The sequence below is a fragment of the Poecilia reticulata genome, chromosome 3, assembly GCF_904066995.2.
Source record: "Poecilia reticulata chromosome 3, P_reticulata-male-v2, whole genome shotgun sequence".
NCBI classification, from domain to species: Eukaryota; Metazoa; Chordata; class Actinopteri; order Cyprinodontiformes; family Poeciliidae; genus Poecilia; species Poecilia reticulata.
Genome location: NC_088832.1, coordinates 11115598 through 11256240, shown reverse-complemented (window position 1 = coordinate 11256240; position 140643 = coordinate 11115598). Strand labels below are relative to the sequence as shown.

Below are 140643 nucleotides of genomic sequence, written 5' to 3'. Positions count from 1 at the left end.
ATTACCAGGTCGTAATCTTCTTCATCATCGCACATGAAATCATCTTCCATATCGGACATTTTGATGGGGTTTCTTGTCCTTTTTCAGGGACAGTCAGCAGCCGGGGCCTGTGGTATGTTTTTGCAGAGAAGTGATGAGGAGGTGCGGTAAGAAGCAAAGACACACTTTCTGCCATAGATGGCGCTATTGCACCGCCTCAGGTGTCCTCAGATGGGGTTTGTTTTTCTGACTTCTGGCTTCTCCAGAAACTCGTGGTCAAACATAACCAAATCAAATTTAACCAATTCGTCAATACATATTTTTGTGTGTCATAATAATTCATTTAAAAACATACTTAAAAATAAAAAAAAGTATCTGTATTTGTTTCAGTACGTCAGTTTGTATTGAATAAACAATTAATTTATAACTTGGTAATAAAAGTTTTAATTCATTATATGTTAAAGTTATCTCATAATTTCAAAATATATTGAACTTTTCAATATTGCTTATACTTCAATCCATCATTACATAATATAAAACCATATAAACATTCACCGCAGCATTTTAAATAAAATCCTGTCATTTGATTGGTTAACCTGCTCAGCAGTTCGACTGCAGACCACTCAGCTTCTCCATAGCATTGTTGTTACACCAGGTGACATTGATCACTGTAAGCGACCAAATACATAAGTTCACCATATATAGTTCATAGACTAATATTTATCAAATTGTAATATTTATCAAATTCTGGTACTTTTTCAGCTTTTAAGGATAAAGTACTATTTAAAACAATTTGATTAAAATTCACTTTCGAGTTGAATGCCATGTTTTTTTCTGCTGTGCAACAGCTCAGATGGAAATAATTATGTTTTTTTTTTCCTTTACTGTAATATTTTCATCTGAGATGCATCTCCTTTGGAGAGCTGCATACCTCACACCATATTAATCTTGAAGATGGTTATTGTAAGAGATTAGAATATCAAGGGATCAAAATTCACTTCAGCCAGCATTGTCCTAATAATTTATAAATCAATATTAATTCATTATCATATAACATGTAGCATTTCCTGTCGTTTTTGTTGCAGCAACTTCAAATTGTACCATGTTGTACAATTAACATTAAGAGTAAATTATTTGTTTGTGTCACAGTCTTCACTGAATACAATTTGACGGAAAAGACCTCATGTAAAATTAATCATGAGCTGCTAAGTTACAGCACAAGGTGTAATCACAGTTGTTGAGAAAATACACTGGTAATTTCAATCACTGTAAATATCCCAGGAACTCCAGCTGTGTGTGTCAAATGTTAGTCAGCCCCATTAATCAGGTTCTTGTCAAACGGATTTCGTGAGTACTCAACGGCGCTGGCTGCCACACAGAGAGACCATTGGCAGCATCATATCGACAACCTCCCCACCTCTATTTGGGGTCGTTCCACATTGGACACTGTTAAAAATTATACTACGAAAGGGTCTGAGTTCCACAACGCAGACTTTATGCAATCATCTTTTGTGTAATCAACATATGTTTTATAAGTTTGAGGGAAAAAAAGAAAAGAAAAACCCGATGAGTGCTGGTGAAAAACTCAAGCCTATGATCTGATGCAGTCAGCCTGGCCATAATATTTACAGTCTCCAGACACAAATCACTAACACCATTAGAAGGGAGGAGACTGTTTTCACAGACCGAGTAATAACGCTAATCGTTATTAATGTTTAGTACTCTGGGTTCTGTGATTGTGTTTATTCATGTGCCACAAACAGAGTTTTTCTTACCCATATCATCATTGTTGCTTGCCCCGACAGAATTATTATTTACAAAATGGCATCACTTTGTTGTGTGCCAGCTTCACGTTGAAGCGAGAACAATGAGATTACTCTGGGAAGGTGACGTCTTTGCTTCTCCAGTGACACGATACAGTCTATTTGCACCAATTAGCTGGCTGCGTGAGAAGCTTAATATGAACAATGATGGCGTGCGCTTTGTCTGTCAACATGTCATTAATTGCACAGCTCAGCATCAACATGGAACACAAGAAAAGCTGTTGGTCTAAGACAGAGACAAATAGGTGTTAATTTACTTCAGTTTTTGATCACGGTGCCCACATAATCCTCCTAAAATTATATGTTATTAGGCTTTGTCCTAAAATCTCATATTGACTGTTATCAAAACTGACGTGTCTACAGAATGAAAATCCTCCAAAAAACAAAATGCATGTCTCAGCTGTGAAGAGGAAAAGGAGCGATTTTCCTGGCTGGTTTGTTAGAAGAAAACATAAAGCTGGAACATCTGAAAATCCCCTAATTTGATTAACAGTACTTCTTGAGAATAGGGACAAAACAGGTCCTACGGATAAAGCACAAAATTTGAAATATACACAAAATATATCTTTTTTAAATATCTGACTAAACTAACCTGGGTCATGTGAGCACAACAATGTATATTTTCCTGGTGTTTGCTGAATATGTTTTTATTTTAAACATTGTAGTCGGTGGCTGGTGTCTTTAAAAGCCTTTGTCCACGAGCAGAACTCAAGACATTATAATAGTTTAAAACAATTAAAGAAATACTAAAATTATATATCATGACAATTATATATAAGTATTCATATAAGTAATTATAAAAGTATCAATAAATTTAATTAAAAATATTTTTTATATGTTTTCCAACTCCATTGAAATTTGTCCCTAGTTTTTGTCAACACCTTTAGACATAAAGAGAATGTAAAAAAAATCAAGCATTATTGGGGGACACCAGAACTTCTGAGGACCCCATGACCACTTCCTTTCTCTTCCTTTGCTAGGATGGCTAGTTAGCTCTGGCTAGTTTATGTTATTCTTTAGTTTTTTCTTCTGTTTTATTCCTAAGTTGCTCGTAACAACCATGATGTGTTAACACCATAACTGACAATTTACAAAACTTTGATGAAATTTTGTGAAATAAAAATACATTTTTTGTATATTGTAAAGATTTCATGGACCTGATGAGCTACAATATGGCCTCCTTCAGAATAACATCATATAAATTGGTATTTTGTCAACTCCGTCAGATGTCAACTCCATCAGAGTTTCTGAGACTCTTTCAGTGAAATTGTTGACAAAAAACTGCTGTTCAGAGATCTGTTGTGCGTCTCACTCTGAATAGTAAGCATCAACACATTTTCAGAGATTAGTGCAATGCTGAATATATTTACTTCGGAAAATTGGGTGATAAAAGTAAAAATAAAGTTTAACAATTAGCAGTCCTGTGTCCGTAAATCTACTCTGTAACCCCCTAAAATATATTTAATTATATCTTCTTTTAATGGTTATTAAATTATTTGATGAACTTATCATTGTGACATAAATCCCTTATTACTAATTCATAAGGTAAAAAACGAGATTATAAAACAAACCACCTGACAATGGAAGTATCGTTTTGCTTGATGCAAAACGATACAATATAAAAGCTATTTTGGGCGAAATTAACATTAGCCAAAACAAATTATGGAAAAATTATTTGAGAATATTGTGTACATGCAATATTCAATAGTTGTTAAATTGTAACAAAATTCACAACTTTATTCTTTTCTAATGTTTTTATGTAGACTTGAAGTCAGTCATAGTTCTCATTGGTTGTGTACAATGTCCAGCAGAGAACAATAAGGCTGTTATATTTTTAAAAATTGGTTAAATTTGAAAAAAAAAAAAAAAAAGAATTGTGAAATTAATGGTTTGAGAAAGTAGTCTTACAGCAAGAAAGTTTTTTTCCAGCTTTATCTTGCTTAGCTACTGTGCTAATGCTGTCGTCAAACTGCTAGCAAGTTGAGCTTCTTGACAAGGTAAATGTCCAAGACAAAATGGACTGAAATAAAGGAAATACAAATTGTCTAATTTAAATAATTTGTCTAATTGTGAAATAACCCTGAAGATCCCCTTCATGAGACTATCATGGAAGGTCTACAGTCAGAGGTTTTTTCAAATTTTCTATAAATTCACTATGGGAGATCTTTCCTGCCCACAGCCATTACCATCTACAATAACTCATTGAAGAGTCTTGATTTAATGAAGTATAGCAACATTTAATCTCCCTTCTGGATTAATACAGTATTTTTGAATTTGAATTTAATTGACCCCAAGGATGTTGTTTCACTAATGTTTTGTCTTAACTATGACCATGACAATTCCCATTTTTCATTTGTTTTTTAAACATGGGAGAACAAACCACTTGTTGTTCTCCCATCTTAGCAGTTATTTGTATTTAAAAAAATTTAGTTGAACAAGTACATTTTTAAAAATTGGTTGAAATGTAACTTTTTTATTTTCAGTTTTTAATCCTAATTTCCCCTCCTAAATATCGATGGAATCGTACAACTGTTAAATGCATGCACGTTTGATCAATCTGGACAAAACAACTACTCTTACCTTAAAGCTATCACACAGTTTTGCTAACCCTGGTTGTCCCGCTGCCAACTCACTTGTACGTTATTACTCATACATTAACAGAAAATGCACACACAGTCAAACAACCTGCAAAGTTGGCAACCTTGCACAGCCTTCCCTCAGGCCATCATGGCTGCTTTCACTTTTCCACTAATACAAGATGCGTGACTAGCCGGGTTGTTTTTTCTCTTGCTATTTTTTTGTTGCTGTTTTCATTTTTACAAGGTATGTTGAAGCGTGTCTCAATTTTATGCAACAGTCTCCTTGATGTGGGGCTGAGGCTCAAAATGAAGTCCAACTTCGAAAAGGCTGTAATAGTTGCTCTGGCCGCCGACACGCACCCCCTCTGCATCACACGCAAGCATATTTTGGTATGTGAATTGAACGGGTTATGTAAAGTTTGCAGGGATGTCTTGGGAGACTCCATGTGTTATAAATGTACACAGAGCACAGAAATACTATCAACTGAGCAATTTTTGACTCTAACTTTGGACGGGTTCATGACACAACACCGTACTGAAGACCATCCAGTACAAACATCAGAGAGATAAAAACAGCATAAACAAAGTTTGACAGGACTGATCTGGACTGAGGTCATGTGGACATGGAGGTGTATTACTCGACATGTCAGTTTAACTTGTTCCGTCACGAAACTAAATCAAGTCAGTACTGGACTGTTTTTTGGCAAGTGATTGTGATGGGATAAAAATGAAAGTTTTTTTTGTTTTTTTTACACAAATCAGAAACTCCTCTTAAAGTAGTTAATTACATGGTGATCAATCAAGCAGTTTGGAAAAGTGGAATCCAGAATCGGAGTCAATCATATTATTGAAAAAGTCTTTGTATTTCTTTTGTTTCAGTACATTCTATCTCTCACTGTGATAGAATGCATCTGTGATCAAAACTATAAATCTGCTGTTCTTACACATAATTCTGGAGATGACTAAAAAATTTAAGGCATCCAAAGCATTTTTTTCTGAACCACTGAGAACCTGCAGTCCTGTCCCGTCCCCCCAATGGGATGATGGGTAACAAACTTTAAGATTCGTCGTTTGTTCACTATTCTTTTACAGTTATAGGATTAAACAGACTCAAAATACATTTCGGCTGTGGTTTTTCTAACAAAAGCTCCCCAGATGAACCACCCTCCTTCACAATCAAAGGTATCGACTAAATTAAAATAAAAACATTTTATTGATAATAAGTAAGCAAAGAATAGAGCTGACTGAAGACGTCTGAAGGTCTGGCCCATTGCTGCAGTAAAATCTTCAGGCAAGGTAAATGGTAGTGTGAACTGGCTGAGCCTGCGGCGATAAATTCACCCGCAGTTATCATGCTGCTAACCTGTCAGAGTAAGCAGTGATTTATGTAGAGATTCTGATAGCCAGGCACAGATGAGACACTCAAGTGAAAGAACCTGTCAGAGTAGGGGGGTGGGGGGGAGCATCCACTTGCCATAACTTTTCTTCTCTTGAATGGCTTGCGTGAGTTCATACATACCATGGTTATATAAATCCCATACTTTTTGTTAAGAAGCAGATGTGTTATCATTTTCTTCCGAGTCCCCTTTCCTAAATGAAAAATTTGTCACGTAGCTCAATATGCTGTGTTAAGTGTTTTTGTTTAGCAAAACTGAAAGGAAAATTGCAGATGCACTTTGCTGCAAAGATCTTTTCAGAACCCCCCATCCAAAAAAATCTGTAGACATTATACTTATGTCACATACAGTGAGTATATTGACTGTGGAAATATTTTCAGAGCAGTTTCTTTCCAATAAGACAAAACAGGAACCCATGTAAATTAAATTATCTTTAGTGATAATTTGATGTGTTGTTTTCTGTAAATTATTTGACACTTTAGAGTAAAAGCAGTGAATACTAAATTTGTCATATTTCTAAAGTAGCAGGGATATAATCATTAATGTACAAACAGTCTCTGTAGTGACCCAAAACTTAGTTTCCAAACAGAGCACTTTGCTCTACCACTGTGTAATTCCTAGATTGAGGCAGGATAATCAGACCTTTCTCTTGTAGACTCAGCTGTTATATTTTGATTGAAATATTGTCAGGCACCTTTTCTGCTTTTAGTACTTGGCATGAAACATTTATTTTAGATAGATTTTACTGTAGCGTTTGACTGTCTCAATGGTTACAGCTGCATTTTTATACTTGTGCGTGTTCCAGCGAGGGCTATTGGAATTAAGTGGACAGAACATAATTTTACCATAAACCAAATACAGCCAGATGTCATTTATTGTATTTCTGACAAAAGAGTTAAAACGCTCACCAAAAGACTTCTTCAAGCAGAACTCACAGGCCACGACGTCAAGACAATTCAAATAGTAGAGTTTATCCCGTGAAACAATAATTTATTATGTCATCTAAAATAGTCTTCATGCACACTCACAACACAAGACTCCATTCCTAAAGAAAAAGCATTTTGTAGCTGATGAAATGTTCGCTGCAGAACATTTGGATAAACGAGCAAAACACTTGGGCACTTGAGCACACTTTGCTTTCAAATCAAAATAATATTTCTAAATACACAGTCAATGTAACTATTTTCTGGTTTCAGATAAAGAAAGTAGAACTGATACAATGGTGCAGGCAATAATCTCACGTTTACCCAATTTAAAAAAATCTGGGGAAACAACTAAAGGGTTTATAAAGCAACCCTGAAACCTTTGATATTTAAAGACGGTTTGTATGGACTTATAGATAAAAATCATACTTATTCCTTGTGCCATTCCAGTTATTTAACAATACACGCCTTTATTCTGGAACTAATTTGCTTTGCTTTCTCTGTATGTGTGGTTAAAATGGATTATTGCTGATCTGGTATATGAATCGTATATCAATAACCCATTTAGAAATATTTAAACTAAAATTTTTTTTTGATGTTTTTAACATGTTTTACCAGTTCAATTATTTGAAAATTTCCTAAAACAAGATAAAAAACAAACAAACAAACAAAAAAAACATATCTGTTTGGAAATGCATCGTTCATACTCTACTGCAATAGAAACTATTGAGGGAGGCACACAAAGTTTCCCAAACACCAACAACACAAATAGTAAGTTTCTATTGCATGGAATCTGGGTAGTTGCTGAGAGATTACCTTATCTCTGCCTTTAGAGTATTACAGGGAACTCAATTACATTTGTAGGAAAGGCAATTAAATAGGAGGTATGTGTACTCTGCATAAAGTGGATTAATGGCCATCCATTGGGTTTAGCCTCACATGTGTGTGGACAGCAAGTGGCTTGATGAATGCCTATGTATTGGTGCAGAGGTCTCTCTATTGTGTTGATGTAAAAGTGTATCTGGCCTTTGTTGCACAACCTCCCATGAGATGATCTGCTGTTAATTTCCATTTCCCACACTTGATGAAATCACTGCTCACATGAGATAAAAAAGGCTTGAGCAAAGGTGAAACGCATATCTGTCAACACTCAGGCCACTGCTGGAAATTATTCCACTCATTATCATAAACAGAGACGGTAACAGGAAGTTTGATCAGATGTCTGCCAAAACCACATTTGTTTACCTTTGCATAGGGAGCACTTTCAAAAACTACTAAAGACGAGGGTGTTATTCACAACCTTTAGGCAAAGGAGTATAGAAAGGAATGAGAGAGATACAGTGGGATGCAAATGCATTTATACCCTTTTGCATGTATATAGACAACCTGTTTGAGACCTATTGGCAGAACATGCACATAACCAGACATGCAATAGAATGGTTTGGAGCAGCATATTTATGTGAAAGTTCAGGCAAAACACATATTTATAGACATGATTTTGCAAACAAAACAAGGGGAAAGATTCCTTCAATGTCTGCAACTCCGGTCCTCAGGTGCCACTGCCCTGTAACTTTTGGACGCATCCCTGCTCCAACACATCTGTACCGAACAAATTATTAATAACTAGGTCTTTGCACAAGTTGCTGAAATGCCAAGGAGGTAATTGAGCTTTTTGATTCAGGTGTGTTGGAGCACGTTTGTGTCCAAAAGTTTCACGGAAGGATTACTCTGGGACTCGAGTTGTAGATCCTTGACCTACACGTACAAAGATCATCCAAATGCATGCTACCCTTCTCAGACTTTTTCTGAATACATGACACATTGATGCACGGCTCTTGAAAACCATGCATTAATCTCACGATCTTTGTGTTGGTCTCTGTCCCAAGAAATCTAGATAGAATGAATTAAAGTTTGGAGTTGGAAAGTAAAAATGTTGCTTTCTCAAGACACTTTCAACAGTGATGTAGGATTAGGATATTTGTTTCTTTTTTTATACTCACAGGACAAATACTAAAAGACAGATGAAAGCCTTAAAAATGGCACAAGTTGGAGCAAGACCTGAAGTGAAACCTGAACAAGGGTAGGCATTAGACTCAAACTGCATTGACTGCATCTTGCATGCAGACAATGCAATATACTCAGACTCTGGTATCAAATTTTGTGCTTAGTATAATAAAATCAATAGTAATGCCATTACCACAGTCTACTATTGATTTGAAGTAGACAGATGGCTCAGGTTGAGCTATGACCACACAAAAATTGTCTCCCATATTCCTCCATGTTGTAGATTCCCATCTTCAGACAGAGAAATCATAAATTTTCTTCTTGAGAGACTTCTCAAGGGCTTGATGTATAACACATAATGCAATACTCTCTGTATAGTTCAGCGTTGTCTACATATAAACTGTCAACACTGTGTAAAAGTCTTGCCACGTGTTTACATCAGTATAGTGAAGACTGCAGATTAGGTTCTCCAATACTTTTGAAATGCATACATTTGAGAAAACATGTGGATGTAAGCCAGAGACAAAAAAAATAAAACATTTGATTGCCCCTTTTATTTTAGTCTGATGTGACCCATAGAAGGGAGGGTTGAAAACTGCAGCATAGTAACTTAATATAGAAGTCCACAACTACAATCTGTAAAGAGTTAGGAGGCGGCGGAGGAGAAGGGCTTACAAATGGTTCTGGGCATGTTTCCCGCAAAGGCGGGAATTCCACCTCACTTCACATGTCGAGTTGTTTGCCTACAAAATGTGGAAGCAAGGCGTGATGCAGGGTCTACATCTCTGTCAGTGTGTGTTCAAGTATGTGTGCGTGCGTGGGTGTGTGTGCGTGCGTGTGGTCAAAGGAGACCCTTGGCTCTCGTGACTAGCTGGGGATCGCGGGAGGGAGTCGGGAAGATCCTATCAGGCCCTGATTTCTGTGGTCGTGATGACATCCAGATAATAGCAAACACGCACACAACACAGACACATAAAAAAAACAGCTTTTCTGCTTCACGTCTGCCACCAGTGGCCTCTTAAACACACGCACACACACCCCCACACACACACACCCGCACACACACACACTCAAACAAAAGTAACTCCTTCACAGACACACGCACACACAAAACAGCTTGAAAATTACAGCTTAGCATGCAAGCGTTCAACAGATAGGTCTCTTAATGACTGTTGTGTACAGTGCAGAGGGAGTGTGCTGCTTTCCCATTACACATCCATCTAGCAGCCCTCCAGACCCCAGATCACAAGTATGGCTTTCATTTACTTCATGTCTTAACTGGCACAAGTGTGACACAAGCAAGTTGCAGGTGGTCAGACCAAAGCACAGTGGAGACTCCTTGCACTTGCTTTCCTGCATGAGGGAAGGGACCTAGACAAGAGGCAACTAATTGTGAGCAGCAGTATGGTTTTATGCCAAGGAGAAGAACCACAGATGCCATCTTTGTTCAGAAAGAACTTCATTATGTCTTTGTGGCGTTAGAAGAAGCATGTGAGGGAGAGACAAAGAAGGAGCTGTAGTGTCGGGAAATCTGGAGTGGCACAGGAATATGTTAGACTGGTACAGGACCTGCAATGAGGACAGCAAGACAGTGGTGAGGTGTGCTGGAGTGACCGATAGCTTCACTGCAGAGCCCCTTCTTCTTTGCTCTGGTGATGGGGTCAGGCAGGAATCTCCACGGACTATGATGTTTACAGACGGCCTCGTGATTTGTGGTGAGAACAGAGAACAAGTGGAAGAAAACTGGGAGAGTTGGAGGTATGCACTTGAAATACGATGAATGAAAATTAGCCATGACAAGACAGAGTACATGTGTGTGAATGAGAGGGAGTTTGGTAGAACAGTGAGGTTACAAGGAGCGGAGGTCACCACGGTGCACTATCCAGGAAAACGTGGAGTGTGGTACAGAGGTGAAGAAGAGAGTCTAAGTAGGACGGAGTGGATGGAGAACAGCTTCAGGAGTGATTTTGTGACAAAAGAGTAAAGGCAAAGGTCAAAGGAAAAGTTTACAAGACAGTGGTAAAAAAAAAAGAAAAACAGGACACAGAATTAGAAGTGGCAGAGCTGAAGATGCCAAGGTTCTCCTTGGGAGCGATGAGGATGACGATGTCCCGTTATACAGGAGGTAGAGCACAGGTTGAACAACTGGGAGATAAGAGTTAGTCAGTTTTGGACATGGGCATAGGAGGGACAGTGGGTATGGGACAGAACGATGTCAGAGATGCAGCTGCCAGGAAGAAGACAAAGGAAGGCCAAAGGGGAGATATATGGATGTTGTTGAATTGAGGATAGAGGACGCAGAGGACAGGGAGGAGTATTTGGCAACGGCTGAAAGAAAAGATTCGTTTTGAGTAAAACCTCTGTTCCACTTGAAGCACAATAAAGAACATAATTCCACTGAATCCATGTTTTACAGAAGGCATGATTCTCCTTCGGTGATGTGCAGTGATGTTGTTGGTGCCAAGCATCCTTACTGGAACAAACCCTTTTGAATTTGTTACTCAGTGTAAGTTTGACTTCATCAGACCCAAACACATCTGTTAACATGGTTTTGGTAGATTTTGACTAAAAATGAATGTTGTCTTTGGAAGACCAGAACTCCGGCTCCAATCCCATTCCTTACTCCAGGTGTGCAAGGAGAGATTGAGATTGTTGTACGTTTCAGATTATTACAGTTTTTTGGGTAACACTTTATTTGAAGGGGGGTGAATAAGACTGACATGACACTGTCATAAACATGTCATAAACACCTGTCATGAACATGAATGAGCCTTCATGAATATTTATGACTGTTGTCATAAAGCGTCATTTGGTAAATTATGACTGTTTTAATACAAAGTTGACATTATTGAAAATGTCTTTGTTATGACAACTAGACATTAACCAAGAAATCATTACTGATATAAATTTGTTATAAAAGTATTACTGATTGCACTTTAAAAATTAGGTAACTTTATGTTATTAAAGGTAAAGTTTAAACAGTAATGATTTCTTGGTTAATGTCAAATTGTCATAACAAAGACATTTTCAATAATGTCAACTTTGTATTAAAAGTGTCATAATTTACCGAATGACGCTTTATGACAACAGTCATAAATATTCATTAAGGCTTATTCATATTCATGACAGATGTTATGTCATGTTTATGAAAGTGTCATGACAGTCTTATTCACCCCCCTTCAAATAAAGTGTTACTGTTTTTTGTTATTATTATTTTTACGTTATCCTATCAAATAGATTTGTTTGTTTATTGAACATTCCAGAAATAGAAAAGGTTTTAAAATGCTTTTGTGTGATTTCACTTTTAACTTAACAGAAACCTGGCAATTTGAAAGTGCAAACATGTTTAAGATCCATTGTGTAGGAATACAGTATTATTTTTACATAAAGTATATAGAGTAAGGTTTATAAGCTCAGCACATTAGCGTGCGCCAGAGGTAGACTGTTCAGGATCTCGCATTATAGCTGTCAAGACATGATTAGTTAAAGATGAACTAATTTAATGATCTAATATTTCAAGAATTGTCCTCCACAGCCCAGCTCTTAAAGGCATACAATACCTTTGAAAATCAACTGGCTCCTTTTCTTCTCATCTTGTTGTATTTGGACAAATTCCTTGGGTTTCTGGAGCAGTGGTTCTCATCCTGAGATCGACAGCAGAAGGTGTGCAGGGTTTTCACAGCACAGAGATGCTGACAAAAATGGACTTCACTACATTGTCAAATGTGCAGGTGGAGAGCGGACGCACCTCAAATTCATGATATTTGTGTGCTTTTATTGGTCAGAAGGAAAGGAAAGAAAACATATTTTGATCTTTTATGAAACAAACCTTTGTGAGGCCTCACTGCTTTAAGATCAACAACATCGAAAGCCATCTGTAAACCTGAGCAAAAATGTCTAAAAGCTGTAAAAAAAAAAAGAAAAAAAGAAAAAAAGAAAAGCAAAAGCATCAGTATTCGATTAAAACAATCCTGTGTGACTGTTGATTTGCTGCCTTGCTCAAGAGGGAAATTAAGTCATTCAGTCACAAAGTAATGTGACAAGTCCCGTGGTAATCTGCGATGGAGACATCGCTCCATGTATAGTTTCATTTTGTTATGCCTTGCGTAAGTGTTCACACAAGTGTTACCAAATTTTTAAAAATTACAATCACATCACAAAATGTATTTTAACAAGATTTTATGTGGTGAACTGACAGGCTGGGCAGTGAGAGTTTGATGTTTGCCAAACGCCAAAGTAGGGAACAAACACAAAGAATAAACTGTTCTTCTTCAGGACTTTTGTTGACAGTAAAAACAAAGGAGGTGGAAAATTTATAACTGCTTTTTACTGCATCTAAAGCTTTCTCCAAAAGTAAAATACTGAGATTTATTAGAAAATACTGAGATTTATTCTGTGCGAGATTTGATGAGAGACCATCATGCTGTGAGGCAAGAGCACTAAATATTACGCCACAGAGCTGTTGTGTCGCAAGAAAAAAAATAATAAAAAAGGTTTATTAAAATCATAAAATACAGACTTAAAACAGCTAATGCTAACAGAACACAGCTGTGAACAGAATAGAACAGAGTGTATCCAGTCAACCTTAAAATTATTAATACCCCCAGCAGCGGATTCTGATCTGCGGAGGAAGCTGAACCCAAGATTCTGGCTCGGTGACTCCAAACTGTGAATGTTACCACAAGTCAGTGGAAGCATGTTTCTAAACGCAGAAGAGTTGTTGTGATGAGTAACCGTGACAACAAGGTGTTATTTTGCATGGGAGCATCGTTAAAAAGAAGCAGCAAAAGCAAATGACCTGGATTAGCAGTAATTGTCATTAACTGATACTGTCCTCCAGGACACGTTACTGTGACATATCAACCCTGCCGCCTAGACACTGAACTGTTAGCATGTCGTGACCGTCATGACACCATCACACGAAAACATCCTCCAGATTTGCTGCAAAACTGACTGCTACCGTAAATCACCGTATACAGCGACTGAAGATGCTGGAATGAGTTTTGATGACATTTAATTTCTCTGTGGGGTAGATAAAGTATTTCTGAATTGAATTGAATTTAGTAGCATGGTTTAAAATGCTTGAAATACTGTATATAGAGAAAAAGGACACTGTCTCTCAAAAAGTGATTAAAGAAATGATTAATTTTAATGTTTTATGTAATAATTTATGATCTCTATGCTGTTATGAGTCATAAATATAGCAATTTATGACCGCAGTAAAATATACTCTGTCATTTTATTATGATTGATATTAACTGCATGGCTTTTATAAGGATCAAAAATATCCTCGCCCTACTCCTTCCTGTATAACCTCCTTCTATCCTCCTCCTTCCTTAATCACCTAAGTCGCCCCATGCTGGTGCGCTACTAAAAATGTTGTGGTTTTATGTGCAATAACATAAATTACCAGTTTATGTCAGTCAGATATTTTAGTAGTAAATTCATAATTCATTCTGACTAATCTCCGAGACACTTTAATTGCCTACGTTGCCCCTGTAAGTGGTGCTATTTTGGATTTGATCCTGTTAGAGCCCAGGATTTATTTATGTCAAACAGATGTTTTAATACCAGCCATAAATCTAAAATCATTAAAGCCCATGACCATTTGTTTAATTTGTGGTCATAAATCCCTTTGTGAGATATGATATAAGTGTATGAAAGACACATCACTAAAAGAGATTTAGATCAACCAAAGTAAGATGCTGAGATGTCTCCAAGTTGTGCAGATGCTGGCCCACCGTCGTGACGCAGTGTTGGTGGACGACTGCCATTAAAATGGATTTGGAAATTCCTGCTGATCATGGCATACAACAAAACAGAGCATAATAAATTTGAGCAGTACCAGGGTTTGCAGGAAGAACTTGAACACATGTGGTTAGTGAACTCTTAAAAAAAAAAAAAAAAATATTCCGGTAGTAAAAAGGATTTAAGGCAAACGTCTAAAATTTCTATTTAAAAGTGCAGCCCTTTAAGATAAAGACATAGGAATTTCTGGGCCTTCAGCATGGGCTGCACACACATCAAACCTGCTTAAAGCGAACAACCGAGTAGCGACGCGGTGCGATTCTAAGCTTCCCGCAAGCATTAGATGCTTGAACCGTCAGCATGTTAGGGCACAATAAATGTGCCGTAATCCAGCCCTGAAGGCACACTGTGAAGAAGGGATTAAAAAGACACAATCTGACCTGCTTCCCAAATACACACACGCAAACAAACATTTGTTGAGGCAAACCAGCTGTAAAGAAATCCTCATCAGATCCCATTCACATACTTCCACTGACACACACACACCTATCTTTGTTTCTGCTCCTTTTTCAGAGGGATCAGTCAGCGCCTCGCTGTGAGCCATATGAGAGAGCGATTGATGCTGTCTTCATATGCGTGACCCCTCTTTATGCATGTTCAGTGGGTGCGTGTGGAGGAGACAATGGAAGAGAAAACCCTGTCTGCAGGCCTGTCTTTACCTAATCTGCAGTTGCATGCAAAAAGTGATGTGCCAGACAGCCATGAAGGTACGGCCTCTCCGAGTTACATCACTTGCTCAGGATGCCTTTGTTTCTCTGAAACCAAACACATCTGCACGAGTGACACGGTGAGCTGGCTGTAACTGAGACGTCTCTGGAAGAGGGCACACTGAACTTGTGTTGGTCTCAGTTTCTCCTCTTCTCGCACGATATCTCATCCGTGATACCCCTTCCCTCCCTCCTCCCTCCGCTCCCTTCTTCCCTTCTCCCTCCCTCCTCCATCTTCGTCCTCATCACTCTGTCTCTCTGTGAGGCACACCACGATGATATCCTATACAGTGTGCACTTTTGACCAACTGTCCTGGGTAATGGTTTTCAGACTCTTCAAGGTGGCCTGAATCTGTGCCAGAGCTGAAAATGGAAAGCAAACATAAACCCGTCGCCCTTCTGTTCCTATTTAGCTCCAATGTAAACTCATTATTCAGGTTCTTAGAAAATTCTGTCCTCCCTTTTTCATGTCAGACTCCCACCCCTCAGTGACAGCACAAGAGGAGCATGAGGTTCTGTTTGTTTGTTTTCTGCTGAACCTCCTTATGTAATGCAGTCGGCTATAATGCGACTGGTAATTAGTTCTGGACAGATCCAAAAAAATCGGTTTACTTGCGTCGCTGTCAAATGTCCATGTGTGAACCATTTCTGTGCGACAAAGCTGCTGCAGTTATGCAGGTTATGCACACAGCGGTGTCGAGCATCTCGTATGAATTATTCTGGGTGGTTCAAAAAGCTTTCAGTTCTTCCCACATGATCTCAGTGTGTGGTTCTGCAGAGCCAAGTTTACTCTACCAACCTCCCTTCTTTGGGCCTGTACAATTATTGTGGGCTTTGACCTGCCAAAGACTTGTCAGGCCACTCCGCAATTCCTCCTTGTTGTTACCACCAGCACTGAAATTTTGAATTAAATATTATAATAGTAGCATCTTGTCTTTTATCACTTCGGAATTTGATGTGGAAACTGCAAATGACTCAATCGGATAAATTATTCTTGTGAGGTCCTGGTGACCAAGTTACATGGCTGTGGAAAAGTAGACTGCTCATTCCACGTTTCTTCTTCTGTCACATTTAAATGCATTAAATCATAAAACTAAATTTCATGCAAAAAACAAACTGCAGTTTTCAAATGCATTTTTTTTAACCAAAGCATGATCTTGATAATATGTGAAAAAGTAATCACCCCCTTGTCATGCCCATTGGAGTCTTTTATATGTTTGGGGTATTTTTGACATACTCTTTCTTTTCTAGAATTGATGCAATTCAGCCATATTGATAGGTTTTCGAACACAAATGACTCATCTAAGGTTGCACAACGGCAACTCAACTCTGGACTTTGAGGTCACTCTCCAACCTTCATATTCTCAGCTGTTCAGACTAATAGGTGTATTTTGAAACACTATTATGTTGCTTTTTCTTCAGGATTTTCTTCTAGTGGCAGAAATTGCTACGTTGTTTGACATTGTTCTGTTTCTGAAATGCTGGGTTACTTTTATGCTACGTACTTTTTATGCTACGTATCACCTAAAACACCTTCGGCTCATCAGACCACAGAATACTTCACCCAAAGTCACAGCAGTCAGTCATCAAAATGTTTTGGCAAAAGTGAGACAGGGTTTTGTTTTCTTTTTGCTCAGCGTTGGAGTTTGCCTTGAAACTCTCCCACTGATGCCATTTTCATTCCATCTCTCTTTTTTTATATATACATTTTAAACATGAACACTGACCTTACCTGAGACAAGTGAGACCTGCAGTGCTTTAGATGCTGTTCTGGATTGTGTTGTGACCTTTTGGGTCAGCCACTCCAACACTGTCACAACTGGGCCATGTTTTCTCCATTTGTGGACGATGGATCTCACTGAGACTTGGAGTCCCAGAGCCTTAAATGACAGTGATTTTCGTTTTCATCCATTCTCAATTGTTGTTCGGGTTGATCTAAACCAGTTAAAAATCCAACATATTTTCTCACTGACAATCATATACTGGGTTAAGGTTTAGTCCTCCAGTCTCTTTGTCCGTCTCGGGAGTCAGGAACCGTTGTCAGCTTACATGAACACTTACCGATACGCATGGAGGAAACAGTAACTCCACAGAGGAGCCCATCTGCCGAAGCAGACACTTCCACGCTGTGACACAAAAGCGTTGCTCATTGCAACGCCAGAGGAAACAAGGAATAAGGAGAAATAAAAAGGTAATAAATGCTGGAGCTGTGTAGACATTTATCAATGTCTTTAAAAATGATTCAATAACAAACAGAAACTCATAAAACTTGTTGGCTCTCTGCTGTACGGAGCAAAACGAAAAAAACTCCTAGCCGAGCGAGATGACGGGAAGAGAGAGAGAGAGGAGCGCATATGGGAAGTGACATAAATGAATATCATCCAGCTGTGAACCAGATGCACTAACTGACACAAGTATTTATATCTAAAAATAAAGTGGAAGAAAGATGACAACGTCTGATTTGTTTTTTAACAATAAATCTGAAAAGTGTGGTGTGCATTTGTGTTCAGCTCTCTGAGACAATAATTTATGCAACCACCTTGTGCCGTGGTTCCAGCTGCTGAACTGCTGAGATATGATTCTTCTAAGCTTGCACATCTGGAAGCTGACATTTTTGCTTGCTCTTCTTATCAAAACACTTACATTTAGTCGGCTGGGATGTACAGCTTCTGTGAGCAGTCATTGAGGTAGGCTCTCAATCAGGTTTTCAGTGATAGCAGTCTTCTTGCTCTTTCATAAAAGCCAGGTTTGTGAGGTTCATGACAAATAGTGTCCCATCAAAACATCCTCCTACCTGGGCAGTGGACCTCTGCAGCTCCTCCAGAGCTACCATGGGCCTTCCTGACTGCCTGTCGCTTCATGTTCGTGGTCATGTTTTGGTAGCTTTGCGGTTGTGCCATGCCCTTTCCATGTTCATAGAATAGACTGAACAGCCCTCTGGAAGACGTTTAAAGGTTGTGATGTTGTTCATTACACTAAACCTCCTTCAAATCCCTCCACAACTTTAGTTCTCTCTTGTCTTCTGTGTCATTCCATCATCATGATAAACAGCTGTATAAAATTAAGCACTTGGAGAGCAGCAGCAATGTACTTGAACAGGCCAATTCACTTGAAAAAAAATACTTGAGAGTCAAACAGCATTTACAGGAACTGGATTCTTATTGGTTTTAAGCTGAACCAAAAGGTTTCTACTCTTCTTTTCTTTTCTTTTTGGTATCAACTTGAGTCCCAACTACAGTATTTCAATTGTTCTGTCTCTCTAATCATTTCTTTCAAAATGTTGCTCATAGACCGCTCCATTAAGGAAGCTCCCATCTGCAAAATTCAGTTGTGGGATACAGTGATAGCTTCATCAAAAGTGACAATCCAGAGGTTCTCTTACAACTGTGCAGATTTTGTGATGTTACTGTCATATGTCTTGTTACTGCTTTTAAGCTACACTCAGATGACCCCCAGGTCCTTCCCTGAAAGAAGGGATAAGAAATGAAATTCCAATACATTAACATTTTTCGAAATATATTGTAATAGGGATTTACACATTTAGCTGAAAGCATAAAATGGGAATTACAGCCAATAGAGGTTTTTGTTTTCTTTGTGTGTGTCAGCTGTGCGTGTACTTGTGGGGGTTTGGCATTATCACCTCCAACACCTTCCAACCAAACCCCATCTATAGGTGTCAGACATCTGTCCCAGCGTTATGAGAGCATGGCCGGCGTTCCCGCAATTTTGAGAGGTGACGAGGCCTGTAAATTCGCACCGAGGGGGTGGTCTCTCTGAGGCTGCCCCAGCCTTGGCAGGAACCCTGGTCCCAAATTGAAAACAGTCGTGTTTGGAGTTCATTCTCTGAGTTACTACTGTTCAATTGTGATTTACAAGACTATGTGAGATATGGAAATCTCTCACGCAACTCAAGATATGGGCTGAGTAAAAGCACATTGTGAAACATGCCTGTCTGCCTGGTGGGAAGGACTAATCTGTAAACTCATGCTAGCCTTCCATGTGGCCAGGGCTGTCTGTTTAGTTTTTTCATCGTCATAGCACCCAAAACGGGGGGAACGTTGTCATGCCTCTCTAATTAAGAGGACAAAACATTAAGAACGGGAAATTCAGGTGGCGTTCAAAAGGAATCGAGCATTAAGACACCTCTTAGGAAAAGATACTGAGGATAAACACATGTCCTCGCCAGAAGTGACCTCAAACGGTGGCCGTTGTTCCAGATTGATGAGACCAATAATCATGACAGTTCACTGGAAAGAATGCATCAAACTATGTGATATATTACAAAAGAATATTAGGTTACACCTCCATAACATTGAGCTCCAATCACTTGTATGGCTCCTGGTGAACACAATCCAGAGCCTATGTAAGCAAAGAATGAAGGAACTGGTCAATCCTATGGGTGAATTCAACTGGAGAACTATGATGCGATGCCACCTGCAAAAACGGTTCGGCTGGGACACGTCCTGGTTGCTAATTATTTTACAGTCAACTCAAACTAACTTTAACCTTAAGAAACCCAAGTAGTTACAGATGCAAAGTGTTTCCCAACTCAAAATTTTATATGTACTGGGAAGCCGTGTCATTTAAGTTCACGTGTAGGGAAATGTAGTTTTGGTACTTCTGGTACTGCAGTGTACGTAAAGGGGGAATATTTCAATATTTTTGTGACATCAACACTTTTCATGTCTTCGCCACAGTGGCAACATTAGTGATCGGTTTCCATGAGCGATACCTGGTAGAGTTCAACAGCATTTAATATGTTGCTTGTTTAGTTTTAGCTCACACAGTGATACCAACAAATTCCACCTTTCATCCCTAGTTTTTGTTTATCTACGTTAATTTAGAAATTGTTTTAGCAATTTCACACAAAAATGTTAACTGTCCATCCTTTGTTACTAAACAAAATGGGACTTTTGTAAATATATAAAGTACTTACTATGACTAATTCTCTTCCAGCGATGCGTCAGGTAAACAGAAACACATGTCGCCTTTGTGGATTAGCAGTTTTCTTTGTTGAAGTAGATGCCTGTAACACACCTTGTTTCATTAGTCTGGGCAATTCAGGACTTAGCTGTTCAAAAAAGTTATTTCCTTCAACTGATACTAATACACACACACACACGCACACACACACACACACACACGTCTCTGCTCTAGACAACACCTGCTCTCCACACGTACAACTCAAGATATTCATTTCCGTTCTGACTCTCAACTTTTGCGACATGACTCAGCTTTACAAGTGACGCAGAACTTTGATGAAACTCCAAGATGCTCAAACACAGAACAGGAAATAGCTGTAAGCAGAGTGAGCAAGATAAAAGTCATAAAAGGGGGGAAAAAAGTCAAGAGAAATGGATAAAACCCTCGTATCGCTCATGGCCTTGTCATGCCGCAATCGCGTAGCTGATCCCACAAGAAGGATGGAGCGACACAATTTATAAGAGCAATCTGTTAAGTTCTCCATCCAACATAAACTCCAATTCTCCCGCTTCGCTCTGTTTCTCCTACTTCCGCATTTAACAGGACATCTATCCTTACAATGAGACAGGAGGGGGGTGCACAACAGAGGGAATGCTACCTTTTGAAATGTCAACAACGGTGAGCTGCCTGTCAAAAGTGAAACCACACGGATACATCACGTGTACACGGATATGCCTCAGCATCTTCTCGTATAAACATACACAGATTTACTCACATGGCTCTGCGCACATGAAAGATAACCTGCTTGCAAATAAATGTCAGTGATTGTCTCCAATGTTGAAACAAACAGATGTAATCTCGATTAAAAAAAATGTTCATACGCCTCAGGCTTGTTGGAAATGCTTGCCAACAAGAGCCTCGTCTGTGTCCGTAGCTGTGTGCTCTCACATCTCGATGAACTTTGCACCTCTAATAGAGAGTTGTGAAAATTAAACAGATGAACCAAATATTTTTCATTTGTTAACTTTAGTCATAACACATGACACAGACATTCCTCTCAGGAGCCAATGGACATTTGAGTGACTCAGTGTTATGGTTATGGCTCCACTAAAGCCAGTAGCTATGAGAAGATTAGGGAGGACTTTGGATCGGCACGACGCAAGTTCTGCCCGGACGGGGTTTAAGTGGACTTTAATTTCTGAGAAGACTTATTCTGATCATGACTTTTTTTGATCTTCTGATTACTTTCACTAAGTACTACAACAAATACTAGGGGGAAAAGATTAGATTGCTGTAAAAAGAAGGTGGTTCAGTTTGTCTACAGCAAATACACATTACACTATAACTCTATGCAGCGTTGTATCTTTGTCTATCCTTTATGCATAATAATATAAGTGAATGAAAAGGGGTGGAAGAAATATCAGAAAGAAGTGAATCAGTTGTTGCCCCATCAGTTGTTTGTCCTCTGATTGTGCTAAACTCGCTGTCATTTTGACTGACGAAGTCAAAAAGTCCCATCTTAATTTATTTTTATTTGACAATTCTGTAAATGGTAATAATGGCTTATAAAATGCAACTTTTTATTCATCTTAACTAATATTCAAGTCAAACAAACTGAACAGAGAATCAGAATCAGGAAAATGAAGCAGAATATATGTCACTTTTTTCTCCACTCTGGATGCTGTAACTTCGTATAAATAATAAAATTAAACAATTGAACTTAAATTCTGAACGATTGACCTACTGTGACCTGAAGGCGCATCCTCACAACTTCCTCCTAGTCCGAAGGGACCTGACTTGTACACTCGCTTGTGTGTAATCTGAGGTCTTAAGTGGGATTACTGCAGGTGAAAATGTCATGACGTTTTTTTACTTTTCATTGGGGTTTTTGATGATAATCTGGGGACGAATCTCTGCTCTACTGCCAGACTGGAACTACAAACACCACTTCAGCCAAAATTTTGTAATCAGAGAACAGTTCTCCTCTTGAAGTGATCAGAAGTTGACAAGACTCAGGTTTCCTGATCCTGTAAGCAATCAGGAAGGGATTTATGATTTAGTAACCTATACTCTGTGTGTAAAATTTACGTGTTTTTCTGCTCTTTTGCTAATACTATTAATATATGTTTCACAGTCTGGTGGTCGACTGCTGGATTCTTTAGCTGACTTTTTTTTTGCAGAATGTATGACGTAGACAGAACCACAAGGAAAGGGACTGATGCTTAATGTGGCTGGGCCTGGTCAGTGTCAGTGAACAGCTCAGCTCATATACTAGTTTTGTGGACCATGTAAATAAAAAAGGACTGTCAGCTCCGATAACATGTTGACCCACCAGGACAATACCCAACATGTCAGACGGCCAGTCTCAGTCTGCCCATGCTGTCTTGAAAGTATAATATGAGACAGATAATCTGTGAAGAAACTGAGTTCCTCTGCCTTCTCTCTGTGGTCCTACTGCCATCTGCAGAAATATACTGCTCAGTCACAACCAGTCAGCACCTGGAGGTACGCCTGAGCATTGTCAATCACATAGGTGCTGCTCACATCCTCTCCCGTTCTCTCTGCTTTTCTACAGCTCCTTTCCACAGTGGAGCCTGCCATGAATGTGCAGACTAGTTAGCATGGCCACCAACGATGGTGAATAAGCAGCTTTCATGTAATGTCAGATTGTTTCTGCTCCATTAGTGCTGCAGGAGGCCTGGGGGAAGAGTACTTACTATGCTAAAACCTTCCTCTCCTGGCTCTGACGGGTTCTGTTTGACCAGGAGCAATATATTTCTGCAGATGGCAGTGGGACCACTAAAAAGAGCCAGAGGAACTTGACCTCATATTAGGACCTGATCTGTTAGGACATGGTGCCAGCTTGAACTAATATGTAAACAACACATCTTTAAGTTACGTACTGCTGCTCTGAGATGAATACAAATAAAGATGGATTAAAGATTTAACACAAATTAGTAATATTTGACCAACTGGGAAAGGCTTCAGTGATACAAAATGCATTGATGAACGTCATTAAGCAGCTGTTTGGAGGACTAGACAAATTCTTTTACAGCAAGACAATTAAAAAATATTTCCCCACCTTGCACTGAACACATTGCACTGAACACATGTTTGTAGATCACTGAGAAGTGAGAACTACATGTACACGTCCCTCAGACAAATCCCACAAGGCAAACTCCAGAAACACGTAGATCACTTCTGTCCCAACAAAGCCTCCACAACCTTTGAACTCCGTCTTGTGCAGCTTCGTGCCAATTTCATTAAGTCCCCCATTTAACAGCATGAAGCTCCATATTTGCATGTTTTCATGAGGTTAACACACTCGCCGTGTTTGAACCTTCTCCCTGTTATTATCACTGCACCCTGCTGTTTAAAACCCCGTCATACTGTTTGCATGTTGAGACCAGAACATAAATCGCAGTACCTACATGAGCCATGACATTTTATTAGCCCGCTATTCTTTGGCCTGTTTTTAAAATGGATGGTGTGGGTTTAAGCCTTTTGAGTTTTTAATTTGAAATGCAAAAACAAAACAAAAAAAAGAGAGAGGGAGAAAAACCTGTTCCCCCAGGGCGAGTGAGTGGCCACACGGACAAACACACTGTGAATGTGAAAAGGGCGATCTGTAATGAAACGAGGAAAACAAAAGCTGCGACTGGGACACCCATCTGGAAGTATTTTGAGTTAAATAGGAAGGTAACTTTAGCTCCGAAATTGGTCGTGACAAGAATCTCATAAAGTACAAGCTGTTATCTAGAATATTAATTTCAGATAATTATTTAAATGCAGCTCTTTTTGGATCACTCTCTGCTGGCTGTGGTCATTATCTCAATTTGTTTACAAGCTCCAGAACTGAAACTTAGTTTATCATCTTATCGTTTCACCCTAAAAAAATAAAAATAAAAAAAATCAGCAAACTGCACAGATAGGAATTTGTAGTTTGCAGATTTGAAAATGTAGGTCATGTAAATAAGGGACGATAAAAATACACTTTATTCATAAATGTAAATGCAGGAAAACATTCTAAGCCTATAAAAAAAAGATTTAGTGAAGCAAAATTAAAAAAATAAAAAAATTGAAAGTAAACAGTGAGGGATCATTGGATATTTGTGACACCTTTTTCAGATTGTGTTTAAAAAAAGGAGAATATAATAAAATAGGTTTCTGCACTAACCAAAGTTTGAGCTGACCCTCATAGGTCTAAGTATAAAAAAAAATTGGAGGGTGTTAAAGGAAAGAACATGAAATTAGTAAACCGTTCAAATCAGTGTGAAGCAGTAAAAACTTTCCGGATTAGCTCTACGTAAGTCTCTTTTATGTTCCTAGAAGAAACTAATCATTTTTGTGACAAAAATTATTAGCCGTTATTGTGAATTTCACCGACTTTTCCACTTTAAAAACTGCATTAATGTCAATAATCAACATATTATTTAACATGTGTAGCACATTATACTAATTTAACTCAATGACGAACATGGAAGCTATTTTTATTCTCACCTATTAGGAATCTACAAACTCTGTAAGTTTTCCTTTTGGAAACTAGAAGACAGTTCTGTTGCTTGTCGACATTGATACAATAAATATTTTCAGTGTGAAATTAGTTTTTTTCAGTATTTGTCTTGTTAGAGAGTCGATCTTGTCCACATTTTTCTTATCAGACTCCCCTCACGGCGTGTTGCATCACTGAAACCTTAACCTGTTATTAATGTCTTCCTTTGCTTTTCCACTTTTTCCTATCTTTAGTATTGCAGTTGGCAGGAATTGTTAGAAATCATTTGTCAACTTAAACTTTAAAACTTTTTTTTTTTATGCATGAAATTGATTTTCCCAAATGATCTGACAACCCTCATGAAATAGGAAATCCTACAGTTCATATTAAGATCACATACACAGTTCTGGTGGTCCAAATGCAGCAAAAAGAGTAAGCAGGTTACATATACATTCACAAAACCACATTTTTACAGATTTAGTCCAAATTGTGCTCAGTCTCCAAGTAAATTGTAATCAGACAGGAAGTGGCAGGAAGGAAGCCCAAATTTGGGATAAGTATTTTTCTTAAAATTAAAATGAGTGAGGGCTACAGAAAAATGAAAGAGAATAAAGAAATTTATAAGTGCTTATTTCAGAGTCTACTTTGCTAAAGTAGAACATGTGTTTAAAGACAAGCCAGAGTTTTTTTTTTTTTTCTGTTATTCAAACTGAGATTATGAGTGGTTAAGTCTTGGATAACTAACAATTGTTCCTAGAATAAATGGAATCAGTGTATTTCCCAGACAGAACCACAACACCACTTCACAGGACTCACTGCACTTGTCCCAGGGCACAAAAACTGATGAGCCTCTTCTGGCCCTCAGAAGAAGAAAAAAAACCCACAAAAACTTCAACCATGATGGACAGCTTCAGGTACATTTTACTATTTTTTATCTACTATTTATTTCTATTCTAATTTACATTCATTTGAGGCAACAAACTAGCATAAAATAGTGAAAAACGGCAATGAGGAGCTTAGATCACCATTGTTTTGGACGTGAACTTAGCCGTACCTGAGGCCTTAGAAAGAAGCAAACAAGCAGGTCCCTTCTCGAATTACATGAGAGAATATTTCTTGTCTGAAATCTCTCAAATTTGCTTCAGACAATAATATTTACTAGCAGACACCCAGCAACAAGTTTAAATCTCTCACTTCAAACAAGGCAGAGGAACAGGGTACATCCTGTTGCCATGTGTTGAATTTCACAGCACTAACTCAGAGAGTAAGCGGGACTCAGTTAGAGATGGGTACAGCTCCGAGTGGGAGGGAAGCCTGTTACCGCAGACAAAACTTCACAATTCCTTGCTGCACAGTGCATAACATGGGGAGAATGCTTTCAGGCTTTGCACAGGAATTTGTGCACAATTGTTTCCTCCAAACTCCAAAATGCCAAATGCAGATCTTCTTCAAAACTCATGCAGGGAGTCATTCAAGCTTTTTTGTTTTTTACCTTGTCTGCGCACATGAGTGGAGTCTGTGTTTCTTAGGCTCTGCGGTTATTTATAGTTGGAGTTAATGTTGTGAGGCTCTATCCCGAGAGATCCCCAATTATTGTGGAATTTAGAAAGCAAAAGCTAAACCCAAGCAGTCTAAAGCTGCGTTAAAAATAGAGCGAGGTGACTGTTCGTTCTCCAAACATACATGCAGACATATCGCTGGAAGTCCAGACACAAAGGTTCTTCTTTCTCCAGGAATGCTTTTAAAGCGTGGACAGTTATCTGTGTCTCTGCAGTAATAGTGGAAACTATAACAAACCTCTGGCTGTGGCGCTAGGTGTCGACATCGAAAGAAAAGCTTTAGACATAAAGGGAGATTAAATAGTCTGCAATATTTCTGTCATACTTGTAGGAAGACCCGTAAATAACTAGACAAACAGCTGCTGTTTTTATTTTAGTTGTTGTTTTGGTTGTAGGTTAGAAAAAAGTTTCAAACCAAGTTTATTTTACTAATGTTTTGCATCCAATGACCCAGCAAGTCTTGTAAGCCTTTAAAGTGGTCTTAAGCAGCAGGCAGTCTAAACAACCTTCAAAGTTTTCGTCTTTTTCCATTCACTTTTTCCATTCATTTTCTGCGCAGTCTTTGTCTATATCCATACACAACATAAGTCAAAAGGTTGGAAACAACTTTGAGTTTCTGTTCACAACCTAAAAATCAGATGGGTTTCATGATTTTGGGAGGTATTCACTGCAGTATAAGACTAAATAAATAAAAAGAGAGCTGCCAGGCTTTAACATTGTCAAAAGATTTGTTTGCGAAAGTCTTGTATTTATGAAATCCAGCAAATATGACCTGGTAAATGTATCATCTTTCAGTGTTAATAACTCTTTGGGAATTCAATAACCGATGCAAAAATATACTTCTTATTTATGCAAATTATTATTTTGCACAGATCCAAAGAGAAAAACAGGACAAATTGTTAGTGTGTCATTCTACTTACAAGAAAATGCCTTGAGGGAATTTTGATGTCTCAATGTTTTGTTGTTCAAAGATGTTAATTTGGTTTAACAAACAAACACTGAACCAAAATTCCCCAAAAGAATCCTTTAAAAAATGTCAGGACAGAAAACGGGGGAAGAAAGGCATTTCCAAAAACACACACAAAAAAAAAAGCAAAATATGTACAAGGAAGCAGAGTAAAAAAATCAAACAAAAATAAAACACTTTGCCACTCTTAAAATAAAGACATAACCATTATGCACGTACAACATGACATCGTGTAAGTTGCTGTTAATTTATGCAAAAACGCAATTGGCTGACAAATGTCAAAGCTAAAAAACTCGAGCTGGTGGTTAGTCTGGAGCTGAAGTCAAAATGGTATCCGAGTTCATGGTGAGCTGGCACGTTTGCGTGTTACACTGCAATCATCCAAGCACTTGCAGACTCTCTGCTGGATTTAACGACATTCAACATACCATCCGACAATTGGAATCAATTAAAAAGAATTGTAAGAATTTAAAAGCTAACCTCTTTGTCACAAGAGCAAAAGACTGACAGATAAAGAAAGAGAGAGAAAAAGAGGGAGGGGGGGTAAGAGGGAGCAATTGTGAGGGGGGAGCAAATAAAGAAGGACAGATGGGAATGAAAATTTAAAGAGTTTTACTCACGCAGGCCTTGTGTGTCTGCCTCACGGCCACTGCACTTCCTATGCTACTGTAAACTCAGACACTGCAGCGGCCTTTGATCCTGCAGCAGCCGGCAGCCATTTAGCCTATAAAGCCAAACTACCTGCAATCACACATTTAAGTAAGTGCAGAAACATCAACACAGGATCCAAGTGCACGATTTTTCTGAGCAGGGCACAGACATAGAGCTTGCTTAGCAGCTTTATGTAACTTTTATTAAAAAAATTTAAAAAAATTAACATGTTTGTTGAAACTGTTATTACGTTGTGACAGTAAGGTATGAGACAGATAATGTGTGAAAAAATGAAGCTCTCGGTACGATCTAGAAACAACCAATCAGAGCCAGGAGGAGGGTCTTAGTGCTGTCAATCACCCCTCCGCTGCAGCTAACACAGCCTGACATGAATAGTCCTGTAGCATGTTTTCAATTTACCTGTTGTGTCTCCCCCATAAGCACATTTAGCAGTGAGTACGTGAAACTGATTGACAGTGCTAACACGCTGGCTCTGATTGTTTTTTCAAATAAAAGTTGGATACTGCACCCTTAAAGAGATGTTTGACAATCTGGCTAGTGATATAATAAAACAACAGTAATAAAAATGTCAACATTTCTTCCAAAATGCAAATCACCCTATGACCAAACATCACGAGAAATGCAAACACTGACAAATATTTAGAAACAGCTGTGTCAGAGATCCAGAGATAAAATCTCAATAGCAGGGATATGATGCAATAGAAGAAGAAAAAAAATGTTTTACAAAACAGCTGTTGACAGAGTCATCAAAACTAGATCTTTCTAAACACAGTCTATTTAACAAAAAATTTCAATCGACCTTTTAAATTAAATTTTATTAAACTTTTTAGAATGTGTTGGCCTTCTGTCTCAAGTTAAAGAGTTCATCGATCAGACGAATACTTGAAGAGGCATGAGTGAAGTAGTTTCAAATATTCTAAAGCGTGAGCTCTACAGCAACGCACTGCGTGTTACTTTATTTAATTACCCATAGCAACAAGCACGTTAGATGCATGTGGAGCAGCTGAGGACTGCCAGCCAGCCTTTAGGTGTTTTATGGAGATGGATCTGTAACAGCTAAAATCTTGGAACGTAAAAGCTCTGTAAATTCACACATTATTTTACTCCCCTTTACTGTTTTCATCTCATTTAGGGACTATTAAGTTGCATGATTAGGCCTTAAAGCACCAGGTGTGTGTGCATTTTCACTTGTCACTGGGCCAAAACCTATGCGTTCTTGGCACAAACAGTACAAGAGTTTAGAGGAGCAGACTGTACAAATTTATGCAAGCGCATGCCTTTCCACAGGCATGTATAGGACTTAGAAAATGTTACTTTTTTAAGAAATAACTCTTATTTCACAGAAATCACTTCAAAATAAAGCAACGTAAATAGGCGGAAACTGTCCAAATGCATTTTCTGTTGTACATCTTACAATCATACCATTCATATTGTGTAATTGTATTATTCTATTCACTGCACCTGCCGTTTAGGAAGCGACTTAAAACGAGAGACGTTCATTTCCAGCCTCTGTTTCTAAAAGAAACACCCTGAAGCTGACATCACAGGTTGCGCCTTATCTTCACCATCTGGGAACAAATAAAAGATTGCAGCCATGGATACTTCCCAACACTAGTGCACAAAAACACACGAAAGGCAGATCATTCAACACGAAAACATAAAGTTCATAAATGAGTTGCTGTTATTCTCTTTTGAAAAAAGAAATAGCCAATGGCAGCCGTGATCTGGGTGGTTTTGTGGAAGCCCCTCTCTTAACACTTTTTAGGCTTTTTTACAAAAGGACATACTGCTACTCCCCATGGTGAAGTCGTAAGGCCAAGGCCACTCTCGCACCTGCTCTACCTTGTTTCCCAGCAACTCGGGGTCATTTCAAACTCAAGGGTTAGACCTTTCATCTCAAGTAGTCAGCCAAATGGTATGCCAACATAACCAAACACAGATTCCCCGATAAAATACAGCCAACAGGGACAAATGCATTGTTTTGTGCAAATGCCCTAAGGTCTCACCTGCAACTCTTCCTGCAAGCCTGTCTGCTAGAAGGGGGTCCAGGTTTCAAATTCCAGGCAAGGTCACTCATTTCATGTGGTTCTGGGAATCCTGACTGCGTCTGGCCCCTCTCGTTGAAATAATCTGCCTCGGGGGACTTCACCAGGTGCTACATGCCCCTGGTCTGTTTCAGAGACCCCTCCAACGTGGGAAACAACCTTTCAGAAAACACTCCCGCATGATTTTAAAGTAAACCCATCTGAAATATGGTGCATGTGCAACAAGTCATGTTGTGTTATTTCTGTTCAACTGGGTGTTTACTTTGCTAATGCACAAGACCAGAACATGAACTGTCTCTGTGGTGATATAAAGGACAGCTGAACAAGCCGGAGCGACGCGACAGATCAGGGGAGCTGCCGCGGCCGGAGTCCTGACCTTCCCAGTGGCAAGCGCTTCTTTATAGGGCGCATATAAACTTTTGAAGTGGGACGTCCAAGACAAGCATTCAGAGCAATAGAGTGAGACTTTAAATACAAAACACAAAAAGAATGAAAGGGTGCATGACCTCCAACAAGGAGATGACTACTTCCTCTTAGCAGCCATGTCCTCTGCTTTTCTTTCTCTGGATGAAAACCTGCGAGGCATAACTTGTTGCTTCCCACTATTATGCCGGATCCGAGTGAGTGCTAAAAGACCTCTTTGATGTTTTCACTCAAGCCAGTAAATCCTCTCACATGATTCAGTGAGCCAAGTCAAAAACCGCAAATTAATTATGACATTTGAAATGAAAGGAGATGGATCCTGTGAAGCTTTGTAACTTGAGTAAATATCTAAGCCGTCCTTTGAGTGAAAGTGAGTCAGATTTATGATATGCAACACAAAAAGCCGTTTAGAACATTGCTAAGGGAAGTTGTGGAAAACACCCCACGAATGGGTGTGCGTGGCCATGTTTTTACAGTACTCTGGAGCTCGTGCGCAGAGCAGAGAGTGGTGTTTTTGAGCGTTTATAGCTCCCTCTCATGTCTGGTGGGCGAGTGGCAGCCAGAGAGAGGGTGTTTCTCCACTGCATCTGAGCCATGGACAGCTGACTGGTTGGGATCTAATTGCTCTCAAGTGAGGTCAGCAGCAGGCATTTATCTAAGCAGGGTGCACGACGGAGGATGCACAGAGTCAGCTTTGCCAGAAGCAGGGAAGCCTAGATGAGGACTGACAGCGGTTCTCACCTCTTGCTTGGCTCTATTGCATCACTGAGCCGGGTTTACCTGGGTTTAACTGCAGCTTCAGATCTGAGGAGTCTCATCACTGGTGCTGAAAAGCGGCACACGTCTGACGACGTCCGTCATTGCTTCAGAGCGCATGTAAGTTGACGATCCACAGATATTGTTTGTTCAGTCTCTCCTCTTGCCGAAAGAGAGAGACTTTATAGTTGCGAAGCAATCTGAAGTATTATTTTACTCTGTTGACTCGTGAAAAGGAAAAAAATCACTGGCAAAATTCTGATTTACTATTTAAAAGATGTTTTTGTAAGAGGCTATTTGTACTATAGTATAGAGATATACAACTTTGAAACACATGTGTTTTAATATTTATTCAGCTATTTGCATTATTCAACATCTATGTGATAAGACATCTTGCGAATCAATCTTATTTTACAGTGACAACCAGTACAGCCATCCCTAATCTGGATTATTACATTGCTTGTTGGACTATCATCTCAAGGGGATCATGCAATTGGCGAACTCCGTATATATGGACTAGCAAACCTATAAAGTCCCCATTCTAACATCTTTTTGTTTTTTGGGGGGGGGGTTTCACGAGACTTCTCACCTTTGAACTCAACCCAGCCTCACAAAGTCTTCCTCCCATCCCTCTAGGAGTCCCTGAAACACAGACCTGAACGTTACAAGGCAGGGGTCAGGAGGTCGCCGAGTTGAGGAACAGCGCTCAGCTCTTGAGCTCGCGTCTCAGCATGTTCCTCATTGATCCCCACAGCATTGCATTATAATGCGCAAATGGATGCTGACATGGAACCTTCAAAGTCTGCTCTCAGGACTCTACCTGCACGCGATCTTTCTGCTTGGCAGCGTGTGTGTGGTCTACAGTGACTGCACCCCCGAGCAACGCGTTGCCATCATGAACTGCTCTAAACACGAGCGCCACACCAGGAACTATGATTACATGGAGGGAGGAGATGTGCGCATTCGACAGCTGTTCAGCGGCACGCAGTGGTTCCTCACGATTGATGACTCGGGCAACATCACGGGAACTCAAGATCCTACCAACTGCTACAGTAAGGATGCTGTCTTGTTTTAATTGCTTTGGCTAATTACAGGTTTTTCAGTTTTTTATTACATGCAGAAAATGTTGTTTTAAATGTGAGTGAAGATCATTTCAGGCATGTTTTTCTCTTAAGATTTAGTATTTTGAAGGTTTAGTACTTTGCTTGGCCAGTTTGAAAGAAACAATAAGGAAATGTAATGTGTAGTGTTGTTATTACAAAGGACAGAAATAAACTGAAGCAGGTTAAAGTCAAATTCTGGCTGTAATGAAGAAAAGTAAAAACATACTACAACTAAAATCTCAAATTCAACTACCTTGAAACAAATACGTTTGCTCATTCACTCAGCTCTTGCCAGCACAACTAAAGAACGACACATTTAATTTGCCAGCTTTGACAGCAGCAGTTTAACACGGTTATCTGTTCAAATCACTGCTGTAGAAAATTCCTTTTTTTCAATGTTTATGTGTAGGGATCCGACTAAAACTCGCAGTCACAGTGAGGATGTTTTGCGTGGTTATCGTTTCCTCCTATCTCACTGTGTGGCAGAGGGAAAATGTTGGTTTTAAAAGAAGATGCCTCATGGAAAAGATGCATTGCGCAACAACTGGAAATGAAAGACTGAACATCTGAGACACCCACATGTGGCTGGGACTTGCACGCAAAGAGCCAAATAAATGTTGTTGTTTTTTAATCAGCAATCTTTTGATGATACTAGCTGGGAATTTTTTTTTAAGTTTAGAGAATGCTAGACTTCTTTTCTTGAAACGAGACAAAAACGTTGTTATGGGATTGTGCAGTACATGGACCAAAATCCAGCCTCTTCCACTGAACTTATCTTTAATGCTGCATAAAATATATATAATATATGATATAATATAGTATTATAATATAATATATAATATATTTTATATAATATATAATATATTTGATCTCATTTCCTCTTTGAAGTTTTTTTTTACTTATATTGTAATTTATATTGTTTAAAATATATTTTTTTACTTATCTTCAGAGCTTTTCATGGGGGTACAGAAACTGATACCGCCATCAAATTATAAAACTATTTCTTTATAGGATAAATGTTGACTGCTGCAACATTTTTTTTTACTGAAAATGTTCAAATAAATTGTGATGGAATGTACATACAAATGTATTTACTTATATAAATTTTGACATGAAATGAATGCATTTGGTGTTTTCAGATGTGCAATCAGTCACTGCCCTAACAGGCCCATGTTAAGACATGCCCACAGCTGTCATTTTTTTTCTTTTTCTTTAAACAATACTATTAAAAACATGCTAAATTTGCCAACTGAAATGTAGAAAGACCTGAAAGACATGGGACTAACCGAGAAAATATTGCAGCCGATGTTAAAATGTTACAAATTTTGCTCCCGTTTGCTTTGGAACATGTAAGTGCTTTCAGTGTCAGCGTGACAGGACAACGTAATTTCAGAAAACCCCTGTACAATATCCTGTTCTTGAAAGGTTGTCTGCTGGAAACTTAGCAGCAAAGGCAAATCCGAGCTTCAGCAGTCTTCAGAGAAATCAGGATTGGGGTTTTTACCCACAAGATTGTTTGCCTCGCCAGAGGCAGCAAGTGATGGCAAATCTGTTTAAGCTGGTGATTGCCTGAGAGGCTCTCTGCTTCAGAGCCAGAATGTCTTAAATGTGTGTATGCATGTCTGTGGAAATGTGCTTCATCTTTTCATGATGCACCAAATGACTGGAACTGATAAAGAGCATTAGCTGGCCAGCGGATTACATTACCAAACATTAAAAGCAGGAACATGTCCCGTTCCTCCCAAATGAAATGACTGTCAAGGAGCAAATGAATGTTAAACATAACACGAATTCAACATCAGCTGTACCTTTAATCATCACGACTTCAATCAGCAGATCAGACAGGCTGGGTTAGAATAATCTGAGCAAAGTAGTCAATGCGCACAATTAGAAGGACAAATTAAAAGAGCAAGCAGAGCGCAAACAACATCTCCACATCGGGACGCTACCATCTGTTTGTGATCTGGCAAAGATGGATGCATGCTTAATGTCAATCTGAAGAACCTCAGCAGAGTTTTTCTTTTTTTCCCCCCTCTATCTGCTTGTCAAATGAAATAATTTTTTTTACATAGAATAATGAAAGTGACACCGAGGCTTTAACTTAACCAAAACTCTGTCATCAGGACCTTGTTGTTGTTCATGAAATTAATTTGTGTTTATGTAAAAGATAAGAATTTAATTTTACGGTTTATTCATTCGCTGGAGTCAGTGAGAAGAACAACATAGTAAGCCCTACATATTGCTGCATTCAGACAAGGTTTAAGTATAATTCAACAGATTAATTACCCCGAGTTTCATCTGCTTATATATTGTGTTACGTGATACTCAGACATGGGCAGAATGGCCATTAATTGTTAGAGTAGAACTACTTTGACATATTTTTACTCACATAAAAGCAAAACGTATCTGTCCAAGAAGGCTACTCAAATACTGAGTGACTGATCAGAACGTAAATTATTTAATTTTTAAGAATTATGTCAGATTGACAAAAATATAGTTTTGTGGAGATTTTGGCTGGATCTTTAGTTGGATTTTAACAAGATTGGATAAAAGAAACACTTTTCTAGCTCAGTTTCTTTCAATATAAAACCTGGAGCACAGAAACTTACAGCAGGTAACACAAATACAGGACAGGGTAAAAAGAAAAAAAACTTCCAATGACGATTCCTGCAGTGTATTATATAATCTGTCGACCTCCAAATTGCACGGCAGACAAAGCTTGTGTATAAACACAATGTCCTACTTTAACCAAAACTGTAGGTGTGTTTCTAGTGGATATTTTTGTTAAAATAAGCTTGAATTCAAGTCACAGTGGGTAGAGCATTTTGAGATTTTACTCAGTACTAGAGATATTTCATGATAATATTACCGAAGTAAAAGTAAAAATTACATTCTTGTAAAACTACTCCACTGAAAGCACTTACATGTTCTACCCGCACCCCCAAAAAATTACTGAAGTAAATATAACTTGTTACTACCCACCACTGATGATACTGTAGATAAAGTAGTAAGACTTTCATTCATTTCCTTCATTTAAAACAACTCACTTGGAGCACTTTTCTATTGGCAACATGTCTTTTCTCAAAACAAACAATAAAACGGAGCACAAATGTTCTGCCTTGCAACAGATCTGAAGAGCAGAGCTAAACTGTAGCGTGCAAAGCACATGCAAGGAGGCAGTTTTCTCAATCTCACGGGAGAGAAGCTTAATCTGTCTCCCATATGTGCAATGGCATAGGTTGTGGTTTGTCTAATGGCCACCCAGGCAAGTTAACAAGACTTGAACTAAGCCAGAAAGACCACAGACTGATTAATCGCAGGAACCTCCATGTTGTTTTGCTAATGAAGATGAATGTTGAGGTCAGCATGGAGCTGGAGTGAAAGATGGATGTTGACAGTTCCTTATCTTTTCTGCAGTGTGTCTCATTTCTTTACTGCCTGGCTGTCTGGCAGGTATCCTGGAGATCAGAACGGTGTCCGAGGGGCCCACATTGGCCATCAAAGCTGTAAAGAGCCAGTATTACATCTGCATGAACAAGGCTGGGAATCTGCAAGCCAAGGTAATGCATTTCATTCGGCGTTGAACTGACGGAAAAGTTCTGAAACGTTGCAATAAAGGTTTGATATATTGTCATTGCAGAAGACCTACAGTAAAAACTGCGACTTCAAGGAGGGTTTCCTAGAGAACCACTACAACGCTTACTCCTCTGCAAAGTGGACTGAAAAGGAAATGTTCATAGCGCTAAATCAGAGGGGGCGGCCAATGAGAGGGAAGAGGACCAGGAAGGCAAGCGTAGCTTCTCACTTCATCCCGATGAAATGCTGGGAGGAGGAGAGGAGAGTGGAGTGAAGAAACTTAAGACTTTGTCCCAGACTGTGTGACTCAGGCCACATTTATGTGCGTATATCATACCAGACACATGTAGTCTCATTACCAGCATCACTCTCCGCTGTTCTAACGTTCAGTCGTATTAATAACTGATAAACGAACGAATCATAAGCTACGACAGTCTCCATCATACAAGATACTGAAACTGCAAACATGGACTGAAGTTATTTTGAAGTAAATACTCTAAATTGTATTAAAACAGAAGTATTTTCTTACCAAACCATAAAAAAAACACATCTACATGCAGTCTGGACTGTATTCTTTACAAATGATTTGCCACCACGCTGCCGGATGAGGGGACGTATTTAATCAAAGAATGAAATAAAATAAACTTAATAATTATTCAGAGGGGATAGTTGGTCTGATCAAAAAGTGCTGAAGCAAGCTGGGCTTGTCTTTACCTTCCACTGCACCAGATACATTCATACAGAGCTGACATAGTGCATGTAATTAATGAAAATATGAATAAACAGCAAGTCAAGCTTATTGTGATAGATGTGAGTGTGTGTGTGTGTGTGCATGTGCGTGTGTGTGTGTATGTGTGTGTGTGCGCGCGTGTGTGTGTGTGTGATTTTCTGCATGGACTCTGGTCAAGTACACTGTAGCTGGTCACTGACTCCCTTTTCATATTTCATCTTAAAACGCTGAAAAGTTTTTGCTGCTGCTGAACAGACATCCAGATATATATACAGAGCAAATATCTTAATAAGTGAGAATAATCCCTACACTAAAAGATAAGATATTTGTTTTAAAGGGTTTTTCTTTATGTTCCTTTTCAAACATTCCTGTTGTACTGAGTGCCAGCTGGAAAAATACCCACAGATTCAATATTTGGTACTCTAATGTAATAAATATTACCAGAGTTTTTTGTCTATGGCGTTGCAGCACTTCATCGCCTACGGCCCCCCAAATTCCCTTCTTAGTACAAAGCCAACTTGCTAAAACGACGTTGCACTGTGCATCTTTTTTTTTTTTTTTTTCCTCCACTAGAGGGTATAATAAACCTCAAAATAAACTCACATCCCCTCGCTTATGAAACTTCTTAAGTCGACTTGTCAACAAGACATCAAACTGAAATGGAAACACACAGCTCTCTGTTAGATGTTGCTTTGAACGTCTTCACAGCCACTTGTGCTTGGGTTAGACTGCATGTGAACTTTATGAACCGAGCCTTTATCCTGCCATAAACTAAACTGACGTTAAGACTAGAAAGCTCTGGGGGAACTTGAAGACAGAGGTGTGTGTTATATACTGTGATGACATTCAGCATTATTTATTCTGTTTATTAACAAGACAGTAAAGACAAATGTTGTATTTATTCTCAGCTTTTGCATGTCTGTAATATCCACTATGATATAGTCATACTTAATAAACAAAGAGGTCATGATCTGTTATTTGCTGTGATTTCAGTGTTATGGTAAAATGACCCCTGGTTCGGCAGCCTAATGTACTCTTTAATTCTGGATTTTGCATTATCCTGTTGAGAAAACCTATTACCAGTAAAAACAAACTCAATGTATCAAATTTAAATGCTTCCTTTGTTCTTTGGATGATTATTTGCATGTTGTAAATACATTTTGGGGAAAATGCTTGTGTCCCTGGACATTCCTGACAAAATAACTCAGATTCATCCAATCTGGTAAGAGAGACCTACACAAAATGCTCCATAAGAGGTGCGATTATGAATTTAAGATGGAAGATGCATCAAAGTTTACTTCATGTACAGTAAAAGTAGAGTCTTGTCGGTGTAAAAGATAATATTGCAGACTTACCGGCAGGCTGCCAACACATGCATTTAGTTATTTAAACACAAGAATGGATTCCCCCCACAAAAAAATGCTCGCCAACACAGAGAGCACGTTTTGCCAGGGTTCACATCTGGCTTGGAAAATCCCTGTCAGACGGAGACAGTGAAATTGAGAGAGCAAGCCTATGAAATACGATTGACCCAAACAACATCTGAGCAAGGTGAGGGCTTCTGCCAAGTCACGCAAAGTTAGTCTTAGCAGATAATTTGTAACATGCTCAAAACGTAAACACATTTCAGGCTCAAGGCCGTCTATTCCCAGTAGGAAGGACGTGAGGCTGGAGTCGACCAATGACAGCGAGAACCCTCCAACAGAAAGGATGCAGCACAGGCACACCAGATGCAAACTGTTACAACCTACCATGTGTGAAAGAAAGGCGCCGATTGCATATGGACATTTTCTTCCTTAAATAGTAACTTTCTTTAATATTTGGATTTGTAGCGGATAAATGGACAGCACGGTGAAACGTATTGCTTCATAAAGCCACCTCTGAATAAACGGGAATTGTTTAACAGTTTGTCTACACGATTTTCATTCTGCGTCATTAATGATTAGGCGCTGTTTATTTTTGCCACCAAAACCAAACAATTAGCTCTGTGAAAATGGCTAAATCTCTCCGTAATCTACGTGGGTGATGTCACCTTGTTTCAAAACCCAGCATAAAGAAATCCTCGGGATTCTTTATTTTTGTGCGTGGAAAAAAAAAAAAAAGTACATAGCTACTGTGCAATCTGATGAACCTCTTAGGATGAAAAACTGTTCTATAACAATGATTTACTCTTAATTATGATGCTTCATAACAGCAGGATTGCATTTTTTGTATAAGCATAAACACAGAAAACCACATGTGTCCCGTATTAAAGGCTACATGGGGAGACAGGGGCAATGTCTGCAAAAACAGTGAGGTCTGCGTCTGGCTGTTAACAACGGAGCCGGGTTCACCCGACAGGAGGGGAGCATAAAAAAAAAGGTGGATAAGGACGAACAGAGAGTGAGGTTGAGAACACACAGCTGAACTTGATACATCTCAGGACCATAAACCTTTCCTTCCCGAAGGAAATCTGTTGCTGGGGTGTTCTGTGTTTGCACCCCTTTGCACGGAGACTTCAACAAACTTTAGACCAGAGGGAAATAGTATCACCTCTGTACTCTCATAACAGAAGATGGGATGAGGACAGAGAACTGGAATAGATATTTGTACTTTCTACTAAGTTAAGTCTGTATTTATGCAGCAGATCTAACTTTTGATCTGCCCATAAATCCATGTATTTTCTCCCTTTTATCTAAGATCAGGTTACGTTGACCTGAGACTTAAAGGAGCTGAATTGCCCACCAGGAGTTCACACTCAGCACTTCATACTCACTGTAAATGGCTTCAGTGCGAGTTGACTTTTATGGCCTGAAAAATGCCCTTCCCAGAGTCACCTTCATATGCCATCCAATCCTGCTAATTCTCAAAAACAGGGAGTGTTGGAATTAAGTCCAACTTTGTGTCAAGAATTCAGCTACAACTTTTGTTTTGGCATACAGGGACCAGATTGCCCCTGAAAACTACCCAAGTAACCAATACTCCTGCAAAACCTCCCCAAAAAACCAAAATACTGGCTGTCATCTACAAAATTATCGACAAATTAAATGGTATAAACTCTGATCTTTATATTTGAACTGTGTTGTTGATATCTTGACCAGGTTTCCCTTGCAAAACAGATCTAGGATCTCAACGGGAGAAACCCGGGCAAGCACAGGCAGTAAATTAAGCAATGAACAAACTATAGAAGAACCTTTGTGATTAATAAGATGACACCCTTAGATGACCATGGTGGGTAGAATTTGTTATGCGTCACCGGTTGCATGAAACTAATGTTCATTTTAAAGTACAATACAGTCTTTCATGGCCTCATAAAATCCTAGAAATGGTTGATTACATTCAGTCAAGTGTCTCTCATGGGTCACTTCTTTAAAAGCTGAAAAGGTCCATGGCAAATGAGCAACACATGTCTTTGTACTTAGCAAAGTTACCATAACCGAAACTAGTCAGTGATCTGTCTGGCTTTAAATGACTCGTCAATGTTTACGGCTTTTCTGAGGATTACTCAGTGTTTTTGTTCCAGTGCAAAAGAACAGAGAAGACGGTGTGGGATATTGAGTCACGCCATCTTTACTCCGTGTTCCAGGGGCGCGCACACATCTTAACCATTGCTGGTGAGGTGAAAAAAGTAACATGCTGATAAAACATGCGAATCGGTTTTAGATCTCACATGTTGCAATTGTTTTCAATATATCTGCAGGTAAATTGCTGTAATTATTGCAAAGAACTGGACGATATTGTTAAAAATGTAACAACACACTGCAGGACGAGGAAGGATTTAAAAAGGGTGCTTTTATAAAGCAGCAGTAAAATGGGAATAAGGTCACATTTTATGTCAAAAATAATGAGTCAGATCATGTTTTACTATTTTCAAAACAGAAGTTAAAAGCCTGTTTTTTTGTTTTTTTTTTCCTATCCCGGTATGGAAAAGCATAGGCTCGCTAAAATAATGTCCTGAAACAGCTGTGATAAATTACTTTATCATCATGCCTGAGAGCATGACATGTATGATAAATTTCAGCAACTCTTTTTTGGAAACAGTTAATTCAAGCAACATCCTCTCAAAGGATATTGCTTAAGATGTGGAAATATATAAAGTATCATTGCTGGAACTGTTCAAGAGTTTAACATTCAAACTGAGTGGACTTCAAGATAATAAATCCTTGAATTATCTGAAGATGCCAAACTTATTTCTGATGCAATTTGTAAATGTCAGAATGACATCACTGTGAAAGTGGAGCAACTGAAGCAGTCTTACTCTTGGCAAGTAAAAAACATGTTTCTGTCATTATTTGTGTCCCGTTTAGATTCAGATTATGCTCCACTTACTTTTTTTTTTTAAATTCAAGTAAGAGCTAAAGGGTAATGTGCTTTTGGTCTGAAAATCAGTGAATGTCTTGTGCTTGGCAAGTAGCTCTTCAAAAAGTTATAGACTGTTTTATAAAGCTGTTATGGCAAAGACACCCGACCACAGACTTTGAGCACAGGAAATCCATAAATGTCTGGCAGAATGAAACAAGCATTTATATACTATAAAGACAAATGGTAAACACGATGGATAATTAATGTTGAGGTACAAGTAAAGAGGGGGTTTTTTCTCACATCATAATGGGAATTCAGAATTCACATCACAAAATAGCGAAAATTATGGACAACCCTAACCATTCGTGTGAGAAATCCTTTAATCTCCCGTGGGAACCATTCAACTGTGCAAAACGCTTGTGGGGACCAAGCCCCGCCTTAGAGGTCAAAGTTCCTGGTTGGAAAGTCCTCCGTGACTTTCTCACTCAGCTCCTTCAGGTGTTTCCTAATTGTCAGGAACACCTGGTGGTACTGTGCATCTGCAGAGCTCCTTAAACATCCTGAAAGCGGAGTTTCGGAAAGACGAGGAGATTTTAAAGAGACAGAGGCTCAAGGCGCTAAATTACAAAGTCAATTTTTTAAAGTCGTATTTGATATATAGGAAATTTTTTTAACAACTGAATGTAACATAGTTGCTTGATTGTGCTATAAGAAGGCACAATATGCCTGAAAAATACACAATACTGTCCCTTTAAAATAACATGTTTTTAAATTGGTCTAATGTAATATTCTAAATGTCATGTTTTCATTAGCTGTAACTGTAAGTAGAATATCAGCACAATTAAAGGCTTGGAAACATCAGTCTGAGTGTAATTAATAAATAATTAATTCAATGATTATTCATGAGCTACTGAAATAATGAACTTTTTAAATTATTCTAATTAATTGAATATGACTGTATCCCAGCTTAAATTGAAAATAGCTTATTCTGTTGGGAAAAATAGCTTACACACATTTTGCCTTCACAGCCAAAATGTGTGTAAAATTGCATATCTCTGGAATAACTGATAGTTTCTTCACTATATTGCTACAGATTCAGAAAGTTGTCACATCTATATGATATGTACCGCAGCTATCACTTTGGTAGCTGCGGTACTGGTAGATATTCGTCCATTATCTACCAGCAAAACAAATCCAACAAGAAAAAAAACTGCATGTTTTATCAAGCATACACGGTTTTGATAGCCCTTTGGGAATTTCTCTGATGTAGCCTTTTTACCAGCAACACAAGCAATAAGTTGTTGTTCCTTTTAATTGGCTAGTAAATCTAAAAGTGATCTGCACTATATTTTTACAGTGTGTGAGAAAAAAAGGGATAATAAAAATATGATACTTTAAAAAAAATCTTAAACTCAAAAATATTTTTGCTAAACATTGTTTTATGTCCATATTATCTTATCCACATCAATTCTAAATTAAAGCTGTTAATAATTAGTATTGGTACATTATTGTTATTGAACAATTTCAATTGATAGATTTCTCAATTAATTTCTTGAAACTGCAAAGTGAGTACTGCAATGTGAGTTTTGTGTTTAAACGAAATGTTAATGTATTAAAAACCAAGTGAGCTGGATAGAAAAAAATAAATTAGTTAAGATAGCAATGACATAGATGGGATTGTTGACCTACAGATCCCTACCAAAATCTGCATGGTTAAATAACTTACTAAAGGCAAAATATTCCAATATTCCAAACTAATTACACTCTCTAAATCTGTCAGTTTATCAAACCAACTGACATCAGAGTTGTTATTACTTTAGTTAAAGAAATAAACTACTTGTGGTAGTTGACAAATGGTGTCTTCCTGCCTTGGTATAACTATTGTGAGGTTTACTAGTTAAAGTTAATTAACTTTGTTGTAACAAAAAATAGATGTGGTTAAATGCCAAAGAGTTTTCATTTCTATTGAAAAAAGAAAATGTTTACTCCTTTTTGCATGCAATATCTCCTTTTAGTCCATTGAGGGCGCTAGGTTAATCGGGCTGCTTTGTTGTTGCTTGGCAACGGAGTTCTTGTACCTATTTCCGTCTTGCGCCGTAGAATTTCCGGCATGTGGGAAAGACGCGGGCTGCTTACTGGTAGGCATGCTTGAACTGTTTTGCTTGGGTTTTTACCTTTCCGGGAATGCCAGCAAACATTATGCGACAGCTTTTGTTTTGCTCAGAGCTTTTCTCGAATAACTAAGCATTTGTGTCTGCTAATGTTTACTGCCTGATATGTGGGGAAGCTAACAGCAGTTAGCTTCACAGACTGATGTAGCTTCAGTTTGTAAAACAAACAGATGTGCGGTTCATCTGTTGGTTCGCTTAAAACACTTGTAATCCCAACCACTGCAGGCTCGGAATCCCTCACGAAAGCTATGCTTTTTGAAATGCTCTGATTTAAAAGTCTAGGCATCACCATATGTCCCTCGTCCCCGTTTAGATCCGTTTCTCTTGCTCTTAACACCATGTAGAGGACAGAAAATTCACCTGCTTCCAAACTCAACAGACGTCAGGACGAAGAGATAATCAGCGTTATTCACTTCTTCCTGAATGTTGCATATGCTTCTAAAATATAAACATTGTTTGGAAATCTTTTAGTAATTTCGGAATCATAAGAGAACATTTGTGCATGCAGACAAACAATTTACCACTTTTCTTTTGCGCTTCGATATGCCACACTTGAATAAATAATCAAAATGCAAGTATACAATTAAATAATAAAAATTTAAAAAGCGTGCACAAATAATTTATTAAATAAGCAATTAAATAAATGCGTTGTTTAATTTTGTATTTAATTGTATTTGTTTTTATGTCATAAAAAGCATTTGCAATTTTTTTTAGATACTTTTTATTTTAATTGTTCCTGCAACACCCCCATAAATATATCTGCCAGCCATGAGTTAATTAGACAAATACTATTATCCATTTGCAGTCTAAATAATCCTATTGTGAACTGCAACACAGAAACCACGATATAATTAAGGACATTTTTAAATAATTATGCGTTAGCATCTAATGGCATGATATTTTAATTCAGTTTTATATTTAATCACTCACTGATTAATTTTGAACAGCTTGTATTGTAAGTTTTATTTTAGTAATGACACGCTGTTCTTAGATTAGAATTTATTATATTGTGTGACAGTAAGTGCCAGTTTCAAGTGTTTAAATGCGACGTTCTGGCTTTGTTCTCAGGAGTTAATAGAGGAAAGTACAGTTTGGCAGGAAGTTACTCATATGTGCCTCAAAGGAACGTTTTTGGAATGAAAGAAGATTTTGCTGACAGCATTGCTAATTGCATCATATTTCTTTAACCACTAACGGCCTCCTCAATTCAACTCATTTGTCTTAAAAAAATAGTAATAATTCTGTTTGGACTTTGTCAAATAACTCCCAGCTGGATAAATGTAATTTTCATGTTATTCTGTCACTCTTTTTTTTTATACGTCATGCAACTACTAAATCGGTTGTGTTTTTTTCTTTTTTTCCCCTAACATTTAGTGATTGCAAAGTCATTCTACTCCAATACAAATACATCCAGATCTGAAACGGCAACCATGAGCAGCCTGGATGGATGCCAGCGATTTTATTCTAGTTGCCGTGACAAACCGACCGTCACCGGTGATTCATCAGACGTCCAGGAGCTCGCCAAGGAGCCTCTCCAGGGTCTGAAATTGGCATCACACGCAGTGCTGGACACAGCCCAGCAAAGAGGCAGGTTGAAGTGTTCTAAATGCGGAGGGTCGAGGATGTTCTTCTGCTACACATGCTGCTCATTAGTGGGTGACAACATGCAAGAAATTCCCGTAATCAAGGTCAGTGAGGTCCTAAAAAAAATCCACTTAGTGTTCTTTCAACGGAGTCCATCTGGAAAATTTATGTTAAATGTTTCGCGATGTGATTTGTGATTCAGATATTTTTCGATGCAACATCAGTGATGAACTTTCCTGTCGACCTAACTCTTTCATATTGCTGTGTTTTGCTCAGCTTCCTGTGAAGATAGACATCATCAAGCATCCGAATGAAACGGACGGGAAGAGCACGGCAGTCCACGCCAAGATTCTTGCACCAAACGACGTCACGATGCATACCTACCCCTGCGTTCCTGAGTTTGAAAAAGACAAGGTTAGATGGGTTTCAATAAATCCTGGAACTTGTTTTGCTCTTAAGATGCTATTAGGAATCATTGGGTCCTGGGAGATAGAGACCTTGCTCTGTAATCTACGGGAAACTGCAGAGCTGCTGCCCTGTGGCGTTTGTGAGAGTATCAGCAGAAGCCATGTACTGTCAGTGGTCATAAATGGATGTGGCTTAATAGGGTTTTTCCATATTTTCTGTAACATTTACAGTGCATAATAGTTTTAAGTGCATACAACTGTTTTTCAGTCATTTTGGTTTTTCTCTATTGATTCCTCTCACTTTTTTCTGTGCTCTTGCACCTAATTTCAAACAGCTAGTTTTAGATTTGCCGTTTTAAAGGCTCTTAACTTTATTGTATGAGTTTTATTCTCTCCTCCCTCTCTCAGCTGAGTTGTACTCATGTTCTACCTTTTTCTCTTTTGCTGCTTCTCAAGTTTAGCTGTGCATAAATCAAAGCACTGCAGAATCGGCAGATTTTATAAACTCCTTTTGTCAACATGGAAGTGATGCTATTCCGCTCGGTGTCTCTGCTTTTATTTTTTTCCTAGGTAGTGTTGGTGTTCCCAGGCCCGGGGGCTGTTTCAGTTCAAGAAATGATCCAGTGTTTACGTGACGGGAGTAAAAACAGGTCCGGAGACCCCTTTGAGGAACCCTGTCTAAAGAGGATGAAAAGTGAAGCTCACACTGCCACAAACTCTGCTAAGGACGCACAGACAGGGAACCCAGATGAAGCTCAGAGCTCAGAGTCAAGGGTGTACCCGTTACAGAGGGTGGTCTTCATCGACAGCACCTGGAACCAGAGCAACAAGATCAGCACAGACGAAAGGCTTCAAGGTAGTCGTCAAAGTCGTACTCTGACATCAGGGGAGTAACTTGGGTGACGTTCATGTTGCCATGTTTAGATTTTTTTATTTATTTATCTTTCTTCTCTAGGTTTGCTCAAGGTAGAACTGAAGACGAGAAAAACTTGTTTCTGGCGGAGCCAGAAAGGCAAACCGGACACTTACCTTGCTACTATTGAGGCTATCTATTATTTCCTCAAAGACTTCCACCAGCACTGCCTGGGCAAGGAGTACTCTGGAGAATATGATAATCTGCTGTTTTTCTACTCCTACATGCACTCACTGATCAACAAAGCCAGAGCTTCTGCTGGAAAGTCCTGATGAAAGGTGTGTGGAAAGAACAAAGTCAGCTGAGTGGGAGTCTTATTAACAGTTAATTTAAAAGCCTTTGTGTATTATTTGATCTAATTTTCCATTGCTTGAACATTTTATTTCATATGGAAGGCTGACATCACTTTGCGTAAGAATATGCAATAAAACCCAGATTTCAAAATGTAGGCATGTGAGTTTTTGAGTCGGTACATTTAAGAAGTGTTGTGGCGATCTGAAAAAAACATACAAAGTACGTAAAACACTCATGGATTTGTTAATGTGAACAGAAAATAATGGCGCTTTGTTTTCGTTTACAGTTGCAAACAAAATATTCCATCAGGATTTGAGCATCAATCATTCCAAGCTCTGATCATCAAGATCAAAATCACTGCAACTTAAGTGATTAAAAGTTGCTTGCTTTACTTTCAGTTACTGATAAACATGTCAAATACCTCAATCACCAAACTTTTATTTTATTTTATTTTTTTGAAGACTCAGCAGATTTGGAAGAACTTGACTTCATCAAATACTTACTAGTTCAGAAGTTTTTCTTTTTGTGATCGTAAGATTAAGATTGTGACAGAAAAACCAGATCCACTACTACAAGTGACTCAAATATGCTATCCGGATATGGGGGGGGTCTCAACTAACGTTTTCAGCTGTGGTGGAAGAAGCATCATCGTCTTTTAAGTGTTTTAGGCTAAGCTAATCGATACCATAAACTTAGAAAGCCTTTCAAGAGAGTGCCAGGTAGAAAACTCCAGTACCCGAGTCTTTGTACTGGCTGTGACCTCAGTGAAGAACCTTTTGGACTAAGAGATTACCACACTGCTGGCATTGCTTCTCTGATTCATCTAAACGCCTCTTTTATCCTGCGCTGCATCACTGTTGCATGCCCAAACAAACCTTACCCTCCTGCCCTACACATATACAGAAGGCATTAGCATGGAAATGATTATCGTCGACCCAGTTATACGTTTTGGTTAAACAATCATTGACATCAGCCAATATCAACGCTAATGCCGAAATACTGCGTTTCCAACCTTTTGTAGAGGTGAGCAAATCAGTCAGCTAAACATCAAAGTCGGCCAGTTTTCCCTTTGATCTGCGATTGGCCGGCACTGAGCACTGAAATACTGAGAAACAGGTTTTTCTTTTTATGTACAATTACTACATCAAAACTAGGAACTCCCACTATGTTTGGCTTGTAAAATGCGTTGACCAGCTACATGTAAGTTTATGGCCTTTGCCGAGTTTAATTACAATCAGATGAAGGTTAGAAGGATACTTTGATGGATAAATGAAGATATGATTGTAATTCCTTCATTTTCAAATCTATGAAACTTCTTTTTTTTTCTCTTTTATGGCGCTGTAGTCCTCGGAAAAGATCAATCTGAATCGGTCAGATGTAATAGGAAGATCCTGACTGGTTTGTTGCTTATCTTTAGCATTTTTGGTACCATCATCTGTCATGATGGTCTGATAATCTACTGCAGTTAGACTCAACAACAACAGCTGGTGACATATACACAGTCAACACCCAAATCATTCATACTTCTGGTAAATTACGCATTCTTAAAAGCTACACTAAAAATGTGTGTCTTCCAAGATTTACGCCAGAAACTGTTGGATCGTATTTTACAAATGGAATCTCGTTTTGTTGTAACGGTACAAAATTTTGCAGATGGCATTTGCACTTGAAAGGAAAACATATTAGAACATATTTGAATATTTTATTTACAGTTCAGAACACATTTGTCCATGAGTTAATGCACTTTATTTTTTAATCAAACATATGAATTGTAGCCATCCAGACACGAAAACCGATATTTTACAAGCACACACACTTGTGTGTGCATTTGTTGACGCTTGCAACCTCCTGGGATTGCATGATTTTAAATATGACCGTGACATGGCAGTGGAAATGTATTATGCTTTATTCTTTGCAGATCCAATAAATCTCTAAAAATAGCCAGATCCTTAAATCATTTCCTGCGAATGTGGATTTAATTTTTACAGGAAAAAAGGGGATGAGTTGTATCTAGTAGTAGACCTCTCTGATCTTTGCCTGCAGTGCGTCACATGTTTTCTTGGCATCTCCCAGCAACATTGATGTATTGGGTTTGTAGAAAATGGGGTTGTCCACCGCCGCGTAGCCCACTCCCAGTGTACGCTTCATCACTATGACCTGTAGGGAAAACATACATCAAGTCAGTTCTATAGGCAAGACGCTATATATACATCCAGTTAGAGTTCATAGAATATTCCCAAACAGACCTGTTTGGACTTCCACACTTCCAGCACAGGCATGCCGGCAATTATAGAATTGGGATCTTCTTGTGCAGCAGAATTCACCGTGTCGTTTGCTCCGATGACCAGCGTCAAGTCCGTCTCTAAGGGTCACCGACATTCACACTTTTAGCCACGAGACAGATAAAGGATAACGCTCCGCTCCCCGTCTCACTCTGTCATAAACAAGAACCATGTGTACTAGACGGCGTGCTGGTTGCTAAGAAAACACCAACGGTTGTCCGAATAACATGGCATGTCTGAATATTAACACACACATGCGTGGCAGCTGCAAGTGTAAATGGAAATGTGGACGTGTTTAATACACAAAGGCTGATATTGTAATTTTATCCTATACTGTCCTGCCAAAGTGATAACCATGCCTCAATAAATACTACGTTTCTGTCTTCGTAATTTATTTTTAAAAGAGTTTGCCTGGAAAGTCGTCATTGATCTCATCCATCTCCAGGACCACGTCATAGGGGACGCCGGCTTCAGCCAGGAGAACGTTGAGCTGGCCGGGCATGCGACCAGCCACGGGGTGGATACCAAACCTGTCAGAGACACGCAGATCGAAAGTGATTCGCTCTGATCAATCATCCTCCTGCTTTTTCTGAGAATAATAAAACAAAAAAAGCGCTTGTCTCTTTAAAATGAGTACATGTAGCCCTAAAGAAATATACGGCCACACGTATTTTGCAAAAATGCAAAGCCATGCATCATTTGTTTATACACTGCTCAAAAAAATAAAGGGAACACTTAAACACTTAAGTGTTCCCTTTATTTTTTTGAGAAGTATATTTTCTCTTCTTCCATTATCTTGTCATCTATCTTTGCCATTCTTAGTGCATATATCTGCTATGCAACCTGCTGCCATCAAAAAACTTGAGTAAACACAAAGAATCCAATTTTTATTTTTCTAGATGTGTACAGATGGAAAGGTGCCTACTACAAACTGTTAACTTTAGAATGAATAGATTTGCATCCTGCACTTTTTTGTAAAAAAGGAAAAAAACATACATAGCTGTCCTTCGCTGTCACATCAAATCCCAATAAAATGTTGGTATGTGAAATCTAAATAGCCCTGAAAACCTCTGACACCAAGATCACTTTGAAAGATTGGAGGAAAGTTTGACTCCTCGGACAAGCAGTAACAAGCTGTCGCTAAATTTTGATTAAAACCAAAATAGTGTTATTTGGAAACTCCAGAGCAAGTACAGAGAAATAAAATACAGATAAATGAAGTAAACATTGAAAGGATCCAGGAACACACATTTCTGAGAGCTATTGTTGATGAAACGGTCACTTGGAGAGTGAATGTTAGATATATACAGAATAAAGTATCAAAGAGCGATTTTATACTAACTAAAGCCAAAAAGTTGGTTAAACAGAAAACACTGCACATTCTTTACCGCTCCCTGGTTTTACTCTAGCTCAGTTATTGTGTAGAGACATAAAATTACCTTGCAGACATTAGCTAAACTGTGAAAAAAAAAGCAATAAGAATTTTCATACAGTTGTCTATTTGGATAACACAAACTAATTTCTAAATTATTAAAACTTACTGACTTTATAAATTATAAAGAGCGTGTGTATCTTATTTAAGGCCCAAAATAAACCAGACAATATTCAAAAACTTTGGGGTGGGGAGGCAACAATACAAAAAAAAAACTGTACAAAATTACTCACCTGACAGTCTTGCCTTGTTCTCTTAACATCTTCACCATGTCTGCTATCGGGTACTGGGCTTTGGCTGCACACAAACCCCAGCCTAAACAGGAAAAAATAGTTAAAACACGAGTTAGGAAATCACACTCCTACGCTCTATATTACAAGAGCAAAATTTCTTAGATCTGGGTTCTTGATACACATCAGCACCATTGTTCACATTTGAATAGAAAAACACCACAGTCCAAAACCATCAATCGTGTGTTCTTTATTCATTTTGCTCTCCTCTCTGCAGTGTCCTCGTCCTTATTCAAATCCCAGCAGTTCAATAAGTCTGAGATCAATCTCCCTGAGAAACTGCAGCGTTATGTATGATAGATACGGGACCCCTGCGTGCAAAGAACCGTTTTGCCTCACCACTGTTTAACCCTGGTGGTCATGTTCCTAACAGAGTTCAGCATAGCCTCTTGTTAAGATTTTCTTCCCTGTTGTTGTTGTTCTGAAGGCAGTCACTCATGACCTGTATGGTAATTCCCCAGACAGCCTCAGCCTTCTGTTTCCTCACTGCCCTCCTTTGTTGTTGACAGCACATGGAGAAGTCTAGAGCCTGGACCTAATAGTTGCTTCGACTTTTCCCTGTTACTGTAATCAAAGCAGCGTGTTGGACCACACAGCTGTCCTCGCGTTGGTCCGGGGCCATTAGGCAACAACAGCGAGACGCGTTTCCAAGATTTTCAGAATGGTTGCTCTAGCTCAGGCTGCTAAACAACAACTTATTTGTCAGATAGATCTGGCTTTTCTTTTGTGAAGAAGAAGAAAAAAAAAAAAACATGAACTGGTAATTATCTCAACAATCATTTTTTTATGTTGGTTAACAGATGATTCCAAAATCGACTGCTAAGTGCACTGCTCCCTCTTGTGGTGCCTGATCTTTTCCTTTTGTTGTCTCAAATGAATTAATCACCACCATCAGTCACAGTCACTGACATTTCCAGAGGATTGCAGGATTTTTCATTACTGCCGTTTGGATGCATCTTTTGGCAGAGCGGTCAGACTGAACCTTTATTTTGTCAGGTAAATGGAACAAAAGACAGATGTTATCACAGAGCCAGACTGTCTGAGCAGAGCGGAGAATTCACTCTGTTGGGTCATGATATCATCCCACGCTGCAGCTGTGCCCCACCTGAAGCAAGATCAAAGTTAGATGTTGGTGTTTCCCAAAAGTTCTTTTGGAGTCTCTCTCTTTTTCTTTTTTTTTGGGAACGTTGCAATGTGGTTACATCTGTTTTGAGCTAATTTTTCAACAAAAACGTCCAAAAGAAGCAGAAACACTCCCACACGGGGACATGCGATACTTCTGAACTCGTTCAAAAAGAGTTTTATGAATATTTTTGTTTTTGTGCCACATGCTATGACAGTGTTTGATGCTGAGTTTTGGCATTATTTTTAATGTTTGTTCATAAAGTTTGTGTAACAGAGTGTCCACGATCTGTTTAGAAAACAGACAAAATGTTACAGCAGGATAAAATGGCGAGTTATTCCCAGGTTACTCATCAAGAATTTCCTAATTAAAACATGTGTAGCTTTTTTTTATTTGCAGATTTATTGGTATCCAAATCGTTCCATGAGTGGAACTGCGAATTTCTGTATGATCGACTGGAACAAAATGTTTTGTCCCGGTTGCGATTGTAGGCCTTCACCTGTACATAACAGAAAAACAAACCATCATACAGAGAAAAGATGCAATCCTCTCCGCAGTTACTCTCACTCCTGTTGAAGATGTGCAGAGATTTAAAAGAAATCATCATTTTAATTGCAGTGATGTAATTTTCCACTGATTTTATTCTAGTACAGGGGAGGGGTTGGGGGGGGGGTACTCCCACATCGGCAAAATAACACAAAAACAATATCACACTCAATAATTAGTGAAAAATAACTTTAACTGAAGCATTTTTAAATTATAACCTCAAATATTTAATTGAGTTTGAATGTATTAAACCTTTTACTTAATATTTAATGACTCATTGTTTTCCCTGGGGTGTAATGTTTCTTTTAGCCTTTAGCTTGCTGGGCAAAGATCAATGTTTATCCTGCCACCATGAAGAGTGAGGGGACAGTGAAATGTAAACATTTTACTGTAAGGGAACTGCAGCAAAGAGTGGCATCTGGGGTCTCCAAGTCTCCATGACAACCATTAGACAGCATCTACATACCAACTAGTTGGTAGAAAAAAAATACTTTCTGTCCTATCATCACAGGAAAAAATGGAGGTTGAACTAACCGGAGACGTTTGTCTTGTTAGGATGTGATCAAGATTGAGATTTTCCAAATCATAGGACGAGTATATTAAAGATAGCCTAACACCCACGAGTATGTACGGAGGAGGATCTGTCATGCTGTGGGCCTTGTTATCCTCCAGCGTGCTGGAGTGCAATACCAGGAGGTTGTGAAGTTGACTGAGAATAGGTAATGACAGTTTTTTCTTTCCTTTTTTAATTTAATGTGCAATGATCCAAGACAAAAGGTCAAATCAATGTATAAGTGATATATCAGACAAAAAAATCAACTTTCTTTGCCTGCTGCCTCAGTTCTAAATACCCTGTAACACCTGCTGTGTGAGCAGGAGAGAGGAGATCATGAGATCATTCAGGAATCTGGATGTTCTGGACAGAATGTGCGAAATGAGAATGGTTGAAAAATCCGTCTCTCTGTTTGATCCAACTTTGTGAAACGGAGGAGAAAACGTATTGCTGCTCTAAGGGAGCGGAGATTACAAAAACAGAAGGGAGGCAATAATTGTGAAGTTACTTATTTTGTTAAAAGCAATTATTTCTTAACACAGGAATTTTCCAATGTACTAAAACTTCTATGGTTTTTAAGATTTTCAGTGCGAGATAATAATAATAATAATAATAATAATAATAATAATAATAATAATAATAATAATAATAAAGCAGGAGTACTTGAATGTTTTTCCACATGTAGTGCTAATACTTGAGGATATGAATGTGTTAACTTTGCAACCATGTAGAATCAGAGATGTAAAGAAAAAAGAAAAACTGAGGCTGTAATCATAACATACTGGATAATCAACACTCAGAAATACTGCATGCTGGTTTTTAAAGTCTACCTGGAGTGATGATGACGGTGTTGGCTTCTTTGATGATGTCTATAGTTTGCTCCACATTGACCTCGGTGTGGGTGCCGACGATCTCCATGGGCTTCCCACCTAACGTGGAGGTGGTGCCGTACCCTCCCATGATCACGTTGGGCAACGAGCGGTTCATGGCCTTGGAGGAAAGAAGGAACCCCATCTCAGGTTCTTATCACAAGCGCATCTACTCACGCATCTACTCACCACACACATGATGTACGAAAGGATGGCGCCAGAGGAGCCGATCAGGGCTCCCACAATCGTCATGAGGTTGTTGTCTAGCAAAAAGCCCTCAGCACAGAGCGCCCATCCTGAGTAGCTGTTCAGCACAGTGATGACCACCGGCATGTCTGCCCCACCGATAGCTGCTGTGAGTGTTACACCCTGGAAGAAAGGTGTGCAAGCTTCTGTGCTACTCAGTTTCGCTACAAAGCTCTTCGCAGTTTAAACATACTTGGCATCTAACAAAGTGAAGCGTCAAATTTCATCAGCTAAAATATATAACCGAATCCAGACCGGTTTTTGGGACTTTTTTTTTTTTTTTTTTTTTTCTGAAAATGTGTTTCCTCAAAACCGAATCTTTGCTGCCTCATCTGTTTGCTGCTCAGATGTTGCTGTAAATCTCACCATGACAGCTGAAAGCCCGGACACCCCCATCAGGCAGCCCATCCCGGTGCCGTAGCTGGAGCTGAGCATAAAGGGCACCATGCCTCCCATGGACGCCGCCATCAGACCGGCGTTCAACATGTGTCGACCAGGCAACAGCAGGGGGGCGGAGTCCAGGATGCCTACAGGCAAAGAGCAATTATTTTCAAAAGCCAGAAATGATTGTCAATCGTTTGTAGGGATAATTGACGACATAAAACACAGAGCGCAATTAGTTTCAAGCGCCCCTTTGGAGATCCAGATGTCTCTGCGGAGGAATCTTATTACAATCTGTTACAAGACAACAACTAATCCTGCAAGCAGAGCCACTGCCCTGTGGTCAACAAATCACATCTTACCAGAATGTTTCTCATGTGTTCCCCTTGATCAGTTCACACAACAGTTTAAATAAAAGAGTGCTGATAACTGCACGCAAAGCCCCAACCCTGACCTGGACTCCACAGAGGATTTGGCTTTAACCACCAGGAGACAGTCAGTGCAAGTGGATGGATATATGAAGCTCTGCGTGTTTTGGTGTCTTGTAAAGGTATTCAATTAAACTTTTGTATCTTTTGTTAGTTTACAGCTGCAAACTGGTGTTTACAGGGAACAATGTGACAGACCAATACAAAGTGGAACATAACTGAATTATTTTTGCAAGGCATTGTATCTCGCTAGTAGACCAGAACCTCGGTTTTGGTGTTTCATAAACTTCTAAGCTGGAGACCCACAATAACAAAGGTCATCATGGCAAAAACCATCCTTAAAAACATAATTTATAACGTTTTTAATGTACTTACTGGGTAAATAATGTGCAGTTTAAATTTAACCTAAGGTCTGAAGGCAAGCTCAGGACCCCCCACAAAGTGTTTCTCAACCCAAAAGGTCTCCGATGCATTTGAATCTCGGAAAAGCTGAAAGCAGTTTTGGTCAGCAGCTCCAACCTTGCAGCTTTCCGTAGGCCACCAGAGATCCGCTGAAGGTGACGCCTCCAATGTATGTGCCCAGGTAGGCCACGGTCTTCAGCACGCCGGCTGCAGGGTGAGTTTCCAGGTGAGGGAACTCGATCATGTACTCGGCGACGCAGGTGAGGACAGCCGCGAGTCCCACCAGGCTGTGGAAGGCTGCCACCAGCTGTGGCAAGTCCGTGATTTCAATACGCTTGGCGATGGTGAGGCCTGCGGTCGAGATGTGACATCAGTAAGTTATTACTGTTATTATTCAAATTATTTGAAAGCGAAAAAGAGCTAAATGTTATCAAGCCAACACCTGTTTTCCGCTACAAAGCCAAAGTAAGCAAAGTAGTCAGTTGAGTTTGCTGAAAAGAGATGTAGCTGCAGCACTGATGCATATGCATGTATGGTAAATTAAAGGGGCGGTATTGCTTTCCAGCACATGGTGCCATTTTAAAGCATAATCAAATAACTATATGTTACCTTCAGTTGCTATAAAAGTGCCACATATATCAAATATGACTTAAAAGAAATTTGGCTTGGTAATTAAAATTGGGCCTCTGTCGCTTTAAAAACTCCTGCTCTTTCCAGCACTGCGCCTTGAGGAAGACGTCACTCCTCTATTAACACATTAATGATGTTTTTCACGAGCTTTACACTGAAAATTAGCTCGTACTACCTTGATACTTCAGGTATTATTGCCTTGAATATCATTACCTGGAAAATCAAGGGAATACCGTGATACAATTCCTTTTGATGTTATTTGCTATAACATAATGTAAAGCTAAAAAAAGCCCATTTTACATAACAGCGCCCCCTTGAGGATTAGTAATTGTCTTACGCAACACTAAAACTAAAAGATGAAATCTTTCATAAAGACTCAAGTAGAGAATTGCAAAATTAACAAGGCTCGACTACTGTTTATTGGTGTCCACAGAAAACACCTTCAGAGGCTTCAATACATTCAAAACAGTGCAGCCAGGATCCTAGTGAGAGCTCATAAATTTGATCACATCGCACCTACTCTTTACGAGCTTCACTGGCTTCCTGTAACTCATAGGATTCAGTATAAAATTGCTCTTATCACCCATCACTGTCTATATGGAACCTCACCAGATTACCTGAAGGACCTCCTTATTTCACATTCAACTTCTAGATCCTTACGATCACAAGCCTGTAATCTTCTCCACCTTCCTCGATCAAGACTAAGGACTGTGGGTGATCGAGCATTTGCTGTGGCTGCTCCTCATCAATGGAACTCTCTCCCAGACTATTTGAGAGCCCCGCAATTATTGTCCAATTTTAAAACTGGCTTGAAAACCTTTCTTTTTAGACGAGCCTACTCCACTCTTAAATGACAGTCTTTTTTTTTAATTGTTTTTGATTGCTGATTTTATTTGTTTTTAGCTGCACCGTGTAGCACTTTGAGATTTTTATTAATGAAAAGTGCGTTATAAATTAAATTTATTATTATTATTATTATTATTATTATTATTATTATTATTATTATTATTATTATTAAGATATATACTGATGTCTAAACTGTGCTTCAAAAACCAATAGTTATTGCTTTCTTTCTTTGCAGGTTAATAATCTGATCACCCAGCATGTTTCTATGTGGGCTAGATAGTGGAGAACAATACTATATTAGACAGTGTTAAAAAGGGAATAATCAGTGCCAGAGAAGGGACTTTCTAGCGTCGCAGTGCTGTGTTAGAGCTACAACACAGAGATAGCTTTAAAAACACATACCAAGGGTCCCTCCAGTGGCCATAGCTAACGACATCTGAGACAGCAGCTCTGGCGACGGCTTGAGGGCGCCGATGGTGGCAGCAATGCCCCCTGCTACTCCCATCATGCCCAGGGCGTTCCCCAGTCGAGATGTGTGCTGGGCAGAGAGGCCTGCCAACGCCCCGACGCAACACAAGCCTGAGCCCAGGTACATCATCTGAGGGAATTAATTAAAGAAATTGAAAAAAAAACTCAGTCAAGTCACACAAAAAAAGCAATGACCAATATAAGTATATGTATTTCCCTGAAGTTGTGTAAAACTGGTAGATTAGAGACCGTTCCCTCACCTGCTCTATGCTGTAGCCAGCAGCCAGTGAAACTCCGTATCCTCCAACAAAAGCGGCCCCCGGCAACAAGTAAAGGTAGTTGTATTCAGGAGGGTCAGTGGGACGTTTGAACATGTCCAGCATTCTCTGGGTGATGAGGAAACCACCTGCACAGGCACACCAAAAACAATCCACAAAAATAAAAAGTAGCATGCTCTTAGCTACACAGCTAATAAATTATGTTCTCCTCTGATGTGTCCGTGACGACTGTCAGACCAGCGATGTTGATGGATGAAACGAAGGCGGCGGCCAGGGCGAGAGTCTCAGGCAGGCTGGAGGGTGCGAGACCTCCACCCATCAGCACCAGACCTCCTACCGCGGTCAGGCCTGTGAGGCAGAACGGGCAGCATGAATAACAGCAGAGGGCCACACGAAGCTCCAGACTGTACCCTGACCCCCTGACCTGAGATAGCGTTGGTGACAGACATGAGAGGCGAGTGCAGAGCAGGGGTCACCCCCCACACAGTGTGGTATCCCACAATCCCAGCCAAACCGAACGTTGTGACCATCTGAGTGAAAGCTGCGTTTGGGGAGATGATGCCCAGAGCCAGACAGGTGGACACACCTGATGTAAAGACAAACAGCAGAGAAGCATCATTAACATGTGAGCATTTTCACAGCTTTTTTTTAAAAGCTAGGATCCCTCAAACTGCACTCTTTAGATAGCTTTATTACCCAAAATAGAAGAAAGTGTGCCTGCTGAGTTACCATGTCATTCATTTTAAATCTTTCTTTGATATATTCTCATACTATTCTGTAGAGCTACTGAGGTTTTAAACATAAACAGCTCTAAAGCACTTATAATGTGGCTGTAAATAAACAACAACACACAAGTACAGGATTAAGAATCAGGCCTCATCCAGACAAAAGAACACGCATGTTCTGTTCAGTTTTTATAGATATCCTAAGGGCAAATTTGTTTACAACAAGCAACATATATAAAAGCAACAAAAAAAAACCATCCACTGCCGGTACAGGACAACTACAAATATCAAGAGAAATAATGGATCATCTCAAAACATAGCACATAATAGACAAAATTAACAACAACATAAAATGTGTCCTATTTTAAAAAAACCTAAAAAGTGGTCTAGTCTGGCTATTGCAGTCTAAACCAGGGAGATTAAGGTCAGCAATGGCAGCAGGAATGAAAGAAACCTCGCCAGGTTCTGATCTTAGAGATCCTACAGCGGTGGCCAGATGGAAGAAGATGAAACTCGCTCTGAAGTGGATGTTGTGCGTTGTTAACGATCAGTTCTCACACGCTTGGAGTGTATTCTGGAGCCGGGCTTGCTTCATTCCAATTACCTTGCTTGCCACATTAGTGAGCCTCATCAACCAGTTTTTACTAGACAATTTAAAGAAACCAAACAAAGCCACGCAACAATAAAAATAGAACAGAATCAATAAAACACTGATAAAATAGAGTCACAGACTAAAATAGAGTGATAAAAAAGAGCCCAGTTTACTTTAAAAAAATTTTATAAAAAAAGAAAAGAAAAAAGGCGCTGCTGGACCTATTTACACCCTGCATCCGTTTTTCATTAAAAGCCTAGCTTATTATCAATAAGAGTTTATACTCGCTTACGATTTAGCTTCCAGGTTGTGAATGAAAGTGATACTGGACAGGGATTTATGAAGGTCAGTGAACATATCTTTAGTTTTGGATGCATCAATTGACCTGCATTAATTGCACTATGTTGTAAAGACCTCTACAATTGCACCTTTCTCAGTTTCACTGTCATTTAAAAGACTTATAAAAGAGTCATCAGCAAATTTCAAAGTGCGTCTGTTCTGATGTGTGCTCCTACAGGAACTGCACAAAGAATAAACAGCACCGAAGAAAGGACACCACCCTGCAAACAGGAAGGATAAGTGTGACAGCTCGCCATTAATTTTCACACATTGTGACCGATCTGACAGCGTCTAACAACCAGCCTACAAGATTTGGATTCAGATGAAACGCTGACAAAAGTTCATTCGCAAGAAGATAGGGCTGGGTAGTATTAAATGCAGATGGAAAATCAACAAACCACAGCCTTGGATGTGTTTTAGGGACCTCCAGATGCTCCACTAAAAGGTTTATTAAAAACAGAGTGGCGTCCTGCACACTCCCGCCTGATGAGCGGACTGAAGAGGACCTAAAGTGGCCAGCAGCCTGTTTCAGATCGCCCTTTTTCATTAACCTCTCAAAGCCCTCATCACCAAGGAGGTGAGGGCTACTGGTCTGAAGACATTGAGGACTTCATGGCTCTTATATTTTTGCAACAGGAACAATTGTGGCATGTTTCCACGCTTTACAATCTGCTGCTGAAGAGACTGATTAGAAATCGTTTTCAAAATTTCACTAAGTTATAGAGCACAGTGCTCTGTCATTTTGGAAAGTGCAAGAATACGCAAAATACAGTTACACTAGGTGTGTTACTGTCTTAGGAGCATGCACGTGGTGCTGACATGGTGGAGGTACAATATAATCATTTTTAAAAATTACATTTGCTTAGCCCTTCCCTTCTTCTCTGTTTGTGGTCTATTCTGATACGCTATTACAGCACCACATATAGTATTTTTTTGTGGATGAGGATAATCCTACATACAATCCCATGTTTCCAATTAACTTTTTAAATAAATAGAGCAGGAAAAACAGTTTTCTGAGCAACTTTGTTTTTCTTTGTCTCTTAAAGTGAGAAACAAAAGTAAGGCAAATTTTTTAAATGTTGTATATAGAGCTATGCTACATTTCAAACCAAAACTAGAGACGTAAAAGGAACACTTGAGGACACACTGATAAATATCTTGAGCATATGTGAAAACATGTAAAATATTAACCTTTGTATTTATGTTTAGAGCATAACGTCCTGAACAAATCTCTTCTGTCTGACAGGTAAGCGATTCACTCCAATGACTCCAGTGGCAGAACAGAAAAAATATGTAAAGAGCACAAATACCATCGTACTCATGCCAAGTGGCTAGTTCTGCACGCCTCCAACAAAAAGACTGACAAAAACATCCATTTGGGTAGGGATCTAGATTCGTAACGTCAACGATTGTCACTTTGAAATGCATGTTGGGAAGGAACAGCAGCTCAGCTTCACATTCAAGCACCTAAAATACACAAAATGCATGTTTTTTGTGTGTTTTTTTTCTTATGGTTTGCTCTAAAGCAGTGAAAGATAAAGGAATAAGCAGAGACTCACAGACATTTGAACAATTTTCTGCTTCGTCCAACCTTTCCTCGAGCTTGATCTAATCTGAAGAATGTACCTCAGAATGCAGTGGAGCTAAAACATCCACAACAAATCTATAGATGAATATTTCCCCCCTGAATCTGACGCTTTGTGTCTGACCTGCAGTGTAAACGCCGGCAGAGGTCAACGTGCGGTTAAAAGGGGAAACTGTTGCAGCTTTTTCGGCCTCCAACTCTGCCACGGTTTTCTGTTTCACGGGGGCCGGCGGGGTTGTTTTAGGCAGTGGAGACGGGAACATGTTGTGACCTTCCTGTTCAGGCAGAGAAAAAAAAAAACACAAATATACCCTAGTGAGCACTAGTAAAAGATCCATGAGGTATACATGTTAGAGAATTGAATATTTGTGTGATTTGCATTTTGGAACATCTGGACTGGATGCTGGGAGTCCTGCAGCAGGAGATTACACTAAGCAAACAGCGCTCATCAACCAGTTAGCAAGGGTTTTGCAGATGAATTTACTTTAGAAAGACTTGAATCATGCGTCGGTCCACCAGCAGTAAGTCGATATGCCCTACCGACCTTGCACAATTTCACTGTCGTAGACATTGTGTCCAAACCAAAATTCTTGGAAATGTTTTCAGTTTGAGCCTTACCCAGCTGGAACTGGTTTTTTTTTTGACTTGACTTGACAAGATGTGATAGCTCATGCTGAGAGGGAAGAGAGGACGCCAGCAGAGACTTTTACAGCAAATCAAAACCAACCTTCATCACAAGAGTCCCACGGATGACATGGTCGATTGTTCCATAGTCAAATTCCTCGCGGGGCTCATAGTGGAAGTACTCCTTGTCTGGACTGATGGCTTTCAGCAGCTTCAGGACGTTGTTGGAGTACAGAGTGCTGGCTTGTGTGGGCATGCGACTGGGCAGGTCGCTGTAACCTATGTGAGTGACTCCCTGGTTGGAACAGAAAACGTTCTTGATCTGTGAATTTTCCTCTGGGGTGAACAGGCTAGGGAACATTTTTATTGCTGTACTTTAAGACACAGACAGAAAGCTGACCTTGTAGACGTACAGATCTCCTGGCTTGGTGGTCTCGATGTTTCCTCCGGTTTCTGCAGCCAGGTCCACCACCACAGAGCCGTCCCGCATTGACTCGACAAACTCTTTCTTAATTAACACAGGAGCCTTTTTTCCTGCATGATCAGAGACAAATAATTGTAAACTAAGCTGAATTTGAAGCAAACTATTTTAAGCTAATATGGATTAAACTGAAAGCTTTGGGGCTGCACAGTAGCGCAGTTGGTAGCACTGTTGCCTTGCAGCAATAAGGTCCTGGGTTTTATTCCCGGCCTGGGGTCTTTCTGCATGGAGTTTGCATGTTCTCCCTGTGCATGGTGGGTTCTCTCCAGGTACTCCAGCTTCCTCCCACAGTCCAAAAACATGACTGTCAGGTTAATTGGTCTCTCTAAATTGGCCCTAGGTGTGAGTGTGTGTGCATGGTTGTTTGTCCTGTCTGTCTCTGTTGCCCTGCAACAGACTGGCGACCTGTCCAGAGTGTACCCCGCCTCTCACCCGAAACATTTGCTGGAGATAGGCACCAGCATCCCTCCCAACCCCATTAAGGGACAAGGGTGTACAGAGAATGGATAAAAGTTTTGGACTTGAAATGAAATGGGCTAACACAGTTAGTTCCCATTTTTGAAGCAGAACCCAAAAAAAAAGAATATCAAAATAAGGACTTTTGACAAATAAAGGCATCCGTTAGAATGGCCAAGTCCAAGTCCGGGCACTAAATCCACCTGAGAAATTCTTGTAAGCCCTTGAATATGACTGTTTGTGAATGCTTTTCATCCAATAAGACTGAAGTTACAGATATTCTCCAAAGAAAAGAGCCAAAATATTCAGTCCAATATGTGCAAAGCCAGTGGAGACAAAGTGTACCCTGCAGCTGTAAATATAGTGAAAGGTAATTCTCCAAAGAACTGACTTGGGTGGTCAAACACAAATGCAGGCCACATATTTTAGATTTTGATTTGCAGAAAAGTTTAATAAATATGTATCTTTTTTCTTTCAAGAGATACACATGCTTTTGCAGCGTACTGTAAATACCTTTTTCGACATACTTTTCACCGGTAAGCATCAGAGCTGAGTGTGTTATCTCCGAGCGGAGCCTTGCGAGTTGTTTATTAGCAAATTAGTTCATCCATCTTCCTGACATGCAGATCCCTGTAATCCATCTTGCAAAGTTTTGCTCAGGCAGGAGCTTTTGCACGGATGTTGGGGACCCTCCAAAGATTGAATAAACTTCAAGTCAGTTACCATGTTTGGATAAAACCGTGTGGAAATAAAGCCTTAGATCAGCATGTTAGCCTTGAAATCCATCAACAAAATCAGCAACAACTTGTGCTTTTAAAGTCTTGCCTTGCAACTCATTTCCTTTTTTTCCCTTCTTTTTCTTCTTTGACAATCGACTTAAAAAAAACACACTGGATGTATGCACGCCTCCAAATAAGAAACGGTAGGCCATTTATCTTAACTTTAAACACTTGAAGATAAAGAGAAATGGTTGAAGGTTTCATTGTTACCGACCTGGGATCAGTGCAGTGCTGATGACGATGTCGACGTCTTTACACTGCTTGGCGAACAGGGCCATCTCAGCCTCAATGAACTCCTTTGACATCTCCTTGGCGTAACCTCCGACCCCTTCGCCAGACTCTTTGATGTCTACTTCCAAAGGCTCTGCCCCAAATGACTTGAACTGCTCAAGTGCTGCTGGCCTGACAGGAAACAAACAGTCAGCTTTTCGTCAAGCTCACTAACCATCATCGCCGAGTCTGCCGGTCTGAAACACGAGGCGTCCTTTTCCTTTCATCTCATACCTGGTGTCAAAGCCTCTCACTATGGCTCCCATCGACTTGGCTGCCCCTGCTGCTGCTAAACCAGCCACCCCGCCTCCAATAACCAGGACCTGAGAGCAGCAGAAACATCAAGAGAAGAATCAGTTTGCAGTTTTTAATGTGTACGTAAAAAGAAAACGCCAAAGGTGGACAAAAGCCTCTCATTTCAGAAAAATCAAAAACGTTCAACTGAGGGTTACCTTAGCTGGAGGGACTTTTCCTGCAGCTGTGATTTGACCAGTGAAGAACCGGCCAAAGTGGTTGGCAGCCAGAACCACAGCTTTGTATCTGCCAAAATAACACATTTAACAAAACCACATTCTTTGTTGTTTTCTTATGTTTACAGTATATGACAGAAAGTGTGAGTCTATTCCTATTGATTTCTAGTAAGATATGACACAGTGTCTAATTTAATGTTTTTGCAATTATCTTTTGCAGGTCATGTAAATTTGCTGTCAAAATATATAAAACCTAAAGCTGCAGAATTAAAATAAGTAATGGCAACATTGACTTCTGTGTATTCAGAATTAGGCAGTTTATTTTAGGCTTGATTTTTAAAAAGTGCACCGTTGTCATTTATTAGGGATTCCTCTTTACGTGAACTGATTATAATTGGAATGTTTTCTGTTTTTATGAAAACAAAAGCAACTGTTAGGGTGTCCATATCTGTTGATATTTATATTTGCACTGCCACTGCTGAGCACAGGTCTTACAACTCAGACATAGGTCATATATATTGCTGTTCATAGAACTTTTTAACTACTTCTGTGCCAAACTTTTAACAACTCATTATAATGAAAATAAAATATTTGTGATAAACTGGTCGTCATATCATAACAACACATGTCCAGCTGGCTGAAGGGATTAGTTATTTGTATCTCAGGGTGTTAAAATGAAATTTATAAAATAAGTTGCTCTTAGTTTTACATTTATTTACTCTCAATCAGTGAATATCAAGTTCAGATGGATGGATGGATGCATGGATGGATGCTCTCATCTGAGCACATGACACACATCATCAGGCAGCGATACCAGCTGTCTAGCAACAGTGTTATTACCTCTTATCTGCGTGTTTGTCTGTACATACTGTACGTGAATCTCCGTGATTATCTAGATATTTCTTTACCCAGCGATGTTGGCCATGGAGCTGAGAGCGTCGTATCCCTGGGCGATGGTAACTCTGGGCACCTGGTCCATGGCCAGCACGGTGCTCTGCCTCTCTGACAGCTTCTTCATCAGGTCTGGATTCTGTGCCGGATAGATGAAGCTCACCAAGGTGGACTTGGGTTTCAGGAGGTCTGCTTCACTTAAACTGGGAGCTCGAACCTGGAAAAGAATGGGAATAAATGAGAGGCAGTGTAGATTACAGCACTTCAGATAGCTAAGAGACGATGTTGAGAGTAACAGAAGGAACTCGTGAAACCTTGAGGACCAAATCTGAGCCGAGAGCTCCCTTGACGTCGGTGATGGTGGCTCCTGCGTCCTTGTACTGCTGGTCAGAGAACTTGGCTTCATCTCCGGCTCCTCTCTCCACCTGCACCTTGAAGCCCTGCTTGACCAGAGCCTGAACCCCGGCGGGCGACAACGCCACCCGACGTTCATTCAAAACTGTTTCTTTAGGAACACCGACCACTAAATCTTTGTAGAGCACACCTAAGTGAACACACAGCGAGTAACAGTTAGGCCCGCCTTTCTCTAGAGGATCTCAGAAAGCATTTTCAGATTAATTTTTAAAGTTGTGATCCTAATATTACGAGTTTGCATGCTCTGGCTTTAGAGAGCAAGCGTGAGCCTGCAGCTGACATTGTGTGGCCGGGGAACAATATCATGTTGCACATTTCTTTGTCCATACATGGCTTGGTGACCTCGCCGCCATGGTGACATAAGTAGCAGGTGATTGGCTCTGATCCACTATGCTCGCAGAGAGGCCTCCGCTCCCGCAGGGACACTCAGAATTTCAACTTTAAAGCTTTCAGTAACCCCTAAAACCACCACAAACACTCTGGTGTCTCCACAGTGACGTTACAACAAAACACATGCATCTCTCCAGGAAACCTGTCAGGCAAGCAGTGAGGATTCAACATGTCACCTTTAACTGACCTACATGTTAGCAGCGGCCCACAAGTCAGCGAGTGAAACAACTGCCTGCTTTTCCTATTTTGGGAACATCTTAGCTAACCTTCTGAAAGCATTTTATGATCTAAGGAGTTTTCCACTTCTCTGGGCCACAAAAAGGCAACTTTGAGCTTTGAAGCCTTAAACTGGAGATGGAAAAAAAAACTAAATCAAGAGAGATTGTATCTGAGCAGTATAGTTCCTACCTCTGGAAGCCTTTTGGTCCCATAATACAGGAAAAGTCCTAAAATGCCTCCTCCCAAGTATTTTTTGATGACCCCTCCTCTGGGACAAAACCAGACAGGAGCTGGAGACGCAGCGCAGGAGAGTTGACATGGCTCCCTCGAACACAAGCAAGCAGATAGATTATTCTGTGTTAAGACTTCTTCTTCATCTGCTGTCAGACACCAGAGGACATCTTGATTCCCTCCAGAAGGTCCTGATTCCCCCAGTTACACACTCAGGCCGTCTGTGCTGCGAGGCCTACAGACAGCAGAGTGACATTTCAACTCTGCAGAACACAACACACACACTTTCACTCACTCGCGTGCTCTCTCTCTCAAGGCCTAGGGTTGATTACATGCAACGTTCCAGTTCGCGAGATCTGGAATTGTGACGACAGAGAGACGCAAAGGCTCAGTGGGGTCACAGAGACAGTTGAGTAAAAACGCACGATTCCATTCACAATTTAAAATGGGAAAATTATGTTCTGATATTTTATAACAATGTGTAACTCAATGTGGGAATTCAACTTGTTCTGAGAACTGCTTTCCTAAACAAAGTACTGCAAAGTTTTCACTTTGTAAGTCATTGAATTAAACTATCATTTGGTTTCTGAAAATGAGAAATGAGAAGGTGGATCAGTATTCTCAGGTTTGCCTCCTATTAGATCTGGCAAATGGCTCCATTGTTCCTCAACGGCAGCTTTGCTTGAAAGACCCGTAATTCCTCTTGATGATATTTTATCAGTATCCCTGCTATTCTGTTTAGATATAAGACATATGTTTAGAAATAAGAAGCAACAAGTATTACATCTGACTGCTCATGTAGTATATAACCCATCCTTGTTTTATCTACCTACAAATTAAAAGATGCTTCAACAGGTTAGAAATCCAATAAAATCATCATCAGTTAACATCACAAGCCATTAATAATTATAAAGTTAGCATGTACCAGAGGATACCTCCTCTCAATTTGATATTGAATATGTTATCAGCTTTACATTTCTAAGTTGTTCACACAATTATCTAGATTCGGTGTATTTTCTTTTCTGTGCACTAGATGGCAGCAGAGTACCAGAGAAAGAAACTTATTCTCAGAATGTGTTGGAGTATGACTTTTCGCTTTCACGTCAGCTGTGTATAAACACAAAAATATGTTTTATATTATATTATATTATATTATATTATATTATATTATATTATATTATATTATATTATATTTATTATATTATATTTTTCCGTATTTTGTAAGACCAGTTGTGAAATTGTTATTTTGCTTGGTTTACTATTATGTTGAAATACACTAATGAACTCCTATCTTAAAAGAGTGGTAAATTATTATTTGGAAATTTGAGCTGTAGCTAGGCAGTCAGAGACGGTGCTGACTGCCTAGCTATATTGTCAAATATTTGTTTTCCGCGTCAAACATAACTGCAATTAGCTTTAGTTTCCATGATCCATCCATTTGCAAACTTGCTTAAAATACAGAATAGTAAACCAGATTTGCTTGTGTAGTTTCTCAATATGCAGTCATATAATTTGGGGTCTTTCCAATAAGGATCTCTGAAGGAGATCCACATTGTTTCACTAAATGCATATAGTTAGAGTTTCAATTAATCTTTTTTCACCATCAATTTTATCGTTCAATGCAAAATTTGTCAGTACATTTATTTCAGACTCAATGCTCACGTTTTCAGTTACAGTTATATTTTTCAAACCAATATTTATTTTTCAGTCATCTTTTTTGAGCTTGTGCGGTAGCCGTAGTATCACTGTAATGCGAGTAGTGCACGCGCGTTTTTAACCCGTGAAACGCCGACCGACGTAACACGCATTAAAAGGTTTTTGTTGGCCATCTTTTTTTTAACAGGCACCACGCGAATTTTGTTAACAACATTACAGCTCAGCTAATGTAATAATCGCTTTAGCCATTTTCTTATTTAAGACACAGCGTTACCTAGTATGTCAGTGTAATTCAGCTTCTACTTTACACAAATGGACGCTATTAAATTAACTTTTTGAAGTATGTATGCTTAGTTAGTGCTGCATCTGAGGCTTTTAGTTCTGTTTAGATCGCGCTGTCAGTGTGTCATCATCGGGTTTTAATGGACAATGGAGTCTCTTAGGCTGCTATCGGTGGATCCCTCTGACCGGGGGTCTCAGAGATGCAGACTGGGCCCGGGTCTGATGTCGTCGTTGGGTCTAAGACTGGGCTCCCCTCTGCTGGTGTCTCTTCCCGGGGGAAGCTGCCTGTGCACCACCTGGCCCCGTCCCGACCTGGCGGAGGGCTTCCTGCAGATAGACCTGAAATGTTTCACTCCCAGCTTGATTTCTGGGCTTCCCGCACACCTGAGCTTGGACAAGACTCAGCTCAGTCCCGCACCCTGCACCAAACTGAAGAGTGTTAAAGTAACTGTGGTGGTCCGGAGTCTTGATTTTAAGAAAAACACAAATTTTAGCCTTGTTCATGAGCTTGTGAAGGACATGCTGACGGGTGTTTATGTCCATAAAGAGTTTGTAATAAACCTGGAGGAGTTTAATACAGATATAAGATATGTTGCTGTGCACGGCATCTGTCCAGAGTCTGCAGCTGCTGGAGTCATCACCTCTAAAACTGGTCTGGAGATAACTGAGGTCCAGACAGTCCAGCATTACAAGAGTCAAATGCAGGACCAGCATACACCCCCGCTGGGAGGACTGGATGAGGTCAGCCTCTACTTACTGTTATGACCCCTGTTGTACTAATCTACAGGGGTTGACTCCAACATGTGTGTTTTTCTTCCACTGCAGGTGAGTGCATCCCTGAGAGAGATGCTGCAGCTGCCCCTCCTTTATCCCAACACCCTGATCTCGCTGGGCGTGTCTTGCCCCAGAGGTGTGCTCCTGGTGGGACCTCCTGGAGTTGGGAAGACCGTGTTGGTCCGCCGGGTGGTCATGGAGGTGGGAGCAAGCCTGGTGGTGGTCAGAGGACCAGAGGTAGGAGCTGATGTATATCATTTCAGTTCTCAAAAAAGTTTCAAGAGATATAAAACAAATATCATTTTCTGTTGGTCTGTTTCAAGACAAAGTAAATGGCTAAATTATTATGTGGTCAAAGAATAACTATTCCTGAGTGAGTCTTCAGAATAGACTCAACTGCACTGTACAGGTATATTTGAGTTTCTTTCATGTTTTATGAAAGTTTAAAAAAAAGGCTGCTTCTTTCATTTTTCCTTTACATCCCTTCAGTTTGAGTCAAACTCCACTTTCTATATTCATTTGATCTGATATCAAATAGATTGAAGTTTTACTTGTGGTGTTTTTTGAAATCATAACAGGAAAAAAGTGAATATTCTTTGTAATGAGCACTAGACCACAAATAAATTTAGCTGGTAAGATTTTCATGTTTTTTCTGATGTTTTTGTCCTGAATCATTTTAAATAAATGTTTATAGAAAAATTTTTTTATGTCTATAATAATCAATATAACTATGCAACAGTGGGAATAATTTTCAATTTCAGCAAAAAATAATTTATCAATCAAATTTTCAATCAAATTTTATTTGTATAGCACATTTCAGCAGCAAGGCATTTCAAAGTGCTGTACATAATTAAAATAAAAACAGCATGTGACATTGAATAAACAGTGAGAAAGAGAAAGAGATTAAAAAAAGAAACAGTGAGAAAGAGAAATAAAAAGAAATTAAAGAGTCAAAATAAAAACTTTAACATTTAAAACTTCTTTAGTCAAACCGCCACTTGACAAGGATTCAAACCTTTAAGACTTCTTTACATAAAAAAAGATTATAAAGGCATTAAAAACATAGACAATAAGAAATAAAAAGAAATTAAAAACATTAAAGTCATAAAAACATCAAAGACATCAAAACCCGCACTCTGACCCTAATTTAGCCACAAGCAACTCTAAACAGGTGGGTTTTAAGTTGAGATTTAAAGGCACCCAGTGTTTCAGCTGTTTTACAGTTTTCTGGAAGTTTGTTCCAAATTTGTGGTGCGTAGAAGCTGAATGCTGCTTCTCCTCGTTTGGTTCTGGTTCTGGGGATGCAAAGCAGACCAGAACCAGAAGATCTGAGGGGTCTAGACGGTTGGTACAACAATAACAGATCTTTAAGGTATTGTGGTACCAAACCGTTCAGTGATTTATAAACTAACAACAGTATTTTAAAGTCTATTCTCTGAGCTACAGGGAGCCAGTGTAGGGACTTTAAAACTGGTGTTATGTGCTCTATCTTCCTGGTTTTAGTGAGAACGCGAGCAGCAGCATTCTGGATCAGCTGCAGCTGTTTGATTGATTTAGATCATGTGTTGCATTTTTGTCCAAACACCATAGCAGCATGAACCAATGGCATTCAAGGTTATTAGGCTGTGAGAACGACATGAGATCGACATGTGGTGCATAAGTGCAGCTGAATAACAGCAGTGGTCTCCTGTTGTCAGGTTGTCGGGTCACGGCCGGGTGAGAGCGAGGAGACGCTGCGGGCTGTGTTTGAGCGTGCCCGGTCTGCAGCGGAAGAGGGCCCCTGCGTGTTGTTTTTGGACGAGCTGGACTCTCTGTTTCCGAGGAGATCCGGCTCCTCCGCGCCTGAGAACCGGCTGGTGGCCCAGCTTCTCACGCTGATGGATGGGATGAGTCGGTCCGACCGCTTCCTCATCGTAGGAGCCACCAACAGGCCAGACAGTTTAGACCCAGCGCTGCGTAGGCCTGGGAGGTTTGACAGAGAGGTGCAGCGTTTTATTTTTATACAGTCCTGTTAGTGTGAACGACAGCTGCAACATGCAACGCGAAACCAGTAAACTTTGCATTTGTCTTTTTTCAAAGGTGATCATCGGTGCTCCGACACTCCTGCAGAGAAAGGCCATCCTGTCTGTTCTGTGTGAGAGAATGCCCGTGCGCCCCACCGTGAACATTGCGGAGCTTGCTCAGATAACGACAGGATATGTCGGAGCAGACCTGAGTGCACTGTGCAGGGAGGCTGCCATGCACGCTTTGAGGGAGAATGTAAAGGTAAATGCAGAGAAAATAAGTGATCGTTTTTAAATTAATTATTTGCCCAGATATAATAAATGCAGCTTACAGGCAGCGGCTTTAGTGACACTGAGCACAGCAGCAAACCCAAAACAGTATGACTTGAAAAGAATGAAAAAAAAAATCAATATACTGGAACGGTCCAGTCAATGTCCAGACCTCAACAGTGGCTGAAATCTTACGGTGGAACCGTAAGAGAGCAATGCAAAAACAAATGCATGTAAAACTGACTAAACTGAAGGAATGTTTTGGAGAAACTTAAACAACTTTGAAACACTGTGAGAGAGTGATGAAGTTAGACACTGTCTACTAAGAATTGTTGCTGTGAACGCTCTTGAATCGTGGGACATAGTTTGTAGGACTGTGTTCTGTGCAGACAAAACGTCAAATCTTTGTTTTTATCCAACTTGTTTTGGATCAGGACCAATTTCTGAGTTTAGTGTTCTGTGAGTCATTGACATTGTTGCCTTCAGGGTTCAGGGGAGCAGGTGGTGGATATGAAGCACTTCCAGGAGGCCCTGAAGTTGGTGGGCCCGTCCTGCCTGAGAGGCAGCCTGGGCAGGACGGAGCTCTCCCCGGTGCTTTGGGAGCAAATCGGAGGCCTGGAGGAAGTCAAAACCAAACTAAGACAGGTAGGCTAACTACCTGTCTTAATAATAAATAATGTATTTATTATTTCATTATTATGAAATAATAAATACATTACTATTTCGTCATAATGTATTTATTACTTCCTTTTTAGATAACTGTATGGCTGTGACTTGCAGGGTTCAGCAATCGTAGTACCACAAACACAAATATTGTTCTTGAAATAGGCTTGTTCAGGATGCCATTGACTTCTATAAATGTCATTTACATCACTGCATTGCCCACAGTAACTGCATTTAATCATATTTAAGTTTCAAAGTAACATTCCTGATCACACTGTCAGTTTTTTGTTTATTTACCATCAATAACTGCAGTTTATTATGGTAAGAGTAAATAAAAAATCTTATTATAAGAAATTTACTATGGTACATGATAAACATTATGATAAATTTCCACCACTAAGGCGAACTGAGTTGTGGGGCTGGATTTATAGAGCTAGAAAGGAAAAGTATGATGACATGTTTCCACGCAAAGCATAGTTAAGTAATTTTTTTCTTTAAATCTCTGCCACAGAGCATTGAGTGGCCTATGAGACACCCTGAGGCGTTTGTCCGTCTGGGGTTGTGTCGGCAGCGCGGCGTCCTTCTGTACGGACCTCCAGGATGCGCAAAGACGACGCTTGTCAAAGCTGCTGCCACCTCGTCCCGCTGTGCTTTCCTGTCCGTCAGCGGCGCTGACCTGTACTCTCCGTACGTCGGAGACTCTGAGAAAGCTTTAGCTCAGGTACTTTCTATTAGTTTCCTGAAATATGCAGAGAACAGATCGTTTTCATTTCTTCTTTGTTGCGCCTTTCAAACCATTGCATCTGTCTTTTCACATGCAGCTGTTCCGGCAGGCCCGCGCCTGCGCGCCCTGCGTTCTGTTCCTCGACGAGATCGACTCGCTGATCGGGTCGCGGTCCGACGTCGGGACCCCTAACAGCGTGCAGACCCGGCTGCTCTCTGTGCTGCTGAATGAGATGGACGGGATCGGCCTGAAGACGGTGGAGAGGAGGGGAGCAGATAAGGTCCTGCAGGCAGAGGGAGTGGAGCAGAGTCACGCAGATGACGAGGTCACATGTTGTTGACATTACACAATTTCTCATCTTCACACCGTGACTTTAATAATAAACTGGGGTTTTTTTTTCTTTTAACAGCTGGACTGTCAGGAGGTTTGTAACAAAGATGTGATGGTTGTAGCTGCTACAAACAGACCCAGCTGCATCGACAGCGCCCTGCTCAGACCCGGCAGGCTGGACCACATCATTTACGTTCCACCCCCTGATCTGCAGGTTTGATTTTACTTTGTTGAGTGCTTAATCTACATTACGTTGTTAAATTTAGTCATAGTTATGCAGTTTTGTCTTTTTTTTAGCTCTATGTGGACTTCGGCTGTTTTAACATAAAGCAGCAAAGAGAGACCGAATAATTTTTACACAGTAATACATAACAGCAACTGAGTCTTTTAATGTTGGTGCATTGTTTTTTGTTACCTATGTTAAGGCTCGACTCGCCATCCTAAAAGTTTGCACAAAGTCTATGCCTGTGGATTCACACGTCTGTCTGGAGGAGCTGGCTACAAAGACAAAGCTTTACTCTGGAGCTGACCTGGAAAACCTGTGTAAAGAAGTAAGTGTATCTGAAATGGCTTTTTTGTTTACAATTAAAAAACACACCAACAGAGATATATTTATATATTCAGTTTCTTTTTTCTTTTTAGGCTGCTCTGCTGGCATTGCTGGAGGAGAACATGGAAGCGTCATCCATCCAACAGACACATTTCCTTCGTTCCATCACCAAAATGAGTCCTTCTCTCACTGCTCAGCAGATTAGTTCATATTTAATACCTCACCAGTGATGTATTTTTATACAAAATATCAGTTTTAAAATAAATGTTATGACATGTAACTTTTATTGTCTGTTTTTTTTTTTTTACAAGTTTTATTTCATAAGCTTTTCAATGACATTAATTAGGTAGGCTATTTTTAACAATTATAAGTTCAACTTTCAGCTTTAAAGTCTGACCACTAGAGGGCGCACACTATTTTGTAGCTATTATCAAATAGATGCTTTGTCCTTCAGCTATACATTACAATACCGAAAGAACCATGTACTTTCCATTTACCTTGTTAATCCTCTGTTTTGGGTATGTCTGGGCGTATTGATCTAAATAATACTCACTTTGAAAATTATAGTATTTGTATCAGATCAATGCTGTTGTGATGAGGTTCATACTTTTGTTTTGGTTTCTATTCCATATGTCCAGCAAATTACTTGAATTTCCTCAAGAGATGCAACAATTATAATGGCAAATATCAATAGCTTACATTTTCAATCTGAAAATATGTTTTCATACATTTGTACTCTTTGCACTCAAAAAGTCTGTTTTCTTCTGAATACAATCGGTTTTAGCGGTATCGGCGATAACCTACGGTATATTATTCATTTTGTATCGGATATTTGTCAAATTGTATTTCTAGAAATATGACCGAGTGAGCGCTGTTACCAGCAAACTATCTTTGAAATGTTCTACGGTAACCTTGACAACGAGAATTTAGGCAGTTAGGCGAAAGTAAACGCTCATGAGCTCTATCTGAATGCTTTGTCCTTTGGAAGACTTCTTCTAGTAAGTATTTACTTGTTTGTGTGGCACAAACAAGTGTGGCAGGTGTTGTTTTTTTGTGGTTGATGTGTACAACAGTGTACATATTTTTTGAGTAACAAAGTTTTGGTTATTAGCTAGTCGCATTTTTCCTTCTGCTGTATTTCAGTTACAAAAAGCGTTTATAAAATATTTGCAGTTAAGAAAAGCAAGTCTATGGAGACATTATTATCCGTTAGCTATGGGGCGCTGTTTGTAAAGTTACACAGTAAAAAAAAAAAGAAAAAGAAAGAAAAACGGTAATTTGCTCTATTTAGCTAGTCATAACGAAAACAATATGCCTGTTCAAGTCCGCCACCACCGGAGTTTAGAGACACGGAAACCCAAGCTTCTATTTTGATATTCCATTTCCGCTTACCGATAAGCCAATTTGCATATTAGCCAAGTATTTAGTTAGCAAGCTAAATATGTTGTTAGAAGGCAAAAATATTTGTTAGTTTGGAAAATAAGTATTTAGTTTGGAACTAAATGTATAGCTAGTGAATTAAATATTTAGTTTGGAACTCTTACAATTATAAATGTTGGAATATGTCAGAAAAATTAACACCCACATTTTTTTTCTCTTTGACAGGCCAAATACAGCAAATTATTGCTGTTAATTTTTGTAACTTTACAAACAACACTCTAGCTGACACATGTTGTAAGGAAAGTACATAAACCAGCAAGTGAAAACCAGGCTATTTTCTCAATAGGTGTTTTGAGTATTTTGACAAAATGCCCGGATTCTTCCAGATGTTGATGAAGAGGAAGGAGGTACGATGTTTGTTTTTTACACTTTTGGCAAGGCTAGAACTGCTTGATCAGGTGTGGTTGGAATGTTTCTTGTTTCAGTTGATTCCTATTGTGGGAATCATGGCTTTTGCTGCAACAGGATCATCTTCAGTCGCTATCTATTTTCTGTTCCACAAGAATGATGTGATGTGAGTTGTTTTTTTGTTCTTTTTGATGGAATTTTGTCAATTGAATCTAAATCATAGTGTATTGTTTAACTTTGCTGTGTAGTTTGAACAGGACTTCAAATCCAGAACCATGGGAACGAGTGAACCCATCAAAACCCCAAAAGGTATATTTTAATTTTTGAAAACAAACATTGCCTCTCACCCAACTTCTGATATGTGCTATCGCACTATGACTTTCTGTGACATCAGAGTCAGACCTCCAAATATTCATGGCAACAGTGGCAAATACCTTAAATGAAGTGTCTTTTTTTTCTAACATTTTGATGTAGTTTGTCACCATCAATCAGAAGTGGAAACCAGTGGAAAGTCTGGAAATGGTGAAGTCCATGACCAAAGACAAATGAGGAGCATGCATCATTTCTGAAGTTGTTTTTGTTACTTTTGGCTGACCACAGCTTGAGAGATGATTTTTTTATTGTTATTTTAACTGTTTAATTTTACTGTCAGATGCCTCAGATACAAATATGTATTGCTGTCTGAATATAAAAAGTCATATACCCAGAGTACTGCACTATATATTTTCAATAAAGCTGAGCTTTTATGTGGCTTAGAAGAGCGGATGGTTTCTGTCTTCATGAAATGTTCTCATGACTAAAGCTGAAGTTACGACTCTGGTCAGAAGTTTCTATATACATTAGTCATCATAATCCAGAGTATGGTTTTTCTGTTTAAGCACAAAACCTGGGGGAAGTTGAATTGTTTTTTTGTTTTTTTTTTTTGGTTTTTCCATTTTTATGTTGATGTGTCATCTGGTTTTTGATGGATAAAGGAGTCTCTTAAGTTACCTTGTGAAAGACGTGCTGAGGAGTGTTTGTATCCGTGAGGAGTTTGCAATGAACCTGAAGGATTTTAATACAGATATATTGGCTGGAGGCGTCGGACCTCCTGGAGGCGGGAAAGTCCGTGTTGGTCCACAGGTTGGTCAGGGAGGTAAAAGCATTTTCATTTTTACTGCGATTCCCAATCAAGTCAGTGATTTTGAAACGTTTTCCAGGCACTGACTTAAAAAAAATGACATTAAATGAATGTGCTGCTTAGACATTGTCATTACTCAAAAAGAAGTTCTTTAAGTATTTTATTTTCTCAATACATTTCTTCATTCTGATGTGTCAAAATCTAGTTTGAGAAAACTCAACTTTCTATATTCATTGTATCTGATATCAGATATAGATTATAGTTTAAATTACTTGGAATGAAAACAGTAGAAAGGTGAAATCTACTAATGAACTTAGCTGGTGTGATTTTCATATTTCTGATAATGTTCACTAACTGGTGCATCCCTGAGATCAACAATTAGTGAATAAGGGCATTTAAGTAACAACAGTGTTCTCCTATGTCAGGCTATAAACAAATCAGTTTTAAAATAAATGTTATTTTTATGTAACTTTTATCGTGTCATTTTGTTGTCTCAGCATTTGCCATTACATGATTTTTTGCTGTTTTTAACAATAATCTGTACAGGTATCTTTCAGTTTTCAAGTGTGACCACTAGAGGGCCCTGCACACTGGTATTTTGTATCTATCATGACCAAATAGATGCTTTGCCCTTCAGTTGTACATTACAATACAGGAAGCATCTTGTGTCTACGTGCCTGTCACCTCGTAAACCCTCCCGCCCTGTCCTACATCTGTTTGTCTCCTGCTGTGCAGGACTCAGAGACTTTCAGGAAGCTCTGAAGCAACAGGTAAGAAGACATGTCGCACCGAGCTGCCTTAGGGACCTTGCCTCTTCCTTTAGGAAGGCAGAGACTCTGACTGAGGATGTAAACAACAAGTGAAAACCAAACTATTTTCTTTGCAGGTGTTTTGAGTATTTTGGAAACATGTCTGGATTCATCCAGTTGTTGAAGAAGAGGAAGGAGGTAAGGCGTTTGCTTTTTATTCTTTTTATTTGTGCAGTCGTTCTGCTTCTAGTGAAAATTAGATGTGATAGTTATGCTTTTTGTGTGTCTCTTTCAGCTGATCCCTCTGGTGGGATTCATGGCGTTCGCAGCAACGGGAGCCGCATCTGCTTCCATGTACTTTTTGTTCACCAAATCCGATGTGATGTGAGTTTTTCTCTTTTTTTTTTAGCTCACGGTTTATTAAATTACATCAATTAGAGCTGAAAGGGTATAATCTGTTGTTTTAATATGCTGTACAGTTTGAACAAGTCTGAAAACCCAGAACCATGGGAAAGACTGGACCCCTCAAAGCCCCAAAAGGTGTGTTTTAATTGTATTTATGCTTTAGAAGATTCTATCGGCTGAATTCATTTTCATAAGAGTTTCAGTTGTCTTTATTGCGGCATGTAAACAAGCGCTGCCTTCTACCCTGCTGCTGATAGATAGTGCTGAGTCGCTATCACTTGTACCAACCGTCTTCTGTGACATCAGAGCCAATCCTGGTAATAGCTAATACCTATAACAAAGGCTCTTCTCTCTTTTTTTTTTTTGTCTGTAACATTTTGCTGCAGCTAATCACCATCAATCAGCAATGGAAACCAGTGGAGACTCTGGAAATGGTGAAGTCCATGACCAAATAAAGAAAGAAGAGCAAGTATCGTCTGTGAAGATGTAGAGTCTTGACTACTTGCCAGGCCCCCTCATCAGTCTAGCAGAATTCTTTCTGCACAAACTAGGACGGTTTGACACTCAGTGTGCGGAAATGCTTCTGCTCAACTGGTGGGGTTTCACTCCTGCTCTGTAGCGGCAACACAAGAACATCGATCCACATCGACAGAAAAAGAAACGTCTGAGATTAGGACGGGTCATTTGTTTTTGCTTTTTGTTTTAATGGCTAACCAGAGCTGGAGAGATACATTTTTACTTTATCAGCTGTGGTTCGTCTTAACTGTCAGATGCCTACGATAGGAATGTTTATCGCTGTCTAAATATAAAAAGCCACAAACCCAGAGTACTGTACTGTATATTGTCAATAAAGCTGAGCTTTTATGGGGCTTAGAAGACCAAATGGTTTCTGTTTTCAATGTAATGCGCTCATAATTAAAGCTAAAGTTACAGCTCTGGTGAGAAGTTACTATGAAGTAGTCCTCAACAGGAATGTTATTTTCATCCATCCATCCATTTTCTTTACACCCTTGTCCCTTAGTGGGGTCGGGAGGGTTGCTGGTGCCAATCTCCAGCTAACGTGAATGTTATTTTCATTTGGGGCATTATGATTTATGCTATTCTGTTCATGTTGACCTCATTAAACAACGAAAGGAATTTAAGAAATGCACAACTTAGAATTTTTTGCTGAATTTGTCTTGGCGATTCGGTGTCAACATATTTACGGCTTCTAACAACCTATTCAATATTTAATGAAATGCCCCTTAGAAAGTTGAAGAGAAACGTGAGCTTTGCAACCATCAACAGAATTCTGTCAGAATATTTAATATTCTTATCAGAATTGGTCGATTTCATTTAAATTTTATTGTAGTCGACACACTTTCAATATGATTAAGGAGTTAACTTCACTCATTATGCTGTAAGGCAGTGGAACAACCCTGCAGCATAATGCTACAACTACTACACTTTACAGTGTTTAGGGATAAAATCCTCACTTGACCTTGAAGCTGGTGGCTGCTGCCTCTACACGATTACAAAATTAAGGAAACTCTCATGTGATTAGTCATAAATTTGAAATGGGGAACTACAATAACAAATGGCAGAGGGATTGAAGGCTAAGTCTAACACAGAAAGCAATAAATCAATCGCATGATAAATTAAAATGAGCATAGTCATTTTCATTTGGACAACAGTTGCTCTGAGATGCTCCCCTTTAATAAACTTGAAAAAGCCAGGATTTTGAGAAGCACTCCAAACATTTGACACCTAGTACAAAGTAGTTACTTTGCACTACCTGCAAACCTGTTTTTACTGTCTAAGCTAAATTATTATTTCAAATGCAATTTTGGTTACAGAGACCTCACAATCCATTTGAATTGCTGTTCTATTGTTTTATTAGCTTATTTTGAATATTTCAAATGATTTTTAGTTCCAGTGTCAAATGTTCTTTAGAAATGAAAGGTTTTTCTTAATCATTGAATATGCTTTCATTAATGAGCCCTTATTGTTATTATTATTGTTATGTACGTTAAAAATGTCAAAATGACAATATTTTATCGCGATAATTTCTGAGACAGTTTATTGTCTTGCAAAATGTGTTATTCCGACTAAAGACTTCCCTGGAGTTCTGCACTTCAGTTCTTGTAAAACATGAAATGTCCTGGACAGACATAACTTTGTTCTTCTTGTCCTGGCTGCAGGCTTTGACCAATTTTCTTTCATATTAGGGTTGAAACCTGTTCACAGTAGGGCGTTCTAGCAGGAAATTGATCCCAAGCAGCGCTCAAAACTGGCTTTGCAATGTATTAAGCAGGCTAACATTAAGCTTCAGGAAAGTTGATTGTCCTGCACTCAGCCTTATTGAAAATTTATGGTTGATCCCTGATACCCCGAACCAGCTTTTTTAAATTACCTCTAGCACTTTTGATAAAAAGAGAGGTCAAATATCCAGCAAAAAATTATGCAATGGGTTTTTTGTGGCTACCAAAAGTATTTGATTGTCTTTACGGACATTTAACCACATTTTAGCAAAGGTGAATGCATATATTCACGGGTGCCAGTTTAGTTCTGGTTCTGCAGACAGTCGATACATTAAACTTGTTTACCCTGGGTTTTTGGTTGTATGTCCTCTCAACAAATGCCTCAGATTAATATTCATACTCATGATGACTGCATGCAAACTGTGGGAGTTAACAGTACACACAAACCCTCCTGCTCTGTCATAGTTCAGAAATGTTAAACCTCCGTGAAGGAGTGCAGCCTTTTCCACTTCAGTCACAGTGACTCATCAAAAACAGGAAAACGTATGGGTGGTGCCCACAACTGGATTGTTTTTCCTTAATAGAACATGGAAGCCGACAGCAACAGCGCGTTTTAACTTAAATAGCTAAATATATTTCCTCAAACAGCCTTTTTTAATTAAACAGTTGAATGTACAAGTGTCTTTGTGAAGGACACCTGTTGTTCAAAACAGAAAATGAACCTGTTTACCCAAAACAGTGGATGTGAACACTTGATTATTTCTTTTAATCAGTCATGCATCTCCTGCAGAAGTATAATAAATACTTGCACGCTTCTGAAAGGATTCCTCAACTGATGTGTGCTACTTGTAAACAATAGCAACAAAAAAACAAGTGTGCCTATTTTTTTTAGGGGAAATGTGATTCAAGGTAGATTTGTTACTGTGTGAAAGATCCAAATCTATCAGTGGCCATTTAAGAGGCGTGATCAATACAATCCTGCAGAAAAAAATCGCCACTGTGTTCAGGAATAATCAACTGGAAACTCATTTTCCTTCTTTTTTTTTGAGTAATTCCTAAACTTTTTTCCTCAGAGCAACATTCTTTTCCCTTTTATAGATGCTTTGTGAGGTTAAACTAGCCATATGCCAGTTAAAGCCTCAGAGTGATGGCGCGCACGTGATAACATTCAACTCTTCCTTCAAGAGTTTGTGTCCATAAATAGGTTTTGAAACTGGATGCCACACAAGACTGGAAGTCAGTTTGCTCTGAAAGGGACTAAAACACTAGAAATGTTCACCCTTTTCTTTATTCGGTTTGTGTAAGGGGAAATACATTCAAGGAGTTTAATCGTGCTTCGCCTGACATGGCGAGAACATGTCAGGTTGATGGAGTATATGAAAAACTAAATCATAAATGACAATTAAAGAAACTCTTAAAGGGGGAAAACATGGCCTAAAAGGGTAAGGTTAGGTTAGCAGGAAATTTGACACAAGAGACTGGAAAGAAGAAAAAAGATTAACACTGTCAGAGTGTTGTTTCAGCATTACCATATCCACTACACATCTGTGAACATTTTACAGTAACACAAGCAAGCACAGTAAGGTTGGGTGTGGGGGACTGGGCTGGGAGCAGGGGGCTGGCCAGGGGGTTGACCAGGGGGCGTGGTACGCATTCTTATATTCTCGTCCCTGCACCCTTGCTGGTTTGGCAAGTGCTGGAGGTGTGTTCAATGGCTCGAGGGTTGTCCGGCAGCCCTGATCTTGGTGTGGTGTCGTTTGTGTGGTTTGGTCGGACCATGACCCAACGAGGTGTGTTCTTAGGTGCTGAGTGTTGCTTTCTGCTGTTCTCACTATTCTAGCAACTTTGCAATGCTGTCATCTTCAGATATCCTTTATGTAGAAAAACTCTGCCCTATCATATATAATGTACACTAATTTCTATAAATATTTAATCCAAAACTACAATCAAATTAAGTTTGCAAAATGTTTTCTTTCTAAAGAAATCCTGCTTTTGCAACAAGTCATTGACTTTACAGCAATCCCTCAAATAACCTGAGCTTGCATGTGGCCACAGAGATTGCGTTGAGTATTGTACTTTGCAGCATCTCTCAGCAAGAACATCAACAAGCAGCAAGAAAACACTCCCACTTGTTTTTTTAGGAAAAGTCAAGCTGCTCCCAGATTAACTAATGGAAACTTATTTTTATCTCGTTCACATCTGAGGCACAGAACTGCCCTCTGCAGGAATGACCTACATACATGACCGGGATTTAGGCAGTGAGTTTCCTTGCAAATAAAGGTAGGGATCATGCTAAAACAAAAAAACTTAATGCAAAATGTAGTATTGGCAGAAAGCACACATTGCAAAAAAATTTACCATATTTATATGCGACAGGGCATTTTTTCTATTTTAGTGGATAAAATAAATAATACTCACCTGTCCTTTTTTAAAAAGTCTTCATTTTTCATCTTCCTGTTCTCTTTGTGTTTGAGCTCTTATTTGTTTAGATTGAACAAACTGAAGTTAAATTAAGCTGAAAGTGAATAAGAATTGACAGAAAATTTGATCTATATATAAATTAGTTTCAAATGTGGATTGCTGTTGAAAGTAATATTTAGCAAGTTTGATGTTTATTTGGCAAAGCCACTCTCACTACAAGAGAAAATCTTACATTTTTCTGTTCCAACTTATCTTTCTTTGGGATTGTATGTCAGAATTGTTTCTAGCAAGTATTCAAAGAGGAGATTATTGGAATTTCAGTAGAAAAGTATATTTTAAATTACTCTAAAGAAAAAATAAATAAAGTATAAGTTTATTCCCTTCCTTAGTCCAAGTTTATTTGTTCATCACATTTCAGCAAAAAGGCTATTCACAGTGCAATAAGTTTTGTCAAATGCCATCAACAAAATTATTAATACACATCAAATATATTGATCAGTGTTTCGTTTAATCAGAGGCAACTCTAAATAGGTGGGCTATGCTTGGTTCTGCTTAGAAAAAACAACTTCAAATATAAGTCTATGCATTTAGATTTTATTCTGATAGATTACAGCTCCTTTTAAATAATATAAAATTAACAAAAAATTTCTTCTCATTATTTAAATCTAGTGAGTTGTTTGTGTATGAATCTCCATTGAAGATTGAAATATACCACTGGACCAATGTTACGTCTATTATGACCTCTTTAAAAATGTATATTAGATATATGGTATGTGAATAAATCAGAGTTTTTTTCCTATTTTTAAAAGAAAATAATGCACACAAAAAATCTAGTTTTGCCAGCGATATCTGTACAGCTTAGTTAGTGACGGCAACAAGGTGGAAAAGTTATCAACTCTGAAGCGTCTGAACGATTATGTCGAAAAAGTGAGAGTGAATATTTGCTTTGATTGTTTTGTTTACGAGATCAATATCAAATAAAAGAACTAAAAGCTCACTGTTGCTTTCATTCTTCTGTCACAGATCACCATATTTCATTCAGACGACAGCATTTATAGCAGGAAATGGTGCCAGTAAAGCTAGCTGTAAAGTAATAAACGGCACCCAGGAAAAAAGCCAAGCAACTAATCTGCTTAGTTTATGGCTGGATGGTCAAACAGAGCTGGCATTATGTTTCAGAGAGGCAGTCCTCCCATCGCTCATATCGGAAAGCGAATAATCAAAAAGTGTCTGTTCTAGAAAGCCGCCCTTGGCTGTCTGGCATCCACAGCCTGTAGTTCAGTTGGATATCCATGACGCTGAACAGGTGTCTCTTGACTTATTAAACAAAAGGAGACAATACAAAGAGAAAAAGGTGGAGCTTTTATTTCCTGCTCTGCAACCAGGAAGTGTTTCTCTTTTTTTTTTTTGGTTCCACTTGCATTAGAGGTGTTGCTGTTTGTGTTTCACCCCCACACAAATTGTCCACCTTTTTTGCACTGTCATTCTGCCTCATGAGTTTTTAAGCAATGAAATTTGATGGCTTTGGCTAGACAAGCTCAGACTTGCACAGGCATCTGTATGGCTGCAAGCCTGCGACGGCTCCTAATGCGAAAACAAGCCACAGACACAGACGGCTTTACAGCTGTCACAATTTCATCTATCAGGCTACGTTAGACTGATAAGTTATTTACAGAAACAATGAGACAGGAAGGGCACGGCGCTGCAGTCGTGTGCCTTGAAATATGTGTACGTGACATTGCACACACACACACCCACACACACACACACGACACCACAGATCATGTGACCAGCGAGTAAAAAACACTAACTTTAGTTGTAATTGAATGTCAAAGATGAAACTTTCTTTACCTCACCTGTTTGTTCACATTACATTAATAAAAGGTGTATCGTGCCGCTCATTTCGGACAGATTTCCATGCTTTGCGATGGAACCTAGTCAGACAGAATAAAAGCAAGTTGTATGTCAGATGAGGCAGAAAGGCAGGAGAGAAGGAGGGAAGCTGCTTCCTTCTCCTAAAACAAAGAGAAAGAGTCTGAACATTTTATAGCACTTATGTTGCCTGGAAACTGACACTGTCTTGTCAATTATAAACTCTTTTATACATTTGAAATTTACACATTAACTTTGATTCGTGGGGAATGTTGCAGCTATCAAAGGATAACCCTTTTATGTAGTCTAACGTACTCTTCAAGTATATTCATATCGCTTAGAGAAATCACAAAGTTTCTCCAATTCATAGACCTTTCGATACTTGACTACCTGCACTTGCACTGACACTTTTTCCATCGGAACTGCCTTAAATTTCCATGGAACAACATCAGCAAAGTGTCTGAAACTTTCTTCGGAGACCTTGGGCCTCGTTGACAGGAGAACATCATGCCGTTGTGCTACAAATCTCTCCGCCACAGATCCATGATGCAAATGTCTTGTTCTGCTGTAACCCGGGGTGAAAAAAACTGCCCTTAGTCCCACCTTGCTGCCCCATTGGTTAGAGTGACAGTCAGTCACACAGTGCATGCAGCCAATTGACACACTTGATGTAATTATTTAGGCTTGCTCCAGCTTTCCCCAGTCAGGCGTGAGGGGGAGAGCTGGAGACAAAGGAGCTACAGATCTGAAAAGATCCAGTGAGTTTGGAGCCCTGAAGCTGCCATGCTCTCTACTGTTAATGGAATTGGCCAGGTGATCCCTTTTTAGGGTAAAAGATGGCGAGCTTCTGAAAACTGGCTGGAGCCAGGAGAGCCCTAAGAATCACTTCATCCTGGTCTGTATCAGTTCCCCCTCCATCTCACCACTCAGGCACACACTCCATTATTCATCTCTTTATCTGAAAGAACTTGCGCTGGGACATTGTCATCTTAAATATCTGGATAATCCAACCATGGACTTCTGAATGTGTGTCGGTCAGACTTTGGACTGACCAGCGGGGAAGTTGAGACCAGTTGTGCACAACTTAATGAAGGATTGCCGCAGTACTGTGTATTTATTTTGTATTTATTTTGGGTTCTAAGTATGTCTTGTATTGTTCATTTTAATTTTTTTCTTCAAAATACATGGTATTGAAAGCAGTTATTTTGTATCGTTTTATTGATTACTGACAACGGCTCCAGTAGACGAATTCTAGTCTTCTGATTTCTTCCATCCAGTCCTTTTACACTTTAAATAGTGCTACACTACCACTTCCCAAAGGTGCTTAATAAAACTAGGATCAGCTGACCTTGAAATGCCATTGTAGCTATTTCAATTGTAGTCTCAGCTTCCTGTTAAAAGCAAGGAGGTGTGGCACCTGCTGCTGAAATCCACCTGCTTCAAAGTTGACTTGAGTTCAGAGATTATATTTTGCATACCTTGGTTGATGCCACATCTCAAACCATTCTCATTCTAATGATGAAATTCTTGTAATCTTCTATTGCTGCTGAGAGAGGGTTTGGGATGAAAATGTACAAAGTTCACCAGTTTCTCAAATACTTAGATCAGGTCGTCTGCTGGAAACAACCATGTCGTTGAATGTCCTACCCCACTCCACACTGATGCCCAGATTGAACTCCGTGTTTCCAGTCCCTGTCATCTGATTGGCTGATTTGTATGTGTTAATGAGCAACTGAACAGGTGTACCTAATAAAGAGCCGGTGAATGTATATTTTATTACTCGCTAAAAGCCGATTTTGCTTCCTGCACTTACCGTATTTTCCACACTATAAGGCACACCTAAGAACCTTCAATTTCCTCAAAAGCCAACAGTGCGCCTTATAATCCGGTGCGCCTTATATATGGCTACCGTAGTTGCTAGCCACAACAGGTCTAGCAACTACGGTAAGCAGCCGCCGACTTCATTTTCGCCCGTAGAAGAAGAAGCGCACGGTGCATGCTGGGATAGTTGTCAGAACGCTGGTTTGTTAACAGGACCGTGCAGAGACCACTAAAGGGACAGGTGCTCAATAAAAAAAGGGCACATCTAACCGCATTCTAGGACAGAATATTAACAAAGCCTCTCAGCTTCCAGAGTTTAATAAACAATGATAAATTACAAAATTGTGAGATATACAATCAAAGCTAAGGAAAATCTCTATATAGAGCATACAGCTATGCCTAAGTATGATATTTTATTAGTTATTTCTTTCTGCAGGACTATTTTGTTATAGGAAAGTATTGCAATATTCAAACCCGCAATTTAGCAAGATATGTAAATCAGAGCTAGACCACCAGACATATTTTGTCTTTACAGAATTACACTATTAAAAATATAAACAAGGGCACAATGCAACCTTTTAGTGTACAGTAATCTATAAAAAAGAGCTGCCTGTTTGCTGCAGTGGAGATGAAGATGGTCCATTGAGGAAAGCAGAGCTGCATCAAACTTTAATGTGGAACTGCAGAAAAAAAAAAAAAGCCAAATTTAATTGTTAATGCATGTCACCATGAGAAAAGCCTGCTGAGTTTTGCTTAAAAAACATGTTTTAACATTAAAATCACACATTTTTGTCTCATGAAGTGAAAAAATTATTTGCAAAGCAAACTTATTTGCGCTTGTCATAAACCTTTTCTTAATATTCTAAGTTTTTGTTTGTGACTCAAAGTTTTGCTTGTGATTCTGACATGATGTCGTGGGCAGGGCCCAAAATCGCAACAAAAGATTTCTGATGTGTGCAAATAAAAGTTTGTTTGGCAAATAAATTTTTAAGTTCACAAGACAAAAATTTGTTATTTAATTTTACAAAAAAGTTTTATAAACAAAACTTAGTTTTAAAAAAAAAAGGAATCATTACAATTCCAAAAGTTTTGATTACAATTTTATTTTACTTAACTGAGGCAAATTTTATTTTTTTCATTGAATAATTGAGAAACATTTTAACTGCATACTCTGTACACCAGACCCTAAACTTACTTAGTTTTTCCCCCTTCATTAATGACACTTTTATTGCATACATTATATCTATCATGGTAATTAAAGGTAAGTTATTTTTAATTCTAAATGAATATCCTTGTTGGACTTTTATTTAAGTGCTATTCTCCTTCAAGATACATTTACCTAACACTGGAATAAATGAAATATACATTATGCCGCAAAGGAAATTAGAAGACATAAATCCATTATGGAGATGATCGGTTTTGGACGGGCAATGTGCCCTTGTTGCATAAGCAATACTGAAGAATGACCGCTATCATTAACAATACAGGGATGAAGCTTTTCAGTTATCTTGCTTTGCTAGCAAAGTCGTTAGCTAGCAGCTAGCTAATAGCACAACAACAGCCTAATGTCTGTATGATAAAAATACTGCATCGATAGATAAGAACAGTTTCTCCTCACCTGGCTGTCTCCTCCCGCTCAGTAGTTCTTCAGAGAAAGGCAGACGCAGAGGCCTGTCAGTGTCTGTTGTTTTTCATTACCTCTCTGCTTAAACAGCGACTCCGAGCTGAAGCAGAAACGATGCTTCAACGTTTTCTGTCATGTGACAAGTAGCAAGTCTACTCCACTTTATTCACCAAAAACGTTTTTTTTTTTTTTTTTTACCAAAAACTGATTTGTAATCTGGAACGTTTGCTACGTTGAGCTCCGCAGTTAGCCGCCTTATCTCACTGCGCGAGAGGCAACTGCGTCATTTGTCACGGGCAAAAGGTCAAAGGTAACAAGGTGACCGATGAGCTAATTATGTTGTACAAAAATAAATAAATTATTTTAGGGCTTAGAAAATAATACCAACAAAAAAAAATTGACCAAAAGGACACTTGGGGGCAAGGAGCAAAAGGGGCAGGTGCTCAAGCTGGAGGGAAACAAGTGGCTGGGGAGAGAAAGTCTGGGCCTCCCTACTTAGGCTGCTACCCCCGCGTCCCAACCCCGGATAAGCTGAGGGACGGATGAAAGGACGGACGACCACATGGAAGGCTGGCAAGGACAAATGGTTTAATGTCATCGACTCAGTGAGATTAGGTCCAGACTTACATTAAAATCTTTTTGTTTGAACCGTCTAGAGGCAGATTGCTGATTTCTCATTGTCCATTATTTCCCTGAAAGTCTTAGAGATCAACACCTTTTTTCCCGTAGGAAGCGTTAGATAGGTGGGTTTTACATTTAAACTTGTTTTCTGCATTCTCTTTGTTGTTGAATTATGAATTCTGACTTTAGCTGAGAAATGTCAGGGCTGCAGTACTGTCAGCATTATGGTTGGTTCTTATGCGACATGCTGAAGGTGTAATCTGTAGTCAATGGGTTACACTCCCCACTCTAATACATTTTATCTATTTATGGTTAATAGCTCTGTTATTTTCATGCTTTATAACCCTTTCCAGTCTGATAATGACCTTGTAGTTCATGTGCTCCTCAATAAGTTTAGTCTGAGGCATGATGTGTAGCTTATTGAGATATTTGAGCCTACTTCATGTTGTCAAACAGGTTCTACAAGTAATTTATTATTCCTACAGCTCTGGCCATTCTCAGACTTGGGTGTCATCTCTGCAGACCCCACACATACAGGACACCATCTGTTCACACTTCAGCCACACAACACCGTTTGCATAAACGGGCTGTCAGTGATGGATATAGATCATTTCATTTTTAATTTTTTGTGTCCTAAATACATGTATTAAATGTGTGTATGCTAAGAGTGTGTAGAGTCAACTTGCTCAAGCGCACAAACCTGAACAATGAAGCGGATTCTGATATATTTGACTTTCTGAAACGCTTTATAAGAAACAACACAGTACAACAAACACAACTGAAAACTTTATTAAACCAAAACTGTGGTCCAGTTTTTAATACTATTTTTTGGGGGGGAGTGGAGATTTAGACATCCCCCCTTTACATTCTCTCAACTCTTCAGAAAACACCATAAATAGCAAATCCAGCTCACGTCATCCCTTGTGCTCTGAACACTAAAACTGATCTGCATAGCTTTACAATTATATCCAATGTCAATGATATCATCAGTCTTATTGATCATTAGCACTCTGTCTCTTGATATAGTATAGTCAGTAAATTATTATGTTATGCAAGTGGAGCAACCATGATGTTACTTTTGGAATATTTGGAATATTCACCATTGATTTTCTTTACAGAGATAGAAATCTGCCTGGTAACAGACTTCAGGTGAAAACATTTGATGAGGTGTAATGTTGACAAAATACAAATGATAAAAAAGTGAGTCTCATAACCCATGAAAAGGTTTAGCTTGCATGCACTGAGGCCAGCTACAAAATCAAATCAAAATTGCTGATTTCCACTCTATTACTTAAAGATCATAGCATCCAGCTTCAACATTACAATAAAGTAACACCTTTTTAATAACCAAACATCATTTGAAACAAAACAAAATTCTTTAACACAAATAAAATTAAAAAAAATCACCCGTTGCAGTAGGCTTTAATGGTGAATTAAGGTCAAGTTTTCAGATTATTCTCAGCATAAGAGATCATTTTCCACCCAATGAGAGCAATGCAAGCACAGGGCATTAGGTCCCCAAGAGGCTGCAGTTCTCCTCCAATTAGAAATGTGCATCTGTTGTCGTTCCACTGACTGTGCTTAGGCACTGCCGTTTTTCCCCATCCAATGTCTCTATACTTGCAAAGGCACCAAGCAGCGCCAAGACATCCCTGCCTCCCCTGGAATGGACCGTGCATGTCAACGAAACAGAGACTCTCAGACGCTGGGCTGCTGACACTGCGCACAGCTACGTACTGTCCTCTGTCTGTGAGTCTGGACCTGCACCGTGCATCTGGTGAGGCCGTAGGTGTGGAGCAGCAGGTGGCGCGCCTTGGCCTGGACGTCTTCCCAGTTGTTGGCACTAGAGGGAGCTGTGAACACAGGGGTGTACATGATCACAGCTGGCTCAGCCGTGGATTTTATGTTTCGAGAAAGTGATTTCAAAATAGTCAGTCTTCTGCAGTGTAAAATACCTCATGCTAGATTACCATGTTAAGTGAAAATCTTTAGAGACCAAGAGGTTAGATAAGTCAACTTTGCGTTCCAAGCTAATTATAGTTTCATTGTTGGGAACAGAGTATAAGGAGTCTCACACAGACTCATTCCCTCACTTTATTTTTAGCTTATCCAGACCAAATGACAAGAATAGTCATGCCACAGTTTGTTTTAACATATAAAAAACTTCTCTCCTAAACAACATATCTAACAATAGCTGAATCCACAGAATACCTTCACAACAAAAACAACTGTTACCGCTGGAGGTATTCTGATGATTCAGTTGTTGTAGAATAATGTTGCACAGAAAGATAAGCTGGAACAAAAGAAAAGCCTGTTCTTGTTAAAAGTGTCATTCTGGTCGATCCAGCATGTGGCCCCTGTACAACAATAATCACTTCCACTCCTGACGTCTACTTGAGTGTGCAAGACAGGGCTAAAAACGTTCTGCTGCACGGTGGGAGAAATAGAGCATCTATTTCTCCCACCTTTTTTTTTAAAAGATAATAGTGAAAAACTAAATTACTTTAAAGTTGAATCAGGATCTGCTAAATACCAAAGCAAGACTAGAAGATTATGAATGGTTTTGCTCCCAAATACCTCATGTACAAAGACCTGAGTGCGTTTCCGAATCAAAAGCAGCTTGCACTTAAACCGAGAATAATGGTGAACACAGACAAATCCAGATGAATGAAATGTTGTGAATCCAAATGAATTTCCTTTTATACAGCATCATGAAAAAGTTCCTCAATAGCAGGTATATTGTGTTTTCAAATTTTTGCCACACTTGAGAATATAATAGAGCATCAAACATATTTATTAGGGCAGGAATATATTTTCACAAGACTGTACATCTTAACCAGAGTGGAATTGAGGGAACACAAGACCATCCACAGCCATACAGGCAGATCCAAAAGGACTGACTTTGGTACAGCCAACTCATCTACTCTAAATATGCCAAAGCCATTAATGCTTCAAATATTTTCTTCACCACTTTGTGGATGCTTTAATATCCACTGCATACACATATGTGTGCACTTGTAGCTGCGCACAGTAAAAGTTTTCACACCATTACTGGTCAAACCAGTCAAGTTTTGCCAATAGAAACAAAATCATGAATAAGGCAGCCAGTGAGTTGCAGTGTGGTTGGTGCAGAGATGAAGTAACAGCGCCCTCTGCTGTCCAATCTGCAGCTAATGGAAAACTTTGACGTGTTCAACTAAAATATATCTCTCTCCTTCTTACACCCTTGTCCCTCAGTGGGGTCGGGAGGGGTAACTAAAATACATTCAGATGCAAATTGTAAAGTGCTTTAAGTGTTGGAGAGTGTGTGTGTGTCTTTCATCCATGAACCTGCTCGTTGTTGGATGAGACAGTGGAGAGACTTTTTAATGAGATGAAATAAGGAACATCAGATGGTCTGTTAACGGCTGAAGTTTACAGGGTTTTCTAAAGTGTTACATCTGATAACAGCATGTATCGGCACACTAAGCACCATTCCTGCTGTAAAAATCGAAATTGACATAATTGTTAAACCAAAGGCCAAAGATAAGACCAAACTCCAGAGGCTGACACATGACAACTTTACACAAAGCCTTTTGTCCTTTCAGGCCACTGACACTTCATCTATTGCCAAATCAGCAACCAATCTACATCAAGGAAAAATGTTGATAAAACAGAATCTGATTATATTCGGTACATATGCTGAGAAGATCTTTCCACTCTAGGTTACGGTTTCAATTTAAACAAAGGACTTTGATCTGCCATGCTGAAAAGTTAAACTGGAGCCAAATTGCCTGAAATCTGTCCATTTCATCCCGTCTTTATTGTAGATACTCACTGAGCTGCAAGTGCACCATCGCTGCGGTTTTGTCAGCCGTCAGAGCCCAGACATTCAGCTCGTCGACAGACTGGACGTCCTCCAGTTTCAGGAGGTCCTCTTTGATTCGCTGGGTGTCCAAATGTCTGGGAACACCTGCAGGACGAGAAAATGATCACCAGAGCTCCTGCTGTAACAGATTCATAAAAGCTAACCAAAGTAAGCTCGGGGAAAATGAATCTGGACTGACCTTCCAGGACTATGACTATCGTGTCTCGAATGATGCGGACTGTGGTGAAGAGGACCAGAACTGAGAAAATGTAGGTGCAGATGGGGTCCGCCAGCTTCAACTCCGGCTGTGAAGTCAGACATTTGTGTTGAGTAAAATCAGTTGTTTTGCAACTCACTGTTGCAATGTTTACATGCAGGTAAAGCTCAGCAAGAATGTCATCAAAAACTGAATTTATTCATTTAAGAAAAACTTCCTTAACATACAGTGATACAGTTGTAGCGCTGATATCTGTTAATTTTGATGATTATGGCAAATAGCAAATGAAATCCACTGAATTTTCTGAGACATTTACATTTCTGAAAGCTTGAATGACTGGCATTTAGGATTTTAAGAGGGTTTTAGGACTGCTATGGTTTAAATTCAAGGCCTGCACAAACGACCAGAAAGTTATCTAAGAACTTCAAAGCTTATGTGCTACATGTTTTTTGACAAGTGCCATGAAACTCTTGGACTTAGCTTGCCAGTAATACAACAGGCTTCATACTGATTATTGAAGAAACTTTTACTCGGTGTGAAAATCTGTTTTCATGCAAAACAGATGTAAACTTTTCTGCAATAAAAAAAACATGGTAGAAGATATTATAGAAACTTTATATTTATTTATTTACTAGGAATGTCAAATTCAAATATATGGAGGGTTCAACATAAAAAAATGCCTAGGCTGAAGGTCAAACAGAATATTTTGTTTTTCAGAAACAAAGAGACATTTTAAAGATGTTTTACATCAGAATTCAGAACAAAGTTTTTACTGCTTGAGTTTAAAACATGACATCATTAATCAAATTGTTATTTCTATCAAATAGAAATATAAAATTATTTTATCTATTAAGTAGATCCGAGCAGGAAAAGGGCAAAGGCCCCCTGTGACTTGATTGTGTGTTTTATCATCATTATTCCGAGAAACATTTGTTACTTACCCTTAGTCATTTCTAATGACAGCAGTTTTATTGAACGGTGTTTTATAGAGTCATAGTTAAATATGACTCTATATTTAATTATGACTTTTTTTATAGAGTCATGATTAAATATGACTATAAAAAATTTAATATGACTCTATAAAACACCATAGATCTCTGTTTTGCTTTTTAAGCCTCATGTTAAGTTACGGGTCAAATTGACCCATTTTAAAGCACAAACATTCTTTAAACATAGCTGAAAGTATTTTTTCTGCATGAAACTTTTTCTATTTGTCTTTATAGGTATAATCTACATATAAAATGTTTTACACATTAGCATCAAAAATTTTTAACCATTTTATTCTTCTTTAGGTTTACAAGCCATCTGATGATGTTAGAACGAGTGCGAGTTGTGTGAAATATGTAAAGTTTATTTGCACAAAGCGCTCTGTGATGACATGCCCCTCGTGTGCCGTGGAGATGACAAAGCTAAAGCATCTAGGTCATTTCCATCTATTCATTTCTGCGGCATTTCTGATTTTATTCCTTGCATAGTGTTTATCATCACAGCATGGTGGCATTATTTGTGGGCTATGAAGATTCACAAACATACATGCGCTGTGTTTATGTTCATGATATCTTATTTTGTTGTTGTTTGGTTCATTTCTGGTTCAAAAACAGTGGTTGAATAAAGTTTACTTTCAATACAAATTTTCATGACTCAGTGGTCTTGATTTTTAATCAGCGGGTCAATTTGACCCAGAACAGAATAGGTGTTATATAGATCACACCTTGAAAAAAATTCAAAATTGAATATATTAAAAAAAATCTAATTCAAGGATTTCTTTGTTTTTTTTGTGTTTAGGTTCTTTTAGTGGGCATAAAAAATTTTATATATATATATTTTTTTAGGAAAAACGAGTAAATTGTTGTCATTGATCCTTTATCTGTGAAAAGTAAAAATAAAAAAACACCAGTGCATAAATATTGATTTAAATGGTCTGTATAGGAGTTAATAATCAGATACAAAAATGTTTTGAAGAATTCCTTTTGGTTTCCAATTCCAATTCAAGTTTAAAGTGAATCAAGGAACAAATTGTTGACATGTTGGGTCAAACCTCCAGGTGAATCACAATCCTTCCTAACTATCCTAATCCCTAACAAAGCTTTCAAATACCTGATACTTTTTTAAAAATGACATCCCACTACTATAAAGCCACAGTCTCTGCTAGTTCTTGCACGGTCTGCTCCTGAAGGAGAGCGTCAGTGACCGTCAGCTGATTCTGCAGCCTCCAACATTGCATTCCTGTATTAAAACTTTCTATTGGTCTTGTATAGTATTCCTGTTTTGTGGGAAACTAAATTTTGCATTGGTAAACGGTGAGTTTACACATGAGACATAATAAGAAAGAATGTGCTTTTGTTTTTCCAAACATTTTTTGGTAACACTTTATTTGAAGGGGGGTGAATAAATTTGATATAAATTTGTTATAAAAGTATTACTGATTGCACTTTAAAAATTAGGTAACTTTGTGTTATTAAAGGCAAAGTTTAAACAGTAATGATTTCTTGGTTAATGTCAAGTTGTCATAACAAAGACATTTTGAACAATGTCAACTTTGTATTAAAAGTGTCATAATTTACCGAATGACACTTTATGACAACAGTCATAAATATTCATGAAGGCTTCTTCATGTTCATGACAGGTGTTATGTCATGTTTATGAAAGTGTCATGTCAGACTTATTCACCCCCCTTCAAATAAAGTGTTACCCTTTTTTTTTTTTTGCTCTGTGCATGAATCATGCATAATTAAACTAATGCATTAAAACCAGTTTTAGCTGACAATAAAAGCAGGAAGATGCATGCAGGCGTGTTATGGCTTGTTTGAGTTTGGGTTCATCAGCCACATCGCTGCTTGAATGCTGTTTGAGCAATATGTAAACAAGGACAGATGGATTAACAAAGAGGCTACAAACTAGGGCAACACGCCGTTACCTCATGAATGATGGATTGCACCATAATGTTGAAAACAGGCTAATTTCTTTGTGCTCACTGCTGTTAGAAAAGCTGTTAACTTTGCTATAAGAAAAGAAGTGAAAATAATCTGCAAAAGATTTTACATTATCCAAACTGTGACTTTAGGAGGAATATTGGAACTGGTGATTTCACCTTGAAGCGGACGACGTAAGCAGCTATGAGCACGCCGACGCTCTGGAGGAGATCTCCCAAAGCGTGGATGAAGGCCGCTCTAACGGCGAGGCTGCCACTCGGCCTCTGCTGACCCGACCCGGCTGAGTGTGAACCCGAGGGAGCAGCCGGACCGTGGGAATGACCGTGACCATGACCATGACCGTGACCATGAGAATGAAGGTGGCCGCCTTGGTTTAACAGAAAACCCATTCTGGAAAGACAAAGAGACATTAAATCACACATCTGACCAAATCACTAAAGCGCCGCAGTCGATCCTGTAGACTTCAGGTAAACATTAACTCAAAGATCAACACCTGGAGTCCGTGCAGTCAAGGCAGCATCACTTATGACTGAACTTACACATTTTTTCTCTATCTTATAGTTTTTTTTTTTTGTTATTGGTAAAAATGGCCATGCTTACATAAGATTAACCGCCACCCCTACGGCTGCAGTGATGAGCATGATATCCCCATCTATGTCAAAGTCCTGATGCACGGTCCTCAGGACGGCCTCGTACAGCAGGACGCCCGTCAGGATGTAGATGAGCAGCACACTGAGGACCGCCGACACCACCTCTACAACAACCACACACAATCAGATGTCAGCTCAGAAACACACGCTTACTTAAAGCTGAAGGGGAAAAAAAAGTCCAACTTAACCATCGTATACTTGTCTTTTAACAATGTTACAGTAACAGGTTAAAAAAAAAAGCAGAAATCCAGTTGCAACTTTCTCTTGCAACTCAATCTCACACAATGGCTTTAGATCAGAAACTGTGCCATCCAGCTTAACTTGCGTGTTTAATAATTTTTTTTTTAAATATACACATTTTTTATGAATTTTTCCATATTTTTCTCACATTTCTCATCATTTTAATTTTTTTCTTCGAGGAAATTAAACAGAAAACTGCTGTTGTACCACAAAAAAAAGAAGAACGGAGTAACATGAAAAACATTTTTAAAAAATCACCTTTACAATACTTCTACTAAAGAAATAATCTCGTTTGAAATTACTGAAACATTAAAAAGATATATCTGATGCAAAAACAGTAAGCGTCTTATGACTTTTTAAAATGTTTTCTTCCGTGAGAACCGAGTTTAAAATGAAGAAGTGATGTAATAAATTAAGGTTTAATGAGAAGCAGACAGAAAATCAAGTTGAACCGTTTCATCTTCAGCAGCTTCTTCATTTGTAGCTGCGGTGTCAAGGCTGTGGTTTTATTTTCCTGTTTTGTTTAAATCGTACTCACTATGTCGACAAAGGCATAAAGGATAAAGTCAACTCTTTTAAAGAAGTTTTTGAAGCATTTTCTATCATTTTAAAATGCTTTTGTGCCTTTAAGAATTTATCTTACTGCTGAAATTAGGAGGATGTGACTGAGTTTATGTGAGAAATGAATTTTCATTACTATTTTCCCGACATTAACACAAGTCTTTATAGTGTTTATACAACCTCAACTATTCAGGAAGTGTGTTGGCCTCCATTGTTATAGATGTTTATGACTCACAGGGCCATAAGCATTTGCGCATAAGATAAGAACACGATAGGATTCTTATCTGCCTTGAGAACAGCTGAAAATACACTTCTCCAAATGATTAATCAGCAGGAAAAGCAACATGAAATGCCACAGCGGGAGCAGCTACAAAAGGAAAGTGACAGAGAAAAAAAAACAAACCAAAAGCAGAGCAGCTTAGCTGCCTCTGCAACTCACCAAGGCGATGTAGTCCAAAGGTGAATCTCTTGGTGGGCGGCTTGTTGGAGAGCCACAGGGCCAGCAGAGAAAACAAAATACCAACCACATCCGCTAGCATGTGCACAGCATCAGTCATTATTGCTAAACTGTTCGACACATAACCACCTGGAAAAAGATGGAGGAAAATGAGAGCAATTAGAGTGAAAAATGTTTACATCTGGGTGTATAAAAATCATTTGTAAATGCTAACTTGAAACTTGAAAATCCTAACAGATTTGTTCCTGTTCAATATAATGGGAATTATTTTAAAGGTTTTCACACTAAACACAGTGAAAATAGGGCAAAAACTAATAAAATAATGCTGAATAGATTAAATCTAGCAAATGAGAAACATTTGAGATACTGTTAAATGCTAGTTGGGTTGAATTCAGTAAGAAGACCCGGAGGATAACAAGAAGGCGATGGCCAGTAGGGGATAAAAGAAAGAATTTACACAGAGAAAGACAGAAAAAGACAGGAAGAAAAAAATTGAGGATGGACAGAAGAGAGAACGGACACAAAGGCAAGACGCAATAAAAAGGAGAGAAAAAATAAAGAACGAGAGGGAGGATGGACAAAAAAGTAAGGTCAAGAAGAAGGAAGAAAGAGCAAAGGACAGATAAAAGGAGATGAGGAAGAAAGGAAATAAGGTCATGAAGGGGTTAGGACTGAGGTGTTGAGGACAGAAAGGAAAGTAGAAGGACACAACGAAGGACAGCTAACAGGACAAAAGGAAAACTGAAGGAAGTATGGAAATGGAGGAAGGACAGGGAGGGAGTTCCTGTATGGGAACCCGTCAAATACACACTGTGTACTGAAGTTAAAACACGACTGTCGCTACTGCATGGTGAGACAATTTTACATCTGATTTAAACAACAAATTAAAGTTCAAACTCAAGCATGTGACAGCAGTATGATAGTCTTTCATAAAGGTTCATGTTTGATGAAGATACTGAAGGCGGCTTTCCCAGCTAGTTTATTAGTTGTTGAAAAAGTAAACAAACACTAGATTAATTTCAAAGGTTGCTTACGGGAGATTTATCCCGGTTCACTGGGTTTAGTTTTCCAGGAATAAATCACTGTTTGACCGACAGCAATAAAAAAAAAACTCCAGTAACTCCAGGCAGCCCCATCATAATTACTGCGTAACAGATTGATACAAATTACTTCAGCAGAGCGCAAGAAGAACAAGATAAATGTTACAGAGATAACGTTGTTCTCTTGTTGCTGCATCTCATCTCTGCCCTCAACCCTGTGGGTCATAAGCAGGGTGAAAGTAGGGGGGTACTGCGTACCCCTAAAAGATTTAGCGGGGGTACACAGTACCTGTAAGAGAGGGGAGCGGCTGTCACTCTGCAGCAGTGAGTTCACCCACTAATCAGCCGTGACTGATTGGTTTTTCAAGAACAATCTAAAACATGACTTAATCAATTAATCAAGAGCTTTCCCCCCCCATTTCATATTGTTTCTGAACTCTTCATGCTTTGCTAGAGCAGCGGTGCAATACGTTGATAGCGGAAGGTTTTGAGTCGATGTCGGCATTAGGTGACAAACTGAATGTCGCCAGAACGCTGAGAGCAGCACGTCCTCTTCTGACTCCTTATCAAAAAGTTCATAACTTATGAACAACAAAAAAAGTCATCAAAACGTGTTCAAATTAATGACCCAACAAAAATAATAATCTCAGTAATTATTGTTTCAACAAGGTGTTGCGCAATTCTATGCGTTTCGGTTCCATTATCAAAATAACGAGCAGAGCAGGAGTTTAAAATCAACTAATCAACCACCGCTGTGTTCATGAGAGAATTAGTAATCGCAAAATAAATATCAAGCCTGAAAACCTATCGTAATGGACTAAATGTTTTAAACGTAATCTGTGCTCGGCTTGAGGAGCGAGAGGTTGCCACGGCAAAGGGTGTGCTTAAACGACAAAGAGAGAGAGAGTAAAAAGGTGCGAGTGGTTTTGAGTTGATCACCTGTTCAGTTATTTTAACTTTGTTAACCTTTGCTGTGACGCATCACAGCCACTGTAGTTTCTGAACGTTCAATAAATGACAAACTTGGACTAATTACCTCGTTCGTCTGCGAGTATACCACGTCATTCACAACAAACATCAAACACGGTAAATATGTTTCATTAAGTATTTAACAAACAAATGGCTTCTACCGCGATAATTACGTGAAATTAAAATGTCTAATTTAAAAATAATAGTTTTATTGCTCTCTGGCATCTTGCTTTGAGCTCAGAGTCTGAGACATTTTTCCTCTATTAAAAATATTTTGCTTCTTATTTAGTAAAAATATTTATGTTGACAATACTTTCTCCAAATCGATAACCTTTTTCAACCTTTATAGCTCCACTGTTGAAAATAAGGCTCTAACATTCACAAATAACATTGAAATAAAATCCAGTCCAACATCTGGTTTGAGGTGATTCCTCTGGAACCTGTTGGAAGAAAAATATCCCAACTTCAAAAGATGTGCTTTTAATTTAACCGAGCTCTGTGGTTCCTCCCATCAACATGAGAGTCAGGGTGAGGAGGAGCCATGTTAGGAAAAGAAGTGGAAGCTGGAGGATCTTCAGAACAAACGGGTCATGATGCTAAGCTACTGATTATCCCTCTGTCTGGACACAGGATCAATATAACCAGTTTAAAAGCTAAACTAAATGGTTATATGCCAGACATGGAAAACTAGGATGCACTCCATGCCATGATGTTCAGAATTTAGGTCTCATGGCATCTCAAGGTGTCAACATTGCAGCCAATGGGCTGAAGGAAATACAGCTCCATTTTGTAACAATGTAAGAACTACCAGCTTTTATCGCTTCACAAAAGAATTCATCAGCTCATAAACTCCAAAGCACACAAAGAAGCAATTGTGTGTATGTACAGGTCCTTCTCAAAAAATTAGCATATTGTGATAAAGTTAATTATTTTCCATAATAAAAATTAAACTGTCATATATTTTAGATTCATTGCACACCAACTGAAATATTTCAGGTCTTTTATTGTTTTAATACTGATGATTTTGGCATACAGCTCATGAAAACAAAAAAAAACCCTGTCTCAAAAAATTAGCATATCATGAAAACGTTCTCTGAACGAGCAGTTAACCTCATCATCTGAATCAACAAAGTAACTCTAAACACCTGCAAATGATACCTGAGGCTTTTAAAAAATCCCAGCCTGGTTCATTACTCAAAACCGCAATCATGGGTAAGACTGCTGACCTGACTGCTGTCCAGAAGGTCATCATTGACACCCTCAAGTAAGAGAGTAAGACAGAGAAGGACATTTCTGAACGAATAGCCTGTTCCCAGAGTGATGTATCAAGGCACCTCTGTGGGAAGGAAAAAATGTGGCAGAAAACGCTGCACAACGAGAAGAGGTGACCAGACCCTGAGGAAGATGGTGGAGAAGGGCCGGTTCCAGACCTTGGGGGACCTGCGGAAGCAGTGGACTGAGTCTGGAGTAGAAACATCCAGAGTCACCGTGCACAGGCGTGTGCAGGAAATGGGCTACAGGTGCTGCATTCCCCAGGTCAAGCCACTTTTGAACCAGAAACAGCGGCAGAAGCGCCTGACCTGGGCTACAGATAAGCAGCACTGGACTGTTGCTCAGTGGTCCAAAGTACTTAATTCGGATGAAAGAAAATTCGGAAATCAAGGTGCCAGAGTCTGGAGGAAGACCGGGGAGAAGAAAATGCCAAAAGGCCAGAAGTCCAGTGTCAAGTAGCCACAGTCAGTGATGGTCTGGGGAGCCATGTCAGCTGCTGGTGTTGGTCCACTGTGTTTTATCAAGGGCCGGGTCAATGCAGCAGCTATCAGGAGATTTTGGAGCCCTTCATGCTTCCATCTGCTGAAAAGCTTTATGGAGATGAAGATTGAATTTTTTAGCACGACCTGGCACCTGCTCACAGTGCCAAAACTACTGACCATGGTATTACTGTGCTCAATTGGCCTGCCAACTCTCCTGACCTGAACCCCATAGAGAATCTGTGGGATATTGTGAAGAGAAAGTTGAGAGACGCAAGACCCAAAACTCTGGATGAGCTTAAGGCCGCTATCGAAGCATCCTGGGCTCCATAACACCTGAGCAGTACCACAGGCTGATTGCCTCCATGCCGCATTGAAGGCTGCAAATGGATTCCTGACCAAATATTGAGTGTATAACTGAACATAATTATTTGAAGGTTGACTTTTTTGGTATTAAAACACTTTTCTTTTATTGGTCAGATGAAATATGCTAATTTTTGAGACAGGAATTTTGGGTTTTCATGAGCTGTTTGCCAAAATTATCAGTATTAAAACAATAAAAGACCTGAAATATTTCAGTTGGTGTGAATGAATCTAAAATATATGACAGTTTAATTTTTATCATTACATTATGGAAAATAATGAACTTTATCACAATATGCTAATTTTTTTAGAAGGGCCTGTATGTGTGTATATATATATATATATATATATATATATATATATATATATATATATATATATATATACTTTTGTCATAGTACCCCCAAGAATTTAAAACTACTTTCACCCCTGGTTATAAGTACATTTGTGGGCATGGGGGAAAAATATGGAGGACTCTTTAGGTATTTAAACCTTTTTAAGGGCACATTTGGAGACAAAGCAATAATTTCTTTTAGCACAGTAACCAGCATTACGTGAATATTGAAGGGTCCCAATATAATACTTTTGGTATGGTCATTAATCAGGCATTAGAAAAGGCACTAGAGTCAAACATTTTCCATTTCAAACATTTTACTGCTACAACTAAAAGTTTGTGCATTCGTATCCAGTTACCAGGAAATAAAAAAAATAGGAAGAATAACAGCGTTATTTCTCTATTTAAAAAGAATCATCACAAGAGCAAAACTAGTGAAATATCTAGCTTCTTGTTGTATACTGGTGCATTAGGCAAAAATAAAATGAAGTACAGAGTGTTAAAAAACTGAATTAACTTGATGGTCTTTGAAGTCAGAATATTTCCAGCATGTATGAAAAACTCTTCTACTTTGGCATAATTATTTAAAGGTGTTTTCCAGGCACATCGTTCCATTTTATAGCACAACCAAATAACGATGTGAATTTCAGACTTTAATAAATGTTACTTTTTAAATCCTGCTCTTTCTGAAACTCTGCCTTCAGGAAGCCATCACAGCATGGCTCCTCTATTAGCCCTTTTAAAAACGTTTCTACCAGAGCTCAGCTTCATCACCAGGTGTTTGCTAATTGCTGCTGACTAGTCTGAAGGAGCTAAGTGGTGGAGGCGCGGGGGAGGGCTGCTCTGCGAGGCGGAAGCTCAGAAGCTTGAAAACTGCAGCTCAGAGGAGGAGCTACACCTCAAAGAAGGCGGTGCTAGGCCCACCCAGGCGTTTTGCAAAGCCTAATGGTCGCCATGGAGATTAAAGGACTTCTCAAACACGCGTGAAAGAATCAAGGCGACACTCCAGGTGTGTTTTGATGAGGGAATAATGTCATAACATGATATACAGCTCACTCATCAATGAACCTTTGGTGTACTGTCAATGATAAAAAGTGCATAAACGTCCATGTATTTCCACGAGCTTCCATTTCGTGTAATATTTTTGATGCCGGCTGAGGGGTTGATGACTGCTTACATGACACGTCCAGGCATATCAAGTCATATTATGTCTATGTAATTGGAAACAGTGAGAATAGATGATGCATCTGCTTCATGAGGGAGTGTCTCGTTTCACAGTGGGATATTTTAACTACTAAGGGATGAGTGGGAGGGGGAGGGCTTGGGGCAGCACTGGTGAGACTCATCCCCACAGTGGGGCCAGCTGCTACTCTTAAGGCAGTTCACTTTCAACTGGGTGCATTTTCATATCTAGAGTTTGTTTAGTTACAGAGATAAACTTGAAGGATTTGCATACAAAAAGGAGGTGGTTAAACATGCAAATAGAAATCTGTTTAAGTATAAAAAGAAAAGAAAAAAAGACAAATAATGTTTTGATATTTTAGTCATTTGCATTGAAAGCCACCTTTCCATTGTGGTTCTTACCTATAATTTCCCCCGTCATGAACAGAAAGTACAGTATAGCTGCAATGATGAGCCTCTTCATCACCCTCCTGTGCCTGATCCTCTCCCTCTTCTTGTTGCAGTTGTCACATGGGTCCATGTTCAAACCAGGGCTGCCCAGAGTGGACGAGGAGTCCAACAGGGAGTCATCATCCTCTTCTTCATCTCCTCCAGCACCAGGCGGGACCACCACGGTGCTCACCGCCACCCCGTTGGACGGAGCCCCGGCCGAGTAGTCGGACATCTCTCCGGAGACGACCACCTTCAGCTTGTTGAACTTGGGGGCCTCGTCATCCTCCACCAGCTCGTCGGAGAAGTCAAAGGGAGCCGAGTCGCTGAGGTTCCAGTCGCTGCGGTCCCTCCTGAAGGCGGACCGCACCTTGCCGAAGAGCTTACCTCCTGACATGTTAAATGATTACCGGGGCTCAGTGTATCGATATCTCTGCGTTTAAGTCCCTGACCTCTTGGGCAATCATTAACATCTTTATAATGGAGCGCGATGGTAAAGCTGCATTTCGACTCCGACCTGACAAAAATGAAAGTGATGTCAAACACAGATAGGCGTTTCACGTTTGTACAACTGAGCAGTTCAAACAAACAAACAAAAAAAGGCAGTCGCTGTTTACTAAACGTCAATAAAAAACTTTTTTTTAAAAAATCTTTGTGCCTTAAACGCCTTCACGTGAGCAGAGAAAGTTCACCTGCCCTCATAAAAGCAGCACTGGCCAAACAGTAACAAGCTAGCAAACAGACGTTAGCTTTCCTGTCCCTTTCAGACTGAAGGGCAGCTCTTGTAATGTGATAGTTTGTTAAAAAACACTACAGAAAGACTTACTGATAAAAGAGTTTTCAGCAGGACCAACTTATTCCGCTGTCATGGTAGTAGTTGAGTAAACGCCACAGCCCTGGCACCTCCGCAATGAAACACAGGGAACTTTGCTTCTGTTCGGTTGATCATAGTCATGGGATTTCCGGATCTTTTCTGGGATCCATATCAATTGGCTAAGTTCACCGGAAAGAATTGTTATCGTGCTGAGTGGAATTCCCCGTTAGAGGTTAGTTTCCTCACGATTATGCTTCTTTAAAATTATAACATAGCGCGTTTATAGTCTTTTCAACCACTGAAAGTGTTTTTACACTTCAAGTCTGATGCTCAGAGTTCTCCAACTTCCGCAACAATTTAGGCCAAACTTGCTTGCATAAGTACTATTATAATTGTAATTATAATAATAATAATTATTATTATTATTTATTTATTTTATTTTTTATTTTTTTACCATAAATACAAAACTAGCTACACCTTTTCAGTATAAAAAAGGAGTTAGAAAGGAAAGACCCATCACACGAGTCGGTTCCAATCGTTCCTGTAAACGAGTCGGCAAAGGGAGCCGGATCCGTCGCGTTGGCACCATGGGAACGTGATCACGTGATGACGCAATGTCACATGACGTTGTCTCATGCTAACAACAAATCGAAAATATCCGGATTTATCTTTTTTCTGAGTGCCTAATACACAATCCAACCGAACCGACAGCTGCTGTTCAGCCTAAACTAAACAGGTAACTCGCTGGCTAAGATGGTTTTCAGTGAAGCCTCTGATTAGGTGATAACCAAGGATTGTCGTGTTCCTACCATTTAAAGAAACTCAATGAGCTAGCTGCTCTTCCTCTGCACAGAGTCAGGAGACACTGCATTTCTTTGTGACTCATATTCAATGCAGGCGTTTAACTTGTTATTTCCATCAGATAAAGGTGTTGGATCCGACCGATCGACGCTAAACAGACTGGGTCAACCGAGTAGCTGCAGATGGAGGTAGAGGGGATGGAAGATGAAGGACCTTCGTCCCAGAGTGAACTTCCAGGTACATGAACAGTGAAAACATGTCTCTGCACAATCTGTCTCTGTCCATTGTCCGAGCGTGCATGCCTCTACACAGTGATACACAATCGCAGCTTTATTTAAAAGCACAAAGCAGTTTGCTCGCACGAGTAGAGAGGAAAGCTTCAGGAAGACGGCAGGTATTTTTTCAGGTTGCCATGTGTTTAGTTTAGTTTGTGTTTAGCAAGCACTGAGCTACATTCCAAGGAAGATTAGAACTACAAAAGAACTGCTTAGGAGCAAACTAATGCCTCTGCTGCCCAAATCCCTGCTCAGATTTGAGTTCCCTGTATTTCAGCGTCCGACATTTGCAAGTAAACATTAAGTGAACCCTGATGCAGTTTGAAGGTAATAGATTTGCACTGATCTGATTGAGGCTACAGAATTGCAATGCTTTGTAAAAGTATTCTTCAAAGTACTCAGTTTTGTTCACATCCTTCCACATGTTCGCTGCTCTGCCCTCGCAGCTTGTGACAAACTGTGAACAAGGATTCTTGTGACTTTCTGTCACCAAAAAACTATCCTTCTGCCTTCTTTCCATAAAGAGCAGACCAATTGAGTTCATCACCAATAGTTGTCCTGTCAACAGCATCTTCCACCTGAGCTGTGGATCTCTGAAGGTCCCCCAGAGTTACCATGGGGCAGCTGGATTTATACTGAAATTCATAGAGTTTGTGGTTATAAATATGGAAGTGATACAGTAATATGTTATGCATGGTACTGTAGATAATGAAACAAATCTCCACTTTTTGGTAAAGAACAAAGACAACTTTATCAGATCACACGTTCAGAATACTTGTAAATTAGTAGTATTTATCTCTCTTGTTGTGTCACAGATATGCCGCTCATGTAGAACACTTTTTAATTGTGGTGGTTATTGGATTTTGGATATTATTTTTATATCCAAAAGAAGAACTCAAAATAAATGTTCTAAAATTGATTTTGGCATCAACTGCATGGCTTAATATTTAATTTAATGCAAAATGTGTTAAATTCTCATGTTGAAACAAAATATTAGTAAAAGGTTGCCTTTCTGGTTGTAAGAGTCTCAGTGTTTTTATTACCACCTAAAACACAATAATAACGCGCGAGCATACGTCTTTATGTTGTTCTTTGAACTCTCTGAACTTGCTTGACAGATCTCCAGGCAACGCAGCCGCAGCCAGCGGATCTGCAGAGCTCCACGCCTGCAGAGTACGTCTGCGTGAATCAGAGAGCAGTGGACAAACTCACCGAGGGTTTCCTCTCCCACTACCTGCCAGATCTACAGAACTCTAAACGAGCCCTGCAGGAGCTCACGTACGTCTCTGCGTTTTCTGTGTTTTGATGCACGCGCTCCTGTTCGTAGTGCTGAGATAAAGCATTTGCCGCCTCACAGTTTTATTTTGTTTTCTATGAATCATCCAACATTTTTAGCAAAAGGGCAAAGATAAACCCGAGTAAATTAAAAACAACTCTTTTCAAATTCTGACTTCATTTATTCAGGGATTGAAGCTGTCCAAAATAGAAAAAACAAAACAAAACAAAAAAAACAGCTGTAGCTTTGGCTTTGTAACATTTTCCTGTCACATGACACAGTAGACGCTTCTTCATACGTCAATACAAAACTCATCTGAGTCTGAGCTCATCCAGTCTGTTTTAAATAGAAATTGCAAGCAAGTGAGCTAAATCAGGAGCAAAAACAATCAATTTTCATGACTCAGCAAGATTCTGCTGCTTTTATTCCTGGAAGGAAATCCAATTGAACAGGTGTCAGATGGACGGACGGTCTCATTTCATCTGGTGTGTTCACCCAGATGAAATGAGAAAGGATGGATCAGATTACATGTAAAAATGGTATTGTTACTAGTAAAAAAAAAAGAGAAAACTACCATTAAAAACCCAAAGTGATGATTAAAGCAGTGAAGCACTGCAGTAATGTGTTGAACGACCTTCTGTTTGGACATTGAAGCCAAACAGAAGGTAGCCCGATGAGTCAAATGGGGAACAGATGTGAAAGAACAGCTGAAAAACAATCTATTAATGCTGCAGAATTAACGAGAATATGCAAAACGTGTTTTGATGTGCACAGCATTCAGTTGTCCTGATTGACAATTTGCATAGATGTCATGTTTCACAGGAAACAAACATGAGTCACGTAAAGCATAAAAAACAGGGTGCATGGGTGGATCAGCTTTCTGTTGTTGGTGTTTATTATAAGTTTCTCTGCAAAGTGATGAAACTCTAAATATAATGTGTCACATTAAAACATGTTGATTTTCTATTCTGTATTTATTTGCTCTAGATTTTTCAAAAAAAGAACAAAAAAAAGATTTTCAGTACTTCAAATGGATCAGAGTGATCAATCTGTTGTAAATTCCCTTTTGAATCCCCCTTCTGACTCAACCCAGAAATTTACTTTCCATTTCTTGGTTTTCAGCCATTTCTTGTTCCTTGGGGCTTTTCCAGGTTCAGCTATTATTAGATGGTTTCACAGTCATTTCTTATCGCCCTCTGAAACATGACATGTTCACGGTAGAGTCTATAATAGTTAGCTGACCACATCCTGATAAAGCATTCCCAAACCATGACACCTCTTACACCATGCTTATCATTTTCCTCTAAAAGAACCTCATGGTTTGGGTTCAGTGAACTTGTCCTCGTTTTGTAGTAGCCTAATTCCCGCACAGTGCGGCTGATTTAAATTTTTTTTTCTGTGTGACCTCTTTAAGTTGCTTAGCAGACGTAGAAGTTGCAGCAAACTACTTTCTGATAAATCTATTTTAACCTCACCCTACTGAACACTCTCACCAGCTCTCATCCAGTCATCAAAATTTGGCACATCTGGTCACGTTTTTATGCCTCCGACACAACTTTAGTGACAAACTTCTCTTGCTTCTCCTTTGGAGGCTACGTTTCTAAACGAACCTGTGTTTGTTTTCTATTTCCAACCAGACAAAATCAGCTGATACTGTTGGATACACTGGATCAAGAAGTCACCAAGTTCAGAGAGTGCAACACCTTGCTGGACCTCAACTCGCTGGTGTGTTTAGACTTCAAAAAACATGTTCTCGTCTGCGTCACTCTCAGAACGGAGGACTAACCCGGTCTGTCTGTCTTCAGTTTACAGAAGCCAAAATTTACCAGAACAAGCTGGTGAACATAAGAAAAGAGATGATCATGCTTCATGAGAAGACAACTAAACTAAAGGTACCTGTCGCAGCGAAAAGAGATCTAAAGGTGCGTTGATGGCATGATGTTGGGTAAGTGTTTGGTGTTGTTGGATTTCAGAGAAGAGCTCTGAAGCTGCAGCAGCAGAAGCAGAAGGAGCTGCTGGAGAAGGAGCAGCAGCGGGAGCGGGAGCTGGAGAGGGAGAGGCAGCTTATCGCCAAGCCGGCTAAAAGAACGTAGAGATCCCGACGGTGTTAAAGAACCGCTCTAAGGGGTTTGCATGTCTTACTATGTTTACTACATATCTCCGATCAATCACACAAACCTTTAACCATTTTCCAAAGTGCTCATTGGATAATCGGACAGGCGGCGCGTGGCTTCAATATGTTTCAATACCACTCTTGCTTGAAACTATTGGGGAACTTAGAACATCTCCTCTGCATCTCTGGCTTAGAGTCAGTATTGCAATGGAGAGGCTTTTATTTCCAAACGTATCTACACATTATGTCGGTACATAAATTAACTAGTTCTCATGGCAACCTGGTGACAACGTCATGCCACTTTAAGCTGCGCTTTTCTGAAAGTGCGGTCTTGAGATTTTTGCTTTTACTTCCCTTGTCATTTCCATTTTTAGCGCGTTGCAGCCGACTTCCTCCTTGTTCGGCCTCGTTTGTCACAGTTCCAGTTCGTTTAGACTCACTCTGAGTGTTTGGGCAGATTTAGCCGTGTATGTATTTGCTTTAGTTGTATGACATATCGATATAAACACTCATATGCCTTGCTTGAATGACCTGTTCTCTAAATTTTTCCCTTTTTTTCTTTAGAGAAATTTATGGATTTTTGAGCGAAAGTCCCTTCATATTCTGAAAAACCTAAAATAAAATGAAAAGGAAATTCCTCAGGGAAATTTCTGTTATAAAATTTGTTTGGGGTGCCAACATTTAGGAGAATGGTGTGTTTTATTTCTTAATATGTCTGTGCATTACTGAAAGGCTGGATTTGCCAAAAAAAAAAAGACTACACTGCAATGAAAGGTAGGTTTATGTTAATACTTTTTACAGCCTAGTTTCTATGGTATTTTGTGGAAAACATTCACACTCCCTTCTGACTTTACTGCTTCTCCAGCAGGAGAAGCAGTTTTGATCAGACTAGGAAGTTTAAATATAAACCAGTATTCACCGAGGCGATTGGAAAAGTTGTCCTCCGTTCAGTTCAGACCTCCTTAAATCTGCGGCGCACTTTGGAAAATGGTTTCCTTAATAAAAACACTTAATGTGGTGCTTAGTAAATAGGAATAGTAAAAAGCTTGCAGAACCTTGAGTTTGGTTGTTCCTGTCTGATTTAGCCAAGGACGCCATAAACCAAAGACCTGGACTATGTCATCCAATGCTGTTTGACTTCTGACGATGCGCATGTTTGTAAAGCAGAACAAATCATCCTCTGACTCTTTGACAGATAATAATCTGGGAGAACTTCTGCATCTGCTGTGTTTTGTCAAAGTGTCGTTTAATATGCGTTGTAATGCGGGCCGTCAGCCCTGTTAGTGTTGAATGTTACAAAAGAAGTATGTTGTGTAAATCTTTTTTTTTTTTTTCTGCACTAAATCTGATTGAGGCTTGTGTACTATGATAATAGATGGTAAAAAGGTACCAAAATGTTAACGTCACTTGCAAATCTCCTTGATATATATATTTTTTTCTTTTTTGTAAAACCCTTCTATGCACTAGTTTTATTTGAAATTCTGGGGTTTGTACAGTTAATAATAAAAGCAACATAATCACTGGTTTGGTGAGATTTTTCTCTGGTTGTTGAATAATTTACGGTGTTTGTCAATGCTGTAATAGAAATTAAATTGTTATCAAAAATCTTTTTTCAGTTATTTGTTCTGAGAGAAGAAATGTATGTTATAGTTTCATTAAGCACAGATTGATATATTTTAAGCTTGCATGTAATGAAAACCCAAAATTCAGTTTGCAGAAAATGACAAATATTGTATACCAAAGAACTGAAATATAGGTGGCTGCACTAGCTCTGTATTTTATAGGCCTAGGGGACCAACACCAGTGGATGACCCCAAATAACCACATTGTATGGAAAGTCAACACTGGACCTCAAGCAGCTCCTTCAGACTGATACTTTTACTTGTAAGCAGAATGAAAATTACGCTTCATCTGAAAAGAACATGTGTTAAATATAGTCGGGTCTTTTTCCTCCTCCGCTAAGGTAAGACCCTTTTGACTGTGTCTTCCTGGATGTGCATTTGCGATGATTCTTGAATCTCTGACTCCAGCTGCTGTCCATTGAACTGGATTTATTTCATCATCCTTTTCGAATGTGGTGTTTCTTATTACATGTGTGCATTGTTTTTCTAGCAAACATCCGCAGTCAATTTTCCATTCACATGTTTAACTTGGCAGTTTCCCCCATGGTTGTGTTTGCCATAATACAACCAGAACCTAATATTTTGGTAATATCAATTTTGCCGGTCCCAGGGAATATTTAAGTGTCTGAGAAGTTATTTTTTGTTTAGTTTTTTTTTTAAATATAAACAAGGAGCTGTAATGATGATTTTATCCCACTAGATGGCAGCAGAGAACCGCTCCTCATTGAACAAGCGTACAGGTTAAGCGGAAGTTAATTTTGCACGGCCAGGCAATGCACAAACTTACGTTTGACCGTATTCCCTTAACATGTAGCGCTTTATCAAACTAACTTTATGTTTTCTTATTGGATGGTTTTTTAACATGTAAACACAAGTAAAAACTGACCAGCCACAAAGCTGGAGTTTGTTGACAGAGAAAGTAGGTTTACATTCCTCTCAGTCTCGGTCCTAAACACCAACCCCGTGTCTGCCACACCCACTTCCATTTCACATAAACCTCCCAATTTTAGCCTCAGCTACTACAGCAGGAAGTTGAGTCAAAGCCCACAAGACTCTAACTGCCCCCGCTTGGTTTGTCTTGGACTGTAACACAGGGTGGACATTAATGGGGAATTCTGAGGTCGGGGCAATTTGGCATCTCACTGACAAAAGGAATGAGTACAAAGCACAGTTTTGAGGGTAACTTTACGAACCTTTTGTTTATGTTGATGAAACTAAAACATTACAGCGTTTTAGGAAAAGTGAGATTTTGAGACAAAAACAATCAGTGGAAGTTAGCTTTAGCTAGAGTATGTTACAAGTAGAACTGGTGTGTTTTTAGACTATTTTATTAATTTTGTGAATTGAGTTAATTAAATCTGGACTCTTAACATTTTGTCTAAATAACAAAATGATACAATTTCAACATGACAGAAGCCAGATGAGTCCTCACCAGATAGATAAATCTTTATTGTCATTGTCACAAGAACAACGAAATTTAAAAATTGCCATAAGTCAGTGCATATGCTAAAAAAAAAAGAAAACTTGTGTCACACTTTACATAAACTGTAAGAAATACATAACAAGTAGGTGATAAAATAAAACTAATAAATAATAAGAATAACCACATTCTCACACACATCATTCATAATGATTAATGGTTATTTGATTGCATTTAGTTTTGTTATTGCTGTACCAGTGATCCAGCTTGCATTGCACCAAATTTTGGCATTTCCTTCCTGACCCTTGCTGCTGGTCCTTGATTATTATGAAGGAAGGTTCCTATTGATATTTTATACTAAACCCGGTGAAGTCCCTGGAGGTTCAAACACTGGGACCACCAGCATTACCCTAGATATGGCTTTAGAAGAGTGCCTTGTGGTCCCTTACATGAACAAGTCACTGTGGTCTTTGGTCAGGTCACTTCTGGCCCGTTAATGCCTCAGTGTCGTCTAGGATGAGCTAGAGATGGAGGTCTGATTTTTCCTCCTGGAGCTTTTACTCTAGATAGTCCATACAGAACCAATAGAGTCGCTCTGATGACTTTTGGTTCAGTCGAAATTAGAAGGTTCATAATCAGACCAAAAAAAACATTTTGAGTCTTCCTCAAACTTTCTTTACTCTTTACATTTTTCAAATAAAAGTTAATGAAAAAAATTAAACATAAACTAAAATAACAGTGATTTGGAATTGTTATAATGTAACATTTGTATGTAAAAAAAAACAACAATAAAAACAATCAGCTGGGCAAAAGATTTACTCAGTTTGGATTTAAAGCCAGCAAGATGTTTCAGTGACCTTGTGTGACTCTTGTATACCTTCCTCCTCCTCTGGTTTTGTAAATGTTTGGAGGCTTAGGAGATTCATAGCGGTAGTTTTGTAACAGAATGATGTTTGACTTACCTTGTTTGGTAGACGCCTTTCAACTCCTAAGCAGTTTGTTTCAGTTTGTGCCAAATGTTTTCTCAATATGTGACATGTTGGCACCGCACTTAGGTAACTGAACCACCTGAACAACAACTTCACAACCTTGCCCTTGTACTTACACAATGCGGTATGACCCAGACGAAATGGGCAAAGCCTTTGCCTGCAACTGCTGTTTCAGAAACAGGATGTTCATGCATCTGTCCTCTCTGCACTTACTGATGCAAGTGGCAACCCAATAATACCTTGATAATTGTCAAACAGAATCTGTTCTGTTAAGGTAATCAGATTATATTAAAATGAACTCTGTTCGTCCAGCAGATGGAGGCATTAAAGCTTCTTGGGGGGGGGGGAGACAGCTCACAGGCACATTGTTTTCACAGGCAAGGCCAGTGTTGTCCCTGAGCGTTTGGTTGGAGAGTTGTCTCTACTTTTAGAAAGTTACCCGTCAGGGAAAACACAGCCTCCCCTCAGCAAAGCCGCAGGCGAGTCACAGAGACACATAGCAGAAGAAACAGATGATGCTGTAGCCTTCCAGTCTGAGTAAACAGTGATTCAGATGGGTGAGGAGTGGGAGGCTGTGGTCTGCTGGAGACTGGCAGCTCCAGGCCTCTCCCAGACCCTCCACAACAGGATATGGTCCTCGGGGCCCACACTAAGCACAGATGCGTGGTGGTATTATTATTATTATTATTCTCTCCAGGTTTTACCATTTGGTTTGCGTGGTGGACGTCGAGCATGGCCTGTCACAGAGTGAAAGGTTTGGCCTGCAGTGCTGGAAAACACATCGCTGTGGTGTTTTTTTCTCCAAAGCGACGGTGAATTAGGTGATTTTTCCCTTCTGCGCCGTGTATGTAACAGTTCAGATTCAGATCAGGACGAGTGGGTAGTGTGGCAATAAAGACGTTTGTAATTAGACTTCTGTGACGCAGCAGATGGTGCACAGCAGCTATTTAAACAGTTCACCACGTAACCAAAGCAACTTTCCAAAGCAGTAATTTTACATTTGAATTTAGGAAAATATTTTCTTCCTCACTTACGGAATAACCGAATAACCTTCTGCGATCGGGAAAAACTAAACCTTGCAACTCCCACATTGATAAAGGAAGTAGCAGCAATTTGCTGTACTGCCCATCAGCCAATGAGACCAAAACGTCTATAAAACAAGATGTTTTGGAAACTTGGTGATTCGGAGCACGCCAGTGTTGATTACATAACGGTATTGAGAAAAGGCAACCATGAACTCAGACATGCAATTTTTTTCTGACATCATTCTTGGGAGGGTTGTAGGAGCATTTCCAAACAACTTGAAATCCATCATTTTAAAAATTATTATTCTCAAAAAGAAACAAGAAAAAAAAACATTTGATATGGCTGTGCACATCTTCCCAGGGGTGGATATTCTGGTATAATCATCCCAAAGTTAGACCAAGCAGTGTACATACAACATGCCCCACCCTGCAACAAAACAAAAACAAGAGCAAGAACAACAAGGACATGCATTTTGGGCTCCAAAGTCAATTGTACAATTGAGAACAAGCATGGCTTTTTCTGATAGGTTGCCAGAGTTAAAACTTTGCAGTTAAAACGATGCCAGGCTCTGGAAAACTAGTTGTGAATTAACCACAATACATTAAAACTGTGATTTTGCTTTTTATTTAGACCAAAATAAAAATGTAAGACCATAGGACACATTTTTTCATGTTTTTAACATGCAACAAATTTAAATGGAAAAAAAATTGCAACGGGGCATTAAAGTTCACAACTTACCATAATCTAAATACAATTTTTTGGCGAATTTATGCCATATTCACCAAAAAAAAAATTCGTTAGATTCCAAATGGGTAGTGGCATAAGAATGGGCCACTGCCCATTTGGAAGTCCTAAGGTTTAACTTCCTGGCTGAAGTGTTGAGCCGTTGTTTCAATGTTTTCATAAATATCTATCTTCTCGTGATGCAACAGATTTTGAGAAGTGCAGCAAGATGTCCACATAGCATGATGCTGCCACCACCAGGGGCGGTCTTCAGACAGCATCCTGCCAAGGTCTCTACCTCTTTCTTTTTTTGTTTTGTTTGTTTGTTTTAAATATTTTTGTTTAGGTTGGTTCCCATGAAATGAAGTGAACCCAGATTGTGGAAGTCCCACGTTCCCCTTTTTTTTTTTAATTTTACCTGATTTCTTTGAAAAAAATTTTTTTTATAATGCCACAGAATAGTGCGTTAGAGAGGTCTGTTGTGTCTTCGATTATCTCAAGTGTTGTGGATTGACAGGTTTTGAAAGCCATGGCATCTTCGTCTTGATTTGGCCTGATTTCATGTCAGACAGTGCAAGAACAAAATGTTGTGTGACCTTTTAGGCGGTAAATGCAAACATCTGCTTTCAGCTTTGATCAGTCGTTGCTCTGTGAGATGCAGCAGCAAATATCGTTCAGCCGAAAAGCATAAAGTGCAAAGGTGGACCCCGTGACTGTAAGTCGCACCGCAGTTCCTCTGCTGCCAGTTCTTCATACCATTATTGCTATTTTGAATCTGAATGCCTCTTTCAGAACGCTAAGGCTGCAACAACAACAGCATGCTGCAGTGTGGCCAGGTTAATATCTACCGCCATATTGGGGCTACGCTGCGTGCTGTTGTGTCTGCGCTGCGGTCAAACTCTCCCCAGACTGTGTCCGCTCAGAATAAACACAGACGGAGTGGGTGAACCGCAGCAGATGTTTTTACTCCGGCCTCGCACAGGTGAAGCGTTGAGACCTGCTCAGCTCACTGGCATGGAGGTTCGCAGAGGCTCACGCTTTCAAAACAAGTCCCTGCAGAAATGTTTATTTGTCACGAAACATTTTAATGGGCGGAAAAAGAAAAGGCTCCTGTAAGACTGCTGTAAAAGGGATAAATATAGGAAAAACTGGTAGGCTGCAAATGAGAAGTTGTGGCTGAGAGGGTGGTTTGACCGAATAAATGAGCTCTGTCCCTGTTGTTTTCTCTGGTTGGAATTATGTTAAAGGGTACACTGGGATTCTGTTAGCAGGACAGAGATATTGTTTTGAGACAGACGGCCGCAGAGTTGCAGTCACCTCTGCTGCCAGGATGGTTAGCGGTTGCAGGGCTGTGTCCTGTCTGACCTGCGTGAGGTGGAGATGTGATAATCCAAACCGTAACTGTATGGAGTTAGAGGTCTGAGGCCAGGATTTATAGGGTTGTTTAGATGCTCTATTTGAGTCAGCCGCAACGCAGACGGTTGCTTCCTCTGCTTTTTGGACAGACCGAGGGGAAGTGCATTGCAGATGGGCGCAAATCAGACACACACACACACACACACACAGGCAGGAAGAAAGGCAGCAAACAAGATCCAGTCAGGGCCAGTACTCATCACCCGCAGTGTGGTGGTTGGTGTGGTCCAGAAAAATGCAGGGATTGTCACTGTCCACTCATGCAAAAAAAAAAAAAGTTTCCTTATTAAGATTTGAATCTGAGCCCAATGAGTTTCATACTTTCCGTAAACAAGCCACTTCATAATAATAAAAAAAAAAGAAACATTTTCAGGCGGTAATTCTTGTGCAATGTCATCAGAAAGGTAAGACAAAGTAAAAGTGAATCATCAGGTTTCCTTTAACCCTGCAGCAGTCGCTGTTATATAACTACTAATCTCATGTGCCCAAGTCTAGACTGTCAAGCTTCCACACTTCAAGTAACACCCATTTCATAATGACTTAGCTGCTGCTTGAGGAAAATTAACACCCCCTCTGTATAAATGTTCAGAGGTGCTGTTAATTCAGGAGTTGGCGCTTTACAAGTAGCTATTAAGCTTTGACTCATATGAGAGTGTGGGTACAAATGAAATCTAAAACAGAGCAACAAAGAGAACAACAAGATATTAGCTCAAAGCACAAATTAAAACTTGCAGCTTTAAACTTATTTATTTTTTTTTTTTGGTTCGAGTTCCAAAAGTGCAGTTTAGGCAGATATTTTGAGCTTGAAACCAAAGTAGGCTTTCCGAGAAAGATTCTCCTATTCATTACGTGTGAGGCAATTTTGATGCAAAGCAAACATGGCTGCACACTTTTTCTTTGGGGTATATAACCCTCTAATCTTCTGATGACATTGAGGGCACTCTTTAATCAACGTTTATTTATAAAGCGTTCACCGTACCCAAAGTGTGCTTCGCAGCTAAAAGAAAACAGAAATGAACAAAACACTCACTCAAAAACAGAAAAAAATTAAAGCATATAAGAATCTAATAAAAACATGTAAGAACACGGAAGATGCATAATCAGCACATACAAAATGTGCTGAAAAATACTGGAAACAATTTCCAGTCTTTTGTACTTTGACTCCAAGAGTTAAGTTCATTTTACAAGCTGCAAGAAAGCTTTGTATTTTTTTTTTTTATGAGAAGTTCTTTTTTATTCCAGAGCACTTTTTTTTTTTTTAAATAAACAAGTTCTTTCCAACAATGTACTATAAATCTGATGCTTGTGGACAATAAAAAAAAGAACAATGTGAACTGTAACCGTAAAAACTAAAACCTCAAAGTTTGCAAAACCTAACGTTTGAGTTACTGCCAAAACTTTGGGACACCAGAGGAAAAAAAACAACACCAAATAAACCCATCCAGGATAAATTTGGGAAAACATACTTATGAAGTGAATACGTAAATTAATATACACCAGATAGAAATATACAGTAATGGGAATTCTATCTAAACACAAAAGTTTTTAAGAAAAGGCCCTGATTTGCCAAATTCAAATTTCTAAATATTTACTTATCAGCATACTGTTCCCATAATTTTGATGTGTGGTATTATCCAGAAGTTATAAATTGATTTAAAAAAATAGTTGAAGGGTTGTTGATGCCTTTACGCTTCCGTTTGAAGAGTTGGAGATACAAGTTTAAGAACAAAAGTTCAGTGGGGTGTTTTTTGCTGTTACTGTCTCAAGTCATGAGAAACCATTTCTACTGCGCTGTGGTGTGTGAATAACACAACACGCGCATGTGTGCTTGTTTGTCAGACGTCCATACATGCATGCAAAAATCTATCTGAAGACTCAAAAGACACGTCGGACGGAAAGCTCTAAAAATACCAGCTTGCCTTAAACAGCATTGCGCTTGGATAAATAGAACCTTCACTGCACTGAGGAAATGACCTCAAATATAGGCCAGCGGACGCTTTCCAACAAACAGTATGCAGACCTCTGACCCACTTCCATACATGCCTGCCTGGCTGCATGACGTGTTTTCATGGCAGCACCAGGGAAGGAAAAAGTGAAAATAATTTGACTCTGAGGGACACGCCCACTATCCACATGGTTCTAGATTTCTGTGTAAGTTCAACTCAGATTTACACTTAGATTACAACTGCAAATACCGTTACGTACAAGTCAAGAAGACTGATGCAGTTGGCAAAGATAATGCAATATCCTTAAAGTTTTAACTAAAATCTTCAAACAGCATTTTGTAGCAAAAATAAAAATAAAAATTCTTACACTGGCCATTAAAGTCATTTCAACCTAGTCAAAATTATTGAGAGAAACTTTTGCAGAACTAAAAGGAGTCATGTATTTGATGGTATCCTCAGGGACTACAGAACTAAATTAGCCTTTATGGATAACTCTGGCATATTTTGTAAAGTGTAGCACTGTCCCTTTTGAAATAAATGAAAGCTTCCACTAATCTTATTCTGTGCCATTTCAAGTCCAAGTAAATGAGTTTGCAAAAAGAAAAAAAAATAGAAGTCTAAAAAAATAGAAGTCTAAAGTCTCAAACTGGTCAATAATATCTGAAATAGGATTGTTGTGCTTTTGGCAAGTGAAGCCTCATGATGGGTATCGGTTCACAACCACATAACTATGGTTCTTTACCCCCAGTAGAGAATGAGAGTCAATATCAGCCGCACACACACTTTACTCATTTCTGTACAGAATTACATGATTTGTAATCTGCTATAAGTGCAGCCAGGGAAATATGCCCCACCCACAATCACCCCCGTCTGAATTTGAGTGTACTCCACTTCTAGTCACAAGGCTGACTCATGACGTCACTTATCACCCGCACCAGCTGCGGCACAGAGCGAAATACATCATGTTCTCACAGTGACCCCGTTGACCTCTGACTTGGCAACTTTTAGGATGAGAGGTTTTATAATTTCAGATCTTTGAGAACAAACCGTTTCAGGTAAAAGAAGAAGAAGAAACACTACAGTTTTGGCAGAAGAATCATTTATTGATACATGCAGCATAGTGCAACCATCTCTTGAATATTTCCATCATCTCTCTTAGGAGTGTAGGCGGTAACAAAGCAATAAATACGAAAAGATGAAAAGTCATGCCAACATTGTATGATGTAAAATTTTGTGTATAAAAAAAATTAAAAAAAATCTTGACAGCAAGTTAAAAACTGCCAGGCAAAAAAGAAAATAATTAAGGCAAGACGGTCCTCTGGTTGCGCTTTGAGTACGTGATTTCCTTAGCCGATCAGTTGACCTGAAACAGAACAACAAATCAGCAACTTATGTTGATTGTGTGACTTCACGTCAGACAGTCAAATGATTTTAGTACCTTTGTTTAGAGAGATTTCTGGATTTTATTCAGGATGTCACCATAGACAAAGTTGAACAGCTGCTCCTTTGTCAGGGTTCCATCTAGCTGCACTGTAAAAAACAAAAAAACAAGACGGTTTTATACACCGGCACATCCACAGGCCGTCCAATATTTTCAATAAAACCATACTTACAGACATCAACACCTGATTCTTCCATCATTTGTGTGTGTTTCTCATACATGGGCCAGACGTGGCCGTCGAACAGGCCAGGTGGGTCAGGCACCTTGTAGTTCCTTGAGCTGCACAGATAAAAAAAAAAATTCAAAACAAGCTCAAAATGATTAAAGGACATACTTCAAAACCACAAGTTCAGCACTGTAGTGGAGCACTTACCACCTCCTCTTTTTGCATTCTTCATAGGGGATGGACATAAAGTAACGCTGGTTAAACACGTCAATCAAAGGCCTGCAGACACAGAAGCCAATCAGTATTTCTAAGCAAAGGTCAAGCTAATTATTTTAGGCGCATTTAGTTTAGTTGAGGACTTACTGATAGGTGTAAAGCAGAAAGCCCTCCACAATAAGGATGCGAGTCTCCTCGTCCTTGCTGTGATCAGACTTCGGCATAATCTCAGTGTCCAGGGTGTTATTAACGCCATGAGACTTTTCAAACTTCACTGGATTGTCCAGCCATGCGTAGATGGTGCTCATCATGGCGTCCATGTCCAGGGCAGTGATGACTAAACAGAGAGGCAGGTGGGAAGGAAAAGAGAGGTGCATGGAAAAAATAACAGCGTGAGTAAAGCAGATATTTGAGTTTTTGTTCTTTTTTAAAATTGCATGCAGGTTACAAAAGAGACAGCGTTATAGTTTTAAGCAAAACACACAGAAGCGCCCACAAAAAGAACACCCTTTCATAAAAACCCAGGCTTACCATCATACTGCTTAAAGCCATCTTCACCAACTTCAATCTGATCTTGGGGCTGAAACATACATTGATAAGATGTACCCAGGTACATTCTGCTAGGCCTACGCTATGCTATATGGAAGTTGAATAGTTTATACTGCATCTACGAATGCAAGTGGGCAAGGAAAGACAAACCATTGACTTGCGTTACTCAGACTGATCCCTTAGGTTGACTAGGAACTACAAAAATCCAAGAGGCATTTGTGGGAACGGTGCTCACCTTGAAGAAGTCATCCTGGTGTACCACGCAGCAGTTGGGAAGGGCCTGGATCAGCCGCTTGGTGAGGGTGGTCTTCCCTCCGTTGGTAACGCTGCGTGCGATAAAGAGGTAAAAATAAGACATTTATATACAATATAGCAAAGATGCATTTTTTAAAAAAATATTTAAGAAAATAATTTACGGTATGTTGTAAAATAAAGTGTCCATGTCATAGAACTTCGTAAGCAAAAGCATCCCAGGAAATGGATGACTCAATGAAGCGGAAGAGCCATCTGTTACTTTGTTATAATAGTAAAGTAATAGTAAATAAAAGCGAACAAAAAACAATCATGCTTAATTGTTGGGTTAGCAATATATTTCATAAAAAATACATCCAACATAAACACAAAAGTTAAGCATTTCATCGGATGCAATGACTCCGCAGTCCCACGTGCACCGTCCTTTTAAGGCCTCCCTAGCCTAGCCTAGCTTAGCATCTCGACTCACCCGCCAATGCCGATGATGTACTTCATGATGTGGGATGGTAAAAGCTTGAGTCAGTCGTTCAGAGTCAATAAAAACCGGGTCTGAGGCACAATGATTTGACGGGAAGAAAGCTTAAGAGAAAGGCTGCAGCAGGAAACGTCAACTACTCGATTCCTCCATGGTACTTGAGTTTAGAGAGTAGGGTAAGAGCTTAGACGAGCTGTCACTCGGACCGCGGTCTTCCACCGAGAGAGAACCTCCTTGTTCCGTTGCTTCCACACATACTGAAAAAGGTGTCGCGATTGGATATTTAAACACTTTGAGGTTTGCCGAGTAACCAATCACGAGAGAGTGTTCTCGTAGGTCATACTGGCTCCGCCCACCAAAAACCACAGCTCGGTTGAGGGAGGAAAAAGAAAACGGAATAACACAAATATGGATGAATACTTAAAAAAAATAAAAGGGAAAACAATAAGCTCGTGTTTTTTGACATCTTAATTCTTTCTGAAGTTTTCATTTATGTTTAGTAGGTGCAGAAGAGGCTTGAGGAGCTGGGAAATAAGTTAAGTGTTTTTGAAAAAGAGGAATCCAGCCAGACTCACAAAATGCTTCTGCAATGTCTTTCCAGCAAGGCAAAAACATTTATAAAGACAATATCTGCACTGTTTTTAGAAAGAAGGCCAAATAACAGCTACCCAAAGTTGACAAATTCTTGTCTCCTTCTGGGAAATTGTTACACTTGAATAGATAAAAGACATCGGAGACCTTCAAAACGGTGAAACCTAATATGTGTATACTTAAAATAAATTAAATAACACCTATCAGAATACTGTATTTTATTTTTATTTTATTTTAATGGTTGCACTTAACGATTTGCAATCAAAACGAAGACAAAGTTCACCAAGAACCCAGACTGAAAATTGTTTAAATTACCCAAAAATGAGAGGGCTTGTTATATGGTGCTAATCATGCTCCTGAATGGTTGGATTCGGTTCTGACTGACAAATCTCAAACTGAACCCGCTGCATCTCATGAGCTGACCAAAGATAAGTGAATCAGTCTGCCGTAAACGTTGCCATCATCAGTAAGTCATAAGAAGCCTTTTCTTCCAAATCACGTCTCCTTTCCAAACCACCATGACAAGATGAATATCGTCACCTTTGCCAACGTGACTGAGTGATTCTTGGTAGTTAGAGGTTAACAAGTGGGGTTAGTTCAGATTTGCACACCGGTGCAAATCTGAATTAATCTGAATTAATTTGTATCTAAATGATAAAATTTTTTTGCAAGGTTGTGTATTTGTCTTTCAATGAATTTGCATAGAGCCTCTGCCACTCATGCTCCCAGTCGCAACTCCTTGCAGCAAGCAATTTACCATACTGTACGCTGACCTCGATTTGACAGTTTATCCAACTATCTTCCTGGAAGTCTCACATGCTTTACATTAGTTTTGTCCTTTAAGCATTACCAAGGCTTTTTCATACACGTTTACTGTGTATATTACAGTAAATATTCCAAATTTATCTGGGCGTCATTATCAAAATCCACTGCAAGGATTGAAAACTATGATGTTTTTTTTTTTTATCACATCATATAATTTGTAAATACAATAAATAAAAAAGTCAGTGCGTCATACGTTCTACTTATGTATCCAACCAGATTTTGCCGACGGTGCCTCGCGAAAGCGTTCAGGCTTCAAGCTTTTTCCTACTTTGCCTTATTGCAGCCACAAGCTTCCATGTTTTTGTTTGGGATTTTATGCAATAGATCAACACAAAGTAGTAAACAGTTATGAAGCGGGAAGAAATCTACTCAAATAGTTGCAATATTCTCACAAATATCTGAAAAGTGTGGCAGTGCACTTGTATTTACACTGACACACCTAAATAAAACCCAGTGCAAACAATTACCATTAGGGAACAGATTCCACATGTATGTGACATAACCTCAGTATCAGTCCAGTAGCTGTGTACTGTTCAATCAATCATCTGCTGGCAGAACTGCAAACCTACCAAGACATGGCAAGGAGAGCCAACAAGAAGTCCCTCGGGTAGGTGGCAGCATCATGCTGTGGACTAATCACACTCTACAAGAAGACGGATAAAACTAAATGCAAGGAAATCCTGGACGAAGACCTTTTGGAAACTTCAAAAGATGAAACTACGTTTTAGAACCCGGTCTGGGAACATAAAGTGCGTTTCTTTTGAGCGTCACGGTTGTTACTGCGCTAATCTAATCGGTGAGGACATGATCTCTAACTGGCTAAACGGTGACGCACTTTTCACTTGAGTTTTTCGCCATTATTGATTTTCTGTCAATGTTGTTGTATGCGGCAATGATAATAGCCCTACCCTAGAAAACATCTGTAAGTTGGGACCGCAAATGTTTTCATTCCTAGAAAACCTTGAACTTATGAAACAAAATACCAATCATTTTATTGCTGAAATCATAGTCTGGATCAAACAGGCAAAGGTTTGGAAATAACGTGTAATAAACCACAGCACCTCTTCATGAGCATCACGTACAAGATGCCAGACACAAAACAAACAAGCGTCTGAACACATTCCTGTTGCTGTCGTGTTTGCTTCACCACCATGCAGCTTGCTGCTCTCTCTTTTGTAAGGAAACTTCCAGTCCCATGACACAGTTTCCTGAGGTTACACCAAAATGCTGCCTATATGCTGGGGTTTACAGTTTTTTCTTTTTACAGTTTGTGCACACTTTCATTCTGACAATCTGAAGCAGACTGACTGAGTCTGGAGCTTAAAGGTATATTGGTTTAATTGTCCAGAAAGGTTTAAAAATGTGTTTCATCTCTGACTACAAAGTTGGACAACCAACTCCTCTGCAAAACCAAGTTTTGCAGAGGAGTTTAAATTAAGTTTTTCTTTTTAGATGTAGATAGTTAAAAACTATACCTAAAATATGTGTTGTATTGGTATATAATTTCCTTTTGAATGTAAAGTTTCTGAGATGCAGTTGAATTTTATCAAACGAAGCAACGCTTAGCCGTTGTTCGAGCTAAATCTGAAAGAAAAAGTAGAAATGTGAGAGTGCATGTTTGAGAGGATTGTTATACTGCATTCAGGGGCTTGTTTCAGCTGGTATTGTCACACAGTTCCTGTTCACGTTAGCTTGATGATACACATTTTCTTCTCTGCATTCAGTGTGGCAAGTCTCTGTGTCACTGTGATGGACTGGTGACCTGTCCGGGACGGACACCATCCCCCAAGAAGGAAGGCGGCAGCATCCATCTCCAATACGCCCTACCCTGCAGGGAGTGTTAAATGTAGCTTTGCAGAATCATCCATGCTTACTTTAAATGACACACACGAACTAAGCTGCACATTTTTACCCTGAGTGTAAGATGCAGTGCAAAAATCCCCAGCTGTATGTCAAATTGTCTTGAAACACGTGAAGCATCCTGCTGCAGGCTCTAATGTGTCTCAGCAAAATGAATAACGCTGTGTTTGTGTTTGATAAGGAGATGACTGAACGGGATAAGCATCAATAACCATGTAAGACAAAAAAATTTTTTATATGTACTCATTAAGTAATTACAAGCTATTTCGTCTTTGATCTGTTTCAGAGACTTTTATTAATTGATTTGTAAGAGTGAAATCATACACAGTGTATATGTTTCCCATTTCTGTCTAAAAAAATGGGTCATAATTTGCTTTGCATTGATTATATAAAACTAAAAAATCTAAGCACATCTGATTTCCAATGACGGTTACAAACATGGAGGAATGGGGGGATTTTCAACTGCCTCAGTGTAAGTTTATGGAATGCAACTAAAGTGTGAGTTATGGACAAATGTCCATATAAATGAGATGACGCACTTATACGGTTTCACAGAGTTTCACTATCTTCTCTATCTTCTCCTTGAACTCCAGGCGCTGTGAAGCCACAAGACATTTCTCCAAAGACGTTTCCTCAGTCCTCTCTCAATGGTTTGTTAAGGCTTCATGTGAAACTTTAACAAATCTTTCTTGTTTTATGCCAACAGAACTCTGTGTTTTCCAGCCGCTGTTATATAAGATGTAACTGCTATTTTTGAGAGTGGTACGGCTCTGTGAGTAATCAGCCTTGATTTGTTTTGAAAGGACACTTTTTTTTTTACTTCAAATATCAAATTAGTGCCATGCAGGACTCTCCCTGATATAAATGTCTCATAAACTTGAGGGATGTTATGTAAAATGACTTCATGTTTTACCCCAAATTTAGCAGGAAAAAAAAAAGTTAATTTGTTGTTTAGGTCAATTTAATTCAGTTCAATTTATTTCAGTGGTGCTTATTCACAACAAACATAACTGCAATCACTTTTACAAAAAAAAAATCCACTACATAGAAGTATACAATTTAATAACATAAAGTAGATAGATTAAAATATATTTATTCCAGCTGGACAAAACCTGGCAGTCAAATTTACTAATTATGCCTGGTAGGGAAATCCAGCCGACTGCATTGCGACGTTGACTAATTAAACATGAATGTAACCTTTCACTTACAAACACTGTAGAGTTTTAAAAATGAGCGAGCCATCTTCAAGCTTTTTACCTGCGTCAGACTTTTTTCAGCTTCTGTTTTTGTCTAATTCTTCTCCAACATCTGACCGCCATCTGCTGGCTGCTGTGTGAGGTTTTCCTTTTTATGATCAGTCTCAATGTCAATCTAATGGAGAACACATTGTTATAAAAAGTTTGGATGTCTTCTAAATAAAAATTGAAGAAAAAAATTGCTCTTAAAGTCTATTTTACACATATTGAAATTGAATATTTAGAACATCATGAGAGCAACAGTAAAAAACCAAAGGAACCCGAAATATAAGGAGCACTCAGTCAAAATCTTGTAGCTCAACTAAAGGGAGAATAAGAAAGTTTTGGAAGGATTTTTGCACCAAAATAGGGATCATATCAATTATGATCCCTCAATTATGATCCTCTCCTTGGGCTGCCACCTTATTGTGGTGGAGGGGTTTGAGTGTCCCAATGATCCTAGGAGCTATGCTGTCTGGGGCTTTATGCCCCTGGTAGGGTCACCCAAGGCAGACAGGTCCTAAGTGAGGAACCAGACAAAGCGCAGCCCGAAGACCCCTATGATGAATGCAAACTTTGGATTTCGTTTTCCCTCGCCCGGACGCGGGTCACCGGGGCCCCACTCTGGAGCCAGGCCTGGAGGTGGGGCACGATGGCGAGCGCCTGGTGGCCGGGCTTTTACCCACGGAGCCTGGCCGGGCTCAGCCCAAAGAGGAGACGTGGGTCCCCCTTCCGATGGGCTCACCACCTGTCCGAGGGGCCAAAGGGGTCGGGTGCATTGTGCTATGGGCGGCAGCCAAGGGAGGGGACCCTGGCGGTCTGATCCTCGGCTGCAGAAGCTGGCTCTTGGGACGTGGAACGTCACCTCTCTGGTGGGGAAGGAGCCGGAGCTAGTGTGCGAGGCTGAGAGGTTCCGGCTAGAAATAGTCGGCCTCACCTCGACACATGGCTCTGGTTCTGGAACCAGTCTCCTTGAGAGGGGCTGGACGTACTTCCACTCTGAAGTTGCCCACGGTGAGAGGCGCCGGGCTGGAGTAGGCATACTTGTTGCCCCCCATTTGGGCGCCTGTATGTTGGGGTTCACCCCGGTGAACGAGAGGGTAGCCTCCCTCCGCCTACGGGTGGGGGGACGGGTTCTGACTGTTGTTTGTGCTTACGGGCCAAACGGCAGTTCAGATTACCCACCCTTCTTGGAGTCCTTAGAGGGGGTACTGGAGAGTGCCCCTCCTGGGGACTCCCTTGTTCTACTGGGAGACTTCAACGCTCACGTGGGCAATGACAGTGAGACCTGGAGAGGCGTGGTTGGGAGGAACGGCCCCCCCGATCTGAACCCAAGCGGTGTTCTGTTGTTGGACTTCTGTGCTCGTCACGGATTGTCCATCACGAACACCATGTTCAGGCATAAGGGCGTCCATATGTGCACTTGGCACCAGGACGCCCTAGGCCGCAGTTCGATGATTGACTTTGTCATCGTGTCATTAGATTTGCGGCCGTATGTCTTGGACACTTGGGTGAAGAGAGGTGCGGAGCTGTCCACTGACCACTACCTGGTGATGAGTTGGCTCCGGTGGTGGGGGAGGAAGCCGGTCAGACCTGGCAGGCCCAAACGTGTAGTGAGGGTCTGCTGGGAACGTCTGGCGGAGTCCCCTGTGAGACGGAGCTTCGACTCTCATCTCCGGCAGAACTTCGAACACGTTCCGGGGGATTTGGGGGACATTGAGTCTGAGTGGACCATGTTCCGTACCTCCATTGCCGAGGCGGCCTATCGGAGCTGCGGCCGCAAGGTTGTTGGTGCCTGTCGAGGCGGCAACCCTCGAACCCGTTGGTGGACACCTTCGGTGAGGGATGCTGTCAAGCTGAAGAAGGAGTCCTACCGGGCCTTTTTGGCCTGTGGGACTCCAGAGGCAGCTGACGGGTACCGGCGGGCGAAACGGCATGCAGCTCGGGTTGTCGCTGAGGCAAAAACTCAGGCGTGGGAGGAGTTTGGAGAGGCCATGGAGACAGACTTCCGTACGGCTTCGAGGCGATTCTGGTCCACCATCCGGCGTCTCAGGAGGGGGAAGCAGTGCAGCACCAACACTGTTTATAGTGGGGATGGTGCGCTGCTGACCTCAACTCGGGACGTTGTGGGCCGGTGGGCGGAATACTTCGAAGACCTCCTCAATCCCACCAACATGCCTTCTGTTGAGGAACCTGAGCATGGGGACTCTGGGTTGGGCTCTCCAATCTCTGGGGACGAGGTCGCCGAGGTGGTCAAAAAGCTCCTCGGTGGCAGGGCCCCGGGGATGGATGAGATCCGCCCGGAGTTCGTTAAGGCTCTGGATGTTGCGGGGTTGTGTTGGCTTACGCGACTCTGCAATATCGCATGGACATCGGGGACAGTTCCCCTGGACTGGCAGACTGGGGTGGTGGTCCCCCTGTTTAAAAAGGGGGACCGGAGGGTGTGCTCCAATTACAGGGGTATCACACTCTTAAGCCTCCCTGGTAAGGTCTTTTCAGGGGTCCTGGAGAGGAGGGTCCGTTGGATAGTCGAACCTCGGATTCAGGAAGAGCAGTGTGGTTTTCGTCCTGATTGTGGAACACTGGACCAGCTCTACACCCTCAGCAGGGTCCTGGAGGGTGCATGGGAGTTCGCCCAACCAGTCTACATGTGTTTTGTGGACTTGGAGAAGGCGTTCGACCGTGTCCCTCGGGGGAGCCCCGGAGGAGCTGGAAGAAGTGGCTGGGGAAAGGGAAGTCTGGGCCTTCCTTCTGAAGCTGCTGCCCCCACGACCCGACCCCGGATAAGCGGAAGAAAATGGATGGATGGATGGATCAATTATGATCCCTATTTTGACCTTGGAAAACAGCTGTATGGATTGAATATTTAATCAAAAGGTATTAAGCAAAAACTTTTGTACAATGACAATAAAACTATCTAATCAAATGTTGGCAAATACAAACACAATTTTACAGATCAGTTAGGTAGGGAATATTAACAATTTGGCAACACAGTCAGCAAAAGGTTCAATTGACAGAATTCAAAGGAGAGCTGGTGATTTCAGAAATGCTGAAATCCCCTGCAGTGTACATGAAGGGATGATAACAAAACCTGTCCAGTAAAAATAACATACTGAAATTAATAGAGAGAACAAATTGATCATGTGACATTGTGGTTTTGTAACAACCAAGAAAATAAACACAAGCAGCAGGACTCCATGGAGATTTACTGATAAAGACAACATAGGGGGTTCTTCTTCTAAAACGATGTTCATTCCGCTTATATGGTAAATTGCTGCTTCGTGTTGGACTGGATCGTGAACGCACCACCTGCGGGCTATAACACTTTTTAATGACAGTAACCTAACATATACACTTGCAGCATAAATAAATTCAAACAAACGCACGCACACACACTGTATTCCGTTCATAAGACCAGTTTGTCACAAAAACTAAATTTGTCAAGCCTTTACTTCATTTGTAATTTGTTTGTTTTCTAACCTGCACTCCTGGCCAGAAGGTGGAGCTACTGCGCCGTTCAGCTACTCGCTGACCAGTGTAGAATAAAAGAAGGAGGAAGAAGAAGAAGAACAGAAGCAGGCGAGAACAACAACTTTTGGAAAAGATGGAAGACACTCAACCTCGACAAGTAATGAAATATGCTTGCAGTTAATATAGATTTGTACCTCAAGAGTAACATGCTTCACTCCCGAGTTAGCCTCAATCAGTAGCTAGATAAATATTACTCCAATAAAGGTGCATTTGCACCAAGTCGTGGTTGCTTATTGTACTGCCTGCTCTTCAACGTGTTGCCTAACTATTGTAAATGTGGATGGTTTGTATCATTCTGAAGCTTTTCTGCGGCGCACTATTAATTTGCGCAGATTTCTGCATTCTAAATAACATGCGTCCATGCGTGGTGTATGGGGTTCTGTTTTTGGCGACCAGGCATTTCGCATTTCATTCAAAGCACTTGTGGTCACCAAGTTTTGCTAATTGCTAATGTAGACACATCATCTTTTTTCGTTTTCTTTTTTAAAGCTTCATGTAACCATCCAAAGAGGAATGACCTTCCCGATTGTGGAGAAATGCATGACCTGCTGCTTCCCAGGCCTGTATCACTGTCCCTTTTGCACACCGGCCTTCTTCAAGCCTGCGAAGCGCTCCAAAGTCATGCTCCATTTAGAGTATCACCTGAAAAGAGCCTGTCATGTTGGAGGTAATCTTCTTTTCTCCTTTCAAGGGAGTAAATGAACATATTTTACAGTACTTTATCAACACTCTCTTTTGTCGGTTTGTTTTTAAGAGTACACAATCCATAAATGTGGACTGGACTGTGCCAAACGACCACACTACCATTGTCTGTACTGCATAGCCATGCTGGGAAGCAAGCACGATTTCAACAAACACATCGAGTTCTGCCAAGAGATGCAAAAGAACCACGACGACCCACAGGATGGGGCTTCACTAGTTAACAGAGCCAAAAAACTGACTGATGGAGAGAAAGCTGTTTCCTCATTTTTCATGGTAAGAAAATGATGTCAGCCAATGCTCTGGCAACTTCTGATTGATCAGTTGGACTCCTAAGATGTTGCATTCAATGTTTGTCAGTATCACTTCAAATTGTTAGTCTTTTCATTTTGGTGGAAATGTCTCTGCAGGAGATCCATGATAGCGAGAGTGAAGACATGGCTCTGGATTCCCTGAGCAGAGCGGAGCAGGAAGGGCGCAGCAATATGTTGGGCATGGCGATCGGCGAGGATGCTGCAGAGAAAGAGGGAACGTTTGGTCAGCTGGCCGTGACCAAACGGGACAAAATGTTGCAAGTGAACTTGGAGAAACCTCAAGACTGTGACGAGTTCTACTTCATGAACCTGGTGAAAATGTTCAAAAAGTTGAGTCCCTCAAAGAAGACCGAGGTCAGGATGAAAATCGAGAGGGTTCTGTTTGAAGCAGAGTTCGTGTAGAAATGTGACATTTCTCGTTGATCTCGAGAAGAAGACGCGAGTTAGCTTCATTGCTGCACATGATTGGAGTCATTGGATCTGTTAGTGCAGGAATATTTTGCTTCTAACAGCGTTTTTTTTTTTTTTATTGGCCCAGGCTACTTCCTCCTAAACCTTTTACTGTCAAAAATCCAGTTAATCACTGGAGTACTTGCTGGAGGCTCATTTTGGTATCAAAAAATGCAAAATCTCAGCAGTCAAGGCAAAAATCTTAACTGCTTCCATGTGCAAACACTTTACGGCACTACATACGCTGCCAAAGTGAGATTTGCATTTCACAACCGTTTTCAAATTTCATGCCACTTTAGACTTATAAAAACATCAAGATTGTTATACTTCGAATGGGAATAACTTCAAAATACACAAGGGCTTCGAAACCTGGCAGCCTCAAGGGTGAAGGGAGATTTTCTTACACTAAGCATCTGTTTGCACTGCAAAGTGGTTTTCCCCCCCAAGCATAAAATGTCACACTTGTGAGAGGTGAAAGCTGTCATAACAGGAGATATAAGATCTGTACTGTTCACTGCAGAGAGATGGTCCTTAATTGAATATTTGTGCACCAGAGAGTGAAGATTGACCCTCACATACTCAGTTGCGGGACAAATCTATTACTGCTGTTCCTTTAACGGCTGCACCAGTTATTATCAAGCAGCTGTTTGTCCAACCTGAATGTTTTTCATTCAAAGTAACTTCCTAACATGACTCAACTCAAACCATTTTCAATGTTTTATGTTTAACGGTAACCTTGGGTGTTTCTGTGTGTCACTGCAGCATGTCAAAGGTTGTATTGACTTAAAAATGGTTAAACAATGGATTTATTCATAATTCTAAAAATCTTCTCATACCATAAAGATCACCAAATGTGTGAATATGTTTTTACTTTTCATTTATTATTTTTTTTTTTTAGATTTGTATATATGGATTTGCTTTTTTTTTTTTTTTGGAATTACCTTACAAAATTAGAAAAATCTGCAGAACATCAAGTCTAACACCTTATACACATATAGAGGGGTGATTACATTTCTGCAGAATGAAATCATGCATTAAACACATGCAGGACTGACTTAATTTCTGTTAAGATTAGTTCATTTCGAGGTTAGTTTTTGAGGCAATAAGTGTAAAAGAACATACAAGTGAGACTCCTGAAATAAATTGCAAAGTTTCACTTGGCTACCTTGGTTTCAGCGTTGCTTTTTGGTGATGAGCCCCTTACACTGCTGAGGTCCTGAGGAAGCAGCCTCCACCGCTCCATGACTCATCGCAATTCATTATCCCCAGGAAGGAATAGGATTCAAATCGCCAGGCAATGACAGTTGGGTGACACATTTCAAAACACATGCACAGCACACACCCGAAGAGTTTATATTTAACATTTATTAACAATCTTAGTTCCAGACCAACAAGGAGTTCAAAAAAACTGAACAATCTTTTTTTGTTTTTGAATATTTTCAATATATTTCGTGTTTGTTGTACATATCACATTAAAGCAGTTACAAACAGAAAATTATGTAAATGACAAAAACCATCAATCGAGAAACCAATTCTGCTATCTAATGTTGGATATCCTATTTTTCTGGGGCAAAAATACCAACAAAAAAAAATACTCGCACTATGTTTCACAACTCCTCAAATATTTTTGCAAGTTTTGCATAAGTCGGAGATCGCCAAAATGGAGCCTAGCATTTGTTCTCTGCATACTGTTAAAAACCATGTCAAATCCTTTCAGGCTGTAAATTACCCAAATGAAAGACATTTATATATATATATACATGTATATATATACACGGTCCAAAGCTATTAAAATTAGAACTAATCAAATAAGTGCTTTGTAATTCCCCAAAAGGCTGGAATGTCAATTAATGTAGCCATGTAAACATAAAAAAAGTCACTAACGAGAAAGTGCTATGAGTGTTAATGTCCAAACTACTCGGGAGATGTCGTCTCCATAGAGCGTCAGCAAGATGAGATCCACGTTCCGTGGAAGAAACGGACGAGGGAAGATCAGCGGTTTAGTCATCGCAGCCCAGCAGCTCCATGCGTAGAGTGATGCGCTCGTGCCATTCCCAGGGAACGACTCGGACGTACTGAGCGTAGAACGGCGGCTCGAACACGTTCTTCTTGTGGGAGTTGTTGTCGATGTTTCCCTGGAAAATCTGCAGATAAGAGTTCAAACCAAACTTTTAAGCATCAAGCAAAAATAACTGCTCAGGTTTTTAAGGTAAACACTTGAGGAAGCCGATGTATTATGATCAAGCTGAAACAGAAGTTTCATAAAAGTTAAACCCTTATCAGACTGAGCAGCAACATCTGTCTAAAAGCTCACGACCAGACAGGTGTTTCAGAAGAGAAGATTGAAATTCAGAAATCAGAAAAGAACACCTATAATATTTATGTAAATGTAACTATATTTACAGCAATAATTAAAAAGCTTAAAGCAGCTGAAACAGGGTGCATTTTTTCTGTTTCTTTACACATCTTTACCAAAGGTGCCAATATTAGTGATAGATTTACAGAACAAAAATGTGTTATGGAAAAACATTTCAAGTATTTATACACGTCTGACCTGATCACTGCCAGTGTTTCCATCTATAACGACGCTCCAAGACTCTCCGTCATTGCTGTATGCGACTTTAAACTCTGAAACAAACTGCACCACCCCAAAGTCCTTGGCACCCTGAGTGATGATGCCTGTGAGCTGTTTTGTTTTACCAAGATCCACCTAAGGAGCGAGCAGAAGAATAAAGAAAACACAGTAAGATTTTTTCCGATTAAACTGGATTCAAAGGCACCGACCATCAAACCAACATCGATCGCTGAATTTTTTTTATTAACCTGGATCCACTCGGAGCGATTGTTTTGAGCGGGAGACCAGGCGTTCGTCTTTCCCGCCTTGTCCAGCCGGGCGAACTGAGGGTGCCAGGTGAAGGTATCGATCCCCCACGTGCGGTAAGTGCTAGAGGCTGAAAGCTGATCATCTGAGATGAGTCGAGATTTCATTCCCAGGGTCTCGGAGCAACCTGCCGTGTTTGAATAAACTGTGAATCCGAAGCAAAACGAAAAAAAGAAAAAGAAATACGGGATGGGGAAGGGGGTGTGTTGGGAAAATAAAGTGAAAGAGCAGAAAAGAGAGGAAAAAGAAAGTGAATACACCCAGAAGAAGAGGAGAATCAACTTTATCCAGCTTTTAAAGGTCCCGCCGCAGATGATTTCAACCAATCTGACACCATGTCGTTATAAAAAAGAAAGCAGGAATCAAAAGAGGTAAAGAGAGAGTAGCAAAACGCAGATCATGAAGAGAACAAAATTACTAAAACCTGTTTACATTTACTCTGTTTTCCTGAAAAGATTTTCAGTCATTGCAGTTTTACACCATCTTCACAGGCCCGCATTTTACAAAGCAGATCAATGAAATATGTAACCATTTCCCGCTTGTTTACCATTTAGCTCACAGCCCACCAGCTCCATGCGCAGGGTGCAGGCCTTGCGACAGACGACGGGAATGATGCGTATGTACTGCGCCACGATGGGAGGGTCAAAAAGGTTGGTCTTAGTGCTGTCGTTGTCAGCATTCCCCACAAAAACCTGCCGCCCACAAACACAAGGAGGAATAGAAAGAATTGAGTTCGCTGAAGGAAATGAGAAATAAATGGTAGTTTTGCTAAACAAAACTACCTTGTCTCTTCGTATGCCGTCTCCTTTGTAGGTGACGTAGCTGATTCCATCCAGGCTGCTGGCCACTTTGAAGGCCTTGATGAATTCTGCTGCGCCCATGCGGCTGGCTCCCTGGGTGATGATGCCCGTCAGACGCATCTTCTTCTGCATGTTAATCTGAAGACAAACTGTGATTACACCGAAGGCTCATTGTCCCACGCCTGAAAGCCTTCACCTTCACTTGTCTCACCTCAATCCAGGGGTTCCTGTCGTGGCTGGCTGACGTCCAGGCATTGACAATGCCTTGGTTGTTGAGTCGGGCCAACTCGGGACCCCAGCGCTGCAAACCCAGAACACCATAGTGCACAGAGGACGCAGAGATCTGGGACTCCTCAATGGCTCCTCCTTCCATACCCAGCAGGGTAATGCAACCTAGGATGAAAACATCAACTTAGCTTCACAAATTATATTTCTCTTCCTCAGAGCTTACGCTTGATTAATTGTCTTTTTCTTTTTTTTAAATGCAGAAAGTGTAACTGGTGAGCATACGTAGCTGGCACTGCTTCCCGACATACGGAGACGGGCATTGGCAAGTGTAGTCCCCGTCGAGATCCCGGCAGGTTCCTCCATTTCTACAAGGATCTTTGGCACAGTCATTCACATCTGGAAAAAAACCAATAACACAGCAAGAAAATATTCAACACAGAAAAACTATGATAATTGTCAGACATTTGATGCAGTGAGTGGTTAGGACAATTACAACTGGAATAAATGATGTTCATTTCATCCCCAGTAGAAACACAACATGTCTGCAGTTACATCCTGTGCCAAAATTTCTACGCAATGCACCCAAATCTCCACAAGATGGCACTCTTACACGGCAACTAGAGGAGCGACGACGCCATGAAACTCTCTGTAGAGACTTCATTTTGGTAGCGATGGAGGCCGTTGTTTACACCCTCTTCGCTGCTTACCCGGTGAGTAAACAAACAGGTGTTCTGGTCACATGTTTCAGGAAAGCAGCTCACAGGTCAGAACAACCCAAACAACCCTTGCTACAGACAGATGGGTCAGTGGCACATGAGTGACTTCAACCACGACAGACAGATTACGCTGACCTGGAAGCCTGAACGTCTGGACTGAGAACCCATTCCAACCGAACCAGGTCGTTGTACACAAATGGATCTGCTCCGAACTAAAACGACCCACTGAATCACAGTCTACAGATGCATGCAGGCATGTTTTATGAACATAAAGTTACTTTCTGCTTATGCTTCATTTCTTGAACTCTACTTCTATTGGTTGCTTATGCCTTGCATGTGGGACTATGTCCAAGGCTGGCAAGTAATTCTCACAAAAAGAGACATGAGTAACTATGGCTGTTATTGGATCATTGAACTTAAGTCTTCCAAAAGCACATAACGCTAACTATTGTTTTTGTTTTGATCATGTCCTAGTAACAGTAGTGATGGCAACGGAACAATAAACAATGCGTGAAGTACAAAGAGCCGGAACTGGCAAAAAAAAAAAACAAACAAAAAAAAACTGTGTAGTCAGAAATTAAAAAGGTTTATTCAACTGCTATTAATTCAAGCTGTAATGCCAACAACACTAGTCTGTTCTCTACAACACTGTCCAGCCCTTACTATAAAGTTGATTGGTTATTAATAAATCCTACTTTCTGTATGAGTCTTAATTTCTAGACGAATCAAGACTGGAACTCACAAGATTGGGCTAATGTGGCAAATTAAACAGTAACAGATATTATCTTTAAAATAAAATTCATTCACTAAAAAAGTGAAAAGTATGTGGCTGTAATACTTTCTGCATGCTAAAATTTTGACATTTCTTTTTATCACCATGGGGCAGTTCTTTTGATCCAATGGGTTGAATGTTAACGAGGATGTAAAACTCCAAAGTCCTGGTCTGTGTGTTTTGTAGCTCAGTGTGGTATTCTGGGAGAGCCCTGCAGAGGATAGTGAGGGGAGCTGTGGTTATCACAGTGTCCCTGCCCTCTATCTAGATCTATTTCAAAGATACCTCATCAGACATTCCTCACACCCCATCAATACACTTTCTGAACCCCTGCAAGGCAAATGTTACAGCAACACCAGAAAATGACAACTGTTTTTCTTCTATGCAATAAAATAAGCATCCAATAACATATTTTATTCATGTTGCTGGCAAGGTGTGCCAATATTAAAACCTAACATTAACTGTAACTGCCCCCATTCGCCCTAACACCCAGAGGATTTCAAACTAAAGCAGACAACATTTGACGTTATGCCAGGTGACTTTGTTTTGGTTTTATTCCTGTAAATGCTAAGAGGATTGGTCACAATTTAGAAACAAATGTGTGAGTAGCTGCAACATCACTGGCTCAGAGCAGCTTACATGCTTTACAAATGATCTGGCTGAGAAACAGACACCAAAATAGGTTAGCGTATGGTGCCATGTAAAACTATTTATATCCCTTAAACCTATTCACGTTTCATTACAACTATACACACTGGCAAGACTTTTAGGGTGTATTTCCAACAGGTTTGCACATCTAATGTCTGACATTTCTGCCTGTTGTTCTTTCCAAAATATCTCAAGCTCAATTAGGCTGAATGGGAGGCTATTCCAATAAACCGTACTATTGCTGAATGTCCAGGGTTGTTATCCTGCTCAAAACTGAATTTCCCCTCCACTCATTTGCAGCCTCTAACAAATTACTGTTATGTATTTAGCTTCATCCTTCCTCCCTGACCCTGCTGAAAAACCAATAAACACACCATGCTGAAGCCTTTGCCATGTTGTATAATGTGTTTGGATTGTTCGTTTACTTTAAAACTTTAAAATGAGTGCTGCTTTGAATGATGAGAGGAAAAAGGTTATTATTTTTATTTTCTTTTAGGAGTTCAACAGTCTTGCCCCACTCTGCCAAAAGGTCCAGATTCATGGAAAACATGACTAACCCTTGTCCTCTGCAGACTCTACCAACTGAGCTGTGGATCCTTGCAGCTGCTTTCATCATTATTATTCAACCTTTTTCTGGGTATTGGAATAAAGCGGATTACAATAAAAATGACCAGAAATGCTTACGTTTTAAGTCCATGCTATGATTTTATCTATTCGGGTTAGATGGGACAGGTTTGACCAGTTCAAACAACAAAGTTGCTTTGCAATCTATTAGGTCAGACAGTGGGCTTTGTGGGAGGCTCATTCACTAAAGTATCTCATCAGTAAAGCAATAGAACCTCTGGAAAAAATTAAATATAAATAGTTCTACAGTTTTGAGTATTTTCTTGAGTTTTTCCTTCATGTGTGTTTTCAAAGTATCCCTTTTTTTCCCACAAATAAAACATCTGTTTCTACAGTAATTGCATGCCAAGATGGTAATTGAAATTCTTCATGAGTTTGGGTCAAGCTTAAGCACAAATAGATGAAGTGTTGACCCTGAGAGGAGGACATCTGAATGCTAAGAGACTTAGAGTGGGCTTTCACTGATTAGCCAAACAAAAACACCACAGAATCCCACTGAATGAGACCTTTTCATGCATCTCCTGAGCAGGCACATCTCTTTCACTGCTGATGTTGTGCTAGCACTCCGAGAAGATCTCAATGAACGGCAATGTGCAGCCTTCGCTTCATACTGCACTATTTTAGTTTTTTTGCACCAAAAGTTAATATTCATTTCACTTGCACAACAAGTTTTTCTTTTTTATTACAAATGCTTTTCAGTGTCTTCCTAAAAAACAGAGGATCCATGCCAGTACTAGGTAGTTTAAAAGCCCTTCAAATATCTCAAGGGAAAGCAAAAACCAACTCTGGAGTTGTAATGCCAATCTAAAGTAGCGAGCGAAGGAAAGGCAGCTGCAACTTACTAATCTGGCAGTGCGCTCCTTCAAAGCCGGGCTGGCACTTGCAGACGTATTCGTTGAAAACATCCCCTCGTCTGGTCGGAGCGATGACCTCGCAGGAGCCGTCATTCCTACACGGGTTAGGACTACACGGTCCTGGAGGAAGGAGAACGGGTAAAATCTCTTAAGTCTTTTGCCACACATGGGTTCACGAGCAGAACTCGCCCTCGCTACTCTACCTGTCTCCGTCAGGTTACAGGTGTCTCCACCAAAGCCGTCTGCACAGATGCAGATGAAAGGATCCTCTCCCACTCCTGTCACGCACGTCGCTCCATTGTGGCAGGCGTTCACCTCGCAGTAGTCACCTTAAACATGAGAAGGAGATCGGACAACGTGAGGATTAGAACTGGCAGAGAAAACAATTCGCAAACAATGATCATAAAATAAAAAATTACAACATATGCTGCTGCTACTGGTTGCTCTAGTTTTGGTGCATTTATTAAAGAGAAACAAATGGGATATTTTACGACTTAGTACTATAATCCTACTGCTTGCATAATGTTCTTGCTTTGAAGTTGCTATCTTCTAGGTTTGCTGTAACTTGCCTGCATAACAACAACAGCAAAAAAACCTAGGGACCAAAACTATGAATGTTAAGAAATGGTGTCTGACTCACTTAATAACACAGAAACAAGCCAAAGTGTTTCTATTCTTAGAAATACTTTTTAAGCAACCTCGCCTGATCTCAAATTGGCCATAAGATTTTCCCATGACGATGGATTTAGTAAAAGTTTTGAAGTGCCAAAACTGATCGCAGCCCATTGTGCTTCATTTATGTGAAACTCATAATAAAAGAAGACAATAAAAAAGCATTGATAACATCATTTTCAACCTTTCTGTCGGGGGGAGTGTTTAATTAAATGCTATCAGCAGAGGCAACACAATGCCACGTGCAACAGAGCAGTAACTGCAAAACAGGGTTATGCTGTTCCAAAACTAAAAGCAAAAGGATTACAGAGATTAAATATTTAGCTGATTTCGGTCACCAGGCAATTTCTCAAGTCATCTCTACATTTTTTTAACCTGTAAGTGTTTATATTACAGGTTAAGTGAAGTTCCTGTAAATCTAAACAGGAACTTTACCTGTTTTTATCTGAAGTTCGGATTAAGTAATACACAAACAGTCAGAAACAGATTTAGTCACAGAGTTTGCACACACACACATGCACACACACACAAGGAATATTTGACTTGCAGTGATTGGTCACTTCATTTCTTTTCATTCCTTGAAAAGACAAAACTGATCCAGAAACAAGGTTGTCCTGATCTGTGGCCTGATGTGCTTTATTTTAAGATATGTTATTTATTTTGTAAATGAAGCCAATAATTACGGAAAAATTGCGTGTACGCACTAAAAGGCGAGAAAAACATTTCAAAGCTCGACACATTGACTGAGTCTACAAGACACCACAAAGACCCTGTAGTTTCAACTGATTAAAAAAAAAAACCCACAGGAAATTAAACATAAAAATTACAATAGACAAAAATGTGTAGACAGGTATGAATAAATAATCATAACTTTTAGATATTTAAATATTTGTAAATAGTTTAGTTCGCCTCTGCGAACCCGTCAGAGACGACCGACTCTGTTTATCCTCAGGATTAGGATCTAGTGGGATTAGCTGGGTTGGACAGAAGCATGCAGTTCCTTCAGGACTCTGAGCAGTTACACAACATTTCAGTGCCGCGGCTCAGGAGAAGCCGAGGATACACCTGACCAACATGTGGCTGATGAGCAAGGGCGCATATGAGAACATGACGGCGAAAGAGGTCGATTCTTCGAGTAAGCCAAAGCACCTGGTGGCCACAAAGCTGACCAGCACATTGTAATTCCTTCAGGTCAGCGGCACATCCGCAGGCTGGCCAGAAGTTAGGTGAGAGGTCAGCTGGCTCCTGCTTGTTCCAGACAGGAGCACATATGGTGTTATTTCCTGCACCATCTGCACAACCTCCGACATCAGAAAGCAGTCACAGAAATGTAAACACTACAAAATAAAAGAGCAAAACAGGAAATATATTTTCTGTTTGCGCATATCTTTGCCAATGGAAAGTGCCTTGGGTCACTCTTTACTTGTTTCTATTTAGCATACAAAACACATGTTCTTTCTAATGCTGCAGTGCTCTTTATGGATTTTCTTGAACTTCTTTGGCTGCTGAATATAAGCAATACCAGTGTTGAACCTACACAACACATTATCAATGGATCAATTTAAATGAAATCTTTAAATGCTTTGTTATTATCACATAAGGGAAACATGTCCCCACCCTAATACCAAAAACAACACAGTTTGGCAAAAAAAAAAGCTGATTAGCAGAAACATTTAACGTGTTAGTGCCATTTTTATGCTGTCAACATAACTTTGAGATCTTTCTTACTGTTAGATTGTTTTGTTTTTGTTTTATCTACTCCATTTGTTCTCTACTTGCTCTCTTTCATGATTTATTGAAACTACACTGATCAATATATCATCATGTTCAGAGGTAGGGACGGAAAAAAAAGAGTTTAAAAAAACTGTCAATGTCAAAATAACAACAAAAAAACTGAAGAAATACTTATTGTGGGCTTTTCTTGAAAGATCACAAGTTTAGTAGCAGACTGTACGGACATAGGGGGATGAATCATAATGTTTGCACAGCATTGTGTAGCCTGCAGTGTAATGCCAATGGCGCATAATACAAACCACACAACTCCAGTGCCAGCCTTTATTTAACCAACCGGTTTCCTACAAAAAAAACAACAAAAACCTCTGCACAAAATAGACCTGAGTAATAACAGTGGTGCGTGTAATAACAGAGTTAAGTCACATTTAATGATCATTCATACATGACAATAATAACCTGGTAGCTAAAGGAAGGATTTAACTTGTGTATCAATTATAATTTAGCCTCATTCAGCAAAACGTCTGAAAAAAACTATTGTTTTCATTCATTAATTTCATATACTAATACCTTGGCTTATAGGCTACAAAAACAGGAAGCAAACAGACTCATTTTTTTTATTATTATTATTATTTTTTTACTCTATTGAAAAATATTTTATCTCGACGGAAAAAGGAGAACATGTTACGATGGGAAAAAAGCTCTGACGGAGTCTACATTCAGTTGCAGAAAGGTTCCTATGAGCCAACACCCAAAAGCTATAAAATCTTACGAGAAGTTTTGAAGACAGTAAATCTGATTTGAGACGTGTCGTTTCAGATTTATGGAGAAGACTTACCTCTGGCTGAACACGCGCAAAGCAGCAGAAGGAAGGATCCTAAAGCCGCTGTAGTTATATTACCTGTAGCTTTCATAATTGCTTTTTTCCCCCCCTTACTATGTTTGTTCCGATGAGTTTTGTTGGGTTACAGCTCTGCGCGTCACCCTTAATTCAACAAGCGCTGCTTTAAAGTGCTGTCGGAAATATCAGCATTCAGACGGACTAGCTACTCCAGCGAGAGACCTGGGATCTTTTTTCTGATTGGCTAATTCCCGGTAGAGTTGACGTCATTGTGACATAGTACTGGGAGCTTGGAAGAGGAAAAAGTCCAATATTTTTTCAGATTTTTTGCCTATTATTTCCAACATTATTTCTGTTTAAGAAATTCTTTAAAAAAAGGGAATCCTCCAGAATCGTTTCTCTGCAACATGTGATCATAAATTACAATCACTGACATCAATTCTACTACAAGTCCAGTGGCGCCACCATGGGGGGACCAGGAGGGTCAGTATGCACCATTATTCTACTGACCCCTTGACAGGTACATATTGATAATGTGTTTGTTTTTTTTTTTTTTTTACGAATGTGAATTTAAAGATGAATGTGGCTTCAGTGCATTGTAACATTTATTTA

At 39.6% G+C, this 140643-nt stretch overlaps 12 protein-coding genes across 16 annotated transcripts in view; 7 read left to right on the top strand and 5 right to left on the bottom strand.

Annotated features, from left to right (window-relative positions):
• The window catches only part of cops2 (COP9 signalosome subunit 2), a 5655-nt gene extending 5490 nt beyond the window's left edge, over nucleotides 1-165 (bottom strand). The window contains exon 1 of the mRNA XM_008404602.2: nucleotides 6-165. Within this exon, the coding sequence (XP_008402824.1) occupies nucleotides 6-59 (54 nt within the window). The 5' untranslated portion in view covers nucleotides 60-165. The remainder of the gene's footprint in view (nucleotides 1-5) is intronic.
• A 30375-nt stretch (nucleotides 166-30540) lies between these two features.
• fgf7 (fibroblast growth factor 7) lies at nucleotides 30541-37579 on the top strand. Of its 2 annotated transcripts, none has more exons than XM_008404603.3 (4): nucleotides 30541-31177; nucleotides 31694-32109; nucleotides 35614-35720; nucleotides 35801-37579. In XM_008404603.3, the coding sequence occupies exons 2-4, from the start codon at nucleotides 31824-31826 to the stop codon at nucleotides 36008-36010; spliced, it is 603 nt and encodes a 200-aa protein (XP_008402825.1). In that variant the 5' UTR covers nucleotides 30541-31177; nucleotides 31694-31823; the 3' UTR covers nucleotides 36011-37579. The 2 variants fall into 2 exon arrangements, with proteins under 2 accessions (XP_008402825.1, XP_008402826.1); XM_008404604.3 differs by having other exon boundaries at nucleotides 31475-32109.
• Nucleotides 37580-42801: 5222 nt separating this feature from the next.
• On the top strand, nucleotides 42802-48788 carry dtwd1 (DTW motif tRNA-uridine aminocarboxypropyltransferase 1). 2 transcript variants are annotated; one of them, XM_008404606.2, is made up of 6 exons: nucleotides 42802-42885; nucleotides 44293-44606; nucleotides 44779-44916; nucleotides 45480-45765; nucleotides 45865-46100; nucleotides 46403-48788. In XM_008404606.2, exons 1-5 carry the CDS (start codon nucleotides 42858-42860, stop codon nucleotides 46092-46094), a joined length of 996 nt encoding a protein of 331 aa, XP_008402828.1. In that variant the 5' UTR covers nucleotides 42802-42857; the 3' UTR covers nucleotides 46095-46100; nucleotides 46403-48788. The 2 variants fall into 2 exon arrangements, with proteins under 2 accessions (XP_008402828.1, XP_008402827.1); XM_008404605.2 differs by lacking the exon at nucleotides 46403-48788 and having other exon boundaries at nucleotides 45865-46270.
• On the bottom strand, nucleotides 47805-65683 carry nnt2 (nicotinamide nucleotide transhydrogenase 2). Its single transcript, XM_008404607.3, has 21 exons — nucleotides 65315-65683; nucleotides 64417-64646; nucleotides 64120-64319; nucleotides 63194-63281; nucleotides 62976-63064; nucleotides 62686-62873; nucleotides 61156-61289; nucleotides 60859-61050; nucleotides 60256-60406; nucleotides 57315-57476; nucleotides 57128-57238; nucleotides 56873-57018; nucleotides 56547-56742; nucleotides 54786-55019; nucleotides 53824-53984; nucleotides 53401-53580; nucleotides 53173-53332; nucleotides 50064-50145; nucleotides 48810-48928; nucleotides 48363-48478; nucleotides 47805-48273 (listed from the first exon to the last, which is right to left on the bottom strand). Exons 1-21 carry the CDS (start codon nucleotides 65442-65444, stop codon nucleotides 48127-48129), a joined length of 3216 nt encoding a protein of 1071 aa, XP_008402829.2. The 5' UTR covers nucleotides 65445-65683; the 3' UTR covers nucleotides 47805-48126.
• A 1493-nt stretch (nucleotides 65684-67176) lies between these two features.
• On the top strand, nucleotides 67177-72888 carry afg2b (AAA ATPase AFG2B). The gene is made up of 10 exons (XM_008404609.2): nucleotides 67177-68035; nucleotides 68120-68305; nucleotides 69766-70050; nucleotides 70148-70333; nucleotides 70828-70986; nucleotides 71516-71725; nucleotides 71826-72053; nucleotides 72138-72272; nucleotides 72484-72609; nucleotides 72701-72888. Exons 1-10 carry the CDS (start codon nucleotides 67442-67444, stop codon nucleotides 72836-72838), a joined length of 2247 nt encoding a protein of 748 aa, XP_008402831.1. The 5' UTR covers nucleotides 67177-67441; the 3' UTR covers nucleotides 72839-72888.
• Nucleotides 72889-73010: 122 nt separating this feature from the next.
• Nucleotides 73011-75156, top strand: LOC103462090 (cytochrome c oxidase associated subunit FA4L3-like). Of its 2 annotated transcripts, none has more exons than XM_008404611.3 (5): nucleotides 73011-73606; nucleotides 74335-74395; nucleotides 74474-74562; nucleotides 74645-74705; nucleotides 74871-75156. In XM_008404611.3, the coding sequence occupies exons 2-5, from the start codon at nucleotides 74357-74359 to the stop codon at nucleotides 74943-74945; spliced, it is 264 nt and encodes an 87-aa protein (XP_008402833.2). In that variant the 5' UTR covers nucleotides 73011-73606; nucleotides 74335-74356; the 3' UTR covers nucleotides 74946-75156. The 2 variants fall into 2 exon arrangements, with proteins under 2 accessions (XP_008402833.2, XP_008402834.2); XM_008404612.3 differs by having other exon boundaries at nucleotides 74214-74395.
• Nucleotides 75157-75284: 128 nt separating this feature from the next.
• LOC103462089 (cytochrome c oxidase associated subunit FA4L3-like) lies at nucleotides 75285-77823 on the top strand. The gene is made up of 5 exons (XM_008404610.3): nucleotides 75285-76286; nucleotides 76403-76463; nucleotides 76561-76649; nucleotides 76745-76805; nucleotides 77057-77823. Exons 2-5 carry the CDS (start codon nucleotides 76425-76427, stop codon nucleotides 77123-77125), a joined length of 258 nt encoding a protein of 85 aa, XP_008402832.2. The 5' UTR covers nucleotides 75285-76286; nucleotides 76403-76424; the 3' UTR covers nucleotides 77126-77823.
• Nucleotides 77824-88042: 10219 nt separating this feature from the next.
• slc30a4 (solute carrier family 30 member 4) lies at nucleotides 88043-103312 on the bottom strand. The gene is made up of 8 exons (XM_008404613.3): nucleotides 103069-103312; nucleotides 102216-102759; nucleotides 96157-96303; nucleotides 94867-95020; nucleotides 94425-94656; nucleotides 91316-91421; nucleotides 91087-91221; nucleotides 88043-89122 (listed from the first exon to the last, which is right to left on the bottom strand). The coding sequence occupies exons 2-8, from the start codon at nucleotides 102637-102639 to the stop codon at nucleotides 88968-88970; spliced, it is 1353 nt and encodes a 450-aa protein (XP_008402835.1). The 5' UTR covers nucleotides 102640-102759; nucleotides 103069-103312; the 3' UTR covers nucleotides 88043-88967.
• Nucleotides 103313-103609: 297 nt separating this feature from the next.
• Nucleotides 103610-109044, top strand: bloc1s6 (biogenesis of lysosomal organelles complex-1, subunit 6, pallidin). The gene is made up of 6 exons (XM_008404614.3): nucleotides 103610-103792; nucleotides 103979-104094; nucleotides 105251-105410; nucleotides 107046-107133; nucleotides 107214-107300; nucleotides 107382-109044. The coding sequence occupies exons 2-6, from the start codon at nucleotides 104040-104042 to the stop codon at nucleotides 107499-107501; spliced, it is 510 nt and encodes a 169-aa protein (XP_008402836.1). The 5' UTR covers nucleotides 103610-103792; nucleotides 103979-104039; the 3' UTR covers nucleotides 107502-109044.
• Nucleotides 109045-117742: 8698 nt separating this feature from the next.
• Nucleotides 117743-120015, bottom strand: mibp2 (muscle-specific beta 1 integrin binding protein 2). The gene is made up of 8 exons (XM_008404615.3): nucleotides 119754-120015; nucleotides 119268-119358; nucleotides 119015-119063; nucleotides 118631-118820; nucleotides 118475-118546; nucleotides 118274-118380; nucleotides 118099-118190; nucleotides 117743-118023 (listed from the first exon to the last, which is right to left on the bottom strand). The coding sequence occupies exons 1-7, from the start codon at nucleotides 119777-119779 to the stop codon at nucleotides 118105-118107; spliced, it is 621 nt and encodes a 206-aa protein (XP_008402837.1). The 5' UTR covers nucleotides 119780-120015; the 3' UTR covers nucleotides 117743-118023; nucleotides 118099-118104.
• A 7744-nt stretch (nucleotides 120016-127759) lies between these two features.
• On the top strand, nucleotides 127760-130426 carry LOC103462094 (uncharacterized). Its single transcript, XM_008404617.3, has 4 exons — nucleotides 127760-127898; nucleotides 128291-128468; nucleotides 128556-128776; nucleotides 128911-130426. Exons 1-4 carry the CDS (start codon nucleotides 127875-127877, stop codon nucleotides 129214-129216), a joined length of 729 nt encoding a protein of 242 aa, XP_008402839.1. The 5' UTR covers nucleotides 127760-127874; the 3' UTR covers nucleotides 129217-130426.
• A 183-nt stretch (nucleotides 130427-130609) lies between these two features.
• On the bottom strand, nucleotides 130610-140234 carry LOC103462095 (lactadherin-like). 2 transcript variants are annotated; one of them, XM_081605067.1, is made up of 10 exons: nucleotides 140029-140234; nucleotides 136991-137116; nucleotides 136776-136907; nucleotides 133456-133569; nucleotides 133157-133338; nucleotides 132928-133083; nucleotides 132693-132837; nucleotides 132088-132272; nucleotides 131819-131974; nucleotides 130610-131408 (listed from the first exon to the last, which is right to left on the bottom strand). In XM_081605067.1, the coding sequence occupies exons 1-10, from the start codon at nucleotides 140102-140104 to the stop codon at nucleotides 131265-131267; spliced, it is 1416 nt and encodes a 471-aa protein (XP_081461193.1). In that variant the 5' UTR covers nucleotides 140105-140234; the 3' UTR covers nucleotides 130610-131264. The 2 variants fall into 2 exon arrangements, with proteins under 2 accessions (XP_081461193.1, XP_008402840.1); XM_008404618.3 differs by having other exon boundaries at nucleotides 132088-132290; nucleotides 140029-140232.
• Between the last annotated feature and the right edge of the window lie 409 nt (nucleotides 140235-140643).

Excerpts from the sequence above, each read along its gene's own strand:
- LOC103462090 (XM_008404611.3), top strand. The coding sequence starts at position 74,357 with ATGCCCGGATTCTTCCAGATGTTGATGAAGAGGAAGGAG. Across the intron at positions 74,396-74,473 it reads TGTTGATGAAGAGGAAGGAG|TTGATTCCTATTGTGGGAAT; the intron begins GTACGATGTTTG and ends TTCTTGTTTCAG. Across the intron at positions 74,706-74,870 it reads ACCCATCAAAACCCCAAAAG|TTTGTCACCATCAATCAGAA; the intron begins GTATATTTTAAT and ends ATTTTGATGTAG.
- slc30a4 (XM_008404613.3), bottom strand. The coding sequence starts at position 102,639 with ATGTCAGGAGGTAAGCTCTTCGGCAAGGTGCGGTCCGCCTTCAGGAGG. Across the intron at positions 96,304-102,215 it reads CATGACGGGGGAAATTATAG|GTGGTTATGTGTCGAACAGT; the intron begins GTAAGAACCACA and ends ATCTTTTTCCAG. Across the intron at positions 94,657-94,866 it reads GGGGTGGCGGTTAATCTTAT|AATGGGTTTTCTGTTAAACC; the intron begins GTAAGCATGGCC and ends TTGTCTTTCCAG.
- LOC103462094 (XM_008404617.3), top strand. The coding sequence starts at position 127,875 with ATGGAAGACACTCAACCTCGACAA. Across the intron at positions 127,899-128,290 it reads AAGACACTCAACCTCGACAA|CTTCATGTAACCATCCAAAG; the intron begins GTAATGAAATAT and ends TCTTTTTTAAAG. Across the intron at positions 128,469-128,555 it reads AAGAGCCTGTCATGTTGGAG|AGTACACAATCCATAAATGT; the intron begins GTAATCTTCTTT and ends TTTGTTTTTAAG.
- afg2b (XM_008404609.2), top strand. The coding sequence starts at position 67,442 with ATGGAGTCTCTTAGGCTGCTATCGGTGGATCCCTCTGACCGGGGGTCT. Across the intron at positions 70,051-70,147 it reads CTGGGAGGTTTGACAGAGAG|GTGATCATCGGTGCTCCGAC; the intron begins GTGCAGCGTTTT and ends CTTTTTTCAAAG. Across the intron at positions 72,273-72,483 it reads TTCCACCCCCTGATCTGCAG|GCTCGACTCGCCATCCTAAA; the intron begins GTTTGATTTTAC and ends ACCTATGTTAAG.
- fgf7 (XM_008404603.3), top strand. The coding sequence starts at position 31,824 with ATGCGCAAATGGATGCTGACATGGAACCTTCAAAGTCTGCTCTCAGGA. Across the intron at positions 32,110-35,613 it reads AGATCCTACCAACTGCTACA|GTATCCTGGAGATCAGAACG; the intron begins GTAAGGATGCTG and ends GCTGTCTGGCAG. Across the intron at positions 35,721-35,800 it reads CTGGGAATCTGCAAGCCAAG|AAGACCTACAGTAAAAACTG; the intron begins GTAATGCATTTC and ends TTGTCATTGCAG.
- dtwd1 (XM_008404606.2), top strand. The coding sequence starts at position 42,858 with ATGTGGGAAAGACGCGGGCTGCTTACTG. Across the intron at positions 42,886-44,292 it reads AAGACGCGGGCTGCTTACTG|TGATTGCAAAGTCATTCTAC; the intron begins GTAGGCATGCTT and ends CCTAACATTTAG. Across the intron at positions 44,917-45,479 it reads CTGAGTTTGAAAAAGACAAG|GTAGTGTTGGTGTTCCCAGG; the intron begins GTTAGATGGGTT and ends TTTTTTTCCTAG.
- bloc1s6 (XM_008404614.3), top strand. The coding sequence starts at position 104,040 with ATGGAGGTAGAGGGGATGGAAGATGAAGGACCTTCGTCCCAGAGTGAA. Across the intron at positions 107,134-107,213 it reads TGCTGGACCTCAACTCGCTG|TTTACAGAAGCCAAAATTTA; the intron begins GTGTGTTTAGAC and ends GTCTGTCTTCAG. Across the intron at positions 107,301-107,381 it reads AGAAGACAACTAAACTAAAG|AGAAGAGCTCTGAAGCTGCA; the intron begins GTACCTGTCGCA and ends GTTGGATTTCAG.
- LOC103462095 (XM_008404618.3), bottom strand. The coding sequence starts at position 140,104 with ATGAAAGCTACAGGTAATATAACTACAGCGGCTTTAGGATCCTTCCTT. Across the intron at positions 137,117-140,028 it reads TTGCGCGTGTTCAGCCAGAG|GTGACTACTGCGAGGTGAAC; the intron begins GTAAGTCTTCTC and ends CTCATGTTTAAG. Across the intron at positions 131,975-132,087 it reads ATCGCTCCGAGTGGATCCAG|GTGGATCTTGGTAAAACAAA; the intron begins GTTAATAAAAAA and ends CTCGCTCCTTAG.
- LOC103462089 (XM_008404610.3), top strand. The coding sequence starts at position 76,425 with ATGTCTGGATTCATCCAGTTGTTGAAGAAGAGGAAGGAG. Across the intron at positions 76,650-76,744 it reads TTCACCAAATCCGATGTGAT|TTTGAACAAGTCTGAAAACC; the intron begins GTGAGTTTTTCT and ends TATGCTGTACAG. Across the intron at positions 76,806-77,056 it reads ACCCCTCAAAGCCCCAAAAG|CTAATCACCATCAATCAGCA; the intron begins GTGTGTTTTAAT and ends ATTTTGCTGCAG.
- mibp2 (XM_008404615.3), bottom strand. The coding sequence starts at position 119,779 with ATGAAGTACATCATCGGCATTGGCGG. Across the intron at positions 118,547-118,630 it reads TTTCTGCTTTACACCTATCA|GCCTTTGATTGACGTGTTTA; the intron begins GTAAGTCCTCAA and ends CTGTGTCTGCAG. Across the intron at positions 118,381-118,474 it reads GAATGCAAAAAGAGGAGGTG|CTCAAGGAACTACAAGGTGC; the intron begins GTAAGTGCTCCA and ends TTATCTGTGCAG.
- nnt2 (XM_008404607.3), bottom strand. The coding sequence starts at position 65,444 with ATGTCAACTCTCCTGCGCTGCGTCTCCAGCTCCTGTCTGGTTTTGTCC. Across the intron at positions 61,290-62,685 it reads CAGCACTGCACTGATCCCAG|GAAAAAAGGCTCCTGTGTTA; the intron begins GTCGGTAACAAT and ends CTGATCATGCAG. Across the intron at positions 55,020-56,546 it reads GGCCACTGGAGGGACCCTTG|GCCTCACCATCGCCAAGCGT; the intron begins GTATGTGTTTTT and ends TCTCGACCGCAG.